Source organism: Raphanus sativus, chromosome 4 (genome assembly GCF_000801105.2).
Source record: "Raphanus sativus cultivar WK10039 chromosome 4, ASM80110v3, whole genome shotgun sequence".
NCBI classification, from domain to species: Eukaryota; Viridiplantae; Streptophyta; class Magnoliopsida; order Brassicales; family Brassicaceae; genus Raphanus; species Raphanus sativus.
In genome coordinates this window covers 51,722,169-51,863,411 of record NC_079514.1, presented here as the reverse complement: position 1 = coordinate 51,863,411, position 141,243 = coordinate 51,722,169, and the positions used below count along the sequence as shown (strand labels likewise).

Here is a 141,243-nt window from a genome sequence, read left to right as displayed (position 1 = left end):
TAATTTAAACTTATACAAAATCAAATTATTTATTTAAATATAATCATTTGAAGATTTGAAAATATAATCATTTGAAGATTTGAAAATATAATATTTTGAAGATTTAAAAATATAATCTTCTGAAGATTTGAAAATATAATCATTTGAAGATTTGAAAATATAATCTTTTGAAGATTTAAAAATATAATCTTTTGAAAATTATAAAATTATTAATGGGGTTTGGAGTTTGGGATTTAGACAAAAGAGATAAGAAAGATGGGGTTTGGGGTTTAGGGTTTAGGGGTTTAGACAACATATCTCGTTAAAACCTCGTAAACCTACGAGGAAATAACGAGGAAAAAAAAAAAAAAAGAAAGCCTCGTTAATTCCACGTAAGCTTACGAGGGCGTTACGACGATTTGTGCTTACGTGGAATTAACGAGGCCCGTGTATTTCTTTTTTTCTACTTTCCTCGTTATTTCGTCGTAAATTACGAGGAATTACCGAGGTTTTCTTTCTAACCTCTAAAATCAAAAACCCCAAACCACAAACACCATCTTTCCTATCTTCTACTCTTCATATTCCAATCCCAAACCTCAATCATTTATTTTTCATTCAAAACCTCAAACTCAATATTTTTTTTATAATCGAATCACATGCATTAAGTCTGAAAATCAATCATATTAAAACACAAATACATCAATCAGATACATTTTCGTCATCACTAGAAACATCATCATTTTCATTAAACTCGTCTTCAACAGCTTCATCTGTGCCATCGTCGGTAAGATCTTCATACTCATGATTATGCGGATCAATGAGAAGAATGTCATCAATTTGTTGTTCAGGTTCCTCGACTTCATTTATCTGTTCTTCTTGCAATGGTGGTTCTTCTCCACTTATGATTCGTCCTCGAGGTGTAACTTTGATCACGGATAACCAATTTATTCCCGATTCTCTCATCCGAGGGTATGGAAGGTAGCTAACTTGATCTGCTTGTGAAGCTAAGATGAAAGGCTCGAATTTGTTGTACCTGAAAATAAAGAAAACATAGAAATAAGCTTATTCTACTCATGTATGCCAAATAAAGAATTTGTTGTACCTTCTTCCACCATTGACATCAACTACACCGAATTTGTTAAACCGAACACCTCTGTTGACGACGGGGTCGAACCACTCACATTTGAAGAGGACGCATTTCAGCTTCAATATCCCTGGAAATTCCACTTCGATAATCTCTGTCAAGATACCGTAGAAATCGGTTTCCCCTTTCACACATATTCCATAGTTACTGGTTGCCCGCTGTCTACCATACTCATATGTGTGAAAAGTATAGCCTCGTGTGAAATACATCTGTGAAGTGGTGACCTTTACATGTGGAGATTGAATTACTTCATGTAACCACTTAGGATAATCTGCATCGTCGTCAAAATCAACCTGCAAAAACAAAGTGAACGTTAAAATACAAATCATTTATGAATAAAGAGTTTGAGTTAATACCTGACTCTTCAACCATTTTATAAAGTGTTGATCTTTCCTTTTGTCTACGTCAGTTGTGGATATACCAGGGAATGTTTCTTCGACTTGTGAAACAAATAGGCTGTAAAATCACTTTTTATATTAATTAATATTTGGCAATTATATATATGTGTTAATTTATATATACGTGTCCATTTATGTTACCTTTCAAAATAACGAATCAATGGATCCTCACAATTAAGTAGAATATAGGTGTGTGCACTATGAGCGTCTTCTTCACTCGACCACCAAACCTCTTTTGATTTTCCACCCAGTCGCCCAATCTGGCTAAAGATGTCTGGAACACCAGCAACTGCGTATGTTGGCGCGACACCACCATCATCATATCTCCTTGGAGCTCTTTTCCGAGTACGTACTTTTGACGCAAAGTAGTACGATGTGAAGTGAGAAGTTTCTTCCGTCAAACTTCCAGCAATTATAGAACCTTCAACCTTTGCAAGGTTCTTTGCTTTTCCCTTCAAATATTTCATGGCTCGCTCATACTGATACATCCATCCGTAATGTACAGGTCCACGAAGCAATGCCTCATATGGAAGGTGGACAGCTAGATGCTCCATTACGTCAAAAAACCCAGGAGGAAATATCTTCTCCAAGTTGCACAATAAGATGGGAATGTTCTCTTGAAGCTGTTCCACGACTTCTACTTTAAGGGTGCGGGTGCTCAGATCCCTGAAAAATGCTCCAATGCCTTGTATATTCCAAAAACAATTATACACATATTAGTCATATATATTTCAAACTAAATCATTATATATAAAATAACTGCAATAATAAATATAGTACCTGCAAGTGCTTCATGTACGTTTGTAGGAAGTAGCTCCGCAAAAGCAAAGGGAAGTAGTCGTTGCATAAAGACATGACAGTCATGACTCTTCATCCCAGAGAATTTTTGACCCTTTTCAACGCATCTAGACAGATTTGAAACATACCCATCGGGGAATTTCACTTCTGATGCTACCCAGTTGAACAACACCGACTTTTTTTCTGAAGACAATCTGAATATCGGAACAGGAACTTGCCCATTGCTGTTTATATGTAACTCGCTTCTTGAGCAAATATCCGGCAAGTCTAACCTTGATTTTATGTTGTCTTTTGTCTTCCCCGGGACATTCAATATTGTATTCATGATGTTCTCAAAGAAATTCTTCTCTATATGCATCACATCGAGGTTGTGGCGCAGAAGAAGATCCTTCCAATATGGCAACTCCCAAAATATACTCTTCTTGTGCCAGTTGTGATGAACACCGTAAGAATCAGGCATATTAGGGGGAACATGCCAATTACCACCACGAGGAACTGTTTCCAAAACTCCATAGTAATCGAGTTGCTTTTCAGTTTCTTCTCCAGTTAAATATGGAGGAGGAGTGTCTCTCACAACCCTTTTGTGCCTAAACAATGTCTTGTTTCTTCGGTACGGATGGCCAATGGGAAGAAATCTACGATGACAATCGAACCAACTTGTCTTCCTCCCATTCTTCAGTTGAAACGCATCTGTCGCTCCATTACAATATGGACAAGCTAATCTCCCATGTGTAGTCCATCCCGACAACATCCCATAGGCAGGAAAGTCACTTATGGTCCACAAAAGCATCGCTCGCATCGTGAAATTCGTCTTCGTTGAGCAGTCATACGTCCTCTCCCCTGTTGACCACAAATCCTTCAACTCTTTTATCAGTGGTTGCAGGAAAACATCCAGCGACCTTTTAGGATGTTTCGGACCAGGTATTAATATGGTCAAGAATAGCAACTCCCGTTGCATGCACATCTCCGGTGGCAGGTTGTATGGCGTAAGAAAGACTGGCCACAATGAATATTGTCTCCCTGACATTCCGAATGGACTAAATCCATCTGTGCATAATCCGAGATACACATTCCGGATATTGCTAGCGAATTCCGGATATACTTTGTTAAAATGTTTCCAGGCTCTTGCATCTGATGGATGTGTCATCTCACCATCCGTCTGAGTATGCTCGGCATGCCATCTCATCTTTCCAGCAGTCTGCTCTGATTGGTACAATCTTTTCAATCTGTCTGTAATTGGTAGGTACCACATCCTTTGGTACGGTACCCTATTACGTCCCCGTCCTTGCGGCTTGAATCGTGGCTTCTTGCAGAATCGACATTCTTCTAACTTCTCATCATTTCCCCAGTAGATCATGCAGTTGTCGATGCAAACATCTATCATCTCCGAAGGCAACCCAAGACTATACACCAGTTTCTGAATCTCATAATAAGAATCAGCAGACACATTGTCTTCCGGCAAATACTCTTTGAACAAGTCTGCCCATTCATTCATGCAACTTTCAGGTAGATTGTGATCAGTTTTAATATTCATCATTCTAGCAGCCAACGACAATTTAGAGAGACCTTCTCTACAACCACTGTAAAGTGGTTGATTCGCCGCATTTAACATTTCATAAAACTTTTTTGCATCTATGTTAGGTTCTTCATCTTCATCATGAGCTACAAATGCATCAGTTACCATATCATGAACCCTATCAAAATCTACCATCTGCTCCTCCTGATGGTAACTAGGTTCATTATGCAAATGAAGAGCAACCGGTTCTTCCTGAAAATTGCTATTACTACTACTAGCTTCATTCTGATCATAATTATTATAACCTTCTCCATGTTGAAACCAGATATAGTAATTTGGCGTGAAACCTCTATTTATTAAATGCTTCCAAACATTTTCACGATTTGCCAATTTCGAATTGTTGCATTTCCGACATGGACAGAACATCTTACCGCTTTCTAGGGCGAGCGGTGTGGAATCTGCTTGATGCATAAATGTCTCCAGTCCCGCAATGTATTCTTTCGTCACTCTCCCGTTAGCATCTCTATGCATATACATCCACCTCCGCAACTCGTAGACATTCCCAGAGCCTGACATTTTTTTCCTTTCACGTTTTTCTTTTTTTTCTTGTTGGTGTGTTTAAAATGATGTTGAAACTTCCATATTTATAGAAAATTTTCGAATCTGGTAGTTGAAGTTTTGCGATGAATTTGCGAGGAAAAGGTAGGTAGCAAAAAAAAACGTGCTTTAAAATTCTTCGTTAAGTTCACGTATATCATTTCCTCGTAAAGGTGACGTAAATTTACGTTGATTTAACGAGGAAATTATATTTCCAGTTTTCCTCGTAAAGATAATGCAAGCTTTACGTGGTTTTTACGAGGAAAATGTATTTCCTCGTAAAGACCACGTAAAGTTACGTGGGCTTTACGACGAAATGTTATCTTCGTTAGTTTACGAGAAAATAACGAGGTTTATTTCTTTCGTTGTAAATTCCTCGTAAGTTCCTCGTACATTTACGAGGATTATATTTCCTCGTTAACTTTCCTCGCCAAAATGCTGTTTTCTTGTAGTGTTTTGACTATTTTTATATTTCAAATATTTTAAACAACTTAAAATAGCTTATATTTTGGATATTAACTCGAAAAATAGCTAACATATTGAAGTATATAAATATGATTTAAATACATTCGAATATCTGAAATATTTCGATCGGATAAGGTTTAGTTATGGTTCTCTAGATACCAAAATGGTAAATCTGTTTGGATATTATCTAGTTTCGGTTCAAATTTGGTAATATTTTTTTGTTTAGATTTGTTCAATGAAGAGTTGATATTATAATTTCCATTAATTGTTTGTCCAATAAAAATATTTTTTTTTGAATTTGACACTGATTTAATTGAGAAGTTAATGAAGTGTATTTAATTCAAATTTAATTTTTAAAAACACATTAATGTAAGTGGAAAAGACAAAGCATTAAAATATGAAGTATTATTTAATTGTGTATTTAATTCAAATTTAATTTTGGAAAACACATTAATCAAAGTGGAAAAGACAGTATTAAAATAGGAAATAATATTTAATGTCAGTGGCATGGAAGTGTAAATAAAACTGAAAACTAAGGGTTATTTTATATGGGTACTTCTCTTTTAATAATATAGATTAGATTCATTTTTTATAAGTTAACAATCAGTCTGCTATGAAGCAGGCTTTAACATATTTTAGATGTTTATGAATAAACAGACTTCACGGATCCCCTTGGGACAGGTTTACAGGTTAGTCTGCAAAACAAAAATCTAAAAAATAATTTTTGAACCTTTGTCTCAAATTCTAAATAAAAGGTTACTTTATACAAACATAACATGTAACGTATTAATTTAAAGTCTTATTTTCATCTCCTGATAAAAAAGGTTACTTTATACAAACATAACATGTAACGTATTAATTTAAAGTCTTATTTACATCTCCTGATAAAAAGTTATCATTTAAGTTTTAAATGGTCCAACAAAATATATCTTTTATGAGTACTAACGATGGGTTCTAATAAATTTGTTTGAATATGATAATTTGATATGGTTGAAAAAAAAAATTAACAATGACAACCCAGCGAAGACGGTCTAGTATAGATCTGGACATTTGGATACCCATTCGGGTATATATACTATTTATTCGGGTATCGGTTTTTTGGATTTTAAAAAATGATCCCATTCGGATATTACAAAAATCGGGTCGGATTCGAATCGGATCATCTCGGATCCGGGTGGGTTCGGATATATCCGAAGTAACCAAACTATCCGATTATACTCGGATATTTTATATCAAAACTACTCAAATTAATCTAAAATAACTTAAAATCCGAAAATGCTCAATTTAAATAGTTCGAATTGGTTATTTTTATCTGAAAACAACCATATATATAATTTTATTTGAGTATTTTTATCCAAAACATTTATTTTTATCTATAAATATCTAAAATAACTAATATGTTTGATTTATAATTTTAATTTTAGGTATTAATACTATTAATTAATAAAATTTAAAATAATGTTTTATATATATAATTATATATTTGGATATGTTCGGATACTCATTCGGTTCTCGGTACGGATCGGATTTGGTTTTGGTTTTTTTGATTATTGAAAAATGGACCCATTCGAATATTTTGGCAGGATCCGATCGGGTCGGTAGCCTATTTTTCGGGTCGGTTCGGATATATATTTCGGGTATGGATATTATGCCCAGTCCTAGCCTAGTGGTTTTGAAGGAGTTTCGCCTCCAATACGGATTCGGATTCGAATTTCGGTGACCAGTGGAGAATTAACATTTCGGTATTTTCAAGAACAGGAAACCGACACGCGGACTGAAAACGTAGACTGCAAACACGTGACTAGTCTAGACTTACTTCAATTGGAATCGGGACCAGGATACATCTGTATAAAAATTAACAACGACCCCATACCGTTCCTTGTGAAAATATTAAAAATTATTGATCAATTAATGCCCTATTTTAATTTGGTTCATTGTCATTTTGATTATACGTGACCATATTTGTAATCGGTTTATATAGTTTTACTTGTATGGACGAGAATACGAACCTTATTCTAATGGTGTTTAACATATAAATTGAGGCATATATCATATGTCTAAACTATATGCTACACGCATATTACAAAAAAAGAAATATAATTAATCACATGATTGTATATACCGATGAGATATACTTACATATTCTTTAATGAAAAATCTCAATGTTCTAAATACAGCAGTATACTAATTAATAATTTAGATGTTTACAGCCAGCAATATTTTTGATTTAATAGATAAAAATTTAACTTACTAAACATTTTAATTTTTCTTTCAAAATTTGAATCTTAACAAAAAAAAATATTACAGTGGAAGTGGAAGTCCATTAATCTAGTGGTTTAACTATAGGTTCATTGATATTTTTATACCAAAAGATCTGGTATTCAAACCTTATAAAATGCAATATTATACAGTTTATAAAGAAAATTGTTACAAGAAGTTTTTAATATGCAATATGGTGGAGGACGTCAAATCAAACATAGATTTCATAAAATGATTTGGAGTAATATAGTCAAACATATTGTCGACTGTAGAATCGTCTGTATAATATTATTCATCATTGCTATAACATAACCAACTAGAAGTTAAAAAAAAATCACAAGATGTTTTAGTAACTATACAGTTGTAGTTATATATACTTTTAGTTTGTAAAACAAAAAATGTGTTACATAATATAATTATTTAAAAAAATCTGAATATCTAATACCATATGATCAACCGACTGTGAAAATATTAAAAAAATATTGATCAACAAAAACCACCCGTGCATAAATCTAGTACTGAATTAAAGTGATTGTTTACTCAAAGTTGCCAACTGGGAGTTGGTTCTTAAAAAAAAAGGTTTTTGTTAGTAGCGTTTCAGTGTGTTACCTCTTTGTTTAAAGTGATCTTAATCTCAATTTACCATAAAATGAAAAAGGATTATTAGGAAATATACATAAGTAAGAAAAAAGGATTACTATCACAAAATTTTACAAAATTTTTTTTTTTAATTAATAATCTGTGAACTCTGGCAATACCAATATGTTTTAATTTCCTGATAGCCAATGAGAACTGAACTGCGAATTACTATATTGATTTTTTTCCCAACCACGTTGGCTTTAAAAATAACATCTTAAAGCAGCATATGATAACTTTTCGACGTTAAAATACCTAAACAGCAAAAATTATTGAGTTTTGCACAAAGTTAATTATGAATCTGAATGTGTAGAGATGAGCTGATGATCATATATGTCATGGAACCAAATCGGTTTTATGATTATCTTTCAAATTAAAAATGATGCATATATGCAAATGCAATAACATTTACTTTTTTTTCTTTTTGGGACAAATACACATTTTCTTTTCTAATAATATTTTTCTCCAGTTTAAATAATTGGAAAACATATTTTTTTTTCAGGAGATTGCATGTGATCACGTAGAATTGGATTGTAGTGGTCTCCACGCGGACCGCAATATCTCACGGAACCCTAATTAACACGAAGCCAAGTTGTATATAACCTAGACAAGACGAAGCAGACAACAGGGAAAAATCCCAAGGACTGTTTTTCTTTTTATTCAACGGAAGTTGTACTGAAACACACAACCATTAGCTATGTTGCCTTCTGTTCAAGCTACACATCACCCGAGTTCCGATGACAACATGGAGGATGAGCACACTGCGTACTCCGCCACCGTACACAAGCTTATTATTTTTATCGATGGAGGAGCTCTGGGATTGCTTCAGGTGGTCACAAACCAATCACCAACCAACAAAGCAGACCGTGGAGCCATGATCCTTTGTTTCTGGTTCTTCACTCTTATCTACATCGTCCTACGAGTCTTTGAAGCCAAGCTTCGGAACAAACCTGATACCCGTAACTTTCTTGGACATGTTAGTCATCTCTTTGGGGCTCTCGCATCCCTTATGCTCATCTATCTTATTTCTCCAAGCTTCACTCTTTTGGCAGTTCCTCTCTGGCTTGTTTGGTTCTTTGTTGTTACGTATGTCTCGTTCTCAAAGATCAGATTCCCGGAGGATAACGCCCTTGCCGCAGATCTCCCAGTTTAAGATAGCTTATCGTATTTGCCGGAGCTCAAAATAATCATGTCGTCTTCCTGCAGGGATATATCCAATTCCGACCGGTTGGCAATTTGGCACCTCTATCTTTATTAAGTTACGTATATTCCCAGTGCATGGTCTCGGGGATCTTAAATTAGTAATTAAGAGTTAAGTGTTAAATTCCGGAGACCGCTGTGTGTACTTGTTTGTGGTAACTCGATTGAATAAATGTATGATCTAATTAAGACCGTTGTGTGTTGTTTGTTACATTTGGAAATATACTTTGTTCGGTTCTTTTGGTGGGAGTTCGACTAAATAAAATGCACTACAAAATCTATCACACTTAGACGTGAGTTCTTTGTTCTCAAGATGACCAATGGTATATTTCTTAAATCTATTCCCTTGAAATGAAGAAAACAAGTTAGTTTTCATATGCCATTTTAAACCACCCATTTTTTCTTTCTTAATTCAACATTTTTCTACTTAGGAATAAGTCATTGATCTATAACAAGTAAGTTGTGTTCTTTTTCTTTTCTTGCTCTTTTCAAAAAGCCATACGACACGCTTAAAGGTGCACAACAGTTTTTTTTATACGCGTGGTTTTTACCAAAAAGGTCCACTACGCGCTATGTTTTTTTTTACGCGCTATGTTTTGCCTTCTGTTATTTGAGTCTATTAGACCACCTGCAATGGTAAAAAAACAACAATCCTTAGCACAAAAAAAAATACTATAAAAATGACATAGGTCCCACGATTTTGGGATTGTGTGCCATCAAAACCTCTTAAAATCCTTTGCTAAGGATTGTTTCATGGGTGAGTTCATCACTGTGCGCGGGTCCCATCGCCGCGTGGGGACCCGCGATTGGCTACTTTTTCCTTTTTTTTTTTTTTTTTTTAAAAAAAACTGAAAAGAAATAAAAATAATAAAATAATATAAAAAACTAACCTTGGTATTGGAGCTATGAGTTTACCGTTGCTGGTGCTCTTAGGACATCTCTATCAATGAACCGCAAGGGAATTCACAACTTTAACTATTTTTTCTATTATTTTTTTCGTTTGATTTTTTTAAAAAGGGTCAATAGCAGACTGCCACGTACCGTGAGATCCATAAAAAAGTGATGAAACGAGTTTATCCGGACGAATCTTAGCGAGACGAGTTCGTCACTATTCATTATTATAATTTTTTGGGATATGTGAGAGCTTCCACATGAACCCCTCTTCTATCTTTAATGCAGATGCTCTTAGTAACAAAAACATAATATAGAAATATAGCTGCGTTCGTTCTCAGTTGCGGCAAAAGCCCCGTCTGTTTACCTATTCTGCAACTTACGACTTACAATTATCTGCGGACTTAAGACTAAGCTGAAATGAATGACTAAAATTAAAAGTTGTACTGTGTGATTTGTCGTAGGTCACATATAGTAAGTCAAAATAAATGACTTTATAATCTTTGTTATGGTTTTATAAGTTCTAGTTTTAAGTTTTTTCTACAAATTATCTACGGAATGGTATGGTATGGATTTACACATAACTGGTGATGATTTATTTATAGAACTGAAGATTCTTCGAAAATCAAGATCTGTGAAGTTCAAAAGCTTATTGAAGTGTTTACATTTTAAAAAGATCGAAAAATTGTTATTAAAACACATAAATTATTTATCGTATATATATATTATTAACTATTCTGATATTAATCACCACAACTGAAAGAATTTTTTAAAAATAAAGATGATAAAAAAAGTTTGCATTCTACCATGTCATAAAATATGTTAAATGAACTTTTTATGTTCTCTATTCAAACAACTATAATTATAAGATTTAACTGTATATGTATTGTGGAAGATTTGCGAGAAACAAATGTAAAAAAAAATTTTAACAATAGAAATTTTTATAAACTGCTTATAAAATTTGATTTTTTTGCTGTTGATATTATTTTGTGATTTTTATATAATATATATAAAATATAAATTTTAAATGTGACTTGGGGCATTATAAAGCGTTAGGCCGGCACTTCATGTAAACGATCTTAATCGCAGATTGCATGTCACATGTCGAAGATCATGCAACACATTAATGAATATAGTTTTGGTTGTAGGTCGCGACACATGTAAACAAATATAACTAAAATAATGTCGAAATGAAAATCGTAGAGAGATGTCGTAGACTATCATTTTTAGCTTCTTCTTTTTTGGTAAAATAATGTTTAGCTTCTTTTTAGAGAAAATGACAAAATAGCACCAAACCAAATTTTTGTCACAAAAAATGGCATCAAAAAGAAAAAAAATAACCAAAATAAGTTTTATTAAAGGGTAAATATGCATTTATAACCATTGGGTTAACTAATTTAAGACTTAGTGTTTAGAGTTAAGAGGTGAGATTTTAAGAATGTGTTCAAATTTTTTAAAATAAAAATAAATATTAAAATTTTCAAAACAAAAATGTGCTATTTTGTTATTTTTTTTTTTGAATGCTATTTTTGTGATAAAAACTTAAAAATGCTATTTTAGAGATTTGGCATTCTTTTTATCTTAAATTCCCACCATAGTGGTAAAACTCCCAAATGTTTTTTAAGGTGTAAAATTTAATTTCTGTTGCAAAGCTTCCTAACTTATAAAGTTCTTCATAAACCATTTTTTATTTTTGTCTTTTGAAAATTTGTAAATTATAATAAAAAGACGCATCTAACAATATGGAAATTCTTAAAAATGCATCAGAATTTCTTCAAAGAACCCGGAAAACATCTTGAGGCTACTTTCTTTTTAATCGAGTCGATTGCACATTTAAATTTAATTATTCTTAAATGATTTTTATACATTATTATTTATTAATTTTTGGTTAAATTGTATACTTTTCTAATTGCTTATATATCTGTCTAATAATCAGCTGAATTATATATATATATATATATATATATATATATATATATATATATATATATATATATATAAAATAAGCTGAATCATTTTAGAACTGTAACAGTTGAAGGCCATAGTAACTAATACAAGGGGTTCAAATCATTCGCGAGAAAAAAGATTGTAAGACCATCTCCAATATATTTCTTTTTTTTTTCTTTATAATAGAGGTGAGTTTATATTCAATTGTATTCTTCTATTTTTTTCCTCTAAAAAATATTCTTAAAAGTTTTTTTTTAATTTTACAATTAATACTCTTTAACTTATAAATGTTGAATGCTAATCCATTCATTATATATTTTGGATTTTTTTCATAAAAGTGCAATAACAATTTAAAAATTTTTATTACAAAAAAACATTACACAAAAATAATAAACAAAGTAGACATTATTTAACCATCATTATTACTATAATTTTCTCTTAAATAATCAATTAATGCATTATGAAATTAGAAATGAGCCTTTTCTTTTATCTTTGATATTTTTGAATCGACTTAAAAATTTCTTGGAATCGGTTATCTTCATCATCTGATATTTGAAGCAACTAATGATAAAATCAACAAGTTTCATGTCCATCCATTTCGTTTGGACAATATTATAACGATCTTTGTAGATTCAGAAGAAACTTACCTGAATATTAAGTTCTTTTAATATGTTTTATTAATCAATATTTAAGTTCAACTTAAATATGTTATCAATATGTAAAATCTATGTGAAATTTTTAATAATTAAACTATAATTAATAATTTTAGTTTAAAATATAAATTTAAGTATTATTTGTTTAAAATTGACTTTCACATAATATAGTAATATTAATTATTTATAAGTGTAAAAATTAATAATATTATGTAAACAAAAGAACAATTGGGTTTTATGTGTAAAGATAATGTATTTCTACATAAACATGTATAATTAGTTATAATCACAAAAACTTAAAAGGCTATTGTGTAAATAAAAAAATATATCTATCTTATTAAAACTCAAGTACAAAATTGGATTTTTTGGAAACTTGAATAGGAGGATTAAAAAAGATTGGAGTGTCTGGAAACTTGAATAGTAGTCTTAATGAAATTTGTTTGGATACATGAATATTAGTGTATATATTAATTGTGTTTCCATATTTCACTTACTTTTACAATTTAATTAATTATATTATCTTAATAATAATTTACATCATTAATTATATTACCATAATGATAATAATGCATATTTTTATTTATTAGTTAATCAATATTAACTTTGTGCCAATTATAAGATCAAAAAATGTTAAATAATTAGGTTTTACATATGATTAAACGTTTGGTTTAGTGTATTTTACTAAAATACTTTTATTTTAGTTTTAATCGGTGGAAAATTGTGTACCCTAAAACATAGTTCAAAATTATGTTTTCATGAATAAAATAAAAATAATTAAAATGTGCTACATTTATTGTCATTTAATTTTTCACTCCATATAATTATTTTACTTGATAATTTTTTTTATTTCATTTAATTTAGCCAAACACATAGAAAGAGTTTTTTTTATTAATTTATAAAATCAGTTAGACATGAACATTATCTGTCTATTTAGATACATGTGGTTTTTTCGGATATTGTTTTTTTTTGTTTTGAAATCAAGTCCCGCTTGAATATATAAACTTATGTGTGGATTTTGAGTTGGATCATTCTGGATCTGGATGAATTCGGTTATGATGTATAGGAACCTAAAAATATCTAAATAACTAATGTGTCTAAAACGGGTTCAGATATTTGTAACAAAAATAGCCATATAACCTTATTCGGTCCAGGTATTTTGAATATCATTATTATATTATGATACATCTAAAATATATAACACTAATTATGAAAAATAAATATCAATGTATACAAATATATTTCAGAGGCCAATTTAACAAAATATTAGTTGGTTCAGTTAGAATAAATATATTTAAAAAATTTATATGAACTGAAAAAAAAATCAATATAAAACTATTGTACATTTGGATTCAAAATCATTTCTTTTAACAACAAACTACACAAATATATTGATTTGTATACAAATTTAAATTACAATGTAAATATTTAATTAGTATAAAATATGTCACATTGTTTAAACAAAAATATCAATGTAAAAGTATTGTACAGTTGCGTTTTAAAATCATTTATTTTAACAACAAGCCAATAAATATGTTGATTAGAGAGGAAATAAAACAAATGCAGAGAAACACATAGTTTACCAGATACATTCTATGTGTCAAATTTATTATAAAGAAAATTTTAATAAAATAAATACATTCAATAATTACAAACAAATAATATATTTCATAAATATAATATCCGAGCTTTTGAAACGCGGATCAAAATCTAGTCTCTATTATACAAGAATGCTATTTATTCCCCTCAATATAGAAGATAAATAGCAATTTCTATTTTAGAGAAATAAATAGAAGTGGGATGAAGTAGATTTTACTCTCCTATAGTGTTTTTTTCTAAGAGAGGATTGGAAATATTCTAAGGTAAGTTTATCAGTGGTGGGGAAAGTCCTTAGCATAAACCCCACCACCTTTTTGTAAAAACAAAAAAATATCCTTGATTAAGAAATGTTTTGCAAAGATTGTTAGTATCTTTGCCGAGCACCACGATAAGCGGTAGCCTGCGATTAGTTCATATTTATATATTATCTTTTTGTTTAAATCAGAAGAAGAAAAAAAATTTAAGGACCCAAAAAAAGTCCTAACTGATAATCATGCCCTAAGTGATTCGCACCGAATCATCATTGTCGGTGGCTATTCTCTTGGAACTAAAAAGTCCCTCTCGAAATCTGTCATATTAGTTTTTGGTCTTACTTTAACTTTTGCTATTATTTAATTATTGAGCATTTTCAACCATTCGATTAATAAGATCTTTGAAAGAAAATAGCGAATCGTTAACAAAATTCTCTTCCGAAACAATTTAAATTTAATTAGTTTTCAAAAAAACAATTTTAAGTTTAATTAGCATGTGGCTAGGACATTTTTTTTTTGGCTCATCAAATACTTTTCATTCACCTAAAATGTTTGATACACTGGTTTATCAGACCCAATCTGATACTTCAGTGGCTAGGACATTTAACAATAACTTATTTTGATTTGGAAATAAAATAAACACAAGAAAAAGTAAGTGCCAAGTGGTGGTCCCTTCACCATCTTCTTCTTCCTTCCGCCTTTACATATCTAAGAAAAAGGTTTCATCTCATATATTCACCAATCCAAGATAGTACATGACGTAACCATATATGACGTAATAGGTGAATGACTATGAACCTTGGCTTGTTCATGTGCAAAAAAAAAGAATAACACAATTGCGTGATATTTTCTTAAACAGCATTTTAAAATAGAATACAGTATTTTAATTTGTTTGATACAAAAATATCATACATTTCAAATAAAATTAAAAATTATGTTTCCGTGAGCCCCATCTAAAATTCCCTTTAATTCCAAAACCCCTATTTTTGTTTCATTATTTCTTTATTAATAGTTTTACCATTAAATTTAATAGCTGTTTTTGCCTCTCGTTACCTCCAAAATTGTATAGTTTACTAGTATTAAACGCATTGTTTGGTTTGACAAGTAATTAATTAACGAAAGATTCTTAAAGGTTTCTAACATAAAAATGAATTTAGGTACCAAAAATCGTTTACCACTGTAGTGAATATATATTTAAATAGCAATAAAATTATATTAACAAACTAAAAAATATAATAACAGTTTAATTTTTGGTTGGTTAAAAATATAAATACTTCAATAAAATAATAAATATAGTTTTAAATACATTAAATATATTTTAATTAATATTATAAATAGTAATTAATCTTTTTTTAAAAATCTGCGTTATATTATTTTAAAACATTTATGTTATGTAGAGTATTTTTACTGGTAAACTGTATAATAAATTTATTTACTGAAAATTTGCTTAATGTTACTGTAGATATAAATTAATAAAATATTATTGTTGCAATACTATTAATCTATATAGTTTCTGGTGTATGTGTTATACTGTTATGGAGTATGCAAACGTTTGCAGTCATAAGAGCATCTCCAATGGTTGGCTTCATTTTTATTTTCAAATATGTACTTTCTTCAAAATGAAGAAAAAAATGAAGCGACATTCACTCCAATGGTTTACTTCATTTCTTTCTTCTAAAAGGAATATTCTAAATATATTCTTTCTCCACTTTATCATTAATTATTAATAACATCTTCTAGTTTTTTACATTTACTAATTTTGCCCAACTATTTTATTTCAACATAATTCAACATGTTTAACATATCTTATAATAAAATTATTATACCAAACATAAATAAATAAACAAAAACATTAGATTTTATATGTTTAGTGTTAATAAACAAATGATTTACCAGATTATTAAGTTTTAGTTTATGTTGTATTGATAAGTTTAATATGTTTAGTTTTGTGTTATTAATTATGTATTTGACTTTTTATCTTAATTAAGTAAGTTTATTTTATTTATTAGTAAAAAATTTAAGTATATTTAATATTTTAAATTGATATAATGAAAATAACAACTGAAATTAGAAATTAATTGGATTATATTAAAGCATATTGTTTATTTTGGTAAAAGATACAAATAAATAAAAGTTAAGGATCAGTTTGCAATGAAAAAGTTCATCTTCAAAAAAATGAAGATATGTACAGTAGATCTTCAAATTTAAAGTAACACTGTTCACGGCTTCATTTTGAAGCAAAATATGAAGTAGGGTTGGAACAAAACTTTCTTCAAAATGAAGCAAAAAGTGAAAAATGAAATGGGGTTGGAGATGGTCTAAAGGGATATAAGAGGTGTGTCATTTTATTCTCTGACTTATCGTACCAAAAGAAGATCTTTTTTTTTTTTGAGAAAGACCAAAAGAAGGTCTCCACTATATGTTCTTGTCCCCCGGTCCATATTGTTTCTACAAAAATGATTTTTAGCATTTTTTCAAAATACAGTATTTTATATTCTAAAAGTTTAGAGTCTAAGAGCATTCAATGGTAATGATCTCAAAGAAGCTCTTAAAGGAAAAAAGTTAAGACATGTTCTTGATCGAAAGGGAACTGACTTTTTGAGAACTATTTATGAAATGTATCACTTAACAAATTGCAGATTTATATTTGTTTAAAAATTATTTATTTAATAAAATATTAAATAAATGTTAGACAGCGGAAAAGAGCTTCTTCTTCCATTAAAGATGCTCCGAAGTCCAAAGTTTAAATCCTAAAATAACAAAAAGTCATAGCGGTCACTGTTCCGGCGACGATGAAACTGTTCTCTGCTCCGACAAAAATCCAACCTTTCCCACTGAGGGACACGTATCAACTCTTCTAACCAATTGAAAGACGCGTGGAAAGCTGCTGTTTTTCTAGGCCTTTCTATAAATGGAAATTGCATCCAATAACTATAAAAAACTCAAATCCACTACCTAACCAAAAACACTCACTCTCTCTATTTCTCTTTCTATCTCTCTCTAACTTCTCACTAAAAATTTAATTACCTTTTTATTTGGGTTATTTGGCAAATAAACCCTTCTATAAATCACGGTTATCTTTTATAATTGGGTTTTCAACAGGATTGTAATGTGTTTTCAAATTGGTGTCCATTTGTTTTAGAACTAATTATATGAAATTGACAAAAACAAAAAACAAAAAACAAAAGTAAAAAAAGCACCTAATTATTAGTACGATAAATAAAGATTTAAGCCGGATACTTGTTAGGGTAGTCTCGTAATACACTAGTCATTAAAGTCCCAGCGTTTCGCATGTATGCGCCTATGTGGGACTCGGAAAAAAAAAGAGAATTCTTTTTTTTTTCTTTGATTCAAAAAGAAGAAAGAAAAAAGAGAATCCCATCACATGAACTCTGTACATATTGCCTTCGATTGTACTCGTGAGAGTTAAAGCTGAGAACATCAATAACAGAGTTATCTTCTTCATAATAAAAACCTTTTCTCACCGAGCTTTCAGCAGGAAGTGAGACTGTGTGGTTTAAACTTGAAAACTTTTGAGTCTGGTTTATGTTTGAAATGAGATTTCTTTAATGAACATGAAATGTTTTTAACAGTTGCGTTTTAGAATTTTCCGAGAAACTGGTTGGAGGATTTCCGAGTTATCTTGGTCCAGTTTGAATCAACAAGCAAAATACAGCACTGCAATGGTGTAAAAATTTATCCTCTGGGCAATAATAACAAAACAAAAAGCTCAAATTGATTCCTTCAAAACAAGAGAGAAAAATTTTTCCTTTTCTTATCTAGATAATTTTATCTTTTTGTGCTGCTAATTAATTTGTTTACAAAGAGCTATAAAATTTGTTTTTTTCAACTGTCTCTTTTGTCTTTTTTTGGTAAGTAATTATGTGATCAGAGCCTCCTCCTTGTTTAAACTATTATTAAAAATAAATTTTGCCGATTTCGATTAAAATGGAAACTTTAGGAAATATTATTGTAAAATATTATTACAATTTTCACCTTAATATCCAATACCAACAATAAAATTGTTTGATGTGTAGATTTTGGAAATTACTTATCTTATTGTTCTCTTGTTGAACTGAACTTATCTTACTGTTACAGTATTTCATTTTTTGACATATTGTTATTATACTTCTCTATGTTACTGATTTATTATTATATTATTATATATCTAATTTCTTTATGTTATTGTTCTATTATTTATTATCTCTCCCAATTGCAATGAATTAGGAAAATAATATTTTTAATTTATTGTCACAAATTTTAACATAGTTTTTTCATGAGCACTCTAATTTTTTTAATACATCATAATAGTCTTTTTTGTCATCAAGTCTTTTTTAAAAAGGATTTTTTTTTTTATAATTGCTAGATTAATTGATTAAAATAATTTAGTGACTATAATTAATAATTATTAAATCAAATAAAACATAGTATATTTAACAATCTCAAAGTCAGGATATTATTTCTATTTGTTGTCAAAAAATTACACTTAAAATTTTATGATCAATCTAGTTATATAAAACAAATTCCTAAAAACCTTGAAAAAGTTATGTTTCAAACCAAAAACCAAAATAAAATATTTAATTGCTAGATTGACTAAGAATAAGTTATTGATCATAAGTGTTAATCAAATGAAACATAACATCTCTAGCGATCTCAAAGACATGTATATTCTATTTTGTTTGTCACAAATTTACACATAAGTTTTAATGATCAATCTAGTTATTTCCTAAAAAACTTAAAAAGTCATGTTTTAAATCAAAAACAAAACAAAAGGGAAACTTTTTATATTTACTAAATTGACTAAAATTATTTTAGTGATCATAATGTTAAATCAAATGAAACATAGCATCTCTAACGATCTAAAAGACATGTACATTCTACGTGTTTGTCACAAATTTACACATAAGTTTTCATAATCAATCTAGTTTCTATATTTTTTTTCCCTGAAAACCTTGAAAAATCTTTTGTCTTAGTCAAAAAAAAAGAAAAAAAGGAAAAGAATTAACTTAGTGATCATAATGTTAAATCAAATGAAACATAGCATCTCTAACGATCTAAAAGACATGTATATTCTACGTGTTTGTCACAAATTTACACATAAGTTTTCATAATCAATCTAGTTTCTATATTTCTTTTCTCTGAAAACCTTGAAAAATCTTTTGTCTTAGTCAAAAAAGAAAAAAAAGGAAAAGAATAACAGATTTTTAAAAATGTTTCTTTTTCTCAAAAAATGATTTAGAAAACCGTTTTCATGCAAGTTCAAATAATGTTTTGAAAGAAAAAAAAAGAAAATGAGAGGAAAAAAGAAATTATAATACATGAAGTGTTGACTCTGTTGTTGGTACTTGGCAGCATGACTTCTCCATAGACAAAATCTGAAAGATAGGGGCTGCTTACGCACATTCATACTTCTTTCATCACCAAAAATGTCTGAGCTTCAGTTCATATTGCATCGGAAGTCTGTAACAAAAAAAAACTTAGGCGATTCCTTAGTAAAAGGACAAGAGTCGTAAAAGAAATGTCTGAGCATCAGTTCACGACTTCTTCTTAATTGTATCACAGATAAGACTAAAAAAGAATACTTGACACAAAAGGACAAGAGTCTAGACCCTAGACCCTAGAACCATGTTGGCATGTTGAACTAGGAAAATAACGCAAATTTAACTCGACAGAGCGGAGCCTGATCCTGTTTTTCTATCAACAACAAAGCAATAAAAAAACTAGACTCTAGAAAGGATTTCGATTTCAACTCTTCAGCCAGTAGTAGCAAACAGTGGAGCTCAAGGGATAGAAAAAAGTCAAACGTTGCATATAATATTGTTACAAAGCGAGCATCAATGATGTCCAATACACGACACGTGCTCAACTAGACCATAACAGAATATCTATCTACTTCACGCTAAAAGCAGAGAGATTGTGTATATACGCAGTAAGAGAAGACCAAAAGCGAAAGCAGAGAGAGAAAACTTACTTGAAGTCGACGAGGGCGGAGAAGATGAAGTGGTCAGGTCCATCGGAACGATCTTGATTCACACCGCCCTTTAGGAGCAACGACGGAGACTTCAAAGTTCAAACTCTCACGCTTTTCGGAGATTTCTGGATTCTCCCCTTCGGCTCATCCGTGCAATTCACAGATGTTGCTTGCTTCTTCTGTGGCTGCTAATTAACTCGTTTATATAGAGACCCAAAAAGACACTTTCCTTTTAACGGTCTTTTTTTAACGGTCATATTGTGAACGGTCCTTTTTTAAAACGGTCATATTTTGAACGGTCTTTTTTTCGTAACGGTCTTTTTCTAAACGGTCATTTTGTGTAAGTTTGAATTTCTTTTTTATTTTCCAAATTGTATGTTCTGTACTTCTGTGTGACTAATCTAAAAAATATGATCACTTTCTTTATATCGAATAATAATGAGTTAGTCGACATTATGCATTGGTACATTTTTCATATTACCTTTACTTTACTTTTTTTTTTGGGTAAAATATTAGCTTTTACCTAATTATGATCTAACATTAGAAGTGGTTCAAAAATAAAAGATCTAACATTGGACATGTCAAAACCATCGGACCATCGGTTATCCCTTGTTAACGTGTACCCAAAACCTAAACTATTCGCCTTTAGCATTGCGTGTTACATATGATGATTAACTCAATTTATGTAACTGATACTTACTATCCAATCAACATATTCAATTGACTTTTTTTTATTATGCCTTGTTACTAACCTTCACCTGGTTCTAGTATAACTGTTTGACAACTAGCGGTGGATACAATTACTCTTGCTTATCCTGTATTTCATACTTAACCCATAAAGTTGGGTACTTGGTTTGACAAAATCGAGTATCAAGTAATTTATTTAAATAGCTTGTAAGTACAAAACAAATATCAAATATTAAAATAAGAGTAACGATTTGGGGTTGTTTAGTTTGTTACCTTTTGTTATTAAACAAAGATATACTTTCTTAATCTATAGTAAGATAATTCCTTGTATGTTCATTTCCATAAGTGAATCAAACATAAGTGATATATTTATATTAATATTTTGAAGCTTTTTCATTATTATATATTTTGTTTCTCGAATTGACCAAAATAATGAGATGTTTAGCTTTGAATTCTAACGAATTATCAATTAATTTATCAATAATTTTCAAATAAATTGCAAGTAATTTACTAGTAACAAGTAACAAAATAAGGTAAACAAATTGCAAGTCCGTCATTTTTAGCAAGTACTTGAAACATTAAATACTTGTTTTCAATAAACCAAGTATAAATCTAAAATTTTACTGGTTATACAAGCCATAATATCAAATATACCAAAAATACCAAATACTCGACTCGAATACATTCCTGTTGACAACCGAGTTTATGTAGCACTCATCCAGTTCATTTAAACCGGTCCATTCCACATATTTCTTTCTCCCTCCATAATCTTTGAAATTATTGATTAAACTAATTATCAATTTAATCTCAGCTTCATAGACCATAGTCCCTTCTCATAGCTGACTTATATTAGTACTTCACAAAACGCAATTATAATTAGATGTTTATCTCTGATTAATCATCAACGGTATATTCAAAATTGAAGAACTAGGTCTTCACCAGTGTATTCACACGGGTTATCATGCATATACATATATACACACATATCTATCTTATTAAAATAGGAACATTACAACTTCTTCTAGATGAATTTTTAAAGATAGACCTCATATATTTAAATTAAATGTCTCATTCTTTATATATAATACGTATCATAGTCTAACTTTGCATTGATGTATTTCCTTAAATACAGTTCTTCTTTTTGTCCATATTCCATATATGATTTTTACATTTATTACATGTCGATTTAAATAAGATATATACTAGAATACTAAAAATATTAATTGTTCTATAATTACCCTATACAATTCATTTTAAATTGATCAGTATATTTTCATTGGTCATATTAATTTATTAGTACGAACAACATTAGGTATAGATAAGTCATAGACACATACATAAAGATATGACTATTCTTATAACTATGTTGGGCCTAATCTACTTTCTAAAACAAATAACACATAGCTTCATATATTGTATAGAATATAGTAATATTGTATAGTATTATATTTATACAGTAATACTAAAAACAAACCAAACTGAAATATAATATATATCAAAAATGCTTTGAACCATTACACAAAAAATATATTAGACCTCAGAGATCAAATTCATTTTGAAATTACGTAATAATTATTTTAAAAAATTAAATTTCGTAATGTACAAAAAAACATAAGTTTTATATAAAATTTTGTGTTACAATAAAAAGACACAACTCGCGATTGCAAAATGTTATTTTTACATACGAAAGACAGTTTTGATATTGTTCTTTAAACACAAAATTGAATATACAAACTCGATACTACATAAAACTAAATAATATAGAATACATTTTAAAAATAAAACCCGTGCGGATGTGCATATGTTTATATAATATATAAATATATTATGTTACACATATTTTTATATAAATAATATCCCAATGTAAGTTTTATATGATAAATGTTGAAAATACAAAATATATAGCACTCTATATTTTAAATAATATAGAAAAAATTACTTTACGTTATCATAAAATTTAAAAATCAAATTTAGTAATTAAACACATTGCTTATTTAAACACATTAGTACACATTGTTATTTATCAAAATTTTATATTAATACATATTTCGATCATGTATAACATTTAGTTAAAACAAAGATAAAAAAAATTTGACTCCCGCTCGGTCGAGCGGGTGATGATCTAGTATATATATATATTGTAAATATTTAGTGTTATTCACTAATTCTATAATAAATTTTAATGCAGGTCATTTGACAACAAAAATATTTTATGTTTATATTATGATATAGATTCATAAAAATATTTGATTTTAATACTTTTGTTTGTCCACATATTAACCCATAAATTTGATTCAAATATTGAATAACCTGTTTTTTACTATAAGATTTTTTTTTGTCATCCTTTTACTATAAGATTATATAGACCATATGAATAGTTGGTTTAAAAAGATTGAAGGATTGTAACAATTTTGTCATTAACATCCCGAGAGACAAATGACTGATATGTAATTTATCAGATTCGTCATTTTATAAATATTATTTCATGTGAATTATAATGTTTTCGGAATTTATTGGGGAAATTCTGCTTTATCTCACTTTTAATACAATTATTCATGTTTTTTTTTTGTCAACATTAAACTTTATTGAAACCCAAGAGTTGAAAGTGTACAAATATTAAAGGCAACACAATAAAACAAGATACGTATAAGTTCTGATCTACAAGATAAGACACGTGTCAAAAAGAAGTCACGCATCTTGAAACCTCTAGCTTCTCCGGTAATTTTCACGGTCTTCATCACCGGTGATTTTCACCATCGACCTAACGCCGGCGAAGCTTCTTCGTCTCCTCTTCAACACTTTGACTGTTGCCTTAATTTGAACTTTCTTAACTCACTCTTTCGCTCTAACCGTTGCTTCAAATTGGGACTTCAAACCTCCTTCGGTGATTTATCACAGGGGATACTCAATCATATTAGAGAAAACTTTTTATTGGACCATCTTCAAACAGGAAGATGCCAACTCTACTAAGCCTCTCATACATAGACTGATGTTGACCCTAACACCTCCATCTTTCTTTCCATTTGAGATACTTCACTCAGTTCATAAGAGAAACATCTCTATAAGAGGAAGATTTACACTCATAGAAAAGAGATTAGAGCATAACCTAAGAAGAAAGAACCCAAATCGGAACAAACGGGATAAAATTAATTTGCGAAAGAGGGGTAATCCGCTACGGAAATTTTATAATCGGCTTAACCGAAAAACCCATCGCTTAGCGAACTTGAAATTCTGATAAACGGAAACAAAAGGGATGGATCGAACGAAAACTATAATACAACAAAAAAAGATCGGCTTAATCTCTCTCCCTCTGAAAGATTTTGAGTTTGATAAGAGGGATGGAGACATTTTCTCTCTCTATAGTAGAGAGAGAGGGCCTACAATTATTCATGTTTAACTTTATTAAATGAACATTTTCAAAAATACTTAAAATATGAGGTTTCATTAAAGAGTCAAAAGACCATTCTAACTTTTGCTTTATAAATTTATAAATATAATGATTATTTAAAGAAATTAAAATATAAAATATAAAGTTTTCGAATTATACGTTTTTCAAATTCAATTTTTATATTTTTTAATTTCTTTAAAAAAAATTGAAAATTATTTTTGAAATTATTTTAAATTTTATTTTGAAGTTTAAGTATTTATTTATTAAAATCCTAAACCCTACCTTTCCAAACCCCACCCTTTAAATTTAAATCTGTCTACTAGTTAATATTAAAATTATAAGAGTTTATTTACTTATTTAAAGCTAAAGGTAAATGTGGTTAAGATAAGATGAAAAGTGATACTAAGAGCATTAGGAAATGTAATGGCTAGTTATATTGGTAATTTATATCTTATGTTATGTATGATAAATTAATGTTAATCACATATTTACAATTTAGTGGGGATTATTAATTGGTTCTAGTATTTCAGTGGATTTAGAAAAAAATTTGGATTTAAAAATAATTGACAAATCCCTTGATTTCAAAATCAAGCAAACAGATTTCAAAATCAATGATATAAATTCTAAAATCAAAATAAGTGAATTATTATAAATTTATGAAATGGATTTGAAAGTAAAGTTCTGATTGCGTTGGAGATCTAATTTATCATCTTCATGCGATATAATATATAAAATCATGGAACCAATAACAGCATATTTAAAATTAGACTTTAAAATGATAGAACCAATAACACTTGATTTAAGTTGAATTTTCAAATCTATTAAAATACCTAAACCAATAACACCCCCTTAGTATAACAAATCAAATGAAGCAACCGGTTTATATATCCATAAACGAAGTGTATGTTAATGATTAAAAGCGTAACCTTTAATCATTTGGAGTGTACAAGTTCAAAGAATAACTTGTCTGAAAATGTAAGCCTGAGAAATGGTTAAAGTGCAGCATTCTGAACTGTGAAGGTTCTAAATTAACAAAACTGATGAGAGACAATGAAGGTATATAGTATCTGATGTAGGTTACGTTGGTATACAAGTCGATAGCTTCTATCAAGAAAATTCCAAAATGGTATGATTTTCCTTTGTGAAGACAATGGATTCAGACACGGAGAGATTTTGTAAGGTTCTCGTTATAACCAGTTTCTAACTCTTTATCTCACTCACATTATGCATATCAATCCCTAGTTCATAGTGTTTTCGACAACACAGCTTCAAGGTGTTTATTTTGTTTGCTTGTATGTTGTAGAGCCTGAGGGGTTTCTTTGTTGTGTGGTTATGTAAAGTTAGACCAGATTGTTTCTCTGCATATATAACATTGTTGTAAGCTTATTTAACCAAGAATGCGTAGCCAATTAATTTTTTCACTCTTGGACAATTTTCTCGAATATTCATTTTCAAATTTTTGTTACAAAAATAGTCTTCAAAAATAAAATGACCAAAATAATATTTTATTTTATTTTTAATTTTTACTATTTAACTTTTATTTTTTTAAATTAAAATCTTATCCCAAAACCCTACTCTTTAACTTTTATTTTTATTTTATATTAGATGATTATTGTGAAATGATCATCTTTTTTTTTTTTGTTTTTGTATATATGCATCTTATGATTTTTCTGGAAAGTGGCAGGGAGCTAATTATGGTCTAATCAGCTTGATTAGGTTTCGTTTAAAAGAAAAAAACGTGGTTTCATTCACTCTAATATGTCCAAGATTATTAATTAATTTAAATTTTAACAATGGTTTAGTTAAGTACCCCAGACCGGGAACCGGCTACGAATTTCCCGGCGGTCAACAGCTTAAAAACGCCGAATTGTAAAATGTCCAAATGGTATCTGAGTTTCCTCGAAATTACAATTTGCCCCTTTCACAGTCCAGTGTCAACTAAAGGGCAAATCGGTCATGTAAATTCCGATAGCAGAAAAATCAAACCACGACGCGATCTGAACGTTCCCCGTTCACATCCCCACATCTTCGCTCTGTTACCCTGCGCGCAGGATTGAGTCAGACTTCACTGAACCAACTCGTCCCCGCGGATCGGACGTTTACACCTCCGAGGCAACTCAGTGTTGAGGCTTGTGGCTTCAGATCTGTCGCTTGAGCTCGCCGTGAAAAAATAAAAAAAAAACTGGGGAATGGCTTCCTCGGAAGTCGATTCCCGACTGAGCCGAGTCGTAACGCCAGCTCTAGAGAAGATCGTCAAGAACGCTTCGTGGCGTAAACACTCCAAGCTCGCCGCCGAGTGCAAATCCGTCATCGAGCTGCTCAATTCGCCGCGGAAATCGCCCGATCCCGACGATTCCTCCTCCTCCTCCGTTCCTCCAGGTCCGCTTAACGACGGCGGCTCGGTGGAATACTCGCTCGCCGACTCCGAACACATCTTCGCCCCTCTGATCAACGCCTGCGGCACCGGCCTGGTGAAGATCGTCGAGCCTGCGATCGACTGCGTTCAGAAACTCATCGCGCACGGCTACATTCGCGGCGAATCGGATCCGTCGGGTGGACCTGAGTCAATCCTCTTGTTTAAACTGATCGAGTCTGTTTGTAAGTGCCACGATCTAGGAGACGAAGCGATTGAGCTGCCTGTGCTCAAGACTCTGTTATCAGCCATCAACTCCATCTCGCTGAGGATCCACGGGGACTGTTTGCTTCTGATCGTGCGCACGTGCTACGATATTTACTTGGGAAGCAAAAACGTGGTGAATCAGACGACTGCTAAGGCGTCTCTGATTCAGATATTAGTGATTGTGTTTCGGAGAATGGAGGCGGATTCGTCAACCGCCCCCATTCAGCCGATTGTGGTGGCTGAGCTAATGCAGCCGGTTGAGAAATCTGATGCGGATGGGACGATGACGCAGTTTGTTCAGGGCTTCATCACCAAGATCATGCAGGATATCGACGGCGTGTTGAATCCGACGATGGTGGGATCGGTGGGGCAAGATGCGGGGGGACTGGGGAGTAGTAATACCACGGTGGAGACGACGAATCCGACGGATTTGTTGGACTCTACTGATAAGGATATGTTGGATGCTAAGTATTGGGAGATCAGTATGTATAAGTCGGCGCTAGAGGGAAGGAAGGGGGAGCTTGCAGACGTTGAAGCTGAGAGAGATGATGATTTAGAGGTTCAGATTGAGAATAAGCTGCGGAGAGATGCGTTCTTGGTGTTTAGGGCTCTGTGTAAGCTGTCTATGAAGACGGCTCCTAAGGAGTCTTCGACGGATCCGCAGTCGATGAGAGGGAAGATTCTTGCTCTTGAGTTGTTGAAGATCTTGTTGGAGAATGCTGGGGATATCTTTAGGACAAGCGAAAGGTATCTTCTTTTGACTAAAATGTTTGCTCTTGTTTGAGAATGTAAGAGCAACTTCATACTGATGAATTGCTATCTCTGTTGTACAGGTTCTTAGGTGCTATCAAACAATACTTGTGTTTGTCGTTGCTAAAGAACAGCGCTTCTACTCTTATGATTATCTTCCAGCTTTCTTGCTCTATTTTTATCAGTCTGGTTGCAAGGTTTCGGGCTGGACTGAAAGCGGAAATCGGAGTTTTCTTCCCAATGATTGTTCTTAGAGTCGTGGAGAATGTTGCTCAACCAAATTTTCAGCAGAAGATGATTGTTCTTCGGTTTCTCGACAAGCTTTGCTTGGATTCACAAATCCTGGTTGATATATTCTTGAACTACGATTGTGATGTCAGCTCATCAAATATTTTTGAGAGGTATGTTTATGCTACCTGATGCTTTGCTTTTCATAGTTTTAGTTTTAATGAGGTGAAAGTTTTTTCGCGTAATTTCTGTTTCCGCTGTATGATCATGTTTAGGATGGTCAATGGTCTCCTTAAAACGGCTCAAGGGGCTCCTACTGCTACATCTTCAACGCTGTTGCCACCTCAGGAGGCTGCTATGAAACTTGAAGCCATGAAGTGCTTAGTAGCCATATTGAAATCAATGGGAGAATGGTTGAACAAGCAGTTGCGCCTGCCAGTTTCTAATTCGCTGAATAAATCTGAAGCACTTGAGATTGAGCTGGGACCCGGAAGTCCTCAGTTGGCAAATGGAAATGCTGATGAGTCTGCTGATGGATCAGATACCTATTCTGAATCTCCAGGAGGTACATCTGATGCTCTAGCCATCGAGCAGCGCCGGGCTTACAAGCTCGAACTTCAGGTAAGTATGTAAAGATGTTTGGCAGATAATTCAGAAGAGTGACATCCCATAATTGTCATGTGGTCCTTAATACTAATTTAAATGTTTGTCCCAGGAAGGTATTTCTCTTTTTAATCGGAAGCCAACAAAAGGCATTGAGTTTCTCATCAATGCTGGTAAGGTGGGGGAGTCTCCTGAAGAAATAGCAGCTTTTCTCAAAGACGCGTCAGGGTTAAATAAATCTTTGATAGGCGATTATCTTGGGGAAAGAGAAGAGTTACATCTCAAGGTTATGCATGCGTATGTGGATTCTTTTGATTTCCAAGACATGGAATTTGATGAGGCAATAAGAACCTTTCTGGAAGGTTTTAGGCTGCCAGGAGAAGCACAAAAGATTGACCGAATCATGGAGAAGTTTGCTGAACGTTACTGCAAGTGTAATCCTAAGGTGTTTACTAGTGCAGACACAGCTTATGTTCTTGCATATTCTGTGATCATGCTCAATACTGATGCCCACAATCCCATGGTGAAGAACAAGGTTTGTTTCATTCATTTTATATGATAAAAGCAACTATTCTGGAAGTTTGAGATAGAATGTTGATGAGGTTCTTTGTACTTTTTTTTCTCTTTTGGAACATATAGATGTCTGCCGATGACTTTATTAGAAACAATCGGGGAATAGACGACGGAAAAGATTTACCTGCGGACTATATGAGATCGCTGTATGAACGGATAACAAAGAAAGAGATAAAGATGAAAGAAGATGATTTAAATTTGCAACAGAAGCAATCCACAAGCTCAAACAGAATGCTTGGTTTGGATGGTATATTAAACATAGTGATCCGTAAGCAGGGGGGAGATTCATATGTGGAAACAAGCGATGATCTGATGAAGCATATGCAAGAGCAGTTTAAAGAAAAAGCTCGCAAATCAGAGTAATATCACTCACTTTTCCTTGCATTAAAAGTTGTTAACAACCTTTTCTATCGAGACCACCATTCCTTTATAACACATTGTATTAATTTCAACTCGGATTTACATTCCTGAACTGTTTTTATCTTGTAGGCTTCTTTGATCTGATCCCGTATTTATACTTAATTTGCAGGTCAACCTACTATGCTGCGACAGATGTGGTTATTCTCAGATTCATGATTGAGGCTTGTTGGGCTCCTATGCTTGCTGCATTCAGTGTGCCGCTAGACCAGAGTGATGATTTGACAGTTATCCACTTATGTCTGGAAGGCTTCCACCATGCAATACATTCTACTTCGTTGATGTCAATGAAGACTCATAGAGATGCTTTTGTGACTTCACTAGCGAAGTTCACTTCACTTCACTCCCCAGCGGATATCAAGCAAAAAAATATTGAGGCCATTAAGGTTGGTATCCTACTTAGTTAAGTTTTATGCTATTGTTGTTTGTTATAGCCCCCCTGCCTAGCTGTACTGAAAAACATGTTATGGATCTCGAATATCTTTCCCCATCTTACCTTGTTCTCTGTCTATCCCTTGTGTTACTTTCATGTCGATGATGTCTCCTTCCTGCTCTCACTGTCGCCTTTTTCTTGTAAAATTTGTTTGAATCCCAATTAATATTGGTTGTTTTCCAGGCGATTCTCAAACTTGCTGATGAAGAGGGCAACTATTTGCAAGATGCCTGGGAGCATATACTAACTTGTGTTTCCCGTTTTGAGCAACTACATCTCTTGGGAGAAGGTGCTCCTCCAGATGCCGCTTTTTTTGCTTCCAAGCAAAATGAGTCAGAGAAATCAAAGCAACCCAAACTAAATGTGCTTCCTGTTCTGAAAAAGAAAGGTCCCGGGAAAAGTCAATATGCAGCTACAGGTGTCTTGAGGGGTTCATATGACAGCATGAGTTTTGGTGGAAAAGGTTCTAGGAACGTGAGACAAGACCAGATGAGCAGTATAGTCTCTAATTTAAACCTGTTGGAGCAGGTTGGTGAAATGAATCTAATATTCGCACAGAGTCAGAATCTGAACAGTGAAGCTATAATAGACTTTGTTAAAGCTCTCTGCAAAGTTTCTATCGATGAGTTACGGTCTCCTTCTAATCCACGCGTTTTTAGCCTCACAAAGATCGTTGAGATAGCGTAAGAATAGCCTAGTTCCTTCCTTTCTTTTCTTCTATATACTGCATGCATATAAGAGATGTACTCTGTTCTTAGCATTTTTAAAGCATATACTCTGAACATCTTCTGTTCGTACTTGGTGACAGGCATTATAACATGAACCGCATAAGGCTTGTTTGGTCAAGCATCTGGCAAGTGCTATCGGGTTTCTTTGTGACCATTGGATGCTCAGAGAATCTTTCTATTGCAATTTTTGCAATGGACTCTTTGCGCCAGTTGTCAATGAAATTCCTGGAACGGGAGGAGTTGGCTAATTACAACTTCCAGAACGAGTTTATGACACCTTTTGTCATTGTTATGCGTAGAAGTAATGATGTTGAGATCAGAGAACTTATCATCCGATGTGTTTCTCAGATGGTATTGTCGCGTGTGAATAATGTTAAGTCGGGATGGAAAAGCATGTTCATGGTAGGCATTTTATTCTTTTCTCTTGTAACCACATTTATTTAAAGAAGTTTTCGTTTACTTATGTAATCTCACAATGTGTTTTCTTTCTTTGCAGGTTTTTACCACAGCAGCATATGACGACCACAAGAATATAGTTTTTCTATCCTTTGAGATTATCGAGAAGATTATTCGAGAATATTTTCCATACATAACTGAGACAGAAACCACCACATTTACAGATTGTGTGAACTGCCTTGTTGCATTCACCAACAACAGGTTTAGCAAGGATATCAGTCTCCGGTCCATAGCTTTCCTCCGGTATTGTGCAACAAAGCTTGCAGAAGGAAATCTTAAATCACCATCAACGAACAAAGACAAGGAAACTTCTGGAAAGACTCCTCAGTCATCTCTCCACACAGGAAAAAGCGGAAGACTAGAGAACGGAGAGATCGTAAACAGCAATAATCAGCTATACTTTTGGTTTCCTCTACTAGCAGGTATAGCATTAAATCGAGTAGTCACTACATTTGGCTACCTTTTTCCCGTGTGTTATCTAAGTTGAACTTTATTATTCATGTGTTGAACATTCCTATTTCCGATTTGCAGGCTTGTCGGAGCTTAGTTTCGATCCAAGACCAGAAATCAGGAAAAGTGCACTACAGATTCTGTTTGACACCTTACGCAACCACGGCCACTTATTTTCTCTGCCATTGTGGGAAAAAGTATTCGAATCTGTGTTATTTCCTATATTTGACTACGTACGGCATGGTATTGATCCAACTGGCGGAGACGAGTCTCCAGATCAAGGAAGTCATGGTGATGTGGACGAGATAGACCATGATGCTTGGCTATACGAGACCTGCACGTTAGCACTACAGCTTGTTGTGGATCTCTTTGTCAAATTCTACACTACAGTCAATCCACTTCTAAAGAAAGTACTAATGCTTCTTGTGAGCTTCATAAAGAGACCTCACCAGAGCCTTGCAGGGATTGGTATCGCTGCGTTTGTTCGTCTTATGAGCGACGCTGGTGTCTTGTTTTCTGAAGAGAAATGGTTAGAAGTAGTGTCGTCTTTGAAAGAATCGGCGAAGACTACGTGTCCAGATTTTTCTTATTTCCTCAGCGAAGAGTATGTGGAGAGAAGCCAAAGAAATGCAGAGTCTGTGGCTCCAGTTGGCTCGGATGGTAATGAAGAGAGTCAGACAACAGCACTCCGTCTTTACGCCGCTATCTCTGATGCTAAGTGCCGTGCCGCGGTTCAGCTTTTGTTGATTCAAGTCAGTTCCTGTTCAGGCCTTTTGCTGTATGTTACATTTGTAATGTTTCTGTTGTTGTAATGTTTCTTTTCTTCCTTTTTCAGGCTGTGATGGAGATCTACAACATGTACAGACCTCAGCTCTCAGCGAAAAGCACGTTAGTTCTCTTCGACGCATTGCACGGTGTAGCGTTACATGCTCACAGCGTAAACAGCAACTCGATACTCCGTTCAAGACTACAAGAGCTAGGACCCATGACGCAAATGCAAGATCCTCCACTACTTCGTCTCGAGAACGAGTCTTACCAAATCTGCCTCACGTTCTTACAGAATCTCGTCACAGACGAAAACAAAGAAGCAGGAGAAGAAGAAGAAGAGGAAATAGAGTCACTCCTAGTCAAAACCTGTCAAGAAGTTCTCAACTTCTACATCGAAACCTCTTCTTCTGCGAAAAAACAACAGTCAGAGTCATCACGAGGAAGCGGGTACCGATGGAGGATACCTCTGGGATCAGGGAAACGAAGGGAGTTAGCAGCAAGAGCTCCTCTTATAGTTGCAACACTCCAAGCGATGTGTACATTGGAAGAAGCATCGTTTGAGAAGAACATGAAGTCTCTGTTTCCACTTCTGGCTAGCTTGATTAGCTGCGAACACGGGTCTAGTGAGGTTCAGGTTGCTCTTGCCGACATGCTAGGCTTATCGGTTGGTCCAGTTCTACTCCAGTGGTGCTGATCTTTTTTTGGTTTGGCTTTCAATATTTTCATTTCGGATTGTGATGTTAAATGATTGCCTATAGAGAGCTCTCTTTTTATTCAACGGTTCAAAATTAAATATATAAAACTCGCCTATTTGGATTTGATGGGCTTAAGTTACCTTAGGCCCAACCCACCTGCAAACTACGCCGTATTTGTCTGCACGTAGTTGGTATAACGGTCAACGTCTCTGTATATAACGATTAGATTTTCTACGTGGCAAGTAGTCATGAGCACAATAGTCAAAACCCTAAAGTAGACACACTCCTTGTCTTTATTTCTTCAGTTTCAGGCTTCTCCAGTATGCTCACCCTCTAACGCCTGAGACTCTGAGAGCTCAATCTATTTCGCCGTCGTTGCAACGTTCTCAGCTTCGATCATCTACACTGTGCGTACTATTAGCATCACCGCCTCCATCTGATCCGTCGCTCATCTCTCTCGTTGTCTATTAGAATCCTGATTGAATTTCACCTTGAAAGATGACAGCTTTGAAAGGTTACGGCTTGATTTCCGTTGACTCTGCCCTCCATTTCCCTCGTCCACATCAACTCGAGGGCTACAAGAGGTTTCACTATCTCTTCTGCGTTTAATCTATTTCTTACCTGATGATTCGTAATAGTGTCAATGATGATTGTAAAGATAAGTGGTACAATGAATACACATAATTGTTTTGGAGAAAAGCAATCACCTTTGCAAAGATCTGTTATGTGGATTAGTGCTTTAGAATTTAGATGTTTAGAGTAGTTGGTCTTTCTGAGACATAACTCTTACGATGATCTCTGAGTCGCTGTGTTATGCGTGTCTATTTCCAGACAAGGCTCTGTCTCTCTTAAATTGTTAACACGCTCTGCTTTATCTCTGATAACGCAGAAAGAATGCGAGATGGGTCTCTCCAAAAGCAGCTGTAGTACCAAACTTCCATCTCCCTATGCGCAGTCTCGAAGACAAAAACAGGTTCCTTTGTGTGTTTATATTGGACCAGCTTCGGTTCCTTTCTAATGTCCACCAGTGTTTTTGTTAATGCCACAACTTTCTCTTGCTTTGTGTGGTTTGCAGGACAAACACAGAAGACATAAGATCCCTTAGAGTGATCACAGCCATCAAAACACCGTATCTCCCCGACGGTAGATTCGACCTCGAAGCATACGACGAGCTAGTCAACACACAGATACTCAAAGGCGCTGAAGGCGTGATCGTCGGCGGCACAACCGGGGAAGGCCAGCTGATGAGCTGGGACGAACACATAATGCTCATAGGCCACACCGTGAACTGTTTCGGCGCAAGGATCAAAGTCATTGGGAACACCGGAAGCAACTCCACCAGGGAAGCTATACACGCCACCGAGCAAGGGTTCGCTGTGGGGATGCACGCCGCTCTCCACATCAACCCTTACTACGGGAAAACATCTGTAGAAGGCATGACTGCTCATTTTCAAACCGTGCTTCACATGGGACCGACGATTATATACAATGTCCCGGGTCGTACGAATCAAGATATACCTCCGCAGGTTATCTTTAAACTCTCTAGGAACGTTAATCTAGCTGGTGTTAAGGAGTGTGTGGGTAATGAACGTGTTGAGGAGTATACTGAGAAGGGTATTGTTGTGTGGAGTGGGAATGATGATCAGTGTCATGACTCTAGATGGGATCATGGGGGGACTGGAGTTATATCGGTTGTTAGCAACTTGGTTCCGGGTTTGGTTAGGAAACTTATGTTTGAAGGTAGAAACTCTGAGTTGAACGCAAAGGTTATGCCTTTGGTGGATTGGGTGTTCCAGGAACCGAATCCTATTGGGGTTAACACAGCTTTGGCTCAGCTTGGAGTTGCTAGGCCGGTGTTTAGGTTACCTTATGTGCCGTTGCCTGTGTCCAAAAGGGTTGAGTTTGTTAAACTTGTGGAGGAGATTGGAAGGGAGCATTTTGTAGGGGAGAGGGATGTTCAGGTGCTTGATGATGATGACTTCATATTAATCGGTCGGTACTAGTTATGTTTTTTCCTTGAAGATTGGTTCTGTTTATAGTTTCTCTTTGGCTGATGAGAAACTTAGAGATGGATCATATAGTTGCTCTGTTCTGTTGCTTTTGTGATGGATCTGGTTGTGTTTTTTTAACTTGCTATCTTTTATATGTGGATGATTCTGTTTTTTGTTATACTAAACGGCAGTGTTCTAATAAAAATTGGGAAATCAGCCAAAAAAACACTGAACTTTGCAGGAATTGCCAACAGAAACATGTACACTTGTCTAACCAATAAAAGTCTGAACTTTTGTTGACTTATTTAGATTATTAAGAAACTTACGATTGACTGGCCAAATTAGCACACTGTTAAACGAGAGTTAAAACAGCGTTAACCCAACGTTAACTGTTGACGTTAAGTGAAACGACGTCGTTTCGTTTTATTTGATTTGAAAATAAAAAAAAGGTAGACTCCGAGGTTCGAACACAGGTTGTTTGGATCAAATGGCAAGGTATTTTACCACTATGCTAGTGGCACATTCAATGTATGAACAAACACGTTTGCTTTTATTTGGTATTGATTTTGAATATAAAAATTCTCTAAAAATTTAAAAAGTCTTTAAAATTCCAAAATTTTGAAAAATAAAGATTTTTTTTATAAAATTAATTTTGAAATTGAAATTAAAAATAAAATTTTATTTTTACTTTTAAAAATCAAAAATCTTCCAAATTTTACATTTTTAAAAACAAATTCCAAAAAAAGAAAATTTTCATTTAAGATTAAAAAAATGAAAAAAATAAAAAAAATCGAAAAATAACAAAAAAAAATTATAAAGAAATTTGAATCTGAAATAATCAGAATCTATAAAAAATAATTTTTTTAATTTTTTTATTTTTTTATAAAAATGCCAAAAAGAAAATTTTCATTTTTCAAATTATTAAAAGAAAATTTGAAAAAATAAAATAATTCGAAAACAAATTCAAAAAAAAGTGATAAAAATTTTCAAATCTGAAAACATATAATAAGAAACTATAAAAAAAAACAATAATAATAATAATAAAAATTATTTTTTATAGTTTCTGATTATATGTTTTCCGATTTGAAATATTTTAACTTTTTGGAATTTTTTTCGATTTTTTTTTCAATTTTTTTATAATCCGAAAAATGAAATATTTCTTTTTGGAATTAATTTTTCAGTTTTTAGAAATTTTAAAGATCTTTTTAAGTTTTTAGATAATTTTTTTATATTCAATCAGTACCAAATATAACTAAATGTGTTAATAGTTTCAATGATTGAGCCACTAGCCTAGTGGTAAAGTACCTTGTCATTTGGTCCAAACAACCTGGGTTCAAACCCAACTCAATGGTCGACTTGATTTTATTTTGAAATCATGTAAAACGACGTCGTTTCATCTTATTTCAAAACGACGTCGTTTCACCTAACACCAACATTTAACGATGTCATTTTTTCTGTTAAATTTGCTGACGGCGTGCTAAATTGGCAAGTCAACGAAAACATTGTTAATTAATTCTAAAGTCAATGAAAAGTTTGTGTTTTGTTTGACCAGCCCATATGTTCAGGTTTCTTTTGGCAATTCCCGCAAAGTTCAGTGTTTTTTTGGTCGATTTCCCAATAAAAATTGGTGTAGTTGGCAAATTGGAAATAAAATGATTTTATGTGATTCAAATTAGTTTGAACCGTTCTAACCAGCTAAAAATAATTTAAATTAATTTAAACTAGTCTAAATCTTTTAAATCAATCAATAATGTTAATTTAAATCTACACATTTTGTTTGTATACTTGATTCTTAAATTCATCAAAAAAAAATTTGTAACTGAATTTACAAACTAAAATATTTAATATAAATATAAAAATAAAAATATAACAAAAATTTGGGGAAAATCACATAATCTTTTTTTTGAAAATTGTGCCCAACATTGACACTTTAAACCTTAAATTTTTTTACTAACACTTAAAATTTGTAAGTGACTAGGTTCGGCCAACTCCCATAATCTTGGTAGCTTTTTACTAAGCATCTAGTTATTGTTTGGTGATTTTTTGAACATCACTAAAAGAAGATGATGATCATGGATATATATATTAATATTTAGTACATAGATGAATCTAGGCTCCAACTTTGGGTCCGGAGCCTGAGGTTTCTTTATTTTAGTAGAGAAGGCGAAAACAAACGTACTAAAGAAACATGCTTCATGAAGATCACTAGAGGAAGGAGGAGGATGAAACAGGGGAGAGTTATGGATGAAGCAGAGAGAAGAGAGCATTATTTTCTTGGTGGAGAAGAAGTGCTTTCTTCTTTAAAGCCTCGTTCTCTCGTATAATGCTTTGATTCTCTAGAAAGAGCTTCATGTTTCTCATCTCCATCTTCTTCTCTGCCCACAGTATTCTTCTCCTCCTGCGTCCAAAAAAGGAAAAAAGAAAACAGGTTGTTATAAACTTGTAATTCAGAAGGCTAAAACAGAGTCAATTGTGTCTGAAACTGAACCTGGTGAGATTAAGGACACGGAGATGGGTTTGTGTCTTAAGTTTACGTTTGTTGTGGCACGAAGCTGATGTCATCGTGGGTGTGCGTGTGTCCGGGAATGATTCTGAAGGTCTCAGACACATCTTCTTTCTAGTATTATCCCGCATAAAGAACTGAGTAACACATAACGGGAAAGTAAGCTTTATATAGAAATAGATAAGCTTGTGTTTTGTAAGAGAGGGAGACAGTGATGATGAAGTCTTTTGAAGGTAATGATGGTAAAAGGAAACTCATGATTACAAGAGGGACCGTTGATGCATGGGTTTAGAACGCAGATGATGAAGAAGAAGACCAAAACAGACTCTCACTCTCTCTCTTTCTGTTTCTTGTTCTTGATTGAATACTTACAATATTCATACAGGAGACTTTAGTGAGGTACTTGATTGAATACTTACAATATTCAAACAGTTGAGGTACATACTAAATAGACCATAACGATAGACAAGTCATTCAGTTTCACACATATTCTTTACTTGTATTGTAACCGACAAGGGAAAAGTTACAAAGTATGGACTAAAGTTTGATTTGATTTCTTTCTTGTTTTAGTTATATTAGTTTGATTTTTTTTTATAACTACAGCTACAACCTTTTTTTTACCACTGGACTAACTCGACGTTGGTATTAATTTAATTTGAATTTGATTTTTTTTCCTTTTGCTAATTAGTTATATTAGGTGATTTCATGCTCAAATAATATTATTTTATCAAAAATAAAGTTTATAATTTTAAGACTTCAGTTTGTATCTTTGGTATTGAAACTTCATTAATTATTTAAAAGTTTAAATTATAAAAAATGTTATTTGTTAGGTTTTGATTGGAAATAAAAATTTAGTTTTGATTTGATTAGTCAAAGTTAAATATATATAAAGAGTAACTTTAGTTTACATTATATTTTATATCTTTTGAATATATATATTCATTATATTATATATATATACATTATATTGTATACATATACATTTTATATATATAACTAAATATATAATATATATAACTAAATATATAATATTTTAGTAAAAAAATATTTATTCTGTTTATTGTGACTTGTGATAAAAATACACTAAATTAACTGAAACATGTTTTACATTAATTTATTGGTCAATTTTGTAAGTGATTATCAATTGCTTGGCCAAAAATTCACTTTGATTAATCCAAATCTTTTTTTCCGTTCCTGAAATAAGATTTTCTAAATTATTCAAATATATTAAAAATACAATGGATATTTACAGTTAAACTTTTATTTATTTATATTATGCAAATTTTAATAATTATCAATCAATAATATTTAATCTATTCAAATATTTTTAATTAATGTATCTTTACAGTATACAAAATATTTTTAAAATATAGAAAATCTATCTCGTAGAATTAAAAAAAAAAATCTAACAGATTCCTACTTTCCGATAGGGAGGGAGTATAATAAACAATTGGATGACATGTTTTTTGTCTGAAATCTTTTAGACTGGCTAGCAGAACCAATAATAATTCAAAACACCTGACTATTATATAGTAATTTTAATTTACTAATATATCTATGTAATTGATTGATTCTAACGTAAAAACACCATTGAAACACTATTTTAACTTCCTACCAAACTCTTTCCAATGTCGAGGTCTTGGATTCCCGGCGGCAGCACATTGGCATCTTTCCTCATAATTGGAGCCAAAAATTTAAGAGAAAAGAAGCTTGATTCCTTATACTCTTAGAGACCTCTATATATCAATAGTTCCTATATAAAATATAATCATGTGATATGAATAGAAGCAAAAAGCATAATTGATGAGGCTAAGGACTAGGACCACTAAAAATTGTTACTCATTTCTTGTGTTGATATTTTCTTGAGATGAAACCAAAAAAAAATATTAAAGAATATGGGGAAGAAGCTAATACTACTAAAGACTAAATGGCAAATTGGAGTAACAAGTCAACATCTAGAATTATTAGCATGCTTCAAAAATGATCAAAGATGTTATAATTATATACCTATTTTTTTCTTTTTTTTTGACAACAAACTGAATTATATTTCTAGAACAAGGATTCAATACAAGACCCGGAGAGACCTATATAGTGCGACCTTTGCAAGAGAGTCAGCGGCTACATTATTAGCCTATTATTCTCTACTATTTCTAGCTATTCTTAGAGTTAGCATTGTCTACCACAAACAAAGAGATGATGGATACCATGCATCCCAACATTACATAAACTAAAGATTGTAAAAGCATGAAGCAATTATCATAAATGGCAAAAAATTACCGTAGAATTTGGGTGATTCTGTAGTTGGTACTGCTTACAGTGATGAGTTTTATTTAACTTGGGCGTAAAAATTGTGTCGGTTGTGTGGGAATAGTAACATAATCTATAAAAGTCGTTAGTTTAGTTATATTGATTAGACTTATCAACGTATATGTTTCTATAAAGTACGTATCCACGTACCAAGAACTTTTGGGTCATCCTAATAACGTTGTAAGCAAAGGGATGCTCACAGAATGATTTTACTGTGACAGTATCATTTACACCAACACTCCGAAACAAACATGTGAAAGTTAAGCGAAGCTTAATGTTGATTTTAGCGAAAGGGTTGATTGAATACATGTTTATTCAGAGCCAAGCTTCACCAATTCTGATCCACCACCTTCGACTTTAACTACACGCAATTTGAAACAGAAGTAGATGCTTATTTACAAAACCATCTTACTAGTGATAAGAATTGTATGCTCAAAATGTAAACATGGTAACAAAAACTTACAGATGGGCTGGTGAAGATGATCAACTGCTTATCTTCAGTGGAAACTAAGAGGTTAGTGTTGTCTATGTTCAGAGCCATAGCTGTAATATTCTGCACTTTACCAAGCTTCATCACATGGAATACCTACAAAAGAAGAAGAGTTTCTTGTTTGTTAGGAAAAGTTATATTCTTCAACAACATCAAGAGCCATCTAAGGCCCTTGAATAATAAAGTAATACTCCAGTTCTAAACATAGCTAAGTGAAACATTAGCATTGAACCCTCAAAAGTTTCCGAGTTAATGTATTTGAATATATGCTCCCAATTTTTTTAAAATATTTTTACTAAAACTCTTACTAAATTGCTTAAGACCCCAAAATCCGGTGCTGGTAATACCTTGAGAGTATATAAATTGAGGAAGCATATAGATGGAGATGGAACGTCCAGTATGTTAATTGCATTGTCTCCACTTGATGAATCTTCTTCACCAGTGTAGGACAACGAGTTCACGCCGACCACAACGTTTTGACCATCCATGGATAGTTCCATGCAGCTTATAGTACAAGAGGAAGGAAGTTTCGCTTTCGAAATAAGAACACCATTGATAGTGAACGTGCTGATAGAACGATCTGATCTACTCCAAACCACTATAACTCCACCAGAAGAGATGCATAGAGCATTGGCTTTGACGCCAACAAGCCGTCTTATTAGTCGGCCTTTCCTTATGGAATGCACTAGAACATCCGGTGATTCAGAGGAAGAAACAACTATTCCATGATCTGAGCTAACACAGCAACATGTTACTTCTCTTAAGTGGCCATGTAGCACTCGTATGGGACCTTCAATGCGTCGCTTTTTGCCTTTGTTAGCCAAGGTGTTGCTTGCGGAGGAAGGTGCCTCAGAGCTTTTAGTCTGTTGGGACTCACTTGTTTGAGAAGTGACTCCCTTGTGAAACCTCCACATCAAAAGAGTTGTATCTCTTGAACCTGTCACAAGGAAGTTGCTGTCTGGAGACAAAGCTAGGCATGTTACAGGAGCACAGTGACCAAAAGCTGTTTCTAGTGTTTTGGCTCCATCAGATGAGACTAGCTTGATGCTATTATCCACATGTCCACCTAAATAACATAAAATTTCATTAAAAGAAGATCTCCAAAATAGCACATTTTAAAAGTTTATTCCAGAAAATAACACAATGATAAAAATATCTAAATGACCCTAACTCCTAAAACTTAATCTTACACCAACCTTAAATAATAAACCGTGAACCCTAATCAAATTAAATCTTAAAACCCAAATGTAATTTTTAAATTTTTTTTAATAAATGTTATTTTTAGAAATATTCCTCTTGTGTGTTAATTATGTCATAAAAACATGATTATTGCTATTTGAGTGTATTTCTATTTTATTAATCACCAAACCGTCACAACAGAGTTCATAACCCTTAAAAACATGCTTACCAGTGATAATCTCTCCATCGGTTGTAATAGAAGTCACTGAAGAACTTCTGATTCCTGATGACCCATAAGCCTGTGCTTGAGGATATTCAGAATCACCTTTGAACATACGTATCAACGTCACACCAGTTGAAGCCTCCTTGGCGTGATGAAAGATGAAAGGAGTGCTCTGGCCGTCAGGTGTGTTTGGTTGCCACTTATGCTGTGCAATATGTGCTGCAGGACCATTCATGTCAACGACCACAACGTTATCAGAAGATGCCTTGATGGCTGCAGCAGGTAAGTTGCAGTGCTCTGGAGCTGTAACTGGATACGGTTTTATCTCCTTTGGGTTCCTAAAGATTGTCTGAACAAGAGTTTTGAAGTGTTTGTCAGATTCAGCTCTTTGTAACTTAGAACCTCATAACATAACCGTGTTACCTGCATGTGAAGGACATCTTTAAGAGGCATTCTTTTGACGTGAGGCACAGTCAAAAGCTGGGAAGGTGTTTGCCCTAGGTAAGCTATCTTGTCCTGAGTAGCTCGTTGTTGTACAGGATCCTTGATCTTGTCTATATCAACAGTCCCTTCGTATGTAGTGTAGAAGAACACATTATTTGACATTATAGCTTCCTTACCACGTTGCTTATACCTAAAATGAATAAGTTGATAAGTGTAAAAAGCAATCAAAATTTTCTAGCACCAAGTAGGAAACTTACCCAAAAATGAGATCAATCCATTCATGCAAATGTGCAGAGACATGGTCGCTCTCAAGAGCCATTCGTTGCTTGTGTACAAAGTCAACAGGGGTTTTAGCCCACGGAGGAAGGTTTACAGTACCAAGCTTTGTATGATTCTCGTTGGTCAACACCTCGGGAAGGTAAAACAACTCTGGAACCTACAAAGCATAGTGATGTGTCATGAACATATATGGCTACACTCTTCACTTGCAAAGAAGAGGAACTTACCAGCTCCTTCACATTCTCCATATCTTGGAGAACTCCTTTCCATGTGGCTGCTATGTCTGAAAACATTCGGTCTTCCCGGGCGAACTTTCCACCGTGCAGCTGAACTGAAAGTGTTGTAAAAGGTTCCACTCTAGCTAGATAAAGCAACACCTACCACATGGGATAAACCAAATGATTAAACATAGTGCATGGGACCATCATAAACACTGTGTCATAGAGAAGATAACCTACTGCTCCAGCACTTGAGTAATGTGAACTATAATGGAACTTGGGGATTACTGGATCTTCAAAGTTTGTATACTGTTCTTGAAACTTCTTGAGCCGCTCTGGGTTTAATGCACCAATAGGCTGAACATATACAAACTCACATTACAACAAGCTTTCAAGCTTAAAATGGGCCCATTATATGCAGGTATAGAGCCAAAACTACAAGTAGCACCACCTTAGAAAGATCTCTAAAGCTAGATGGATTTGTTAGGTCCAAGACTTCTGATGTATAGTCAGACAGAATCCATGGGAAAACAGGATACTGCAAAAAATTAACAAAAAATAAAATGACATCAAAATTTTTTTACATAAAAGTTAAAGCATTCTCACAACAACAACTCAACAAGATTTACCTGAGTGATGTCATTATAACTACGTCCAGACAACGTGTTGAGCTGCATTAAGTACTCAAAGTTGCTGATCTGCAAAAAGGATACAGCTTATAACAACATAAAGGCTTACTCCAGATGTTATTAGAAGGAGAAAATGAAATAGCATACCTCCCATCTAGACCATCGTTCCATTAACTGAGTTCTTCTCAAAAGTTGTTCTGGACTCTATAGAGGAAACATTTTATGTAAGTTTTGCAGCACTTAGAGAACACTTAAGATGGACAAAAACACACAAACCTGAGTTGTCAAGTATATATTGTTTAAATGAGGAGGCCTTGCTTGAACAATAGTCCTATATGCATTACTTCTTCCCTCAGTGTTCTATGGTGTTCATCAGAGTTCAGAAAAGTACTTGTGGTGGTTAGAGGAGGTAAGAAATTAACAACAAAGAGATGAATATAATGTAACAGAAAGGGTTCTTGAGATACCCCAAAATCAAAGAAGAAGTTTGAACGGTCGACCATGAATATTTCCAAAGCACTCTTTCGAAGTTGATATCTATATATTCAAGAAGTAGAGTGTGTTAAAATAGTGAGCTAGATATAGACAAACAGTGAGATGATGAAACTTTTACCTTCGGCTATAAATCTGATGAAGAGAAGACATCAACCAACTTCGATCTCTTTCTTGGTCTCCTGATTCTGAACCATCCACATGTTGGCCTTCACTCATGTCAACAAGAAAATTTATTCTCCTTGTTGTTATCTGAAAGGTTCCTTTCACAACCCTTAGTGGTCGGACCATAGAAGATGAAACTTCAAGAACAATCCTTTCATCAAGTTCCTTGAGAACCAAGTCTCTAGAATTTTGAACCACGTCTTGGTCACTCAATGGTCGAGGATCACTGATACCACTTGACAGTTCTATTGCATCCTCAAGTGAGCCAGACATCCTCTCTTCATTTTTCCCTTTGTGTTCAAGATCATCTGCATCCTTATATTCATCATCTTCATACATTATCTCCTTTGATATTTCTTGAGCAGCACGAAAAGTTGCATCATGGTCTGTCTGATCATCATAGTTTACTGCTTCCTCAACATGATCAGTACCAGTGTAGTTCCTCCTTAAACACTGTCTCATTCTTAAAGAACTTTCCATAGAATCCAGTTTCCAGAAAACCTGCAGATGTGAATGTGTTATTACATAACCTTGACATGTTTCATATTTAGACCAGGCTTACGTGTTTGGAACTGCATAAATGGTCTCCAAAGGGTCCAAAGAAGCATCTCATCTCTTCCAAGTAACGTATTAATTTTCTCCAACCACGTACTCCCATGCACAAGCGGTTCCTCACTATGTTATCATCTCGTTTACGCCTATCAATCTAGTGAGTAGTTGAATGTGGATTAGAGTGTACAGAGGGAATACAACAAAGTGTGACAAGGAAAGAGATCTAACCTCAGATCTCTGCATGTTACGTGCCAAGGCAAAGCTTGCAACAAGCACAGCAATAAACTTGTAGGACAAGGCATTAAAGTCTTTGCCATAAACTGATTTTGTATCCACTGGTTGGAGACACTCCATCCATGCTACTCCCATAGCTTCAGAGTCGTTCCACCTCTGTAAACGCTCCATGTCACTGATGGTCCTCCTCTGACCAGATGTGGCCATTGCAACAGCACTTAAACCTCTCCCCGTACCAATCTTGGCACTACGTTCAAGATCTCGTGCTGCAGCCAGGGCAGCTGCTTTTGCAGCAGCCTTAGCTCTTGGTGTACCTGGTGTGTCATCTTTGGGAGCCTGCAAGGGCTTCTGGAAGCTTGAGAAGCTCTGAAGTTTGGCACTCTTACGCTCAAGCAGTGAAGTGTCTCGCCTAAGAGATGGAGGTGCTGGTGGTGCTGGAGGTGGAGGCGCTTCCGAACCAGCTGCACCTGCGGCTATCATGGCTAGTGCCATTGCAGAAGGAGGAGATGCAAAAGCAGCTGCCCACTCAGGAGATATCATAGAAAGAGCCGCCTAGGATACAAAGAAACAACAACACAGTTCAATAACACACAACAAAACCTCTTAGGGAATGTGAAAAGACTTGTGGAACCTCAATGGGAAGTGCATCAGCAGCCAAGGCACGATCATCAACAGCAAGAGGATTCAAACCATCAGCAGTGGAAAGTTCATGAATGCCAGCTAAAAGAGGTCGCCACTTTCTTAGAATTGCAACAAATGGTGGTAGTATAGCCTCTAAATACTGCTTTCTTAGTGGCCTTTTGTCTCTGCTCACAGCATGCCATACCTGCAACACACTTGGTATCAAAGTGAGCATCAAATCAATCCACACAAAAGAATGTGAAAATATGGAGAACTAACCTCAGAATATAGAACACATGTAGTAACCAATACTCTCTGCCTCTTTGAATTAGATATTGGCATGTTTAAAAAAGGAGATAGCACACTGAAGATCAAAAGACAAGACACTTTAACTTCTTTACATAAACTTGAGTGGGCAACAAGTATCAATGATATTTTCTTGATTTACCTCCACAATAATGCTGATGGTGACATCTGAGAACTGATATCTAATGGTCCACTAGAAGAACCATCTTCAGAACTTAAATTTTTCATCAACAAACTATCTTCACCATGGTCTTCTTCCCTCAAAGACAAGAGAACCATTCTAAGCATGCATAAGAAAGGCTGATCACTATCCAGCAACTGGTAAAGAGCTTCCATCCCTCCCATCCCAGTACCAGACCCTCCACCAATTCCTAGGCCACCTCCAAGTCTAGACTCATCAAGCAGCAAAGCTTGAAGCATGGATACTGATTTTTTAACCAAAGGAAGTTCAATCCATTTGCCATGAGCATCTTTTTGTAAAGAACATTTCCAAGAGTCCCAACCACTTCCACCACCACCAAAACAAGTTGTTTTAGGAGGTAGTCCAACACCATACCACAATCTACTCCTGTACTTCCAGCCCTCAGCCAAGTCCATTGTACAGCTACCATATGAAACAAAGGCGCATGAAACAGATTCATAAGGCTCAGCTGCTGCAGCAGCAGCAAGACGCTCCATTACTGCTGTAGATATTTGGCCACTTGAATCAGCCATTGAAGCAAGTATCTGAAGAAAAAGTAAAGTAAGAAAGTGAGCGTCCTTAACAGATAATGGTTGCAAAGTATATCCACTTACATCTAAATGGACCCCTCCTGAATCACTGGACACTGAAGCACGGCTGCTAGAAACCTCTGATGATTCTCCTACTGTGGTCAATGTGTACGGACGGTTGTTAATGGGATAAACAAGAGACAGAGGAGATGGAGAAACATCGACTGCTTTTGCAGCACAGTTCTGCTTGCTTTGTAGTCTCAAATGATCTTCCACAAGCATCAAAATCACAATTGTGTTTTCCACAAGAAACACTGAAAGCTGAGCAGCGTTTTCAACTCCAGCCTTTGCTTCTTTTGGTGCTAGACTCTCTGCTGCGACTTCAGCTGATGCAGCAGCGATAACTTGAGTCTGTTGAGGGGGAAATAACAATGTATAGGTCAAGCTATAGCAGTCACATAGTGTAACAAAACAGGTGAAAACACACACAGAGCTTCAAATGAAAACAAGAGTTACCTGAGCTTTTAGTTCTTTGGCAGCAAAGTCTAGCAACCCACCAAGAAGCCTTCTTTTGAAAATTGGCAGTGATTCCTCACGCCTGAAAAATTTAAGAGAACAAAAAAGTGTAAAATACAATTGAACATAACACCATGTATCTCTCAAAATACATGTGAAGAAGCAACAAAAAGTGTAAAAAGTTGGTGCATGAAACTACCTAATGCGTTTCTCTCCAGTGCTAGACCCACCAATAATAGAGAGCCACTCTGCACAATGAGTTATAGCCTCAATATCCTGTAAAAGGAGCAAAAGCAGTTAAATGTGAAAATGATATAAACTGGTAGAGAGCTGAGGCAAACAAATATACCTTCCAACCATCCTTCTGGCGCATTGAATGTTCCAACATTATAATCAAGAAGTTATGAATCAGATCTTCCACCTCAGCAGAACTAGGTGAAGCATACCGTCTCCCTGCATCTCTCTGTGTGTGAACACAAAATAGTCAGCATATAAAGAGAGCTTGCTGGTTAATGACAAGACAATCATGGAGGGAAACTTTCTAAGTGCTATGAAGTTTCCAAAACTCTATATTTGAAGTTAAAGTGTTTTCTCCAAAAGTAAATTTCAAACTTAACTTTAAAATATTTGTATTTTATTTTTTTTTGTCCTTATATTTGTCATAATTAATTTAAATTTATTTAAAAAAATTGTGAATAACTAGCACACATATAAAAATATTACAACAATATTAATTAATAAAATTTTATATTAAAATTTTAGTTTTTAAATAGAAATAACATAATTAATATTAAATTTCAAATGACTATCATATTATTCCATAAAATTATTTCTGTAATGCATATATGATTAGCTAGTGAATTTTGAAGTAAAATTGACTCTCTTTATTTTTTAATTTGTAGATTAAAAACTAAAATTTGTTGAAATCGGGTGATCATAAAAATTTAAATACATTGTATCATGAACAAAAAAGTAAAAGAAGAAAATAAATATTGCTAAAATAATCATACGAAAACCCATGAAAACAACAATTACAATCATCTTTGGCTACACAAAATTTGTCTGGACAATATTTTGGAGATTTTGGAGGTTCCTCATCAAATTTATCTGAATATTAATGTTGTTGTAATATTTAAATTTGTGTAAGTCTTCATGTAATTTTTTAAGAAAAAAGCTTTTTTGTTGTTTTTTTATCAAAACAAAGCTTTTTGTTGTTAAGATTCGTTTGTATTATTTTTGTCTAAATCTAGTTTATAACTTTTGAAATCTTATTTTAAACTTTTATTTAATTTTATGGGTAAAAGTTAAATTTATAAAAAAGTGAATTTTTCATGAGATATAAATTTTTTAAAAGTTAACATGATAAATGAGAAAATATTTAAGAATTATAATTGTGATGTATAATTGTAAGGACCAAAATGCAAACAAAAATATGAAATTTCAAATTTGAAGTTTTGAATTGTGAAACTTCAAGTTTTACTCTTAAAAACTTTAAATCTGAAGTTTTAAAGTTTTTTTTTTTAGAGCAAGAAATTTCATATTTGAAATTATAGAATGTCTTTTGGAGATGTTCTAAGGTTAGAAGTTGTACCTCGTAGTTTGAGATCAAGGTCTCCAAGATCCACTCAGGCCACTCTTCCATTTTTGTCAGGCTGCTTCTGTTTTCAGGATGGCTACAAGCCAAAAATAGAAGATCCTAACATAGAAATAGTGAGTTCAGAAAGATACAAAACTAGCTGCACAAAAGTGTCTCTATGGCTATGACATTTATACCTGAAGCGCTCGTTTTTGTAGAGCCTTAGATGCAAACGGTAGAGAACGCAAGAGGATTAACAGAAGCTGAAGGTGTTCAAAGCGATGACCTGAATCATAAAAGTTCAGGCCATCCTCTGTTGATGAACCATTAATCTTCAAGCAAATGATCATTACAGGTTAGCACAGATGAAGACAGACAAAACAAAATGAAAGAAGAACAGAACATACCGAGGTCCCAAGCAAAGTTGTATAGACATTCTCAGTCATCAACCTGTTTGGAGCTGCTTGAAATGCTTTAAGCAATGCAAATAGAAGCAAAGATACTTTATCATCAAACATTGTTCCACCACTTTCAAGAAGCCCATGACTCATGAGGTTGCTCATGCCATCAGACTTGGAACCAGGAGAAAACTTTAAGTGCCCTTTTGAAATCAAGGCACCTATCAATCTAATGATTCCAACCACAACGCGGTCACTATCGTCCGTATTGTTTCTTGTATTGTTCCTTGTGTTGTTACTGAGTGGAGTTTCAGAAACAGAGGATGTTATGTCATCATTCATGGAGTTGGAGATGGTAACTGAGTCACTATCATGAGCATGAGTGCCTTGTGGAACTGAATCCAACTGCTTTAACAAACCAGACTCATTGTTATGACTCTGTTCACTATGATCAGTTGGCATTCTTGTTCCATCCTTAGACACAGATTCTACAACGTTGTCATCACCTGCTTTAGCTTCTCTCTGGAGAAGAACAAGAAGTGTTTCTATCCCATTTGATGTGATGAATACCTCTGCAAAAGTCTGAGCCTTTGCAGCATTTGGCTGTACAACCAACCTAAACATGAGATGTAATACTCTTGCAACCTAAAATAGAGGTATCAATCAAACTATGTCAGAGCAAAGATCTCAGAAGTGACAGTTAATGTAACTTGTTACCTGATTTGGCTGTGGACTATCAACTATGAATCCAAGTAATCTGTGAACATCAGCAGAAGCAAAGGAAGAAGATGCTGCTCCCATTAGAAGTTCAATGATCACCAAAAGCTCATCAACCAATGCATTAACTTCCCACATTGGACGCACATCCCCATCTAGAGAAAAAGTGTTCACAGAGTCTTTCTCTTGAACCGTCCAGTAACATCTCCTACATCCATCAAGAAGTATCTGAATAGCATCAGCATCCCTCATAGCTATTGCTTCAGTGAAGACCATATCTTGAAGAGATGACAAGAGCTTCTTCTGAAGTCTGTAGTTGCACACACTCCATATTTTCAGATCCAATAGTAGTGTCCGGAAGAGCTGCACTTTGAGAGCATGGTTGATCTTTTGAGACTGACAAACCAACACAATGGAAGCAACTAGCTCATCATCTTCTACTCTATCATGGTTGAGATCAAGTGATGAGAGTGAGTGAAGAAGGTAACCAAGGATGGTGGCTAGAATCTCAGGGCCTCGAGTACGAGACAACTCTTCATTGTTCCCAGGATGTTGAATAGCAACTGAGATGATTCTAAAGATAGGTGCAGCAAGAGAGTATGTAGTCAAAGACAATGGGACATTACTAGAAGATGGCTCAAGAGTATCTTTACACACATTGCTAACTGTTAGAGGAAGCAAAGACATTGGTCCTCCATAAGCTAAGGCCCAGAAGGACTCCACTGACTTCAATCTCGTTGCTACATGGACTTGTCCAATCACTTCAGCTGGTCGTCTTAAAGTACCTTAACCCAAAAAAATAAACAGATATTTTTCAGTACTATAGAACACTAGATGTTTTTTCGGTGTTCATGCACGGATATAGATATTTTAATATAGACTTAAAATGGTCATACTTATAAATAGAATCAAGAGGATAATCATAGGTACCTGCAGCTCCAGAGAGAGAAGCATCTGGACAGAACCGTCCACTTAGTAGACATGGGTGGTAAAGTAAGTGAATGTACACTCCAAGCTCTGAATCCAAAAGACTGCTTTCCTCTGCCCATTTTCGGACATGGTCATTTGTAGCTAACCATGGAAGACCAGCCCCATTTCCAAAACAAGGCAAAACATCACCACCTCTTGATGCTAATCTTGTCATTCTTTCAGGACCAATGGGTTCTTTAAATATGTACACTGGTCCCATCTCAGCAAACAAAGCACACTGACGCCGACGACGGTCAGCAGATGATGCAGGAGGAGGAGGGTTTGATCCAATGCAACAAGAAGAAAGTGGTTTGGATATACGAGGAAACTCAAAAGGAAGAGTCTCATACAAGGAACCGTCTATGTACAGACGCAGCTCACTCTCTGAGTTTCCTAAGAGCCCTTGGTTACATGTATGTTCAAGACCAATGAAGTACCAACACTGAGGCTTAAACGCATGAGTGAAATGAAGTGAAGCTCTGTTTCCTCTCCCACGACCACTCTCAACTACTAAGAACTGTGCATAGAAGTACACTTCGATTCCTTGGTTACTATCAGGAGTCAAGAAGCTGAACAGACGTGGCATATGAGCAGTACCTTCACCACCATGTACATTAGCAGCTGCCGATGTCTTTCCTGATTTGGCGGCTGAAGCGGCAGCAATGGCGGCGGCTGCGGTTGAAGCGTTTAGTGTGTCAGCAAATGATTCAATGTAAATCCAAGTTGCAAATGCATAGCCGTTAGTAAAAGGCCAACGAGTTTCTCCTGGACCAAGTAGCCCTGAGCTTTCACCAACGAACTCAAAGCTACATGAAGGTCCTCTTGATTCATTACCGCTCATTGCCTTCTCTAATGCATCCATCAAGGGGCTTGACCACACTGTTTGAAGAGATGTTTTAATAACCTGAAGCCATCTATGTAAGTCTTCTACACTAAGTGAGTGTCCAGCTAAGTGTTGAATACATTGCAACAAAGCTGATGCATTCCATTTCATATTGCCATCCTTGGCAAGTATCTCCTCTACCGATCTCAAGAGAACACTTAACAGCCCCGCCGTAGAGCACATAGCTCTGTTCCTCGTGCAAGAACGTAAGATAGCAAGCAATCCCCTCACCATGAGTGTCCTAGGGGACATGAAGACAACACTATCACCATAACAAGGAAGGGTAGGGATAAGCTCGCCCGATACAATGGCGGCACGAGAGTTCAGCATCACGCTAGGTGGGTTGCTATCTTCATCCTCTTCAAAGCTCTCAACTCCACCCATGGTAGCTAAAAGAGAATCAATAACAAGGAAAGCAATAGTCTCTGCGTCCTCTCCAGACCCAAAACTTTCAGCACCGGTGACAATGTTCTTTAGTTTGTCTAAGCTTTCAGGCTTGCCCATGATGGCAGAATCAACTAGATGGAGCAACTCTGGAGAAACGTTTTGCGTTGTATCCTTTGGTTTGTGTGTATGTGGGGACTGAACCAGAGGATCTAGACTCGTTGATGAAAGCGACGTCTCCTCTCTTAGAGAAACTTGTTCAAAATTGTCATCTAAGCTAATCCCTTCATCATCAGCATTTTCATCAGGAATGAAACTAGGGTTCCCTATATCAAAACTGTTCTCTGCGACAGGCTTATCAGCAATGTTGAGTGTTTTTTCTTCGTCTTCTTCCATTTTAAAGAGCTAATAGAGAACCTACGGAAACAGATATCTCACTCACCACCTGTTTAACACCAAAGAGATTAACAAGTAATGTTTAATGAGCACTGACGTGGGGAACAAGGAAACCAAAATGAAGCTGAAATGTAAATAAAAATATTAGGACACACATGACAGAACAAATCTCCATCCAGTTAGTGGTTTCACTTCCGACAAAAAGAAAGCTACAGAACATTTAGACATGAGATCTGTTCGTAGCACGGTAATAATGGTCGGAAAAATGTCTAAACAAACAAAAATGAAAGGGAAGCAACTGAGGTTATCCCGCTCACCTATTCATCCTGCTTGAAGAATTGGATCTGATCGGCGATTGGAAGGAACGACGACGCAAGAGGAGTAGCAATGATCGGAGAAAATTGCGCGCGAGAAAAAGATGGAGTGATGTTTGATTTGGCAATTTCGCACCCATTAAGAAAGAAAGTTACGGTGGTAAAATTTTCCTTTCTTTGATAATCAAAAAAAAAAAAAATTCCTTTCTTCCTCCTGTCTCTGCTCTTGACCAGTCAAATGAGTGGTTAAATTGGAATTTTTAAAGACAGTCTCATTCAGATTTTATAATTCTTTGGGTACGGATATATTTTGTAACTCCATCTAAAATTCACAATACTTTTGGAATATTTTCATTGGATTGATCAACATAAATATGAAAATGAGTATTTGAGATTTTTTTTTTTTTTTTTTTTAACCACGAGTATTTGAGATTTTTATTTAGATTTTGGATACCTTTTTGAATACTCGAATCAATTTTTTTTCTTTTTGAAAACAAGTAGAATAGTTTTTATCTCTTAAATTTTATGGGTGCTTCTGAAGAAAATCAAACTGTGGTTTGGGGTTCACTGGTAGAGTTCCTGACCAACTACGCTGCAATTTATTTGTGTTACGGCTTACAAATTATAAATTTTGTTGTTCTTGTGGTATCAGTTGAATCCACACCTCTTCATGTGGGTCCACCCCTGATTCTTTTTTTATATATATATATTTATTTATTTATCTTCCCGAAAACGGGCATTCAATTTTGATTACAAGCTCGTTTTCACCAAAATGGTTTAAGTCAAAATACACCGGCTAACTTCGCTCAAACCACCAGTCCGGCACATTCCACTAGCCGGTTTCTAAATTTTTAAACTATCCAACACCGTTCTCAGCCTTCGATGTGATCCGCAAGAGGGTGGCGTTCACCTCATTTCTTCGGTTACCGGAACTCACACGGCATCTCCGGAGTAGCTGGTGTTAGACGGTTTCTTCGAGCTTGAGCTCTCCATTGATCATTAAGCACAAACCGGATAGATAAAAGGGAGAAGGAGCATACCACACAGCAAGCTCTGCACCACAAGAATCCACCGTCAAGATTGAATCAAATGCGAATGTGAGAACCACACAGCATCAAACAACTCAAGAACACAGGCTGCGGCGAAGCACCACCAAGGAACGAAGCTCTGTGTCCTGCAAAAGAATCGAAACATTAACCTGCTCAATAAGCCAAATGGCCAACAGAGCATCGCGAAAGCTAACATCCCACTAGGTCTCCTCGTTGGTTGAGTCTCAACTGACCAAATCAAAACTCTGAAACCGACGCCCTAGCCCGAGTAAGAGAACCCAACCCGGTCTTCTTAGTGCTGAGCCGTTACGCCACGTTGGAGAGACGAGACAGAGACGACTAAGCGGACACGGAGAAGACGAGTCACAAGACTCAGTCACAACGACCTTGCAAAAGGAGAATCCAGACAAACAGAGAGAGACCTCCAAAGACGAAGCTGAATCCGCCATAGACGACAGAGCAACCGACGGCTTGAATCCTCATACGCTGAATCTCAGACAAACCGCAGCCACACGACCACAAAGCTGGCTAAGTACGCACCACCAGCCTGAACTGATGTCTCTATTGAGAGCCAGCTAAACCGAAGAACGAATCAAGACACCAAGTTTCGTCCGACTGAGCACGACAAAACCCCTCACGCGCCACCAACCGCCGAGACGATGACCAGATCAACAAAGAGAAAACGAGATCTAACCTAGCCTCACCCTAAAAGCCGACTCCTTTCACTGCTCAACCCTCGCCGGCTCGTCGAGACACCAGAAACCAATCGTACCTACCGGATCTATCACTCCCCGGGAAGCTCTAGGGTTCTGGAGTAAGATAGAAACCAGGGCCTCAAACATGTCGACGGACAAGGAGAAGAGAGGAAAAGAAGCAAATCGAAAAACAGAGGCAAGGGGAAAGAGAGAGCCTCCGGCGCCGGAGCTAACGCGAGCCGAGACCGGAGTCGAGGTCTCCGGACACCGGAGCAGTGACTGAGATTTGAAAACTTGTGGCTAGAGATGGAAGAGAGAAAAGGGGAAGAGAGAGAAGGGAAAAGGAGATTATAACCTGTCGGAAAAAGCAGATTGGGTTCGGTTCAAATAAGTTACAAACAACCACGCATAGAAAATATAATTGAAATCAAAATATCTCATCCCCTATATATTAAAGGAGAAGCATTTTTAAGGCTTTCCTTAAACGGTTTTCGTGAGAATTCATGAGAAACCTCCATTCCACGTGTCGCGCTGTGAGCGATTTTAAGAAAAACGGATCATTTAATGCTTAGCTTTCTTTCCTTATTTACTTCAATGATAAGAAACTTAACGATTTTTTTTCATGCTCAAACAGTTTCTCTTGACATAGTATAAAAACTAAGAAAAAGAGAAGAGCTTTAGAGACCAAACTCACCACCACGAACCAGAAACACTTAGAAGCATTTCCTGTCGACGATGGATGGACCCGAGTCATCGTTCTCTCACTTAGAAGCAGTTCCAGCCAAACACTTGCCGTGTTCTGTCGCGGGTTCTTGACCCGAGATCGATGAGGCAGCACTTTTTTGAATGATGTATCTATCTCTCTTTAGTGAGCGCAAACTTTTTTGAGGCAGCACTTATGTGTATGCAAGGATGTAAGTATTGTGTATACCTACCGAAGTCGTTCAAGCTTCGGAGGTGAAGACGGGAGATGAGGGCGGAGGAAGAGAGTGGCTGGGTCTTCTTCGCTTACTGAGGACAAGAAGCTCTCTCTTCTTGATTGGAAGATGGCTACCGCTACGGAAATAGCGAAGAGGATACATGTTAAAGCGAAGATGAGGCATATCACCGGGACGTCGTTGTTGTTGTTGTCTCTCTTTGAGAGGAGTAACAGATGAAGTCTTGATTCGGGTGGATTGTGTTGAACCCGCAGACTCTGTTCTTGACCCGACAGTCTCTGCATTTAGCGAAGTACAGGTCTCGAGACATTGTAGCATTTGTTTTCACAAACAATAACAGTTTGACACAAGCGATAACACATTCTATACAAACTATAAGAGTTCTTAATACAGTCTTCCATTGTCAAGCATGCTTTACGAGTCATTCTCACGTAGTACACGTGAATTTTAAAGCGAATGAAATACTACAATTTTATTAAACGTGAATTTTAATAATATGGTTAAGATTTTTAAACCGATATCAGTGAATTCTATCCATCCCGAATTAAACCGGCTAGCATTAACGTTTGGACAATATTTATATTTTTTGAGTGATTGGCAAGGTAAATTGATGATACTAAATGACATATATTTCATATTTTTTTGTTATGGAAATTTATATATCTAAGAGTGATTGGCAAGGTAAAAATATTTTCCATTTAATACGATATTATACCAAGATACCACATTTATTGCATTATATATGTTTAGTTAACCTATATAAGACTCACTGCTCCACATAATTTTATTCATTCACTACACCCGAAACCTTAACATGTTTATCTCATTCTCCTATAATGGTTGCGGTAACTTATGCGTCTGATTTAAAACTATTCAAGTCAATGTGGAAGATTATGGTTAAGATCATTCGTTTGTGGAAGCAGTATTCTGTTGGTGGTGGTCTAACTATTGAAATGGTTTTTATCGACTCCAATGTAGGCATCTGTACTCTTCACCTGAATAAATTTTATAAATTTCGTTTTCTTTATTTAAACATGTCTAAGTTTTGAGTTTTTTTTTTATTTCGTAGATTGTGAAGATGTTTTACGCAGACCAAATTGAAAAATAAATATTAAAACATAATGCTTGATTGTTAAAATTCATTGGGCTTATGTTTAATACATTGTAAGAATTAAACTCAGCAGGTTCAATGTGTAAATATATTAGTGTTATTGTTTATGTATATATTTTTATACAACGATTTATGTATATAATTTAATTGTCATTATTTTAAAAAATATTTTGTAATGACTAAGTATATTTTATATTTAATTAATTTTAATTTAAGAATTGAAACTTTCATTTGTTATATGAACAAACATTTCTTTCAATATTAGTTAATGCTATATGTATATAGCAATGAAACACTTTAAAAAAAAATTTACATACACACAAATATGCACATTAAAGTTAGTACTTATTATTTTAAAATCTTCATTTCACCATAACCAAATTGTAATGAAATGAATTGTTTTATAGACATCTTTGTTTTATTTAACAGTTATATAAATTTGATTTTATTATGATTTTTTAATAATTTATAATATGAAACCATTGGTTTATATTAGAATTGTCTAAAATTCAAAGAACATGAAACCAAACAAATACAAATAGTCTTTAGTTTATCACTAAAAACCCAAAAATCTCAACCATTTTAACCGAACAAACAAAAATAAATATGAATTTAGAATGTATTTATATCATAGGATCTTAAAACCCGAAAACAACCCAAAACTAAACTGATATCCAAAATAAATATACCTAACGTCTTAATATCTTTAAAACAATCTTATCCCGTACAAGGCACGGGTTATCATCTAGTTACTTATTATACAAAGCAAACCAAGAGTTACCTAAGACTAACCATTCACACGCTTCTTAACCGGGACTGCACAAAGTGGGTTGGTCTTATGCAAAGTAACACCAAAGCTCTCGTCCATGTTCAAATCCTCAGGAAAGACACCGTTCTGACGCTTCCACTGAAAAGAATGAAGAAGAGAAGCAAGAATAAGAGGTACTGTCTTCATAGCCACAGACATTCCAGGGCATATTCGTCGTCCAGCTCCAAAAGGTATAAGCTCAAAATCTCTACCTTTCACATCAATTTCTCGTCCCACCAGAAACCTCTCTGGCTCAAACTGCTCTGAGTTTTCCCAAACGCTCGAATCTCGTCCAATATACCAAGCATTTACCAAAACCTGAGCATTCTTAGGCACGAGAAACCCTAAAACCTCTACATTTGTCTCGGCTTTGTGTGGTCCCAGAAGTGGACCCGGTGGGTGCAAACGGAGAGTCTCTTTCACTAATGCTTGTAAATACGGAAGATCCGAGATGTGTGACTCCTGAACTACACCATTTGGACCTACCACGTCGTCCATCTCAGCTTGAGCTTTAGCCATTGTCTTAGGGTTGCGAAGTAGCTCAGCCATTGCCCATTCCACCGTGGTGGAGTTCGTATCAGTCCCTGCAAGAAACAAGTCCTGAGACACACAAACATATACAAGTACTAGTTAGGTTTACATGCAGATATTTCTATTGTTTTTTTTAATCAAAAGCCTATTTTATTATCCAAACTTGATGTAGTTTGGGTAAGTTAACCAAATTAAACAACCAATAAAACATAATTTCCTATGAAAATATCTAGCAGTACTGGCTAAAGAATCCGCTATTGTCTTTTGAAAAATAAAAGTAACCGTGAAAGTAAAAATCAGTCACAAAGATGTATAAGATCATAGGAATTGTATATAAATAGCACTTACGTAGAGAAAGTGTTTGATGTCGTTCACGTTGAGCTCGGATCCATTTTCTTTGACTAAATCCATCAGCGAATCCAAGAGATCACCTTCGCTCCGAGATGATTTGTCATTGTTCCGAGCATCGATGAACCCTTGAAAAACCTGAAACAACACATCTGAGCATACTTTCATCTCTTTCCGGATACCTTGCACGTCAATAAACCCTATAAGTGGAAAATAGTTGGCTAGGTTTGGTTTCCCAATGGTTTCCATTATGCGAACCACCGATTCTTGGAGCTCCATGGAGGTTCTCGGGTCATAACTACCCAAGTCTGTCGAAAATAGAGTGTTTGAAATTAGATTGAGTGATGTGACGAAGGAGGCACGAGCAATGTTGACGGACTCTCCTCTTTCGCATATTTCGCTTATAAAGGTTACAAGTTCATTCACTTTCTTCATGCGCACGGTCTTGGTGGCGTCGAGACACTGTGGGGAGAACATGTGAGTCGCCGATATCTTTCTCAATAACCTATGTGGAACATAAGTACATACACAGAGCCGATCCATCGCCAATCAGTATATCATGCCATGCCAAGGCATTTTGTCCAAAATGGAAAAACTGAACCGAAAAAAAAAACCGAACGGAAACTGAACAATTATAAAAAATTCAAATGGTTTCTAATTCTCTAAATCCAAAAACCAAAATACAATTTATAAACTAAGACTATAAATGATAACTAAGAAATGAAAGAGAATAATGTATTCTTTAATATTTTTAATAAATTTTACCATTTATAAGAAACGGTTATTCTTTTCATTTTTTTCATTTCTTTTATTGTAGAGAATTAAAGAACAAATTTATTTCATCTACTTTTTTCTATTTGTTTCTAATGTTCCCGAGATGGTTATCAGTTAAACCCTAAAATTTACTCAAAATCCCTAATTACCCAAAGATTTGTATTCAAACTATAGGAAATTATATAAATTACCCGATATTTAAATATAAACTATATGATATTTTATTTAAAAACCACAGTTATCTGATATTTGTTTGAATTATCGGAAATTACCTAAAACCTAAAATCAAACTGAAACCTAATTGTCCCTAACGGTTTCTATATCTTTAAATCCAAAATAGACGAAAGCCGGAACATAACCAGAACCCTAATGACTAGAAAACCAACATTATACGAGTTTAGGATAGACTAAACTAAAATTGTTATCCTATAACTTTTAGAAAGCTCTACAAATAAAAATAAAAATAACTGAAGAATCACCACATATTACAACACGTAAATATGTATTAAAAGATTAAAATATTAAGAATATCATTATTTTCTATCGTTTTTAATAGGAAAAATGGTCATTTCGTACCCAACATATTGTGATATGCTCAATTCATATCCGAGTTATATGGTCGTGCTAAAATATAGCTAAGCTTTCGAAAATTTCAAATAACATACCTAATATTTTTTTTGGTCTAATCATACCTCAGTCGCTACATCAATTACTATATCATCTAACTTTGCCGACATTAATGATATGTCGACTAATTTTGCTGACAGGGATGTCACGTATACATTTTTTAAAAAAATAGTCGTTTTATAAAATATTTTTTTAGAGAATGCAAAATTTTATAAAATTTGATTATTTAGTACAATTAACAAAAATTAACTAAATAATTAAATTGTAATCTTATATAAGAGATATATTAATAAATATTTCGATCATATCACAATACATTCCTTATAAGAGTTATATATGTGTTGTAATGATTCAAATCTAATACTAGTATTACAGTAGTGTTACTCTCAATTAATCATAGTTGTGTTCATTTAAATAATTTATGATATATTAATATAATTTTTTAAATATTAATATAAATTCTTTAAATGTGAATAACATATTCTCCATTATGTTATTTACATTTGGAGAGTATGTAAATTACATACTTTTCCATACCTAAGCAGTCCACCGATATTAGTTGTGTGTATGTAAATAACATACTCTTCAAGTGTGTTATTTACATTTAGAGAGTATGTAAATAATATAAAATTTTATATTTTCAAAAAGAAATTTATAAAATGACTATTTTTTTCAAAAGTATATGTGGTATTATTCTTGTCAGCAAATTAGTAGATGTAGCATCCATGTCACCAAAATTAGATGATATGGTAACTGATGTAACGATTCAGGTATGACTAGACCAAAAAAAACAAACATTAGATATGCTATTTGAAATGTTTGAAATTGTAAGTATGTTTTAGCACGACCATATAATTTGGGTATGAAATGAACATATCACAATATATTGGGTATGAAATCGCTGTTTGTCAATCTCTAACATACACAGATTACTTTCTCACTACCTTTTTGTTTTTTTTCCCTTTAGATTTTTGATTATTATTTTTTTTCTCAAACTTTTACGACTGTTCTACACAAAGAACCGATTAAATATTTTAAATTAATATTTCTATAAATAAAATAAAAATATGTTTTGGTAACAAATTGATTAATTTTAATAAAATACATACTTATGTAAAACTATTGGAATTAAGCATCACGTTAACATAATTATAAAAAGACATATAAATCATTTTCATAGTTTTTGTTAAAATATTATTAATTTGAGAATTTGTTATGGAAGTTTAAAATTTGAAGGTTCAAAGTGGAAATCAAAACCACTTTAGAGGTTTTTAATGGTATTTTCCCCAAATATATCCTATTACAATTTTATTTCTACTACAAGAAAAAATGATAATAGATTATTATAACCAAATTAATTACCATGTGAAATTCTTTTAAAAACAGAAAAATTGTTTATAATTTACCTCCAACGAGGGGACGTTGAAGGTAGCCAGGCGATGGAGACATCTTGGTGGATGGATCGAATTGGGTCGAGGATGATTCGTCCAGACAGGACTTGATCATGTGTTTTAAGCACCTCTCGTGCAGCCTCTGGTGAGGAAATGATCACTGTGGTTAAACTTCCAAGCTTAAGACTCATGACTGGTCCATAAATTTTTGATAGGTCGGCAAGTGAACGATGGGGAGCTTTCCCGATTTGGAGAATGTTTCCAATGATTGGCCATCCCGGAGGTCCTGGAGGAAGTGCGGTGGATCTCCCTTGGGATCTGACAGCGGCTGCGAGGAGAAGGAATGATAATAGGAAGCAAAAGATCAGGAAAAGAGCCACCTCCATTATTAGATATTTCTAAGTCCCGTCTCCTCTTACTTATCTATGGAGATGATATAGAGCGCTAGATGTCTAATCGTTTTGAACATTATTGCATCACTTTCCTTCTAAATAGTCACGTTTGTCGACAAATAAAGAAGAAAACAAAAATTGTTTTCTGTTTTTGTTCAGGAAAGGTATCCCATATGCCAAGAAAAAATTACAGCACGGTTAATCATCACTACAAAAGTGAAGAAACAAAAGAAAAGGTGAAGAGGCAATATATGAATAAATAAAAGTTAGCTAATAAAAGTTAGCTGGTAAAAGAAAATGTTAAATGTTATATTATATTATATTAGATTTTGATATGCGTATCCACACGACAATTTATTTTTCATATTATTATTATATATCATATATATATTAATTATTATATAATTAATCATATTTTATATGTATCATCATATAAGTAATCATATAACTAATACTATTTTATATGTATCATCAAAAAAATAATCATATATATTGCATTTCCGTATATATATAAAAAACATCTTTTATAACAGTTATTGAAAAATATTTTAGTAAAAATCAATTTTGAATATATGTATGTTTTTTTTTTTTTTTGGACAAACCTTAACTTTATAGAATTTTAATCTCCATAAATGGAGAAAGTTTTCACAGAACATGATAACATAGCCATCATAGCCAAAAAAACAACTATTACAAGGAAGCAAATACAACATATAAAGATAGGGGCAAACATCACGCTTAAACAACTAATGACGTAAAGAAGTCCTCTGAACTCAACGAACATATAGCTGAAAAATGAGACGAAGCCTTGGGAATTAAAGACCACAATCAGTGATATGCATCCCGAGATTGAAACAGCAGCAAGTGCACGATTAACAATCCTTAGAATGGCTAAACAGCCTTTGATTAGAACTTCAATATTTGAAGTATATCTAATCTTTAACATTAAACTCCCTGCACCAAAACCACATAAAGTAGTTGATGAAATTGGGAGAGAAACAACCTCCATAAAGAAGGAACCTGGATAATAGTCGTCCGATATGACCCGATCCACGGGATGAATGGAAATGTGAGACATTAATCCATCAAGCTGCCATAGCTGAACACAAAAGGACTTGAATACCACAAATGTATAACTGCATAAAACAGTAAGAGGTCTGCATAAAGCAGTAAAGGGCCGCACCAAAGCCAGATACAGAGACAAACCATGAGAGAATCCAAGATACCAAACCAAAGATATCAACACATCACTGAAGCATAAGTTTGAGAATCTCTGATGTAAAATTGGAGAAAGTAAACGCTTGGAGGCACAGCATGTGTCACCAACGGACACACGTAAGACAACACGAACACTGATCACAAAATCCATATTCAACAAAACAGATTCTAAATCTGGAAATTTAGAAATCGTTTGAGAGAGGGTTAAGGATGTGTCGAAGAGCAGATATAGCACGAGATGGAAGGGTGAGTCAGGTGGATCTGGCGGTTCTGGAGGAGAGGGAGCTTCGAGCGGCACATGAAGAGGCGTACACGGCGGCGGCGGATCCGGAGGAGGGCGGAGCTGCGACGGAGGAGACTGATGGAGCCGCGACGGAGGAGACGAACACATCAATGGAGCCATGGGAGTGGTAAGCTGCTTCAAAGGGTAGAATACTGAGGGACCAAGCTGAAGTTGCAGGGAGAAGCCATGGAAGCGGCACCTAGGGAACTGGGCCAGAGAGAGTTTCTCTTCTGAATATATGTATGTTTTTGAATCAATTTTTGAATCAATTTTTATATAAATCAATTTTAAATTAATATTTTTTATTTGAAATATGTATATAAATTTTAAATTTTGTTTATGGTTATTTTAAACAAAAGATATGATTAGGTAATTATATTAGGTCATGTTCGTATATTTTAAAGCTGACACAGATATAAAAATATTCATAATATAATGGACTTACAATAAGTAATCATATAATTAATAAATAAAAAAAATTAATAGTATTTTATACGTATCATTATATAAATAATCATGTATATTATATTTTAAAAACTTAGTGTGAAATATTAAAACTATAATTTAAGTTGATGTTTGAAATTGAGTTTTGTATTGCATTTTCCATATATATATAAAACATTTTTAATAACGGTTATTGGAATTTTTTTTTAGTAAAAATCAATTTTTGAATATATGTATATTTCTGAATCAATTTTGATATAAAATAGATTTTAAATTATTATTTTTATTTTAAATATGTATATAAATTTTAAACTTTTTTATGATTATTTTAAACAAATTTTTTTTTAAAATAATTAGATTGGATTATTTTCATATATTTTAAAACTGACTAAGATAGATAGTGTCTAATAATATAATGTATTTCCAATTTTTTAATAACATAGTTTCATTAATATTTTCTTGATATACTGTTATCCATTTTTTGGCAATAATGATGTCCTTGGTAACTTTTATGTAGATTTTAGATACATTTTCTGGATACTCGAGTCAAAATATTGTTTTTTGAAAGTAAGTCGAATAGTTTTTCTATTAGATTTTACGGGGTTTCCAATTATTTCATGTATTTGTTCGTATTCGGATTGGTTCGGATAGTAATACATAAACCTATATACGATTCTACATGATTCATTCCGGTAATTTTACATATCGTATACTATTTAGACTTTCAGTTTAGGTTCGGTTCAAATTTTGAATACAGTTACAAACAAGCGTGCCTAGAAAATATCATTGAAATCAAAATACCTCATTACTTATTATACAAAGCAAACCAAGAGTTACTATACAAGAGTGGTAGTTTTATTCATTTTCTTTATAGTGCGAATATAAATTACGTACATAAGACTAACCATTCGCACGTTTCTTGACCGGGACTGCAAAAAGTGGGTTGGTCTTATGCAAAGTAAGACCAAAGCTCTCGTCCATGTTCAAATCCTCAGGAAGGACACCGTTTGGAAGCTTCCATTCAAAAGAATGAAGAAGAGAAGCAATAATGAGAGATACTGTCTTCATAGCCAAAGACATTCCAGGGCATATTCTTCGTCCAGCCCCAAACGGTATCAGCTCAAAATCTCTACCTTTCACATCAATTTCTCGTCCCAACATAAACCTCTCTGGCTCAAACTGCTCTGTGTTTTCCCAAACACTCGGGTCTCTTCCTATATACCAAGCGTTTACCAAAACCTGAGCATTCTTAGGCACGAGAAACCCTAAAACCTCTACATTTGTCTCGGCTTTGTGTGGCGCCAGAAGTGGACCCGGTGGGTGCAAACGGAGAGTCTCTTTCACTATTGCTTGTAAATACGGAAGATCCGAGATGTGTGACTCCTGAACAACACCATTTGGACCTACCACATCGTCCAGTTCGGCTTGAGCTTTAGCCATTTTCTTAGGGTTGAGAAGTAGCTCAGCCATTGCCCATTCCACCACGGTGGAGTTAGTATCAGTCCCTCCAAGAAACAAGTCCTGCACATACAGACATATATAAGTACTACATAGCTAGGTGTACATGGCTTGATTATTATCAAAATGCAAATATTTCTATTATTTTCTGAATATTAAAAGCAACAAAGAAAACAAAACTCAGTCACAAAGATGTATAAGATCATAGGAATTGTATATAAATAGCACTTACGTAGAGGAAGTGTTTGATGTCGTTCATGTTGAGTTCGGATCCATTTTCTTTGACTAAATCCATAAGCGAATCCAAGAGATCACTTTCATTCCGAGATGATTTCTCATTGTTCCGAGCATCGATGAACCCTTGAAAAACCTGAAACAACACATCTGAGCATACTTTCATCTCTTTTCGGATACCTTGCATATCAAGAAACCCTATAAGCGGAAAGTAGTTGGCTAGGTTTGGTTTCCCAATGGTTTCCATTATACGAACCACCGAATCCTGGAGCTCCATGGAGGTTCTCGGGTCATAACTACCCAAGTCGGTCGAAAAGAAAGTGTTTGAGATTATATTGAGCGATGTGACGAATGAGGCACGAGCAATGTCGACGGACTCTCCTCTTTTGCATATTTCGCTAATAAAGGTTACAAGTTCATTCACTTTCTTCATGCGCACAGACTTGGTGGCGTCGAGGCACTGCGGGGAGAACATGTGAGTGGCCGATATCTTCCTCCATAACCTAAGTGGATAATAAAGCTCATCCATCGTCAATCAGTATATAAACCATGCCAATGCATTTTATCCAAATGGAAAATTTGAACCGGAAAAACTAACGGAAACTGAGCCAAAACTTATAAAAATCCAAATGGTTTCTATTTCTCTAATAAATCAGGAAACCGAAAACCAAAATACAATGTATAAGCCAAAAATTACTCAGAAACCTTAATTACCCAAATATTTGCATTCAAATTATAGAAATTATTTAAATGATCCGATATTTAAATCTGAGCAATTTGAATTATATGATTTTTTATCTAACTCACAGTTATCTGATATTTTTATTTGAATTATCCTAAATTACCTAAAAACTAAAACCAGATTTTTTTGTTTTGGATATTAGTTGTTTTAATATTTTAACCGAAACCTGACCGAATTTTATAAAGTCCCGAATGGTTTCTGTATTTTAAATCCGAAATAGACAAAATTGAAAAGTTCTAATCGAAACTCAAGAGGCAACCAAACATATACAGGTGGGGTACAGAACCCTTAAATGACCAAACTATTGTTACAGCTTACAAGTGTATTCTATTAGGATTTTATTTTTACAATAAGAGACTTGAAAATGGATTATTATAGTTAGGCCCTAATTATAGTCAAATTATTTAACGATGTGAAATTCCTAAAAAAAAACAGACGGGTTGTCTATAATTTACCTCCAACGAAGGGACGTCGAAGGTAGCCAGGCCATGGAGACATCCTGGTGGTCGATGGAACGAACCGGGTCGAAGATGATTCTTCCAGACATGACTTGATCATGTGTTTTAAGCACCTCTCGTGCGGCCTCTGGTGAAGAAATGATCACTGTGGTTAAACTTCCAAGCCTAAGACCCATGACTGGTCCATAAATTTTTGATAGGTCTGCAAGTGAACGATGGGGAGCTTTCCCGATTTGGAGAATGTTTCCAATGATTGGCCATCCCGGAGGTCCTGGAGGAAGTGCGGTGGATCTCCGTTGGGATCTGATGGCGGCGGCGAGGAGAAAGTATGATAATAGGAAGCAAAAGATCAGGAACAGAGCCGCCTCCATTAAATATTTCTAAGTCCGTTACGTCTCTTCTTGGCCACTTTCTTTTACTTATCTATGGAGGTGATATAAAGCTAGCTGTCTAATCGTTTTGAACATTTTTCCACCATTGTCCTAAGTAGTCACGTTTGTCGACTTTTTTTTTGATCAACTCACGTTTGTCGACAAATAAAGAAAAAAAAATTCTCTTTCAATTCAGGAAAAGTATCATATATGCCAAGAAACAATTAATATGTAAGTATATAAAATTTCCTGGTAAAAGAAAATGTAATTGTTATGTTATATTATAAAGAATATGGATTAATTAAATTCATATAATATCTCAAGTTCCTTAGAGTAAGATTATTTATCAATTTGTCTATTAGGGATTTAATATGGAGAAAATAAGAACTAGTGAATTTTCATTGACAATTTAACAACTCAAAACTAAACTGTATCTACAAAAAAAATTAACAAAAAAAAAATCTAAAAGTTACCTTTGAATGAGTTTTGGCCTTTTGAGATTGTAGCAAGTTTCTGGAATGGTGTATTTCCAGGATTGAATTTCATATTGATGTCAGTTTACGTACCTGGTTTATGGATAAGACTACATACGGTTGCAATCTTTCTGTCAGCAAAAAAAGGAAACAAAAGTCAAATTCTTTATAACCACGGCACAGACTAGGGTTTGTCTTTTTTGTTATGTGTGATGAATTATTTTGTCACTTTACTATATAAAACCGCTAAAATAAACTCGAAAATTATTTATTAATTCAGATCCGGTATCGTAATTATCAAACCACTGAAAAAATTACTATAAAAATGAAACTACGTAAGATTAATATAAATAGTCGTAGTTTTTATTGACATAATCAGAGTAAAGTGGGTTGGCCTTGTGCAAGGTAAGACCAAAAGTCTCGTTCATGTCCAAATCCGCAGGAGCCGCGTAGTCTTTTCCGTTTTCAAGAGTCCATTCAAATGAATAGATAAGTGAAGCAAGCATGTGAGGCACAAGCCTCAACGCCAATAATATTCCAGGGCACATCCTTCGTCCAGCTCCAAACGGTATCATCTCAAAATCTTTACCTACCGACCCAAGGTCTCGTCCCAAGAACCTCTCTGGCTTGAACCGTCCTGCGTTTTCCCAAACGTTTTGGTCTCGTCCTATAGCCCAAGCGTTCACCAGAATCTGAGCATTCTCAGGGACTAGGAACCCTAAAACCTCTATGTCTGACTCAGCTTTGCGTGGGATCAGAAATGGATTCGGTGGGTGCAAGCGCAGAGTCTCTGCTACAACAGCTTGTAAGTAAGGTAACTGTAGGAGATCAGAGTCACGAACGTAACGGTTTGGGCCAACGATAAAGTTGATCTCGACTTTAGCGTTGGCCATAGCCTCTGGATTACGTAATAGCTCCACCATTGCCCATTCCACTGTGGTAGAGTTCGTGTCCGTCCCCGCAATAAATAAGTCCTTCAATAACATAAAATCATTATATTCTTGGGTCAAGAAATAAAACACAACTCGAGTTTGCATCTATTAGTTAGATTTTTTTTAAGTTACAAAATAATATGCTATTCATTTATATATAAATGCAGAAATGAGACTATATATTTATATAGGCTTTTTTAAAAAAAATATTATATTATTTTATCGAGTTGTGTTATATTTTAAATTTGCCAAAAATAAAACAGAAAAAAAATATTAATTTATTGAGCTTATTAATTACCGAATATTGATTTAGTTTATAGAGTTTATACTATATGTTTAAAAAACTTTTACCAAAAATCAAATACTATTTCTTTTTACATAAAAGGCATTTGCAAAAAATCATAATGTTAATAAATTTTTATTGATGTTCTGCGCGTACATTTATAAAATTTTAATACTTAGAGCATTAGCAATGAATATATTCTCACATGCATGTGTTCTTAGATTAAAAATATAGAAATTAAATAAAAATTAATAGAGAAGAAGAAATTTTGTTCTTCTTTTGAGAACACTTCACATAAATTAAGAACTTCCTTTATATTATTGATACAACTTTTTACAATTTTAAATTTAGTTAGAAAATTAATTTATATGAATATTTTATGCATAATAGACATTAATCTAAATTCTGACCAATGCAAATAATTATATATATATGACTTACGTATAGAAAGTGTTTGATATCGTTCATGTAGACTCCCAATCCTTCATCTTGAATAAAATCGACAAGCGAATCCAAAAGATCGCTGTTACGTTCATCTCTAGGTCCAGTCCGCAATGATCTTTCTGCAATCCGAGCATCAATGAGCCCTTGGAAAACACTAAACAATCTCTCCGAACATACCTTCATCTCTTCCTTGATACCTTGTAGATCAAGATATTTAATAGACGGAAAATAGTTTGCGAGGTTCGGTTTCCCCATGATTTCCATTACACGAAACAACGAGTCTCGGAGTTCCGATGAGGCCATCTGGTCGTAACTACCTAAGTCGGTCGAAAACACAACGTTTGAGATAACATTAAGCGATGTGACGAAGCAAGCACGAGCTATCTCGACAGCTTCTCCTCTCTCGCAGCTTTCAATAATGAATGTTACAAGCTCTTTCACTTTCTTCGACCGTATGGTCTTCGTGGCGTCTAGACACTTCCTTGAGAACAGCTTAGTCTCTAATATCTTCCTCCATAACCTAGGTGGAAACATAATACATTTATTAAATGTGAATGGGATTTATAAAACTTATACCCTCAGAGCCACATAGTGAAAGAACAAAATGAAATATTCATCGATGGCTCCCAAATATTAATGGTTAATACGTACATATCATTAGGCCTCCAAAAAATTAAGAAAAGTATTTGTTTAGTAATTGTTTCAAACCCCATAAATTTAAGGGCTGGCTCAGACTATTCGAATCATGTGGTTATTGAGTCGAGTGTGGTTGAATCGCATGTCAAAAATTAATAAATTCAATTATAAAATTATATATAGTCATGTCCACCATATTCAAAACCAAACTATGTGAAGTTAAATTAACTAATTTGTAGTTTACCTCCAATGTGGCGATGTGGAAGGTAGCCGTGGAAGGAAGACATCTTCCTGGTGACTGATGGTTCTAACGGTCTCGTTGAAAACTTGTGCACAGAAGACATGGTCAAGCGTTTTCAAAACCTCTCGTGCTGCCTCTGGTGAAGAAATGACCACTGTGGTTAAACTTCCAAGTCTAAGACTCATGACTGGTCCATAAAATTTTGAGAGGGTAGCAAGTGAACGGTGAGGAGCTTTTCCGATGATATGAACAAGTCCGATGATGGGCCATCCCAAAAGTCTGGGCGGTCCGGGAAGTCCTGAAGGTAGCAGACGCAGTGGGCCTGATGACCTCCGTCGTGATTTAATGGCGGCAAAGAGAAGATATGTTAAAAGGAAGCTAAGTGTCAAGAGCACAGCTGGAGCCATAGTGTTTCTCATCGTCAGTTCGTGGCGTTTTCTTCTAACCACAATCTTATACTACTTACTTAAAGAAACTACATTATGTACTAATTATATTACTACTAACGTTATTGTCATTATGAGCTTAGTATAGAGTAGCTTCATTCTACATAAATGCATTGATGACAAAAAGAAATTTATGCTTAGGATACAAAAGTCAAAGGTACACAATGTGTCCATCATTTTAAAAGCTAAAGAAAAAATATGTGGTATGTTTTGTTTTTTGTCAAACAACAGTACGTGGTATGTTAAGTTATTGAATATTGATGGGCAAATAAAAAAGATTGGCAATCCGCATTCTACATTAGCGTTTTTCTTTAATCGCAGTGTTCTTTAAATGACATACAAACAGTGCCGGTCCGGATCCCAATGGCACCTAAAGCGAACAAAAAATATATGCCCCGTATAAATTTTTTGGCTTATTCAGTACAGTATCAAAATCATGCAAGCTATCATTTTTATTAAGTTTATATTCTTTTGATATCATTAATAACTCATTTTGTTATGTATGAGTATGATACATACTTCATACTTGAACATAGTTATTATTATGAGATTCGCAAGCAGTAATTAACTAAAGTTGGGACTACTATATATTTGAATAACAATCACTTATTCAACTTGAAAATTTTCATTGATTTGTTTAGAAAAAAAATTCAGAAAGCTGAACCTAATTCATAATAGTTTAATGTTTGTTTAGATTTACGAATTTTTTATGGTCAAATATTTTAAATTAAAAAAAAAACAAATTATAACAATCACACAAAATTAAAGAAGATAAAATTTACAAGATAGAACAATAACAACCAATAAAAGATGAATGCACAAAATATTTTATAAATAAATTGAAACAACAATAGTTAAAAACTATAAAGGAGAAACAACAATAGTTAAAAACTAAAAAGGAATAAACTAAGATCATTTGATCAAAATGACCGTATTGGATGAAAAAAGAATAATAATAAATTGTTGTTATCATTATCAAAAGACAAGGAAGAAAAGGAAAAAAAAAAGGAAAAAGGAAAAGGAAAAAAGTCAAAACACAGAAGTGAGTCTTGAACTTATTCACCTGTACGCAAAAAGGCAGTTCCTCAGACCACTACACTAGAGAGATGTGTCTATATTTTGGCGCCCCTCAAATTTATATAACCATTGGCGCCTAAAGCCCTAGCTTTACGGGCTTTAGGTCAGGGCCGGCCCTGCATACAAAAACTGATAAAGGAAGAAAAAGGTTAAGTTTCCTGACTTGCACTCGTATTTAGGGTTTTGTAACCGGGTGGGGATAAGCTCTATTTTTTTATTAGGTCTGTTGTCGTAAATCCTATAGTATCGTTACCATATAGTAACTACAAGTCTACAAGATTACAAACCAAGTAACTTGAATCGATTTTAAACCAGCCAATGGAGGGATATTCGATTTTGGCGTATTAAATGGTAACACTAAGCGGGGAGGCTTTTAAATTCTCGTTTCATTTAAGCAAAAAAAAAAAAAAAATCTCGTTTCATTTAATCATTTATCAGATCAAATTGTTAAATATATATATATATATATGAAACTGTATAGTAACTATATCTATATATGCAACTTTTTAATATACACTATCGGTTGATCCGGTTAGGTTCAAGAGAAATGCAGTGTATTTTGTTAGGTTGGACCGATTGTCTGTTACGTTCCACCGTATTAACTATTTCAATCAAATCCAGGGACGAAATGTTTTCTGTTGAGTGCACAATGCTAAAACCAACAAAAATAAAATTAGAATAAGAGCACATTTTAATCTTTTCCATAATCTAAAAATAGTTTAGTGAATAAACTTAAGTTATCTCCAATGAGGGAAAACATCAAAATATCAGGAAAGACTATTTCCAACAGTGCATTATTTTTTCCTTCAAAATGATGCATTATTGGAGATGATATTTTCTCATATTTTGATGTTATCCTTTATTTTGTGTTAGTTTTTTATTTATAAATTAATTTTAAACATTTATATAATTTTTATATCTTAGAACTCAATATTTGTTTTATACTTTAAAGAAATTATTAATACTTTCATAATATAATTAATAATTTTATATAACCCTTTGTATTTTCTTTTAAAACTAAACTTATGCACATAATGAAGATTTAATAAAAATAATAACATATATTTAAATTATTTTTTTAGAAGAAAAATGAGGAAAACTATTAGAACAAAATGTAAATTTATTTTATGTTTACTTTATTTTGAAGGAATTTTTTTTTAAAATCATTTGAGATGAGAGGGCACATGACCCGTACCCATGCATCTGCGTCCACAGTTGGTTAAATCTAAAATCTTTTTTTTTTGTAACTGATTAAATCTAAAATCTTGACCGATCAATCGATGATAATTTTCCAAGTGAATCAAATCTAGAACTGATATAGAGACACTAAACCTTAGGAAATTACTACTAGACACCATTTAGTTATTTTTTTACAAAGATCGTAAAAATCTTATTCCAGTTTTTTTTATCAAAAATCTTATTTCCAGTTAACAACTAAAATTAAGATTACTTGATTTGTCAACGGTCAACGTCGCCTGAGTAGAGAGATGTGATTTTGTGGTAAAGCACGTCTTCACTCTGAGATGTTTATTTTACCAAGTCACATGGATCGTTATCATCAAAACGCTCGTTGCCTCGTTATCGAGGCAGAATCTTTAGTTGCTCAAACTGGCCCATCTACTTCTTACCTTCCAATTTCGACCACGTATTCTTGTGATGCTCCAATCATACCCTATTATCAATTTTAAAGACGACAACATCATCAAATAATTCAGAAAATGGGACACTGACACAGCCTCATGATTTGTATTTGATGTAAATACTGCACATATATGGAGAACTGAATATTAAAAGATTTAGACAAATTTATACTAAACACAGCTATTATTAGAATTTAGAGAACTCATAAGTGGTTCAAGTATTACCACTGTTCAAAATGTTTAGTACATTTTGAATTCATTTTTTAACAAATTCATATGGAATGAACTTGTTTTCAAAGTATTAAATATCCACGTGTCATTTTTATTATATAATCAGAACTATAATAAAAATATGTTAATATTTTTTTTTACCATCCAAAAATACATATATTTATTTATTACTATTAAAAACCAGATTAAAATTTATTAATTTGTATATTATCAACAGTATGTTTACTATTTTTTGCATTATATATTCGAAAAATCTATTTTATTTATTTTCCTATTTTATGTTCAATTCTATTTTTAACAGAAGGAACATTGATCAAAAGATTCAATATGTAATACCATATTTTTTTGTTAGAGGATTTGATCTTGGCATATATTAGTGGGAGTATTGGAAGAATTCATCATCATCATTATTCAAATTTTAATTGATCACTAAATTATAATCCATGTAAGAGAATTTGAATACAACAATTCACCAAAAAATAAATAAATCACTCTAATCTTGATGGTAGGCTAGATAGTAAGTGAAAACTAAAGGGGCGGATTTGAGAAGATACAAAAATATAAGGGAGTAATAGTGAGATTATTGATATTATATATAATTATTAATTAAATACAGCATCAAATTCGAAATGAACCGTTTCCATCGCCTTCCCCATTATCTCACTCTCTCTCTCTCTCTCTCTGCCCTACCAAAGAGATTACTTGAATGCGCTCTTGACGCTTCTCGCCGATAACGCAAACCGTCGATCGTCGTATTATAGCGGTGAGGATCCCTCGATCAAATCAAATTGCGTTTTCTTCGAGCTCCTTGATCATCGATCGCTTTGATAGATAGATATATATATATATATATATATATATAAATTTGTTTGTTTATTGGAATTTGCAGGAAAATGGGGTTGATATCAGGGATTCTGTTCGGGATCATATTCGGCGTAGCTCTAATGGCTGGCTGGAGTCGTATGATGTCCCACCGCTCCTCCAAGCGCGTCGCCAAGGTTCCAATTCAATCAATCGAGCCTTATTCTCTAATATTGAATCTGGAATTTAAAATCATTTGTGGTTTGTTGCTATAGGTAGATAGGGAGGATTAGATGATGTGTTATTTGGCCATTGATACTAGTTACTGTGTAAATGGAACAGGCAGTTGATATGAAACTTCTAGGATCTCTAAGCAGAGAAGATTTGATGAAGATTTGTGGTGATAACTTTCCTCAGTGGATATCCTTCCCTGCCTTTGAACAGGTTTGTTTTGTGTGATTTATATCTTATATTAGTCAGTGTTCATCTTCCAACAGTGCTTTGAACACGGTTTATTAGAAAAATGAGCCGGTATACCTTTTTACTTTTCAGGTCAAATGGCTGAATAAACTACTCGTCAAGATGTGGCCATTTATTGCAGATGTGAGATTCTTTATTTTCTTTTGTTACACCTTACTAAATATATATTCTATCCTACTGTAGATGGTTGGAAGTTGCCTATGATATTACTAGCATGCATAATGTTTTATGAAGTTGTCCTGGGAAGAGGAGAGTCATTCTTTTCTAGTGTTAATCGACAATTAGGATAGGTTCAATTTATTGGATGCAATAAAACATTTTATGCAGCTTGGCTGGTCATAGAGTCTTTAACTATCTGTTGTCTAATGACTAATTTTCAGGCAGCAACTATGGTAATAAGAGATTCTGTTGAGCCGCTGCTTGAAGATTACAGACCACCAGGAATTTCTTCCCTCAAGTTCAGCAAACTTACTCTGGGTAACGTAGCACCAAAGATTGAAGGTAAAATATGGTTGACTACATTGTTTTCTCTTCCACTTTGCTCATGCTTGCATTGTCCTACTATCTATTTTGGATGCTGCCAGTAGCTAATGACTCCTTGTGCTTTGCAGAACTTCATGCATTTTGTCTTGTATAGGTTAGTTTTTCTTAAAGCCTTTTCACATGCATTATTATTTATTGCTGCAGGTATCCGTGTTCAAAGTTTCAAGGAAGGTCAAATCACAATGGATGTTGATCTTCGATGGGGTGGTGATCCAAATATTGTTTTAGGTGTTGCAGCACTTGTTGCTTCCATACCCATTCAGGTTAATAGAAATATATTTTAGTTCTTCTTGTTTGGGTTTTCTATATTATAATATCCGTTTGCACCTTCCCGATATAGATTCTTTATCTGTACCAACACTTTGTTTCTGGCTGGAACAGTTGAAGGATCTTCAAGTTTTCACAGTTGCACGTGTTATCTTTCAACTTGCGGATGAGATTCCTTGTATATCTGCTGTTGTTGTAGCTCTACTTGCTGATGTACAATTTCTTTTCCTTTTAATGACCCCACAATCAGATGCAGTTTTCTATATCATTCTCCTATCTGACAGTGACCAACTTTATAAATTATCTTAACCAGCCAAAACCAAGAATCGATTACACTCTGAAGGCTGTGGGTGGAAGCTTGACGGCCATTCCTGGACTATCTGATATGATTGATGTAAGTTCCTCATTTGGAATGTCAAGCAGTTTCCAGGTGTTCATGCAGATATTTTATCCTTTTTTTCTGGTAGGACACCGTTGATTCTATTGTGAAAGACATGCTTCAGTGGCCTCATAGAATAGTTGTTCCCATTGGTGGTATTCCTGTTGATATCAGGTACTGTTCCTGTGTTTCCTTTTCTATTTATTTCGCCACATATATATTCTTCCTGCCACTGCCCATCTTTTGTTTTCTCTCCACTGATATAGCCATAGGATTCACTTGGTCATTATACTTATTGAGAAAGCATTTTACATGTTGACGATTCTCTCTCTGTTTTTCTCTTTCACAGTGAATTAGAACTTAAGCCACAGGGAAAGCTTATAGTAACAGTAGTGAAAGCAACTAACTTGAAGAACAAGGAATTGATTGGAAAATCAGACCCTTATGCTGCCATCCACATTCGTCCTGTCTTCAAGTATAAAACAAAGGCAATCGAGAACAACTTGAATCCTGTTTGGGACCAAACATTTGAACTGATTGCAGAGGACAAAGAAACCCAGTCGCTCACTGTAGAGGTTTGCAATCTAAGACGGTTACGCTTCGTACTTGTTCAAGGCAAACGTTAACTATCCTTCTCGTTTTTGTTGAACTCTTGACAGGTATTTGATAAAGACGTAGGCCAAGATGAACGTCTAGGACTTGTGAAACTTCCTCTAAGCAGTTTGGAAGCGGGGGTTACAAAGGAAATGGAGCTGAATCTGTTGTCTTCACTCGATACTTTGAAAGTAAAAGACAAGAAAGATAGAGGAAGTATAACACTTAAGGTATAATCTCCCCTTGTATAAACCGCAAAGCTTAATTAGTTCCTGACTTGGTTTCTCTCCCAAGGTACATTATCATGAGTTCAACAAAGAGGAGCAAATGGCTGCGTTAGAAGAAGAGAAGAAAATAATGGAAGAAAAGAAGAGATTGAAGGAATCAGGAATGATAGGTAGCACGATGGATGCAGTTGGAAGTGGGCTCGGTGCTGGTGTGGGAATGGTTGGGACAGGGATTGGTGCAGGTGTAGGAATGGTTGGAACCGGTGTGAGCTCGGGTGTTGGGATGGTTGGTAGCGGCTTCGGAGCTGTCGGTAGTGGTTTGAGCAAAGCAGGGAGGTTCATGGGTAGAACTATTACAGGTCAGACCAGTAAACGTAGTGGCTCCACCACTCCTGTGAATAGCGAGACCGATGGTTTCAAACAACAGTAAGTAAACACTTCGGGTTTAAAGCAAAAGATTTGTGATCACAATAACATCGTTTTTTTTTATTTCTAGTCTTGCGACGATATATGTTTTTCTCCTCTTTTCGTGTTTTTTTTTTTTTTTTTTTTTTTTTAGTTTTTACCACTCTTAAATTTGGTTTCTGGATTATTGATTGGAGTAAATTGTTTTATTTGTGAACTTAACTTATAAATCTTCTACAAAAGTCGTATTGTTTAATCGTCACATCATCTGCTAAGAGCATAGAACCGTTATTATTCAAGAATACAAGAACAGAGGCAATATTATAAACACAAAAAAGTTGGCTATTTAAACCACTTGATTGAATATATGTATATGATAAGCTGGCTTGTATTTAGAATGGTAAAGTAATACAAAAAGTGATGTATCGACGTAGTATAGACTGTATAGTTTAAACATGCTAACATCATATGCTTAGTTTTTTACTAATTTAAAAACTCATGATTGATTGAAAGTAAATTACTCAGTTAAGAGTAGAAATAAATAATAGGTAGTGTCTTTCACTATCACGTTTTTCAGATATAACGTCGTTCTCCTAGCTCTCTTTGTCACTTATTAATTTCAGTACCATAAATCATAATGAAAAATATAGAAGCTCAACAAACGAACACAAGCGAGATCTTTCTTATCCATTTTGGACCAGTTTTTTCAAATTCCCATTATTGGTATTTTATAATGGTCAAAAATATGTTGCTTCCAATCGATTAGCCTATCTTCCTCCACCTCTTTTATATACTACTATTACTATATACTATGGTAGTTGGAAAGATGTACGTAATATTTATATTGGGAAGCTTTGATTGATTTTATTATTATATAATATATAGATAACTGTAGATTGGTAGCCAAATATGTGTGGTTTATTAAAATCAAAACTAAGTAATATATTGAGACTGGATACGAGAAAATGTGGATGACATATTAACACGATCCTATGACTTGGATCCACGTAAGCCTAAACTGTGGGGAGTTTGTACTAACTGGTGCATACGTAAGCCAAGTGGATAATGTGTCCCGACCACAAAGATCGACACCATGATTTTATTTACTTTATTCCTAAATAATTGCACCAAGGAGGTGGCCACATTGTGAAAAATGTTATCAATATAAGACAGATGATTATTTGAGGGAAAGTTCTTTTGTTGATTGGCAACCTTAGGTCAAAATAGGGACATGAAAATTAGATATAACAAAACTAATGCATCTGCAGAGTTTTCTTTTCTTTTAATATGGACTCTATTTACTTTTTCTTCCAACTAATCTTATAATGTGAAATTATATTTCAAAGGGTCAGTTCTCGATAATGACTTCAATAGTTTGATATGAATAGTGTATTCATTTTACCATGCATATATATATATATATATTTTTTTTGTAAACTGCATTCTTATACCATGCATATATACATTACAGTATTTGTAATCAGGTATAGCTTTGTTGCTCTAGACGACTAGACCGATGACATGAATATCTGTTAGACTGTTACTGACACGAATACAACAGTTATTCTGTTCTTGTCTTCTGTTTATAACCATAAGAGACAACACATGATAAATAAGTTTCCAATACTCGACCCTCATGCTTATTTTAGTGACGCATTTACGTTTATTTTTCTAACAAAAGTTTATAGGCTTCGAGTATATATAGTTATTATACACTATCACTTTGGTAATGACATTAATAGTTCATTTTTTACATATTTAATCCACTGATCATATGCATCACTTCTTCTAGCATACAGTTGTAGCATGCTTAGCTCTATCATCGCAGCCAAACGCACCATATCAATAACATTTTTTTTTGAACGACTTCATTTAAACAAAAAATTGGATAAAGTGGGCTCGACGTTGTTATGAATCAGAATAACTAAAATAAATATTTAATTCTACTCAACCACAAACACAAATAAAAAAATTGAAATTATTATACACTCACTAAAAATTCTAAAAAAAAATCCACCTCACATTAATTAAACCTTCGCCAGGTGTTTTACTTGTCGTTAAATATCCCCCAAACCCCACCAGAACGCGTGTAATGCACTTTTAACCCAAACTATTAGGCCAAGTGGCCAGCTTTTTAATCACTCCCTTATCCAGATCCGACCCGACCCGACTCGACCCGACTCGACTCCAGAAAACGTATACATCCCACAGATAAAAAAAGATACGTATAGTACACTTCTACGAAATTATAAAATGATTGTATTAGGCCAGGAGAATTGACCTTTGAATTCATTTCTTCTATTTAAACTTGGCTTTGCGTATTTGTATTCTCTCTTATCTTCTAAACCGTATTTAAAAAAAAAATCGAAAACGAAGAAAAAAGAAAGCAAAAAAGCATCCTTTTTCTCTTCAGTTTCTATCAATCGATTCTCCGCGTGCCATGCAAATCGAGATTCGATTGATAACGTAAGTAAAGACTCTCTCTTTCTCAATCTATCGGCGGGTTTGTGACCATGGGCGCGAATATCTCAGGCGTCACGCCGGAGTTTGACCGGAGGAACATTGAACCCAGGTTATCCGATTTGCCGGAGAACTGCGTAGCGTTGATCATGATGCGTCTCGACCCGCCGGAGATCTGTCGGCTCGCTCGTCTCAGCAGGGTCTTCCGCCGCGCGTCGTCGGCTGATTTCGTGTGGGAGTCGAAGCTGCCTCCGAGCTATCGAGCCATCGCGCGGAAGGTGTTCGACGAAATTACTGTGAGGAAGTTGATAAAGAAGGATCTTTACGCGAAGCTTAGTAGGCCCAATCTCTTCGACGGTGGCACAAAGGTTGACACTTTTTTGAATCACTTTTTTTTTTTGAAATAAAAATAAAGTCAGCAGCTTTCTTATTGTGTGAGAAGGTGTGTTGTTGTTGTTGATTGGAGCAGGAGCTATGGATAGATAAGAACAGTGGTCGTCTTTGTGTATCGGTTTCTTCAAAGGCGTTAAGGATTACGGGAATTGATGATCGGAGATACTGGACTCATGTCCCAACCGATGAATCCAGGTAGACCTGAGATTTTGAAACCGAACTGAACCGAATTTTCGGTTAGTTCGGTTAAGAAGTTTGGTTTGATTCAGTATGTTTTTTTTTTAAAGATTGATTTTCGGTTGGATTTAGCAACTGATTACTCCGGTTTTCTTCTAATTATAACCAAACCATACTAAAACCTAAACCGAACTAACTAAGATAACTGAACTAACCAAATTTAACCAAAATTAAAGCAAAATCTAATTAATTTCGATAGGATTTTTGAAAACCGAACTAATAGAATACTGAACCAAACTTTATTTCGGGTTAATTCAGTAATATTAATATCGAATCAAATTAACCAAAAACCGAGCTACTCAAAAACCAAACTACCCTAACTAACCAAACCTAACCAAACCAAACCGGCAGGCCTAAATCCACGTGTTGTTTCATCAGTTTGATTTCTTCTCTTGATTTAGATAAAAAAAAATTATTATGATATTATGGTGGAATATTCAGTTTGGTTTTGTATACTTTGTATGCTAGTTTCAGTGAGCTTGTACCCTTTATCTTGATTCGTCTCTACCAATGTTCACATCTCCAGGTTCCACTCAGTTGCATATGTTCAACAGATATGGTGGTTCGAAGTAGGAGGAGAGTTTGAGATCCAGTTCCCATCTGGAACATACAGTCTCTTCTTCCGTATCCAGCTCGGCAAAACATCAAAGAGACTCGGAAGGAGAATGTGCAACTCCGAGCACGTTCACGGATGGGACATAAAGCCCGTTAGGTTCCAGCTGGCAACTTCAGACAACCAACAAGCTGTTTCGCTGCGTTATCTGAACAACAACCCTGGACACTGGAGTCACTATCACGTCGGGGATTTCAAAGTGGTGAATCCAAATATATCGACAGGAGTCAAGTTCTCGATGACTCAGATTGATTGCACTCACACGAAAGGTGGCCTGTGCATAGACTCTGTTCTTATAGTACCTAAAGAAAATGCAAGGAAGGTTGTTGAATCAGAATAGTTATTTTATTTTATTTTTTTGTAGATATTGAGTGAGATTGTTGTAAATGGTGAGAAGAATCTATTTTTTTTTTCCTTGATCTGGAACTTGTTGTACACATGGTTGGGTTGTCTCTGGTTTTGTCTGTAGTTACAGTGATTGTAAGAGACTAAAGGTATTGAACTTGAACATAGAATCCTTTCAGCTATGTAGAAACAGAGTCTTGTTCAGAGTATAAGTTATCATTATTACAGCATAGGAGCAACATAGACTCTTAAGATTACGTGAAACAATTATTCTGAAGGTCTAGAGAAGAAGCTTCTTCTTGCTTCAAGCTGTCTTTAACTTGGGACGCACTGGAAGCAACTGTGTAGTAACAGAAATTTTGTAAAAAAAAATCGGATGGAAGTGGGGTTTATGGGAAGGAAGAGGTTGCTTTTTACCTGATAACAAGAGATAAGTGAGGTGATAAGCCCCAAAAAGCCAGTGACACGATGACCAATTATCCATGGAGCTAAACGAAGCAGACCAATGGCTACAACAATGTCCATGCTTGATTTAATCAAAGCTACTATTCTGTCTTTTGTTTTCTGAAGCTTAGCACGATGCAACTCATCCTGCAGTTTTGACAAATATAATGAGTTTTAGAAACAAAGACAAGAAAGATCAGAGAGTTTTAGTTTTTTTTTACATGATTCTTCTTTTCATCATCTTTGAGTTCCTTGTCCATCTTCTTCATAGATGAAGAGAGCCTTACAAGCTCACAAATCTAATAAAGAATCAAGATCAGTGTATATATATATGTCAAGACACATGAAAATCGAAATGTAGAGAAAGATTATATATAAAACCTCAATTATTACAATACAGATAGATGATCCAAGCCAGCAGAAAATTGAGAAACCGCTAATCAACTCCGTTAATATTTTGTTCTGCGTACTTTAGTCACTTAGCAGAGATAATGTAAATATTAAAAACACTTCAATAGACCAATATGGATTGTTGCCTTAATGTCACCTTATATATGCCGGATCTACCAAGCCAGACGAATTGATCAAGAAAGAAGTAGGTACACAAGAGAGCATTCTTGCACTGAAAACAGCCAAACCAACAAACAAAAAGAAAAACACAAAAAAATTAACGACCGAAACTTGGTTTAAACATATAGCAAATGTTGTAACATGTTGTTGGGCACCTTTCCGAGCAAGACAAGAGGAAGAGGAGTCCTTCTATGCACAGGGCTAATAAGCAATTGAAAATCATTGAGAAACTGCACATTTAAAGCCCATTTTCTAAATCAGAAATCAAAAACAGTTTTTTACAATATTAAGAAGAAGGAAATGGCAAAGTGACAATGACCTTGAAAAGACGGAACACTTTTCTAGCCAAACTGGTGTTTCTGTAGACATTTTGAGCAGTACCAGGTTTTCCACCGCTCAAGAATTTGGAACCGTACTGTATAGCTCTGCATATCTTATCTCTAGCCTCAGCTTTGTTCAAGTATAGGATTATAAGAGCTAGCTCGTCTCTGGTTAAATATAATGTTTTCATCTTCTATCTGCAAAAAAAAACACACACACACACACAAAATTTCACGGCTACGTTTGATTGATGAGAGAAACACACATTAAAGTTTTCACTTTTATCAATTTCAAACGAGAATATCAGTTTCATCAGCAACCAAAAAAAAAAGAAGACGAAACAGAGCAATGCACCTCCTTGATGATCTAGGCGAGAGGATCCTGAGATTCAGTGCCATACTATTTCTGGAACATCATTCTTTGTGTGTTGTGTCATAAAATGCGTGTTTGGTCTACTTTCTTTATAAAACGCATTGAAACGCAACGTTTTGAATCAAATATCCAATCTTATGATCGGCTCCACTTCACTCCTCACCTATTGCACTTTGATTCTATCCCACGTCATCTGCAGAGAGTTTTAGAATAGGCAGTTTAAAATGGGCCAGGCCTTTTGAGAAGTCTTACTTTCCACAACAGGATGGAGATAGCCTTGCGTGGTCGAGTAAGCCCTCTGATGGTGAACTGAATAACGGCAACATGAAGAGAACCAAAGATTTTGCTAGTAAGTTCACCTATATATGTTGTCTGGTTGATGAACAATGTTAATATTATGGAATGGAGGCAAACAAAAAAAAATCACTTGTAATATTGATTATGGGAACTTTTGGGAGTGGCTGCAATGAGTAAGGATCCATAAGTTGATTCAAATTTTGTGTGTAAATACAATTCTACATGTAACAAGATTAAGTAGCAAATATGTAAGTCACAGAATGTTTTTGTCTATTTAAGTCCAAGAAGGAGGATAAGGAGAATAGGAGATTAGATATTGCATATTCTTAATGGTCCATATCGCATATTGTAATTAGATATAGTACCTTCTAAACCAAAAACTCTGGCATATAACTTAAAAAAAAAGAGAGTATGAGCTTCTTATATTTTGTTTGACATTTCGACGAACTAGCTCATCCTTGAGTAAAGTTGGTTTCAGAGTCGCATCCTACATTACTCTTGAATACCGAAGATCCATCACCTTGCTCATATTGTTGTTGAAACCTACATAAATATATGTATTCCCAACACCAAGTTTGGTTATAAAGCCATAGTTTGTTATTTTTTTAATCGTTAGAATAAAAGAAAAAGAATGATTACCCGATCTTCAAGAACTGTCCGACGTTGCAATCCACAGAGATGTGATGAGAGGACAGCAAGGAAAAATCAGAGGAACCTGCCCTGTCATCCGAATTTAGCAAAAGGTCTTGAAAGCCTTTGAATTCATTACCTTCTGCCTCAAGCTGATTATGGAAAAAAATAGTCCATTAACAACGAAATACTGAAGATAGTAACTAGGACTCTACGAGAGGAATATTAACAGAAAAAACCTTTAGCTTCTTGTTTATATCTCCGAGCTGCCTCTCCTGTAATTCCAAACCCAACTCAATAACATAGTTATAATGTGTATACAAATATAAACGTTAATTATATACTAGGCTATTAATACAACGACTAAATATATGTTACGTTCAAAATGTATGTGGATGTCATAGACTTGCCTTTCTCCGAAGCTCTTCCATTTGTTCCATAGTAACCTGCGTCTGCGTATATATATACATGCATTTTAAAATTTTATTTTTATATATCTAAATTTAGAAATGATTACAACGAAATAAGATTTGTAGATGTATACAATATGTTGTACCTTGCGTTGCATGGTTGCCGAGAGAGCTCTTTCAAGCTGTCTCTCGAGCGTCTCCAATTCTTTGACACTCATCTCTCCAAGATCTTCCCCAAGCAAATACCTTTTTATTTAAACGATTCAATATATTGCTTAATTGTGGAAACTAGCTTGGAGATGTATATTTATATGTAATAAGGATGTAAGAGAGAGAGATATATGATTAACTAAACCTATGAGTGCGAAGAAGAGATTCATATTTGGATCTGAGCTCTGTCACCTCTTGAGACCAACTCTGCACCTTAAATTAAAAAGACTAATTAAAATTTATAATTGCTTTTTTTCTGTTGTTACTTATGTATGTGTATATAACATTAACTTTTTTGTATATAACATTAACTTGGGATTTGAAGACTTGGAAAAAAGAAAAATTGACCTGTGTAGACTCTTCAGGTCGATTATTGTCCCAAATATTGTTACAGCGATTGTACCTTTCAATTGTTTTCTCCATTCTACAGATTATTAAACAAAAGAAATCACAAGAAAAATCATTAATTGGTTAGTTGATCCTTAAATGTCTACAAACCCTAATTACACAAAACTTATTGGATCTGTCATTTCTTGCATATATTTGCGTAATGGATCTATGAGATCGATGTATGATGAACACTAGCTACTTTCTCTAGTTAGAATTAGAAAGATACAACCATTTTAAAAGGCAATACTTATGGTTTTCTTGAAATCTTAAGGACATACATATCTTATTATATAAAGCTGATGATAAAAAGGTTTTATAGCCTAAAATCAATCAATAAAATTCCGATCTTGAAGATTTGTCGGATCTAAAAGCTTAAGCTGTCACATGCGTTTCATGGATCCGAGAGGTGGTTAGGATTTGGGAGAAAAAGACACAACCTCTTATAATACTTAAAAAGACAGAGAACTTTGGCTTCTTGAGTCTCAAAAACGGACACAAATCAAACCTAGCTTATCTAGTTAATTACGAATCTTTTTTTAACCATTGAATCTTTTGGAAGGAAAACATTTATTTTCGTATAAAAACCTTTAATTAAGAATCTTGATGATCAAAATGGGTATATATACACGTACGTGTCACTGCTGAACTCATAGAGTTTGCCACTGCTGGAGAAGATGATAAGAGCAACCTCTACATCACATAGAACAGAAAGTTCGTAGGCTTTCTTGAGCAAACCACCTTTTCTTTTGGAGAAGGTTACTTGTCTATTGACCTTGTTCTCTATTCTCTTCACGTTCACTCTCCCTCTTGCCATTTTCCCTTCTCTCTCTTCTTTCTACGTTTATTGACTTTGAATCCCCCTCAGGATTTGGACATTTACATGCATTAATCAAAAGGGATCCAATAAGTAGAGGGATACACAGCGTATTTGCTAACTCTTTTATTTTCTGAAGCTATTAAACCGCATACATAGGATTGATACACGTATCTTGTTGTTGATTTATAAATTTATAATTTTTATTTTATATACCATGCAAGATGATTTTTTTTTTTTAAATGGTAAGTATCGCATGGTAAGTAACATTTAAAGTTCAACTAACTTATATTTGACCCAAATGAAGTTATTTGCTTATTTTGTTAAATTAAATTTAATCTACATGGAACAAAAAGAAAACTTTCTATTTATAGTCATGGTTAAAAATACCTAGGAATGGAAATATGCAGGTAACAGAAGGACCACTGGAAAAATCATCATTGTTTCTTTTAATGTTAACCTTACTATTAATTTCATACCAACAATTTTCAAAGTTTGAGTTTAATTTCTTTGTGTAAGTGGACCATGATTTCGTCAAGGTTTGTATGTATGGTTAGGTTTCGGCATGGATTGGATATCCGGATTTTTGAAGGTATTTGTGATTTGCTTCAAATGTTACGGATATCTAATTTTTTGATTTGCTTTGATTCGAAAAAATACGGATATTCGGAAAACGGATATTCGGAAAATAAATAGATATTTGCGGATATTTACGAATACTTACGGATATCTCATTTATTTTGACTAATACAAATAATATTAAAAGTTTTATACAAATTTGTTTTGTAAATTTTTTTTTGCATGATATAAAAGATAAAAATTAAAAGAAGTAGTGAATCTACAAACTTTTTAAAATTTTAAACTTAGTAAATAATTATAATAAAACTTAAGAAAAAAATTATAATTGTCATAAATGTTTCTCTTCCTTTTATGTAATAATTTTATATAAGTAATAATGTGAATAAAAATCTGTCAAATCATATGTTAGAATAATAATTATATAATTTTATACATTTAAAACTTTAAATATAATCAAGATATATATGTATTTATATATTGACGGATCGGATATTCGCTTTCCCAAAATTTTAATATTTGTGATTTGCTTCGATTTTAACGGATATTAAATTTTAGTATTTGTTTTTCTTCGAAAACTTACGAATATCCAGAATTTTCGGATCGAATAGTAACGAATAACGAATCGAATCAAATTTAGCGGATAAAATGCCCAGTCCTATGTATGGTAAATAACAATTGTGTGCATGTTTCCATGATAGGTCTGGTTAACGGACGTACAAGATCAATTATAATTGGTCAGAAAATTTTGAATTTGTTGTATTCAATGTAACTTAGTATAAATTGTGAAACTGTAATATACATATCAATCAGTGGTTATGTACCATCTGGCAATAACATATACCAAGGTTGTACGTGATCAGTGATCACTATTACAAAAAAAAAGCTAATAAAAACACAAATGTCAAATACTTCGTTTTCCAAATAGTCTCCACAATTCACATTAAAAAAGCTAAAATACCATCTAGCAGCACCATAATAAACCCAAGCAAATCATTTAATTATATTGTAAACTAGGTGTATAGCCCGCATATGCGGATACAATTTTCTTACGAATATTTATTAGTTTATATATTTTACTAAAATATATATGCTTGTTATTGTATTACATTTTGAAAACACTAATATATTAAAAATATTTTTGATTTCAAAATCTTATACTTTTGTTACCACTTTTTGTACACTTATTTTTACTTATATTTTGGTCATATTTTCCATTTTTTTCAATTATTTATATTTTTCATTATATGTATTTTTCTCATCTATACTATTTAAACATAAATAATAAAAAATTTACTTACAAAAAGTAATAGTTGGATCAACACATTTATAGTTAAATTGAAATAAAAATAATATATATTTTTATTAAAATAATATGATTAATATAAGTTCGTTTTATTTTAATATATATTTTTAGATTTTGGATAATTATTATTAATATTAATTTTAATAATTTAGCTGATAAAAAAATGAAAATTAGTCTTTTATTTTGTTGTTAATTTATGTTTTATTCATTAAGGGTATAATGACATTGATCACTCTAATTTTTTAATTTAAAAATATATTTTTAGATTTTGGATAATTCTTATCATTTTTAATTTTATTTACTTATGTAATAAAATAAATAAATTCGTTTTTATTTTGTAGGTAATTTATATATTTATCCATTAAGGATATAAAAAATATTAATCAATCTAATTTTTTATTTTAAAATATATTTTTAAAATTTAGATAATTCTTATCATTATTAATTTTAATCGGTTAACTAATCATAAAATTAAAATTCGTAATCAGTCTAAGTTTTAACGTGAGAGCTCCGTTGCGAAACATCACTTGGCAAATAATAGTATATATGACTTAATAATCATCACATTCATGTAAATTAGTTTATAAATCATTTCACACTACATTTCTAGATGAAAATCATCACTATTTTTTAATACAAAAGCCAGAATCCCATAAATCGATTTTATGTATTGGTTCAGGATTAAAATAATGTAAAAGGCCCAGTGTATTTATAATGGGCTGAAACTTAAAAGCGAACATCCTGCTCGCTCCAGTAAGAAACAAATCAATCTGTTTTTTCCCGGTTTAAATTGAATCGATGTAAACCGGAAAAGGAGATTCCAAAATTGAAATTGATAAAAGAGATCTTCTTCTTCTTCTTCTTCTTCGTTCGCCGGATGTGCTCGAGTCATCAGATCTCCGCCTATGATTGGTTAATTGGCAATGGCGTGTTAAGTGTATCAACCTGTGAGGCGCACTAGATTCTTCACACCTTCATCTCTCTTCTACATTACGAGTATGGATTTGCTCATCTCTCACTCACTCTCCTCCATTATTCGATTCGGTTAATGCTTGATTTAGGGTTTGTTGATAGGAAATGGCGTTGAAGCGAGGATTAACCGGAGTTAACCGGATTAGAGGAGGAGGAGGAGGTGGATCTCGATCTGCAGTTGTGATCCTCGTCTTTCTATGTGTGTTGGCACCTCTCATCTTCTTCGTTGGTCGTGGAGTATACTTCGATTCCTCCTCTAACGGTATTACTACATTTTTTTTTAATTCGATTTTGTGATAATATTTTGCATTTTATCTGATTAGCTTACTTTTGATTACTGCTGCAGACTATTCAAATGCTAGTTCTGTGAAGCAGGTGGGGATGAAACTCTCTTTCTTATATGTTATCTACATGTGTATGTTTCATCATCACAAGTAATGATGTTTAAAATTGGAATATTGGATTGGTTGGTTTGCAGAGTCTTGTGGACTGGAGAGAGCGCTTAGCTATGCGATCTCTTAGATCTCTTTTCTCTAAAGAGGCAAGTCTCTAGATCACTGATAGCTAGCTTTTGTTTGGTTTGTTTCTTTCTAATTTTTTTACTCTTCAGGTACTAGATGTTATCACAGCTAGCACAGCTGATTTGGGTCCTTTTAGCCTTGATTCTTTCAAGAAAAACAATTTGTCTCCATCATGGCGTCAAGTGGAGGAAGTAGACACCTCCTTTAAGGTGTGCAGTTTAGTTTGCAACCTTTGAGTTTCTATCCTCTTCTTTTGGCTTATAGTTTTCATCTACTTGAAGCAGAATCAGACAACATCTAGTATCGTTAATGCAAAACGTGACACTACTACTACTTCAAAAGGTAGTGCCTTTTATTGTGAAGTTGCAATCTTGATACCCTCTCTCATTCTTCTTCTTCCCTATTATCACTGATGTGCAGGTGGCAGCCATCAGAAAGTTGAGACACCTGAAAAGTTATACAGAAGGGTAATTATCAGTTTACTTTACCTTAACTTCATACTCTTGATGATGCATCATACGTTTATTTACCTTATCTATTTTTTTTTTTTGAAATTTTTAGCAACTAAGAGAGAAAAGACGTGAGAGGCGAGCTAACGAGTTAGTTCAGCACAATGACGACACCATTTTGAAACTCGAAAATGCGGCCATCGAACGCTCCAAGTCTGTTGATTCTGCAGTCCTTGGAAAATACAGTATCTGGAGAAGAGAGAACGACAACGACAACTCTGATTCTAATATACGTTTGATGAGGGATCAAGTGATCATGGCTAGAGTCTATAGTGGTCTCGCAAAGCTGAAGAAGAACAAGACTGACTTGTTTCAAGAGCTCCAGGCCCGGATTAAAGACAGCCAACGTGTTTTGGGTGAATCAACAACCGATGCAGATCTTCCTCGGAGGTAACAGATCTTCTTTACGTTTCTGTTATTATTTCCACTTATGTTTTTTTTTTTAAACTGATACCTCTCATTAACGTTTCATTCTCAGTGCACATGATAAACTGAGAGACATGGGTCAAGTCTTGTCTAAAGCTAAGATGCAGTTGTATGACTGCAAGCTGGTTACTGGAAAGCTGAGAGCAATGCTTCAAACCGCTGATGAACAAGTCAGGAGCTTGAAGAAGCAGAGTACTTTTCTGGCTCAGTTAGCTGCCAAAACCATTCCAAATGCTATCCATTGCCTGTCGATGCGCTTGACCATCGATTACTATCTTCTTTCTCCGGAGAAACGAAAGTTCCCTCGCAGTGAATACCTAGAGAACCCTAATCTTTACCATTATGCCTTGTTTTCTGACAACGTGTTAGCTGCATCAGTGGTTGTTAACTCAACCATCATGAACGCCAAGGTAAACAGTAATCTACTCTCTCTCTTGAATTCGTGCTCATACTAAACAGACTTGTCCCTGTTTGTGCAGGATCCTTCGAAGCATGTGTTTCACCTTGTGACGGATAAACTCAACTTCGGAGCAATGAACATGTGGTTCCTCCTAAACCCACCTGGAAAGGCAACCATACACGTGGAAAACGTGGACGAGTTTAAGTGGCTCAACTCATCTTACTGCCCTGTTCTTCGTCAGCTTGAATCTGCAGCAATGAAGGAATTCTATTTCAAAGCAGATCATCCAACTTCAGGCTCTTCCAATCTCAAATACAGAAACCCAAAGTACCTCTCCATGTTGAATCACTTGAGATTCTACCTCCCTGAGGTTTATCCCAAGCTGAACAAAATCCTCTTCCTGGACGACGACATCATCGTCCAGAAAGACCTGACTCCACTCTGGGAAGTCAACCTGAACGGCAAAGTCAACGGAGCGGTCGAAACCTGCGGGGAGAGTTTCCACAGGTTCGACAAGTATCTCAACTTCTCGAACCCTCACATCGCGAGGAACTTCAATCCAAACGCATGTGGATGGGCTTATGGGATGAACATGTTCGACCTAAAGGAGTGGAAGAAGAGAGACATCACTGGTATCTACCATAAGTGGCAAAACATGGTAAACAAACAACTCTTAAACCCTTTGCATCAAAACATGTTTGAGTAATGGTTTGCTCATTATGGTTATGTGTTTAGAATGAGAACAGGACACTATGGAAGCTAGGGACACTACCACCAGGATTAATAACGTTTTACGGATTAACACATCCTTTGAACAAGGCGTGGCACGTGCTGGGACTTGGATATAACCCGAGTATCGCTAAGAAGGACATTGAGAATGCAGCAGTGGTTCACTATAACGGGAACATGAAACCGTGGTTGGAGTTGGCTATGTCCAAGTATCGACCGTATTGGACCAAGTATATCCAGTTTGATCACCCTTATCTTCGTCGATGCAACCTTCATGAATAAAAATTTCAAATTAAATCTTTGTTTAGATGATTTGAGGTAATTACTCCTAATTTTAATGTTGTTCGCCTCATTGCGTTCCTCCTTATTTTGCACACACTGTTAATTGTTTATTCATATCTTTGTTTAGTCATTTTTTATTGTTCGAGTTAAAAACACTTTTGTTATTCAGTTTCTTTCGATAATATCTTAGTGGAGAGATCCTGGTGTAAGGACCTGTGAAAGAATGTAACTATTTTACTTATACAATGGGAAAATTGACATTTAAATCCCAAACTTACCAAACTAAGCCAAAATAAACCCAAACTCTTAAACAAGCCATTTAAATTCTCAATTATTATGGTAACACAAACAAATCCCTAACTATTGTTGACCAAGCCAAAAAAGACACGAGTTTAGTTACACGTTAAATCATCATTAACAGACGTTAACCACAAAACGACGTGTTTTAATCTATTCAAGAATCCCTAATCTGTCGTGAGTTTCGTCTCTAAAAATCTCTAATTTCACTTTTCTTCATCATCTCTCTCAGAACCATTCATCAATCTTCTTCTTACCTCTCACGTCTCACCCGAAACCTTGAAAAAGATGAGGATTAAACTAAAACCGAGGCAAAAAAATAATTCTGAAGCGGAAACAAGTCGTGTCGAAGATACTAGAGAGGAAGAGGCTATGGTGGAAGAGGCTAGGGTTGAAGAGACTAGTGTCGAAGGAGATATAATCAGAGAGACTATGGTGGAAGATGTTAGAAACAAAGATACTGGGATGGAATACAATAGAGAAGAAGGTACTACTATCGAAGTTGATGCAGCTGGAGATGTATCTGAAGATGATTGTGAGGCCATCGTGGATGATGCAACTGATGAGTTAGATGAGGATGTTGGAGTAAATGGAATCAGTGTCGAAGAAGAAGATTGCCCAAATTTAGAAGTTCTCTTTGGAGATATGGCTCGAGAACAAGAAGAGGCGAGTGATGCAGATAGTGGCGACGATATTTGGGATGACAGCAATATTCCTGATCCATTGTCATCAGACGATGATGAAGAAGCAGCGGAGCGTAAAGAAATGCGTGCAAATACAATAGATAGTGAAGAGCTTCTCTTTCTGGGAAAGACATTCGGATGTGCTGCAGATTTCAAAGTTGCTCTACTACGGTATTCTCTAAGAACTAGATATGACATTAAGCTATACAAGTCGTCAGCTCAGAAGCTTGGTGCAAAATGTTCTGACATGGAATCAGAGTGCCCGTGGAGAGTATATTGCTCATACGAGAGAAGAAAACACAAAATGCAAATCAAAGTGTATGTGAATGAGCATATATGTTTAAGGTCAGGTTACTCTAAGATGTTGAAAAGGTCATCAATTGCAATGCTTTTTGAAGAGAGATTAAGGTTGAACCCGAAATTTAGCAAAAAGGAAATGGCTGAGGAGATAAAAAGGGAGTACAACTTGATTGTCACTGAGGAGCAATGCGCAAAGGCCAAGAGCAAACTTTATCGGGAAAGGAAAGCTAGCCATGAAGTACATTTCTCTCGCATATGGGATTATGAGGCAGAGTTAAGGAGAAGTAATCCATATTCGACAGTGGTGATTGAGACTATTCCAGGGGTAACTCCGACTAGCAAGCAAAGGTTTGATCGGTTTTACGTTTGTTTTACATCACAAAGGGAAACTTGGATTCAGAGTTGTAGGCCAATAATAGGATTAGATGGTGCTTTTCTGAAGTGGGATATTAAAGGCCATCTATTAGCTGCTATAGGAAGAGATGGAGATAATAGAATAGTCCCAATCGCATGGGCTGTGGTTGAGGTTGAGAATAATATCAATTGGGAATGGTTTGTGAAGCTTTTAAAGTCAGATTTAGGATTGAATAATGGTGCTACAACAACAATAATTTCAGATAAGCAAAAGGTCAGTCATTTTATTATCAAGTAAGCATATAGTTTGCTCTTAACTAATTTATTTTGCTTCTTGTCTAGGGCTTGTTGAATGCTGTAAAAGAGGAGCTTCCAGAGGCTGAACATCGGATGTGTTCAAGACACATTCTTGCCAACTGGAAAAGAGACAGTAAAGATCCACGGCTAGAAAGGATTTTCTGGAAAATAGCACGAGCCTACACAGAAGGAGATTACAAAGACCAGTTAAAAGCTCTCAAGGCTTATAATCCAGGTGCGCATGATACTCTTCTCAGAACAAACCCTTCAGCATGGTCTAGGGCTTTCTTCAAAATAGGATCGTGTTGTAGTGACAACCTCAACAATCTCAGTGAGTCTTTCAATAAGACTATTCGAGAAGCAAGAAAAAAACCTTTGCTTGAAATGTTAGAAGATATAAGGAGGCAGTGCATGGTTCGTAATGCGAAAAGAGCTTTGGTTGCTTCACGGTTAAAGACCAAATTTACAAAACGAGCACATGCTGAGATTGAACAGACTAAAGAAAAGTCAAAGGTTTGCAAAAGGTACATGGCTTGTGGAAATCTTCATGAGGTAGACGATCACGATGTTGCTTATACTGTGGACATGGATTCTCACACTTGCGGATGTATAAAATGGCAGTTGACAGGCATACCATGTATTCATGCTTCATGTGTGATAATGGAGAAAAGGTTAAGGTTTGATGACTTTGTATCTAAGTTTTACACTGCAAACATGTGGCGGATTACTTATTCTCGAGGTATCAGACCTGTACAAGGGATGAAGTTGTGGCCTAGGCTTAACAGGCTACCCGTGTTACCACCACCCTATAGATTAGGAAACCGGGGCAGACCAAGTAACTACGCGAGGAAGAAAGGACAGAATGAGTCTTCTTCGTCACAACAAACTAAGCTATCCCGAGACAGGCGTGTGATGACATGTTCTAACTGTCTTCAAGAAGGTCACACCAAAACCAAATGTCCAAATGAAACTGTTGAGAGACCTCCAAAGAGACCAAGAGGTCGACCAAGACTTAATTTTGAGGTATGACCAAGACTTAAGTTTGATGGTTATACATTGTTTTGTTTAACATAATAACAACGTGTTCTTTTTGTAGGGAGAACCTTCACAAGGAGTGTCTCAAGGACAATCTGAAGGAATGTCTCAAGGACAATCACAGCTACCCTGAATTGTTTGGAGTTTAAAGCCTCAGTCTAATGCTTTTTTTAATCGTTGTTCCTGCTGGATTGTTTTGTCTCGGATGGGTGGTGTTTTTTTTTTCTTATTTCGACTAGAGTTTAAAATGATATATGCATAACAACTTCATGGTTTTTTTTCCTTTTCAGTTTCTCTGCAATGTTAGTAATCGTAAGAGTTGTTCTTTGATGACCTTGTTCTATGTTTACTTTTCTTTAGTATGTGATAGCATTAGATTAAAAGTTAAAACTGTTATAGAATAAAAGAGGGAACACACACGTTGCTGTTTTGCATACAAAATCCAAACAAAAAAATCAAAGAGAAACAAATAAAGAGCACACACACATATACATAGATATCACCGATATTGAAGTGCATACATGCATATATATATATATATATATGCACACACTTGCAGTGTACGTGATTTTATTTAGAATCTCCCAAAGGAGGAACAGCAGGGTTCTTCTTCTTCTTCTTTGCAAAATACTTGTTTCTGTTTCCTTTGTTACTATCAAGTATTTGATCCAGTGTATGATACTCCTTCGCCATCTTCCTCATCAGCTCTTTCCTCCTCTCTTCCTCTCCATTTTCCTTTTCTTTTGTTTCCTTGACGCTCACAGGTTTGGTCATTGCTGCTGCACTCTTCATGCAGCATCAGCTTCCGCTTTAGCCATCTCTGACATGTCTTACGCATCTCGGCGTTCAAAGTAGCCATAGTCACCTCTGTTTCTGACTCTCTCTCCTTCGACTTCCTCACTCTGTTTTCGTTTCCAGCTTCAAGCTTCTTCAATACATCCATGAACTTTTTTTTCTGTTATGAATTGTGTCATTGTCTCGCTGTCTTGTCTTTGTAAGCTTAATGAAAACATGCTTTAATCCACGTTCTCTCTGAAACTCATGACAGATTGAGGATTTTAGAATAGATTAAAACACGTCGTTTTGTGGTTAAACGTCTGTTAATGACAATTTAACGTTTGATTAAATTAATGTCTTTTTTGGCTTGGTCAACGATAGTTAGGGATTTTTTTGTGTTAGCATAATGGTCGAGAGTTTAAATGGCATGTTTAAGAGTTCAGGTTTGTTTTGGCTTATTTTGGTGAGTTTGGGATTTAAATGTCAATTTTCCCCTTATACAAACGTTGTTGTAAGTATTTAAACCCAGAGATTAACCTATCCAGAGATTCTACAAAAAAATTCAATAAATTTTATTAAAACATCCAACCAAACTTTGGTCTTGACTTCGTTATTAATTTTTTTTTGTAGCCGAATCCTTCAAATTATAATTTTTAACTTACCATCGTATCAATTTCTATGTTATTGTTTTTGTTGGTAGTATTGATTTTTTGGTATAAAAAATTCAATATTATCTATCCAAAACAATAACATAGAAATTGATATGATGATACGTTAAAAATTATAATTTGAAGGATTCGACTACAAAAAAAATTAAGAATGAAGTTTACACCAAAGTTTGGTTGAATGTTTTAATATATTGACATCAGTGATCTTGTCTTTTTAAATAATCGAAGTGATTTTCTGCACTACACGAATAGTAGTCGCACACATTGTTTACACAATAAAAGTTTTCCAAAGAGATAAATCTTGTTCTTTAGTTAGATGTATATTCAAGAAGAAATATCATCAAAAAAAATTGTTCAAGAAATCATCGAACAACCTTGATAGTCACTACAACGAAAATCGAAGCAGAAAGAATATATATCCGATTACAAAAGTCGGAAATACAAAAATACATCGGGAACTTTGAAAAAAAAAAGAATAAAACCATAATACTAAAAAAAAACTATTGAAGATAAATCTCAGAATCGGTACTACGAAATCTACCACATTGCAAGCACAAAAAATCTCTTTTTCCCTCTCCCGGCTAAGGTTTTTAATGTGTCATCACCACACAGTAATATTGATTATGATAATACACAAATGTTTAAATTACCAGTTTATAGTTTATCCTACGATATCAGATAACTGAAATAAAAATTTAAAGTCGTATAAAGTAATAAAACTAAAAAAGACTTCCATGTTCTTTTTCTCAATCCATTATTTTATTAAAATATATTTGATGATAGTAACAAAAAAAGAATCAAATTTGGCATTTAAAAGTGCAGAGGCAGGTATTGGCGGGTCCTGGCCCTCCTAGACATGTCCCTCTCCCCGCTCTCTCTCCCCACTTTGCAGTACATTGTTGGGCACACTGTGGAGGTACACAAGGAGTTGCTCCTATAAAACGTTCATGACACAATTGTTGTCCTTGTGTGTCCTTCATGACCATCCCTAACAACATATATTTTAAACAAAAATTAATATCATCTCAATTCATGTCCTAATAAAAATGAAAAGATGATGAACCAAAAACACATCAAATAAAAAAGAAGAAACAGGAACATATTTAATATTTTGTAACAGATTTAATATATTTTAAGATGTTTAAACAGACCTAGAACTAGAACGATCATAATGATAGCAAAAATTGTGTTTTTAGCCATTTTGCCTGATACAGTAGAAATGAATGGATGTAGTTGTAATTGCACTTGTGAACATCATATATATATATAAATAAGAAATTCAACGCATACAAATATTGATATCACAAACTGTAATAAATGGAAAGAAAAGGTCAAATAGTAATTAATTAGATTTTTGAATAAGACAAGTCATAGAGAAAGATATCTACAAATTAACTAAAAGTAAAAAAACTATATGGATATAATAAATCATAATTAATGGTGTAACATGAGTGAAATCTTGAAAAAGAAAATCATGGAATATTGAATAGATGCTTGAAAATCATCAGGATATAGTAATATATTATTTAGAAATTTAATAGAGTAAACTTTTTCAACATATTGTACTGAATGAAAAGAGAGACCACCAAAACCATATTGTAGGTTATTATTAACTATTATAGCTTTGGGATCTTATAACACATTATAATTATTTAAGATAATTATTTTATAGTAAATTAATTATTTTGATATCCTTAATATATCAAATTAATTATTTTTATACAAAATAAATAATTTTTTTTCATATGATTTTGACATAAAAAAATAAAATACTAATTTAGAATAAAGAAGTGAAATGATTTAAAAAAAATATACAATGAATTACTATAGAGAAAAAGGAAAATGATAGGAAATGTTAGAAAAATAAAAGTATGGGACTGAAAACAAAAACAATGGTCCATAGTCTAAGGAAAAACTTAAAAATGATACTGCTCCACAACTGCAAGGAACATATTTTCAGCTTGAGTTAAGGGTGGGCAAGGAGCATTTATATTAAATTTTGAAAGTATTTGTGATTCTTACCGCTTTGTTCGGATCAGAATTTTTATTATTTGATTTACTTCACCACTATGGCAGATATGTCCGGATAATTAGCATTTATTTCTAATTAGATATTCAATGTATATTTTTAGAAAGAAAATGTATAGTGTAAAAGAATAGTATTAAAATATATATATATATACATATATAATTAGGAACTAAGTAATTAAATTTTTGAATAAAAATATTTAAAATTTTGTAGAGATAAAATGATCATATAATTTATATGTAGGTATATATGCGTATATATACATATATCAGATCAAACATCTATATTTTTTAAGGTATTTTTCTGGTTTATTTCATTTTTACGGATGATGAATATTATTATTTATTTTTATTTGTAAAATTACAAATATCAAAAAGTTTAAGAACAAATCGAAACTAGTACAAATCAATTCAGAATTAAAAATACTTCCCTATCCCTTTCTTGAGTAAACAATGCTCATTATTTCTTTTCCCTTTTTTGCAACTTCTACTGGGTCTACTAATTATACATCTTACTCACCGTGTCCTTGTCCTTGTTTGTGCAGGATCCTTCGAAGCATATTTTTCACCTTGTGACGGATAAACTCAACTTCGGAGCAATGAACATGTGGTTCCTCCTAAACCCACCTGGAAAGGCAACCATACATGTGGAAAACGTGGATGAGTTCAAGTGGCTCAACTCATCTTAATTACTGCCCTGTTCTTCGTCAGCTTGAGTCAGCAGCAATGAAGGAGTTCTATTTCAAAGCAGATCATCCAACTTCAGGCTCTTCCAATCTCAAATACAGAAACCCAAAGTACCTCTCCATGTTGAACCACTTGAGATTTTACCTCCCTGAGGTTTATCCCAAGATGAACAAAATTCTCTTCCTGGCCGACGACATCATCGTCCAGAAAGACATGACTCCACTTTGGGAAGTCAACCTGAATGGCAAAGTCAACGGTGCGGTGGAAACTTGCGGGGAGAGTTTCCACAGGTTCGACAAGTATCTCAACTTCTCGAACCCTCACATCGCGAGGAACTTCAATCCAAACGCATGTGGATGGGCTTATGGGATGAACATGTTCGACTTAAAGGAGTGGAAGAAGAGAGACATCACTGGTATCTACCATAAGTGGCAAAACATGGTAAACAAACAACTCTTAAACCCTTTGCATCAAAACATGTTTTGAGTAGTGGTTTGCTCATTATGGTTATTATATATTGTTGTGTTTAGAATGAGAACAGGACACTGTGGAAGCTAGGGACACTACCACCAGGATTAATAACGTTTTACGGATTAACACATCCTTTGAACAAGGCGTGGCACGTGCTGGGACTTGGATATAACCCGAGTATCGCTAAGAAGGACAATGAGAATGCAGCAGTAGTTCATTATAACGGGAACATGAAACCGTGGTTGGAGTTGGCTATATCCAAGTATCGACCGTATTGGACCAAGTATATCCAGTTTGATCACCCTTATCTTCGTCGATGCAACCTTCATGAATAAAATTCAAATTAAATCTTTGTTTAAATGATTTGAGGTAATTACTCCTAATCTTAATGTTGTTCGCCTCATTGCGTTCCTCGCTTATTTTGCACACACTGTTAATTGTTTATTCATATTTTTGTTTAGTCATTTTTTTATTGTTCGAGTTAAAAACACTTTTGTTATTCAGTTTCTTTTGATAATATCTTAATGGAGATCCTGGTGTAAGGACCTGTGAACGAATGAAGCATTGTGTACTTATACAAACATTGCAAGTATTTAAACTGTTGTGACGGATGTGAGAAGATATAGATTAACAAATGAATGAATAAGAAGGATTGACACCTAGATTTAACGTGGTTAACCCTTAGGGTTTAGTCCACGGGCAAAGAGAGTACTTTATTGATGGAGGCAAGATTTTCAGAGTACAATTCGTGCTACACAATAGGGTAAAACCCTAGATGTATATATAAGAAAGTCTTTAATGAAACTTTCCATATTTCTCGGATTTGAGTAGTATCGACCGATACGACCACATGTCTATCGATCGATACTCCCTCCCATATATCGCCCGATCCATGACGTCTGGATCGTCCGATATAACTCAGCTCGCAGATTTAAGGCATATTTCAACAAATCTCCACCTTGACTTGAATCCTCCATAATCAGATGTACCAGAATGCACTTCTCTGTGCTCAGAATACAGATGTACCAGACTCCCTCTTTGCCTCAGATGTTCCGTCGAACTCAGATGTCAGATGTCCCGTCGGACTCAGATGCTCCTCAGAGCCAGATGCCCCTTAGGGCTAGATGCCCATCAGGGCCAGATTACCAGCTTGAGATGTTCAGCAAATCAAGACAATGCTTGAACTTGCTGTGAGGAACCGCCTTAGTGAACATATCTGCAGGATTATCAGCTGTTCCTACCTTCTTCACTTCAATCCTCTTTTCTTCTCTCAGAAAATGGTATCTTACATCAATATGCTTGGTTCTCTCATGATGAACCTGATCCTTGGCTAAACAGATAGCACTCAAGCTATCACAGAACACTGTAGCCTGATCATGATGAAGACCAAAATCACTGACCAGTCCTCTCAACCATATCGCCTCCTTAGCAGCTTCTGTCAGTGCCATATACTCTGCCTCAGTAGTAGACAAAGTCACCGTCGACTGCAAAGTCGCCTTCCAGCTCACAACAGAACCACCCAGAGTAAATACATAACCAGTCATAGATCTCATGCTGTCCACATCTCCTGCATAATCTGAATCAGAATACCCAGTAACCAGTCTTGGATCCTTATCTCCATAGACAAGACCAACATCAGATGTACCCTTAAGGTACCGGAAAATCCTCTTCACAGCCATCCAATGCTCCTTCCGTGGTTGAACCATGAACCTACTCACAACACTGACTGCATGTGCAAGATCTGGTCTTCTACAGACCATAGCATACACCAAACTTCCTACAGTGCTAACATAAGGAACTCGTGACATATAATCGATTTCCCCTTCAGACATTTCATCACTCATGGTAGGATGAAAATTTGCAGCACATGGAGTATCGATATGCTTAGCATTAAGCATGTTGAATCTTGTCAGAACCTTCTCAATGTAGGCCTTTTGAGACAAGAACAACTTCTTCTTCTTCCTATCCCTGAAGATCTCCATTCCTAGAATCTTCCTTGCAGCACCCAAATCTTTCATCTCAAACTCAGAACTCAGTAGCCCTTTCAGCTTCTGAATATCACACATCTTCTTGGCAGCTATCAGCATGTCGTCTACATACATAAACAAGTAGATATACGACCCATCCTCCACCTTGCTCATGTAGACACAACAGTCACAAGGACTCCTTTCATAACCCATCTTGACCATATAGCTGTCAAACCTCTTATACCACTGTCTGCTTAAGTCCATATAATGACTTCCTCAACTTGCAAACATGATCTTCCTTACCAGGAACCAGAAAACCCTCAGGCTGAGTCATATAAATCTCCTCCTCAAGTTCTCCATGAAGAAAAGCAGTCTTTACATCAAGTTGCTCCAACTCCAGATTCTGACGTGCTACCATCGCCAATAGCACTCTGATAGAAGTGTGTCTGACCTCAGGTGAGAAAATATCATTGTAGTCCACGCCTTCTCTTTGACTGAAACCTCTAGCAACAACTCAACATTTATACTTGGATCCTTTTTCTGGTGTTTGACCATCTTTTATCTTGTAAATCCACTTGCAAGTCACAACTTTTCTCCCATGTGGTAGTGTGACCAGATCCCATGTGTGATTCTTTTCATGAGATTCCATCTCATCTCCCATTGCAGCAAACCATCTCTCAGACGCATAACTCGAAATAGCTTCTCTGTAAGTGGATGGCTCGTAAGTATCCGCTTCCTCTGCAACCTGTAATGCATAACCCACCATATCTTCAAAACGATATCTCGCTGGTGGCCTGACATCAACTCTCCTTGGTCTGTCTTTAGCAATACTGCGTTTTTCAGACCCAACATGTTGATTTCCAGAATCAGAAGACTCTGGCTGCTCGTCAGTCAACAATCAATCGACCTCTTCTTCCGAAATCGATCGACACTGATCATCTGTCGTCGATCGACACTATTGATCGGTCATCGATCGATACTATTGATCCGTCATCGGTCGATTTTTTCAGTCCGACTGCAGATTAAGCAGCTCCACCTGCTTGTCGAAATCCTCATCCTGTGCTCCTGAAATAGACTCAGCTGAATTTTTGATCATAGAACTCTCATCAAACACAACATTCCTGCTCATGACCACTCGCTTCTCAGATGGAGACCAGACTCTGTATCCCTTGACACCATCTCCATAGCCCATAAACACTCCTTTCTTTGCTCTTGGTTCCAGTTTTCCTTCATTAACATGATAGTAAACCGTGCAACCAAAGACTCTCAGAATAGAGTAATCAGCAGACTTGCCTGACCACATCTCATTAGGTATTTGACACTCGATCCCTGTATGTGGTCCCAAATTGATTAAATAACAAGCTGTATTGACTGCCTCAGCCCAAAACTTCTTCTCTAAACCAGCATTAGACAGCATGCACCTCGCTCTCTCCAACAATGTCTGGTTCATTCTCTCTGCTACACCATTCTGCTGTGGTGTATACCTGATTGTATGATGCCTAGCAATCCCTGCATCCTTACAAAACTGATTGAACTCTGATGAACAGAATTCCAGACCATTATCAGTACGAAGCCTCTTGATCTTCTTCTCAGTTTGATTCTCCACCAGTATCTTCCACTCCTTAAAGCTATTGAAAGCTTCAATTTGTGCTTCATGAATGTTATCCAAGTCTTCCTTGAATAGTCATCAATCATGGACACAAAATACATGTGATCCTTCAGTGACTCCACCTTGGAGGTACCCCAACAATCCGAATGGATGTAATCCAGCGTGCCTTTTGTCTTGTGAACAACCTTAGGAAACTTCTTTCTATGTAGCTTTCCAAACAGACAGTGCTCACAGAACTCAAGACTCTTGGTCTTATGACCACAAAGAAGATCTCTCTTCGACAGAATCTGCATCCCACGCTCACCCATATGTCCAAGTCTCATATGCCATAACTTGTCCATATCTTCCCTGTGAAGCTCTGGAGATGCAACGTTTGCTGAATCTGAAACCGTAGAACCTTCCAGCAAATACAAAGTACCATGAATGAAACCTCTCAGAATCACATCAGAACCCCTGTAGACACTCAGAACTCCATCTCCACCTGAACTTAAAACCTCTGCTATCCAAAAGACTAACTGAGATCAAGTTCTTGGACATAGATGGAACATGTCTAAATCCAGTCAATGTGCAGATTCTACCATCATGTGTCCTGAGCTTAATAGAACCGATTCCTGCAATATTGCAAGCAAAGTCATTCGCCATCTTGATCTTGCCATCAGTCACTGCCTCATACTCTGAGAACCATTCTCTCATTGGACACATATGATAGGATGCGCCTGTGTCCAGAACCCATACATCTCTAGGATGTGTTTTTCCATGAGCAACCAGCGCAATATCATTATCAGACTTAGCTTCATCCTCGGCTACCGCAGCGGAACCAGCTTACTTCTTCTTCTTAGGACAGTCTGATTTCCAATGCCCTTTCTCTTTGCAGTAATTGCAAATATCAGTTGGTTTAGGACCCTTTGGAAACGACTTTTTGTCTTTCGACCTTTTGCCTTTCCCAAAGTTCTTTCCACCACCTACAAACAACCTAGAAGCTTGATCGTCTGTACCAGAACTAGATGCCTTGTGACGCAACTCCCTACTGTGAAGTGCCTTCTTCTCGGATTTGAGTAGTATCGACCGATACGACAACATGTCTATCGATCGATACTCCCTCTCATATATCGCCCAATCCATGACGTCTGGATCGCCCGATATAACTCATCTCGCAGATTGAAGGCATATTTCAACATAAACCAAGAGATTACCCTATCCAGAGCTTCTGCAACTTTTGTAAATATTGCATTTTTGTTGGTAATATTGATTTCTTCGTATAAAAAAACTTATTCAATATTGTATATCAAAAACAATAACATAGAAATTGATATGATAATATGTCAGAAAAATATAGTTTAGTTGGATGTTCAATATATCGATAAGATATCAGTGATCTTGTCTTCTTAAACAATCGAAGTGATTTCCCTCACACAACGAAAGTAGTCAAGTACGTTTGCTACACAATAAAAATTCTACACATGAAGATAGAGTTTTTTCTTTAGTTAGATATATTTCAGAAGAAATATCTTTAAAAACATTTGCTCTAAAAATCGTCGAACAACCTGCGATCATCATTACAACGAAAATTGGAACAAAAAAAATATATCTTCGATTATAAAAGTCGGAAGAAAACGAAAATACGTCCAGAACTTTGAAAAAAACAACAAAAATAAAACCATAACACTAAAAAAAAGAACTATCGAAGATAAATCTTAGAATCGTTGCTAAGAAATTCACCATCGCAGACACCAAAAATATCTCTCCTTTTTCTCTCTCACGGCTAGGGTTTTAATGTGTCATCACCACACAGTAATATTGATTATGATATATAATTTTTTTTTTTGTCAACTTTTGATTATGATACATACAAATGCTTAAATTACCAGTTTATAGTTTATCCTAAGATATCAGATAACTGGAAACAAAATCTAGACGTATAAAACTAAAAAGGATTTCAATGTTCTTTTTCTCAATCCATTATTTTATTAAAATATATTTGATGATATCATGATAGTAACAAAAAAGATTTTAATGTTCTTTTTCTCAATCCATTATTTTATCAAATTTGGCATCTAAAAGTGCAGAGGCAGGTATTGGCGGGTCCTGGCCCTCCTAGACATGTCCCTCTTCCCCCTCTCTCTCCCCACTTTGCAGTACATTGTTGGGCACACTGTGGAGCTACACAAGGGGTTGCTCCTATAAAACGTTCATGACACAATTGTTGTCCTTGTGTGTCCTTCATCATCATCCCTAACAACAGATATTTAAGACAAAAATTAATATCATCTCAATTCATGTCCTTATATAAAAATGAAAAGATGATCGAACCAAAAACTCATCAAATAAAAAAGACGAAACATGAAAAAGTTTAATATATTTTAAGATGTAAAACAAACCTATAACTAGAACGATCATAATGATAGGAAAAATTGTACTTTTAGCCATTTTGTGTGATACAGTGAAATGAATGGATGTAGTTGTATTGCACTTGTGAACATCATATATATATATACAAACTGTAATAAATGGAAAGAAAAGGTCAACTAGTAATTAATTAGATTTTTGAACAAGATAAGTCATAGAAAAAGAAACAGAAAGATATCTATAAATTACTTAAAAGTAAAAACCGACATGGACATAATAAATCATAATTAATATTGTAATGTCATGAGTAAAATCTTGAAAAAAATCCAAGGAATATTGAATAGATGATTGAAAATCATCAAGATATAGTAATATGTTATTTAGAAAATTAATAGAGTATAGTTTTTCAACATAACCACCAAAACCATTTTGTAAGTTATTATTAACTATTATAGCTTCGGGATCTTATAACACATTATAATTATTTAAGATAATTATTTTATAGTAAATTGATTTATTTTGATATCCTGAATATATCAAATAAATCATTTTATACAATATAGAAAAAAAAATTCTTATGATTTTACATAGAAAAATAAAATAAAATACTAATATAGAATCAAGTAGTGATTTTTTTTTTAAAATAATGTAAAATGAACTATTATACAGAAAAAGAAAAATGATAGGAAATGTTAGAAAAATAAAAGTATGGGACTGAAAACAAAAACAATGGTCCATAGTCTAAGGAGAAACTTAAAATGATACTGCTCCACAATTGCAAGAAACATATTTTCAGCTTGAGTTAAGGATGGGCAAGGAGCATTTATATTAAATCATCTTCTTATTACCTGAGGAGAACTATTAATAAACAACAATAGTGTCATTATTAGGTGTCACAATGAGAATTATCTTCATAGCCTTTAGTTAATAAGCCATTCTTACCTAGACTATTTACACAATGAGAATATGTTTCATACATAAAAGTCGGACACATTATATAATGTTAAAAAAAACATTTCGGTTCGCCGATTAAGGAAACTATGTGAATTAATCGGACATATTATAGATTTTTTTTCAAATCTCACCTTTGTAGTGTTTCTGATCCCATCGAATGTACTTTCATCTTTTTATTTTCTTTGCTTTTGAAACACACAAACATAATATTTATTATTTTATAATATGTAAAAAACATAACATAAATAATAATACGTAAAATACTATGTTACTAAAACCATAATATATTTGCTCATATTTATATTACTTACAAAAATTTGATATGTGATATTGTCTTCTTAGTCATGAAATAGTCACTATTTTTTTGTTTTTAAAATTTTGATATGTGACATTATTTTTTTGATCGGTACATTATATTAATGCATATATATAATCCATTATTTTTTATTCATCTTATTTGTTCATATTCAAAACAAACAATGGAAATAGTGGAATCAGTTTTGCTAACATTCATTTTTTATTCACATTTACTTTTTTTGATTTTTTTTTGAAATCAATGCGCAAGGTTTCTATTTAAAATTCTAATCAGCATTTAAATTTTAGTCCAAGATTTGCATTACATAACAATAAATCAGTCATGTAATTATTCAATCTATATGTGGGTAAAAAAATCTATATGTGGTCAAGATATGTATGATATTATGGAAACATAAATTTTGAAAGTGTCGAGTGTTTTATACTTTATACTATAAAACGTTTTATGATATTATGGAAATATAAATTTTGATATTATACTTTATACATAAATTTCGAAAGTGTCCAAAGTATAATAGAAACTAGAATTTGATTCGCGACTCCGCGTAGATGTTTGATTTAATTTGTGTTCAAGGTAAACTCATAAACGGCTGGTTTTATAAGAAAATCTCATGTATATTTTTTATGGTTTGTAATTTACATATACAGTAGAATATATTATTTTATAATATAAATGTTTGATAATAATATTTTTTATTTGCACAAAATATTAAAAATCTATAACTTGATGCAATTTGTTGTAATTGTACTATTTATATAATAACATGTTGTTCTTTTGTAAATTTATTTTAAAATGAAACAATATAATAATTTTTTTTAGATTAGATATTTGTTTAGATGATTTGAGGTAATTACTCCTACTGTTATGTTGCTCGTCTCATTGCGTTCCTCCTTATCTTGCACACATTGTTAATTGTTTATTCGTATCTTTGTTTAGAATTTTTTTACTGTTTGAGTTAAAACACTTTTGTTATTGAGTTTCTTTAGATAAGATCTTAAAGGAGATCCTGGTGTAAGGACCAGTGAAAGAATGAAGCATTGTGTAACTATTTTACTTATACAAACATTGTTGTAAGTATTTAAACCAAGAAATTACCCTACCCAGAGATTCTACAAAAAAAAATTCAATAAAATTTATCAAAACATCCAACCAAACTTTGGTATAGACTTCATTATTAACTCCTTTTGTAGTTGAATCCTTCAAATTATATTTTTTACATATATCATATCAATTTGTATGTTATTGTTTTTGTTGGTAATATTTATTTTTCGTATTAAAAATTGATGTGATGATACGTTAAAAATATAATTTGAAGGATTCCAAAAGAAATATCATCAAAATTTTGTTCAACAAATCGTCGAACAACCTGCGATAACCATTACAACTAAGATTGAAACAGAAAGAATATATCTCTGATTATGAAAGTCGGAAAGAAACAAAAATACATTCATAACTTTGAAAAAAAACAACAGGAATAAAACCATAATACTAAAAGAAATTATTGAAGATAAATCTCAGAACAGATGCTACGAATTCCACCTTTGCAAGCACAAAAAATCTCTTTTTCCCTCTCAAGGCTAGGATTTTAATGTGTCATCACCACACAGTAATATTGATTATGATGTACACAAATGCTTAAATTACCAGTTTATAGTTTATCCTACGATATCAGACAACTGAAATCAAAATTTAAAGTCGTATAAAGTAATAACTAAAAAGACTTCCATGTTCTTTTTCTCAATCCATTATTTTATTAAGATATATTTGATGATAGTAAAAAAGAAAGAATCAAATTTGGCATTTAAAAGTGCAGAGGCAGGTATTGGCGGGTCCTGGCCCTCCTAGACATGTCCCTCTCCCCGCTCTCTCTCCCCACTTTGCAGTACATTGTTCGGCACACTTTGGAGGTACACAAGGAGTTGCTCCTATAAAACGTTCATGACACAATTGTTGTCCTTGTGTGTCCTTCATCATCATCCCTAACAACAGATATTAAGACAAAAATTAATATCATCTCAATTCATGTCCTAATAAAAATGAAAAGATGATGAACCAAAAACTCATCAAATAAAAAAGAAGAAACATGAACGTATTTAATATATTTTAAGATGTTAAACAAACCTAGAACTAGAACGATCGTAATGATAGCAAAAATTGTGCTTTTAGCCATTTTGTGTGATACAGTGAATTGACTGGATGCAGTTGTATTGCACTGTGAACATATAATATTTATATTATATAAGAAATTCAATGCTTATACATATTGATAGTACAAACTGCAATCAATGGAAAGAAAAGGTCAACTAGTAATTAATTAGATTTTTGAACAAGATAAGTCATAGAAAAAGATAGAGAAAGATATCTACAAATTACTTAAAAGTAAAAACCGATATGGACATAATAAATCACAATTAATGTTGATTGAGTAAAATCTTGAAAAAAAAATCCAAGGAATATTGAATACTATACTGAATGAAAAGAGAGACCACCAAAACCATTTGTACGTTATTATTCTCCTATATATTAATTGAGAAGTCATTTAAATATATTTTGTTTATGTGTCATTCATAGGTGAAGTTTATAGTTAATTCTCTTAATTTGATTGGTTGTTGTTATTTGGATATTTATTTATTTAATTAAGTTTTTTTAAAGGAAACTATTCTTAGAATTAAATAATCTAATCTATTTTATTTGTCAAACAATTAAACATAATAAATATAGATGAATTAACATATTTTTATGGAAACAAGTAAATATCATAGATTAAATTATAGATATTTAGAATATAAATATACATAAATATGATATTATAGAAATAATTTTGTAAACAATTTTACGCATATTTTATTAATTATTTTATCAATAGTGAATAAAATAAATCTTATGTCTAATTAACCTAAACCTAATAATATTTCTTAAACACACTATATATTTTTCTAAAAATATGTCCAATGAATGCAAAACTGTCAAATATACAATTTTTTTTTAAAAAAACACTCATTTTTCAGTGACAAATATTGATGGTATAGTTGAAAAGACTAAAATATCTGTTTATTTAAAAACATTAAATTATATGGTAATTCGTTCAAAATAATATTAATAAATAAAAAGTTTATTATAATATAAAATTAAAAAAAATGGAACATTATATTAATATGAGACTAGAGTTAATACTTTATAATATAATTCATATAGCTTTGATTATAACAAAATTATATGGTAAGTGGTTTAAATAATATTAATCAATACAAAATGTACTACAATATAAAATTAAAAACTGGAAACATTATATTAATACGAGACTAGACTTAATACTCTTATCATATAATTTATATAGCTTGGATTATAATAAAATTGGCATGCTTATTTTTAAACAGAAAAGGAAAAAGAAGACTTAAAACACAAGTGAAGAATAATAAAACTTGTTTGTTGTATTTTTGGTTATTTTATATTTTACGTTCTTGATTTTTCATTAGTTAGACGAAATAAATGTGTTTTATGCATACTATAAATGTGAATTAATTAGTTTTGTGTTTTTACAGCATGAAGATAAATTGACTAAAGAAAATCAGTATAAATGATAAATTCTAAAATTGATAAGATCGAATATGAAAAAGACTTAAATTGAATTTAAAAGAAAATTAATAACGATATGTATTTATACCGCATAATAAATTTTTATAATGAATGATAACAAATTTATTAAAAAGTTATACAAATAAAAACATGTTATTTTGATGTAGTAAAACGTCTGAATATCACATTATATTAAGTATATATGTCTTAACAAAGATATCATATTTAAATATATATAAATATATAAATATAATTTTTGATATATCATTAGTTAATCAGATGTAATTAAAATAGGATGTATTAAAGTATTTTTTTAAAAAATGAAAATAATACTGTTAAAAATATATAAATTGTAATTACCTTTAATGAAAATCTTGGTCAAAGGAAGCAGTGTCTTATAAGATAGTGTAATGATTAACAAGCATTAAGGATGAATTTGTTTGGTTAACCAAGTGTGAGCTTTATGTTAAACAGTAAATAAAAATATGCGATAAATTGATTTGTAATTTGAAAAAATTATAAAAACTTTGTAACAAATTTGAATCTAGATAAAACAAAGTGGGAGACAAGATAATGCGCAAAATAAAGTGTTTTCTTTTCACTAATTCTCGGATTTTTTTTCTAGTCATAAATTATGTCATAAAAAATTGGAAACTTAAACTAAAATCTATATAATTATCAGTGTATTTCAAAAAAATTCTAAAATTTATACCAAGAATTTTGCCTTTTTTTTAAATTTAAATTTAATAATTATGGTTTATTCAAAATCATAAATATAATATATAATTTTCATACAATATTTATACCCTCATAATTGCGGACAACCACCCAGTTAACTATTATAGCTTTGGGATCTTATAACACATTATAATTATTTAAAACAATTATTTTATAGTAAACTAATTAATTTTTGATATCCTTAATATATCAAATTAATCATTTTATACAATATAAATAGATATTTTTCATATGATTTTGACATAGAAAAATAAAATAAAATACTAATATAGAATAAAGAAGTGAAATGATTTAATAAAAAAATTAATGTAAAATGAATTATTATACAGAAAAAGGAAAATGATAGGAAATATTAGAGAAATAAAAGTATGGGACTGAAAACAAAAGCAATGGTCCATAGTCTAAGGAAAAACTTAAAAATGATACTGCTCTACAACTGCAAGAAACATATTTTCCGCTTGAGTTCAATCCTCACCATAATTCTATTCAGTTTTTTTTTGTTTTTTTTTGACCTTCCTTTTAAATTCACTAGATTTTCTATTCGCACCGCGTGAATTTATATTAATAATTAGCTTCACTTTGTAACAATTTTAAATTAAGAAAAACTGCTTTATATACATTGTCTATTAAATTGCATTCAAAATATGTCTATTATTTTTTATATTTAACCTATAATACACTTATACCATTTAATTAGTTAATTATGTAGATATCTTTTTGTTTGTATATCTAAATATATAAGTGCATTTGCAGACGTATTTATGTTGAACTAATTATATATATTCTTTTAATAAATTATATAGATTGTTCTATTCGTATTAATTACTACTACGCTTTTATAAATACTTTTGTTAAAAAAATTTATTTATCCTTATGCTTTAATGACATAAATGATTTATTCATATCCGTAATGTCTCATTTTTATTTGTATTAGTCAAATTTTTACAATGAAAAATATGATTGGTATATACTTATTGTGTGTATATATGTATTTGAAATACTCTTATTTAATTCTTTTAAATGCATAACTGATAGTATAATATTTAGATTTAGGTATAAATCATTTTAAATATTTGATAAAAAAGTTAGTTAAGATTTAAAATTAAAAAGGGGAAATAAATGTATAAAATTTTAACGAAAGTTAATTAATATTTTATTTAATAAAATAATAATTTAAATCTAAAATACTATTTATTTTTATCAGATCTGGTTACAATATAAATTAATGTCAAAATATGATGTTTTATTAGTTCATATATCCTTTTCCTATTTTTTAGAAGTTTGTCAAGTCTATATTATTATTTGCAAAGTGATTTTTCGCAACGGAGCTTCCACGTTAAAAGTTAGAGTGCTTAATATCGATATTACCATTAATGAATAAAATCTATAATTGAGCTAAAAATAAAAACGAAAATTAATTTATTTGATTAGATAATTGATTAAAATAATAATAGTAAGATTTATCCAAAATCTAAAAATATTTTAAAATATAAATATAATTCCTATATGTATGTTGTGCTGTTATCTGAATTTTTTCTAAATATAAAGCTGAAAACATAAAGTATATAACCAAATATTAATAAAATAAAATTCTTAATTTTATATAATTGAAAATTTTATATTAAGTGACTTTTAAGATTTATTTCTATATAATAATAAAAAATATGTGTACAAAGAAATTTTCAAAAATTATAATTAATATGTAAGAATTTTCAAACGAAATAAAATAATAATTTATTATCATAGTCTTTTAGTCAGTAACACATATATTAATGAGTAATTATAAAATATTTAGTAATTATGATTTAATATAATAAAACCCAAACACAAAAACGAATTTAAACTCATTAAAACTGATATAATAAAAATCTTTTTAAAAATAAAAAAATAGTTCATATACATATTTTGTTATTATACAAGAATATATTTAAAAAATATTAAACAATTATTTATATATATATATATAAATTATCATCTAAAAAGAATATCTTTCAATCATAAATAAAATTAGTTGCAAAAATATATAGTTCAAAATATTTCTACTATATATATAAAAGTTTTCAAGAAATTAATGAAATAATGAATATATATATTTTGATAAATAAATTTCAAATATAAATAATTTGATATTCTTTAAAAAAAACTTAAAGATCATAAACAATAACTTATCATGTTATTTAGTTAGTAATTGTAAAATGATTAGGTGCGCTTGAGCGGATACAACACCTAGTTTCCATTGTTTTCAGATTATTGAATAATATTCTTAGATAATAGTATAATCTATAGTTAATGAATGTATAATAAATATATATATACTAGATTTTGACCCGCTCGACCGAGCGGGTATCAATTTTCATTTTTTTCTTTGTTTATATTAAATATTAGACATGGTTTGTAATGTGTGTACTAATATCATATATTTAAAATTAACAATATGCTTAATTACATCGAATATTTTTTTGCGTTCTACAGTAAATTATATGACAAATATTTATTGGACATCATATAAACAAATCAAACATTTGTATAATTAGATTTATGTATAAAATATCTAGAAAATAAATTTCTGAATTAAAAGTAAAAAACATATACAAATATGAGTTAGTATGGTATTAAAAATTGATACATTAGTTATAACATATGTAAAAAAATAAAAATATTATAGACAATTTATTCCATAGAATATTCAATTTGTATAGTTGTATCAATAGTTTTCAAAATAGAGAAGGTGTTTGCACTGTGAAAATATTTTAAATCACGTTAGCAAAATTTCCAAAAAGTATAGATTTTTTTGAAAATTTTAATTAGTTAAAAAAGTTAGGAATGTGATCTAAATTTGTAATAAGTATTTATCTGTATAAGTGATAATATATATTTTTAAAATTTACCCAATTAAATAATTGTTTATATGACATTTTTAAACATAATAATTTATAATTTATATTGAGTAATTTTATTTTGTTTTATAACCCATCAATTGTATAATCCATACTTTTAGAATATCACCCAATATATCCGTACAAATGTATTTTTTATGGATCAAAATTTATGATATAATAAAATTGTTGTATATATTATTTAAAATATATGGTGTTATATATTTTATATTTTCAACATTTATCATACTGAACTTACATTGTGGTATTATTTATGTGAAAAATATATGTGACATAATATATTTATATATTATATAAATGATTATTTTAATGTGACTTTTATTTTTAGTTATTACTAATAAATAATTAAAATATAATTACATGTTTAAAAATAATATTTTTCATTAAATATTTAAAGCTATGTTTATTAATTATTTCCAAACACACACACATACAATGAATAATATAAGTTAGGTTTATTAATTATTGTTGCCAAATTTTTTTATTTCGAATTCGATTTTAGAAATGTATTAATTAAAGAGAAAAAAAATCAAAAAAGGTAACACACATTAAATAGAATTTGATTTTGGAAATACATTAATTAAACAAGAAAAACAGAGAGTTTTTAGGAAACACACATTAAATAACTGAAAAATACAAGCATTAATATAGGAATATTAATTAAATGTTCAGTTGCATATTATTGTAAATAATACTAACTAGATTTTAACCCGCACGCCCGTGCGGATATATTTTTTTATAAAATATATTGTTATTTGTTTTCATTAATATTACCGTTAGGAAAAAAGTTCGAATCCAAAAAATCGAACTGATCCGAAAAGAAGTACCGAACCGAACCGAAATTGAGTAAATATCCAAATTATTCAAAAATTCGGATATTTAGAGAACTAAAACCGAATACATTCAGGTATCCAAACCTGAACGAACTCGCAAATATCCGAATCGAATCCGAACCAAATTTTAGAAATATTCGAATAGTACTGAAATCTTTGACACCAAAAATCTGAAACCCAAACAGACTCAAACCGAACCCGAATGGGCACCAGAACGCACACTTATAATTCACAATCTTTTTTTCCTTTAAAAACAGGAGAAACATATAACTAATAGTATTTTATATGTACTATCATAATCATATTTATTATATTTTAAAAATTTAATGTAAAATATAAAAATTATAATTAAGTTGGTATATGAAATTGTACTTTGTATTGTATTTTTCTTATATATATTGAAAATATTTTTTAATAATGGTTATTGAAAAATATTTTAGTAAAAATATATTTTTGAATATAAATGTATATTTTGAATCGATTTTTGATATAAATCAACTTTAAATTATTATTTTATTTGAAATATATATATAAAGTTTAAATTTTGTTTTATAATTATTTTAGACAAATGATATTTTGGGATAATTTGATTAGCTTATTTTCCTATATTTCAAAGTTGGCCTAAATAGATAGTTTCTCATAATATAATAGATTTCTAATTTTTCTTAATAACAGAAATTCATTATTTTTAATATATTGCTATCTATATTTCCAAACAGCATTATATTTTTTTATATTGCTATTTATGTTTCCAAATAGACCTTTTTAAAACTGTTATTTATGTTTCCAAACAAATATATTGTTTTTTAATTGATATCCAAGTTTTCAAACAAACATTTTTAAAAAAAATTTATCCATGTTTCTAAACAAATCTAATTTGTATTTTAGTTTTAATAATACAGATTATAATCTTAGAAAACCCGGTAAAAATCTAAACATCTGCTATTAACCTAAGATCCGATATGAGATGGCTCGTTGAAAACCAAAAAAATAAATAATATTTTTGAAATATTTATTAAATAATTCATACTTCTTAATATTATATAAAATTGAAAAAACTATTTAAACTTTAATGAAATTTGTTTATGTCATTTGAAGAAAATGAAACAATAGTAATAGGAAGGTGTAACAGAATATGAAGCTATCCTTTTAGTTATGATGATTACTTTAAAATAGGAATACTTTTTAAAATGATACTTGTGATTTAATTGCGGTATGAATTAATTAGTTTAGATTTGGTGGACAGAAATTATCTTTTTATATTAACTAAACAATTTCAGGATTTTCAATATAATTTGGATATAAAACAAAAAAAAGAGTTATTGTCAAAAAATAATTGTAAATACTATGAAGAAAAACAGAGAAACAAAAAATTGTAAAAAAATAGAAACCAAAACATGTAATCGATGTAGTTATATCTATTCAAGGTAAACTTAGATATTGTATAATTGCCTGCTTAAATAATCATGATATATAAATATATATATACTGGACGTTTTACAAAGTTGGTATAAAAGTAGTCAATTGAATTTTCTAAAGGTTGAACTTGATTCTGTTGACATCTAAACATCATTAAACCGAGAAAAAATGGTTTAGTTTGAAACACATACAAAGTTGGTATATAAAAGTATTTAATTGAATTTTAGATAAGATATGATTTTATTTTCTAGACAATACTAAACCAAGAGATAAATAATTATGAAGCACTCTATGTTCGGTTCATACTATAATTTCGGTGGTTAGCTTTTTCCTTTGGGTCAAATTTCGGTGGTTAGATAATTTTGTAAAGTTACGGTATTTAAAGGCAGTGACGTCGAATCATTTATTGATCGTAATAATATGTCAAACGGCTGTGTTTTATGCAGTGGCATGAGATGGTAATTATTAAGTAAAATTTATGGCTAAGTACAATTTGTACTTCCCCTTTAATAGTTTATAGATAACTAAGGGATATTTTTAAAGTGTACTTCTGTTTTAATAGAATAGATATATTTCTTTCTTGATCTTGATGAGACTATACTTTAATATCAGTATTATTGGTAAATATTATTAGAAGTTTCAGCCAATTATTTGGTGAGTCTCTTTAGATTTTTTTATGTATTTTCATATATTTTATAAAATTTGCTTTTCTAAAATTTCTTTTGATAGAAATTGTGTGAGATTATAATTTATATGTTATATGGATTCTTTAATAAGTTTCGTAAGCCTGGATTTTGCAACTCTCGGTGAATTACACTGAAAACTTATAAATAGTCACCATATAATTTACTTTATTGTCTATAACCTTATTTCTAAAAAAAAATTAAGAGTACAAAAATCTTTACATTTGTTTCATAAAAGCCTATGTTATTAGTTAATGAATAGGATAACTCTTTAAGTTTGTTTCACAAAAAAATTGGTCAAAACATAATATAATAGTGTTACTAAAATTTAATAGTTGATAACTAAATAAATAAGATAATTTCATTTGATTGATAAACAATTTAGAAATGCATAAATAAATTGTCTAATTAACAGTACGTGTCATACACAAGTGAATTACTTTTAAAATATTTATTTTTAATACAATTTTTTGCCGACTTATATTGTAAGATAAAATTGTATTGATTCAGTAAGAAAAGAACCAAAATCAAGTAATCAACCATTATCTGTCTAAGATAAAATTATATTCCAAGGGCGCAAAATACAATGGCGGACAAGCTTGCTCATGGGGCAAGGAGTTCACCTTCAGCTATGTTATATGTCGATTCGATACCTCCGGTTTGGCTTTCCGAATTGGTGGAATCACGTTAGAGTAATTCATTGTTGTCAAAAAAAAAAATTGTGTAACCTATTATAAATGTAGATAATTTTTATATTCGATGTCAATATAAATAAGAAAATTTAAATACTACCTTTCAGTTTATCTCTTCTTTATTTGATTAGGTTAAATATTTTTATATTATTCATCTATTTGTATGTCTTACTTGTATTATTACAAACGTCCTTCGTCGTGCACATGGATCCAGAGCTACCAGTTTGGTTTACAAAGTCTACATAAATCTGTATAAATCGATGACGAAAAAAAATTGTATGTCTTGACCTACTTTATGACAATTTTTATCAAAGTTTTCACCTTAATTTTTGTTGATAAATTGTTTGAAATATACTAAATTAGATACCATTCTTACAAAAATAGATTTAATATAAAATAGTTAACATTTGAGTTTCGGATTTATCTGTTATTGCTTAAGGTTTAATAGTTAGGAGTTGCAGTTGGGTTTATAACTATTATAAATAACTTTTAAACATTTATAAATTATTTAGAAGGATAAATTCTGTTTTTATAAGATCATTTTCAATTGTTCACTCTATATTTTTCTTAAAAAAATAATAACTCAATAATAGAGTTGAGTTTTAATCCAAGGATAATCTATTTTAAAGTAAACAAAAAATATAAATGAATTATTATTTAAAGAGTAGACTCCATTTTTGCTCTATTATCGAGTGAAATATAGAGTTGGGTTACCTCATTTGTATTCCAAAATCTATTTTACAGTAAAAAATATAGTAAGATTAGTGATGCATTAATAAACTTAAACTATTTATGAAAATAGTTATCATTTAAATTTAATTTCAAAAAATAATATCAAATTTGAGGTAAAATTAGAATTCTCTCTAATTTGAAGTTACAATTTATGCAAAATACCTATGCAAAAAAAAAAACTATTAGAACAATGCCGCCAAAGCTTACTACAGTTATCTTATCTTTTGAAAAAAAAAAAAATTGAAAAGACTACAGAATAGTTTTATAGGAGAAAATAGTTAAAAATCCTTAACTTACACAAAAAAAAAAAGAATTCTCAATTCAGTTTAAGCCATTTAAAACTTCTAACTTATTACCTAAAAAGTCAACATTAAATCGACTTAACGGTTGATTTTTCATGTATCTGAAATGGTTTGATCAACAAAATTTGAGACTTAAAATAGATAATTTTAAAAATTAGAGATTAAAATAGCTTAAATGGAACTTCATGTATTTTGTTTCGTTTTGTAAAAATCTGAGTTCTTAACGGATTTTTCTCTTTGAAACCAGAAAAGTCTAATTATTTATTACTTAGTTACTTCTTCAAGATGAGATCTTGGATTCAATCATTATAACACATATTAGCGAGAAGACATCTATATCTATATTGGAAACATGGATTGTAGTCTTTTTATAAAAAAAATTAATTTTGTTTGGAAACAAAGATAGTAGTATTAAGCAAAAAAAGTAATGGGCTTAAGTTATTAAGTCCATTAAAAAAATGTTATCAATATATATAATAAAAATATAATACAAAGCCCGATTTGAAATACCAACTCAAATTATAGTTTTTATATTTCATATTAAGTTTTAAAAATATAATATATGTAATTATTTATATAATGGTACGTATAAAATATTAATAATTATATGATTACTTATATGATGGTGCGTATAAAATACGATTAATTATATGATGAAAATATACGATATATAATAATGACTAAGGATGGGTTTTCGGATACCCATACGGGTTTGGTTCTGATCGTTTTTCGAGGTCAAAGATTTCAGCCCTATTAAGATGTTTCTAAATTTTGGTTTGAGTTTGATTCGGATCTTTGCGGGTTTGGTTCGGGTTTGGATAACCCATTTAAATTATTTTTAAAGCTTTAAATCACTATATATTTTAAATTTCTCAAAATCTTTAAATAAAATAATATAATACCTATAAGTTTAAATAACATATGTCAGAATACCTAAGCTTAACATAACAATTGGCTTGATTTAAAATTATGAATACATAATCAATAATTATTTTAAGTATTTTTGGTGATTTGAATATACTTTAACTATTTCAGATATTTATTTTTGACTATCTATATATATTTTAAGTATTTTAAACCAATTTAAAAGTATCATTTTTGATGTTTTATATACGTTAAATCTAAAAATAATTAATATATATATATATATATAAGTATATAAATCTATTTAGATAAATTCAGGTACCTGAATCCTTCGATTCGGATTAGATTCGGTTCTTTAAATAACAAAATTTTGAATAATTTGAATATTTAATCAATTTATGTTCGGGTTTGATACTATATTTTCGGATCGGTATCGGTTATGTTCCTTGCCAAATCCTAATAATTACATAAAAAACAAATATCATCATATCTTTCAAAATATGCATCCGCCCACCTAGATCAAAGTCTATAATCATTTATTTTAACAATAAACTAAATAAATATGTTGATTTGAGAGGGAATAAAACAAAGCCAGAGAAATACATAGTCTACCAGAGACACTCTATGTGTTAAATTTATTATAAAAAATATTTTATTAAGATAAATACATTCAATGATAACAAAAAAATATATTTTATAAAAGTGAAAAATAATACCCGCGCTTCAAAATCTAGTTGAAAATCTAGTTGATATTGAAGTGTTTGGATGTGTCATTCTTTAAAAAAAAAAAAGTGTTTGGATGTGTCTCACAAAACATGATTGGACTAATAAAATTAAGTATCCAAATTTCGTTTAACAAAAACCCAATTGATAGTTAATATATAATATTTTTATAATTATATGAAACATTATGATAAATCCATTAAATTGATTTTATGCCTAAAAATATCATGATGGGACTCTTTATTTGTTCGGTAATTGCATTGCTTGCTCCTATCGATGAGTTCTCTAGAACCGGAGTTTGTGGCTCAACATTCATTGATCAAGTCACCTTAACGGAGTTTACTTCTCCGCTCGCCAATCAAGCTTACATCATGTTAACAAGCGAAGGCTGAGTATTATTAGAGACGGTTCGGACCCGTTTTATTGGGTCTCTCGATGTTGATCACGACTATATTATAGGAATTCAAGGGAAGTCTTTCTACAGATCTATTCACTCCTGTAGCACATCTATCACTTGCTTTGTTGTAGTAATTTCAGCTATCCGCTTTTCCGTCGAGTTTATCTCCACATGTAATCGTCTTAGCCTTTTAGGCTTTTAGTTTTTAATATAATCAGTTGGTGAAAGAAAAATAGTTGAGAGTTTTTTGCTATTTCTTTTTTATGTATCCTGATTGTTATTGATTATTATAAATGGTTGATTAACAAAATTTTGACTTAACTGTTTTTTCTTGGTAATCATGTTAAATTTCATACCATTTTCAAGAGTTTACATGTTGTTTAGCAACTTATTTGAGCGACAATTTACAACATAAAACAACTCCAACAAGAACAAAGAAAAGAAAGAAAGAATCAAGGAGGTCGTTTGCAGGCAAAAAAACTTGCAGGAATGATAGCTTGATGGAGAGGAGCCGGTCCCTGATTTGACGATCCACTGCTGCACGTACAGTTAGAGCAGGAGTTACCTGAGCTGCAAAAGTCCTCATGTTCCTTTCTTTCCAGATAAGATAAATGGAAGACTGAAAGATAAGCTTGATGATACACCGCTCCTGTGGCGACGCTGATCTTTACACATTAATCCAAGCTGCTGCCGAGTGAATGCCCTGAGGTGGATTCTGCCAGAATTTTGCTGCATAGAAGCTCCAAACAGACGCAGAGAAAGAACATTCATAGAACATGTGATGGTGAGTCTCTGCTGCTGCAGAAGACATGACGCATTCCTCTGGTACAGTCATACCCCATCTCCTTAACCTGTTTCTAGTTGGTAAACGTCGAAGCAAATCAAGTCAAGAGATGAAAGAGTTCCCAGGTATGTGCCGTTTAAACCAAATGACTTTGTACCAAGACTGAATCGGAGCTGGTTCCCTTATGCACTCCCACGTTACTCTAGAGGAAAAATTAGTCCCGTAAGATCCATTTGCTTGTATCCATAGGTATTTATCGTCTCCTGCCGTTTGAGAAGGAGGTTGAATTGTGGTCAGAAGGACTTGCAGCGCTTCTGCCTGTGGTGATCTAGCTTACGGTACGAACCAATCTCCATTTGATGTAGCATCAAACACCACAGCAGGGAGCCTTATCCGGAGCTGTCTACGTCCCAAGTGTCCTATAAAATCAATCAATTGACCCATCTCACTCCACGAATCAAACCAGAACATAGCACTACGGCCGTTCCTCACTTCACACTTCATAAAATCCACCAACATGCTTTTAGTTTCAATCATGCTTGTCACTACTTTAGATAGTCTTGGAGAGTCTTCCATAATTCAGAATGGCTTTCTATGAAAGATATTTATTCCAAAGAGAACCTGTATTAGTGAAGAAATTCCAGACATGTTTTAAACGAAACACCAGTTCAAAGTCTTCCAGAAGTCGAATTCCCAAACCACCTTCTTTTACGGTTTTCAAATGTCCTTCCAGGCAACTCTTGCTCCTCTTGAAGATGCTGATTAATTTTCCATAAAAATCCAGCGCACAAAGAGTTAATTTTTGCATAAAAGCTCTTAGGTAGAACAAAAACAGCACTCTCTTTTGTTTAGCAAAAAAAAAAAAAAAAACAGCACTCCAAAAATTAAAATTTCCTAGATAACTGAAGTGATCAGCCTGATTTTTCCAGCGACAGAAACGTCATCTGTTTTGATAGCACGAGGCACGAGCTCTCCCTCTTCTATCATTACAGTTTGTTTTTACTACGAGATCATGATACATTTTCGGTTCTTGCATATTTTCTTGTTACCATTTCTATACATATGTTAAACATTAATTTGCACTCTCTTATTTCTGAATTAAATCAAACAAACAAAGGGTCACACATGCAATTGTCACATTCTCTGATTCTCTCAATCTTTTTCACAAACAAAGACTCACATCACATGCTCTCAATTCATCGCCACCTGCAATTTTTAATTGGTAGTAGTGTGTTATTGATAATGATCAACACATATACATGTGCAAAAATAGGAGTTTACCGTTCAAGCCAATAACTAAAATCATAGTTCAACTTCGCATAAATATTAGAAAAGCTTTATAACAAAATAAATATTAGAAAGGATGCAATTTCTTTTTAACCCATTATTTCTTATTTTTATTAAAATATATTGTTGATAGCTTATAGATAACAAAGAAAAATCAATTGTTGCATTTAAAAGTGCATAGACACTGTGTACTTGATGGCATACATCTGCCTACGCCTTTCCACTTCCGTTTACACTTAGCAGCACAATCTTTAGCTTCACACTTTTCCTTGCCTGTCATATAATCATGACACCATTCTTGTCCTTCTGTTTCCTCCATTATCATTCCTAACAATGAATATTAAAGATAATAGAACTATCAAATAAAGATGAAAATAGTTCAGTTTCACAATCGCCGACCTTAGCTACCGGGATGGGAGTCTTCCTTAGATTCGCCTACGCCGGCTCTTGGTGACGGAGAGCGGAGGATAGCATATCTCCGCGCTGCCGTTTTTTGTACCCTTATTCGTTGGGTTTAGGTCACTATGTTCGAGGTGTGTTTTTGCGCGGTGAGTTTGCCGTGAAGATGGGTTAGGTCACGGCGGAGAAGCTCTCGGAAGACGAGGAAGCTTCCCGGCAAGGTGACGAGATGAAAGGAAAGAAAGCATGGGTTCTCGGTGTGCGTGTCTAGCGTGTTTTGTGATACAGAGTCGGAGGAGTTCTCGAGGTTCGATCGAACTCTCCGGCGGGATGACTACGCGGTTAAGAGCGGTGCTGGGTCGGTCGGAGGCTTGGCGTTTGATAAGCGACGACGACTGAAGACTTCGAGGTTGAATGCTCCGGCGATGGTGTGGTGGTGGTGCTCGAGTCGAGGCAGAGACGACGCGTTTTCGCGTGTGTGGTGTAGATCTCGCCACGTGGCGAGCCAGCCTCCTCGACACGCTCCCCAACTGGTTCGTGCGGAGTTTGTATGTGGGCCGAGGGCCCGTTAGTGTTTGTTATTTTAGCCCTTAGTTGATGGGCTTGTAGTCGGATCTTGTTGTATTGAGGCTTTTGCTTCTTTCTGGGCCAGGCCCTTTTATAATATATTCACCCTTGACGGAAAAAAAAAAAAGATGAAAATAGTTCGCTTTGTAATTTTTCCATCTAATTAATCTTTTAATTATTTTTGTAATCGTTGTCGCAAATTATGAAATAGTACAAACTTTAACATTCTATCAAAAAACCATCTACAAATAACAAAACTTGTGAAAATGTTTAATATATTTCAAATGTAAAACAAACCTAGAACAAGAACCACCATACAAATAGCAAGAACGTTGGCTTTAGTCATTTTTACGTTACAATCAGAGGGATATTTCAGAATGGATGGAATTGTAAGTATTGCTTCTTGAATAATATGCACATAGAATAACTTGGATGTAAACATATAAATATCAAGAATTAAAAGTAAAAAGAACAAAAACTCAACAAGTAATTAGTTAAACGCTCCAAATGAAAAAGTCAAAAACCAAAAAGTAAGATCTCTAAGAATTTATTAAAAGTGAAAAGAGATAAAGACTAATAAAACTCAGCTAAAATAAAATAATATACATAAATGAAATTTTGAAAAAGTCAATATAATGTTTAAGTAAATGCTGGAAATCATAAAACATAATCATGAAATGTATTTGAAAAATGGCTTAATACTAGCTAATATGTTGACAAAAAAAACTCATAACTAGTATTGTTAGAATCCATATTAAAGTAGTGTGATTGAATCTAAACTAGGAGAGACATGTCACTTCATTAGAGAAACTATGCCTTATTGTCTAATAGTGTAGCTTAAGTATTATTAGAGATCTTCGAGACGATACCCCTCTCCGATCCCCTCACCCATGGTTTTAACTTTAAGTATATTCTGACCATTTACTTATATGCAAGAACAATTCATCGCAACTGTGTGAGACGCAGTATTGTAAGATTTTCGGAAATTTCGAATCCTTACGCCATATGGGAAGTTGTGGTTATTCAACCAAAACTATTTCATAAATACATTATGTTTACTATGTAAAAAACAAATTAACTCTCCGAAATCATTATAAATGTTTAAAAATTATTTACAAAAGTTTATAAACTCAACCCCACCCTTTAAAAACTAAATCCTAAACAATAATCATTAAATCTAAACAAAAATGTTAAAGTATTTTTTGATTGAGTGTACTTTTGAAAAACAGTTCAAAAGTAATTAATTTAGTTCATTTTGAGCAATTTTCATATAAAATGATTTCTAAAATAATTAAATAACTACTACATGGGAGAGAAATAAGCACTATATTTACTCAAAACTTTAGTTTTTCCAAATGTTTATTTATCTACCATATTTCAGTTCACGCAAAGTAGTTTTAGATTTTAAGAAAATAAGTAGCTTATAAAATGATGACAGAAAAAGTAACTTATAAAATGTGTCAAAATATGAATAAAATTAAAACATATAGATCTAAATAATAAATTAAAGTTGACAAAACGTGTAAGAATGTAAATCTTTTAAAATATTATTTCTGAAGTAATTTTTAATTTTTTTTTTGAATTATATAGAAATATCATGGTTCCACATTAGTGGTCCAGACTATTCATGTGTTGTCTTGTATCGATCATTTGTCCATGGCGATGCCAAAATATTAATTCTCTAGTAGCCGGGTCTCGAACCCTGGTGGCTTCACCGTATTGAACTTTCGCCCTCAAATTAATCACCACCAGACCATAAACTCTGGTTAATTTTTTTTTCTTATGTGTTATCATCATCATATTCATCATATTGATTGGAAGAGAAAATAATGATATGGTTTAATGAAAAATATTACATGACTACATCTTATATAATATGTACGAGAGAACGAAGACAAGATTTTGTTCCGTCTTTTCTTGATGCATCCTATTAAGTTTTGAATTTCTTTATTACTATTAATTAATATTTCAGGAAGGTGCGCCTGATGAAAGAGAGAGAAACTTTCAAAGTTATAGGTTCTTACTGTAAATAACTCTGAGAAAGTGAATGGCCAAGTCCTGGAGACTCAAGGAGGGATAATGACTTAGTTAGGTGCTGATTCTGAGTGGGAAAGCGTGATATCTGTGTTAAGTTTCTTAGACTTCCAAATTAAAACCAATTGACGGTAAGAGTATCTCCAACCCACATAATTTACTATATCTTGCAGTGCTTCAAACCGAGTAAGAATATCCTGAATCCTCACCAGTGCCTCCCCAAATCAACCCCTAACAGGCTTCCAAATCATCGAGAATGTCAGCTCTTCCCTCGTGGCCGAATCTCTAGCTCTCTATAAAGGGATCAGATAAGACAAGGGAGTTAGGGCTTTTTTCAGTCGTCATCCTTTCAAGCTGCATGACACTCATCAAAGCAATCATTTTCAAAAGTCAGATCAAAAAGACCTATAGAATTCTTAAGGATATCAAGAGTTTTTCTTCTTACTTTATCTTTATTGTATTTTAGTATATTCCTTGTTTTCATAACAGAGAATCTGACTTGTTGGCTAAGCAAGTCTATAAGGTCCATGTTTTTCTTTTTTCCGTCTATGGGCTAGCCCTCTGTGAGTTTTAAACTTTCTTTATCTGCTTTAATATAATTTCTAAGTTGTCCAAAAAAAAAATGCAGTCGTGTTGGAGATGTTCTAAGTGGAGTGGCTCAAATCTCTTATATATTACTCAAATTCCATATATATTTTCAATGTATGATATTCTTTCCAAGACTTTCCCTCGAAATAATGGTGTTTATAATTTTTTAATTTCGTTAAATCCATCATATCCTCCTTGGATTTATCGGACCACTATCTAGACCGGATTAATGGATCAGGATGTAGATCCACTTTTTTGTCATTAAATAAACTTCTGCAACCAACAACCAAAGTAGTTGAGAAAAAAACAAGAAACAAGACAGAGCAAATAAAATTAAGATACCAATAGGCATCGAATTCCCTAACACACAGGGAGAAAGATTCATGATCTTCTTGCTCGGTGGCTATCATGAGCTCCGAGATACTTCATAGCAAGGTCATTATGCAGTACTTGCTGCTTCCTTCATGATAAGAGATTGCAGCCAAGTAGGCCCATTATTCGCCACATAAGACTGTTGCCATTGAACTTGCAGGGCACTAGTAGCGATTGACGTGGCCACCATATTACACTCTTTGTGGATCACTGTAATTATGTTTATCTCTACATGATCCAAAGCTCTTCTCAACCTTCTCTAGAGGGGTTGGAGGGTATAATGAAGCATAGATGGAGAAAATTCACCTCTCCAGTGTAGCATCGATGTTTCCAGAAGAACTCTCTTCGCCTTAATGTCACATAGAGCTTCTGCAAACCATACCATAGCAGTTAGATCAGCTTCTAGTTGGGACCGTATACCAACAAATGACCTTCTTCTGTGAAGCATTGCTCGTCCTTCCGAGTTCCATAGGATCCACGCGGCCCCTGCTTTCCCATTACTTGCAGACCAAGCAGAGCCTGTGTTGCATTTAACGACATTGAGTGGTGGCTTCTCCCATGATTTCCCTTGACTCACTTCCACTACTACTGCTGGAGCATCAGCGGGGATGAAACCATTTATCTGAAGCCATACCGATGATTCTTCTTGAGCTTTGAATATTGTGGTGTCTGCGTCAACACTTCGATGTTCAAAACAGAACAAGTTTTTGCTTTTCCAAATATTCCACAGTAACCAAGGGAACATCAAACGGAGTTTAGGCTCCACTGATTTCTTTTTCCCAAGTGCCAGGAGGTAGTGAATGTTCAAAAACACAGAGGAGGAGGAGAAACCCGCTGGAGGTAGAGGCAACGACGACCGCTCCCACACTTCTTTCGCTTTTGGACAGGTGAAGAGCATGTGACAAATTGTTTCTGGACCTTGACGGCATTGAGGGCATCTTGTTTCCACCGGAATCCCTCGAGAGTAGAGCTGTTGTTTCACTGCAAGTGCTCCTGACATGATACGCCACAGAAAGTGTCTCAGCTTAGGAGATGTTTTTGTTTTCCACAGATCACGCCACAACTGGTTTTCCAAGGGAGCCAGGATGCTAGGCTGATCTGAGTTCATGTCTACAATGCTTTCCAGCAGTTGATATCCACTCTTGGCGTTATAGATGCCATATTAAGTATGTTAAGTTTTCTGCGCTTCCAATTTAAAATCAACTAGATATTGACCCGCACATCCGTGCGGGTATTAATTTTTACATTTTTATACATCGATATTTAATTTTCATAATTACTGCTATATGTTTAAGATATTGATATTTATTTTTCATAATTAGTGCTATATGTTTAAGATGTCATGTAATATTCAAAAGACTTGGACTAAATTGAATAATATGGTTATTTTGATACACTATCCAAACCCGTTTTAGATGTATTGGTTATTTAGATATTTTTAGGTTATATATATCAAAACTGAACTCATCCAGATCCGAAATTATACAACTCAAAACCCAAACATAAATTTATAATATTGAAAAAGACCTAGTTTTAAAACAAACAAAAAAACAAAACCCGAAAGAAACAACTTGCACCTAAATGAATAAACAATGTTCATGCCTAACTGATTTTAATAAGAAAAACTCTTTCTATGTGTTTGGCAAAATTAAGTGAAATAAAAATGTTCTTTTATTTTGTAAATTATTATATAAAGTGAAAATTTAAGTAACAGTAAAAGTAACACATTTTATTATTTTAATTTTAAGTTATTATTTTATTCACAAAACATGTATTTGAAATATGTTGTTGACTACGTAATTTTTCCGACGAACTGAAACTAAAATAATTTTTTTTTAATAAAAAAAACTAAACCGAACTTTTAAACATATAGAAAATTTAATTATTTATATTTTTGATTTTATAATTAGCACAAGTTTATATTGATTAATTCATAAATACAAAATATGCGCTATTATTATTATTGTAATATTATTAATGATGTGAATTATTGTTAAGGTAATATAATTAATGAAATTGTTAAACTAAGTAAAATATCGAAATGCAATTAATGTAATATTATTATCTTTGTTTCCAAACAATTTTAGTTTAGACTATTCATGTTTTCAAACAATCTCAATGTGTACTTCAATTTTAATAATATAGATATAGATATTTAAAAAGATACAAACCTATCCGAAGAAGATCAAATGGGATGTAATATTTATTTTTAATAATCATAAATAAAGAAGCTATTGTGTTGTTTAAAAAGAATTTACTGTATACTATAATTCCATTGATCGAAAGTTATTAGGTAAATTATTTTAATAGTTTGAGACTTACCAATTATGCATATTCGAAAGATTCTTAATATGTAGATTTTGAATTTTCTTGGTACATTAAGTAAGTTTAAAATTTATTATAAATTTATTGTACATTTGATTTAGGAAGTTATATATTAAATTAGGAAAATAAAATCGTAATGCTTAAATTTAGGATCAGTTAGTATTTCAGTGGCATTTAGATGTAATTAAATTGTAAATTTAAGAGTTAGTTTTAAAATATGCTTCAATTTTAATAAATTAGATTGACGGTAAGTAGAGTGAACCAAATCCTTTATATATTACTTAAGTTTCGTACATTTTGAACACAACTAATAATTATTATAAAATGATTGATTAGTATATCTATTTTATGAAATTAGTGTTTGATGGTTATGTTTATAATATTGAATCGTAGTTTGCATTGCATTTAATTGTTTTATAAAGTTTTATATCTGATAGTATCATATTAAAAAATCTTGTAAGCATTTTCTACTAATATGTCGATATTTATTTCTAAAATATAGGTCTAACCTTTAAAATATAAAGGTATTAATAAATCTTCAATAAGTTCACAAGAAAAAAAGAATCTTCAATAAAGTCACTAGACATGTGATTATGTTTTTTTTTTGTTCATCGTGATGTTATAGTTATGTTCTAAAGATTGTTTTAAAAGTTAACTCGAATTAACGATAGAGAAGTGTGGGATCTGGTTCAGGTTTTGCCGCAATTTCAGAAATTGGAACAACCGAAACTAGTTGTAAAAAGCAAAGCAAATTCGTCAAGAAAAAAAAAGAGCGCAAAGTTCAAATAAAACGGAATGCTTAGATGCGCAGCACATCATTATGTCAGAACAGACAGACGGTCGTGATGGACCCAGTCATCACAGGTGCTTTTAATCCTAACAGCGACTCCACGTGCAGAGAATCGAGATATCCGTGTAAGTCTTATCTCTTCTCTAAGCAGTGAACTTGTAACAAAATTTAAATATTTTTTGGGTCAGCTTTCTTTTGTTGGTCAACTTTCCTTTTCTGGTAAACTCAACTGTGATTCTTAATGTCTGATCACCACCCCAAAATAAGAAAAAAAATGACTACATGATTTTAAATTTGAGAAAATATCCATAAACAATGTTATTCACTTAAACATACGATTTATTCTATAAAAATATTAAATTATGACTGGAAATGGAATAAACATTCTTAAATGCTTTGAAAACAATAATATCATTAGCATCAGGAGGCCTGGCTCTGTTGTGGAAAAAGGACGTTAGCATCACGATTTTAACAGCAAACCAGAACTTCATCGACACACTTATCGCTTTCAAAGGCAAAGTCTTTCACAGTACCTTCGTTTATGGGGAACCTGATACGTCAAAGCGCCTGGCAGTATGGACATCTCTCTGTGATATCGCCTCAACTAGAGATTTCCCTTGGTTCCTCACTGGAGACTTCAATGAAATTACAAATAATTCCGAGAAGTCAGGAGGACCTGAAAGACCAGAGAGCTCGTTTAATAACTTCCGTTCTTTTCTCTCTACATGTGACCTCTTTGACCTTAAGCATACTGGTAATTTTCTTTCTTGGAGAGGAAAGAGGCATACTCACCTAGCCCATTGCCGTCTGGATAGAGCAATGGCTAATAGTTCGTGGTCAGATATGTTCCCTAATGGCCGCTCACACTACCTCCAGTTGGAAGCATCGGATCACAGGCCACTCATCTCAACTTTCGACTCCAAAAAGAAGAAATCTTCAAGGATCTTCCGCTACAATTGTCGCCTGCGAGACAATGAGGAGATCAGCACATTGGTTTCACAAATTTGGAATGAACACACAGACCTACCTGTCGCTACTCGAATTAGTAACTGTCGACACGCAATCTCGGCATGGAGTAAAGATTTCCACATCAACAGCAGGAAAGTGATTGTGGGGACCAAGGAAGCTCTCGATACTGCACTCTCTGCTCACCAATCTGATGATGACCTCATTGCGCACCTCAATGTAAAGCTACTCAAGCGGAGGAGGAGTTCTGGCGCCAACGTAGTAGACTTCTGTGGTTAACCCTGGGAGATAGAAATACAAGTTTCTTTCACGCAACAACAAAGGGCTGGAGAGCGCGTAATAGAATATCAGTAATTGAAAATTCAGAAGGTGTACCGGTTTATGAAGATAACCAGATTGCAGCAACAATAGGCGACTACTTTACGGATATCTTCACATCTACAGGCAGCTCCGCAGTGGAAATCGTGAACAAGGCTATAAAACCTTGCATCACAGAGACCACAAATGAAGCGCTGACAAAAACCCCAAACGCCGAGGAAATCAAGGACGCAGTCTTCAGTATCCACCCTAATAAAGCGCCTGGGCCTGATGGTTTCTCCGCTAGCTTCTTCCAATCCAATTGGGAGGCAGTTGGACCTGCAATAACTAAGGAGATTCAGACTTTCTTTCTAAAGGGATGTCTACCGCGTACTATCAACTCTATACATATCAGGTTAATCCCCAAGATCCCCAGTCCTAAGGCAGTCTCAGATTACATACCTATCGCCCTGTGTAATGTATACTATAAGATCATATCTAAGGTTTTCTCCCTACGCCTCAAGCCTATTCTACAAGAGGTAATCTCCGAGAACCAGTCAGCATTTGTACCTGGGCGTGTAATCTCTGATAACGTGCTCATCACGCACGAAGTCCTGTATTACTTGAAGATTTCAGGAGCCACTAAACATTGTTCAATGGCGGTTTAAAACAGATGTTAGTAAAGCCTATGATAGGCTGGAGTGGTCCTTCATACGATATGTATTTGAAAGAATGGGATTTTGTATTACCTTTGTAGACTGGGTGATGGAGTGTATCACAACTGTCTCCTACTCATTCCTTCTCAACGACGAAGCTGTCGGCTGTGTGGCACCACAGAGAGGGATCAGGCATGGTGATCCGATGTCGCCATATATCTTCATTGTCTGCGGGGAGGTCCTATCAGGGCTCTGCATTAATGCACAAGAGGAAGGATCATTACCGGGTCTGAGAGTGGCTCGCAATAGCCCCAAAATCAATCACCTGTTGTTTGCTGACGACTCTATGTTCTTCACTAAAACGGATAGTCATGCCTGCTTAAGCCTCCGAGACATTCTCAACAGCTACGAAGCAGCCTCAGGTCAGAAGATCAATACACAGAAATCCTCCATATCCTTCTCGCGCAAGACACCTGCAGACATTCGCTTACGAGTTAAAGAACAGTTAGGCATCGAGAAGGAGGGGGAGTGGGGAAATATCTGGGCTTACCAGAGCACTTTGGGCGCAAGAAGAAGGACCTCTTTTCTTCTATTGTTGACAAAATGAAGCAACGCACCCTGAACTGGTCCACACAGTTCCTCTCCACAGCAGGGAAGGCTACTATGATCCAATCGGTCCTCTCTCCAATACCGTCTTACGCAATGAGCTGCTTTGAACTCCCGGTCAGCCTCTGCAAGAGAATACAGACGGTGCTGACCAGGTTCTGGTGGGACTCAAGCGATGGGACCAGGAAGATTTGCTGGATTTCCTGGGACAAAATGACGCAGCCAAAGGACATGGCGGGATTAGGATTTAGAGACATACAAACATTCAATCATGCGCTATTAGCCAAGATTGGGTGGAGGTTACATACAAATCCTGATTGCCTCCTTGCAAAGGTGTTGATGGGGAAGTATTGCCACAAAACCACTTTCCAAAAAGCTCAGGCAAACTCCTCAATCTCCCACGGATGGAGAGGTATTCTGCGAGGCAGAGACTTGCTTGTGGAACATCTAGGCAAAGCTATAGGGGATGGAGAGTCAACCTCTGTCTGGAACGACTCGTGGATAGACCCTGCAACCAATCTTAAGCCAGTAGGTCCTGTTCTTTTAAAAGACAAAGACTTGATGGTTTCAGATTTACTCACAAGAGGAACACGAGAATGGAACTCAAGCCTTGTAGAAAACATCTTACCTGAGCTGAAGGACCACATCCTGAAACTACGACCTAGTGTCTTGAGAAAGCAAGATACCTACGTCTGGCCCCTGCAACAAAACGGAGAATACAGTGTCAAATCGGGATACTACTCCACTTTCCTTAGTACAGATCAGACAACAGGTGCACCTATCGCCAAAGAGAAATGGAAGAAACTTATCTGGACTAGAGACACATCTCCCAAGCTTAAGTATTTCCTCTGGAAGGTTGGAGCAAATGCTCTCCCTACGGGAGAGAACCTGCGGAAGAGAGGCATGTTGTTGAACAATACGTGCATCCGCTGTGGAGCTCCAGAGACCATTGATCACATCCTCTTTCACTGTCAATTTGCAATCGACGTATGGACCTACAGCTCCTGGGAACACCCAATAGACACATCTTTGGACACATCCCTCTTCGAGAAGCTGGAAGAATCATGGTCAAACACGCCTCTACCTCCCTACGGCTTCAAAGGGAACCCCTTCCCCTGGTGGTGCTGGTTTATTTGGATCGCGCGAAACCAACTGATCTTCGAGAATAGAGCCCAATCACCGAAGGAAACTGCATTGACGGCACTACTGGCCCTCAAGGAATGGGAAGCGGCTCAACCACCGCGCCCTCAGACTTCTAATCAACGACCGCTCCAGCAACCTCAAGCAAGCCCTAATCGATCGGAAATCTATTGCAACACCGACGCCTCATGGAGTCCTATTTCAAAGGAGGCAGGACTGGCCTGGATCTTCATGGATAGCGAAGCAATCGAACTCAATCGTGGATTCTCTAAGCAAACAGCAGTCTCTTCATCTTGCATGGGAGAGGCTCTGGCGATTCGGGAAGCCTTACTTCAAGCAGCATCCCGTAACTACCCTAACATCTGTATTCGAACAGATTCACAAGTGCTTACTCAAGCAATCACCTCTTGCCGGCATACGATGGAACTCTACGGTGTTCTCTCCCCGATATCGACGAGCTTTCCTTTTCTGCATCTTCTCCTTTCCTTAGTTGTCGTTTCATTTTCGTTCCTCGGGCCGACAATGGGCTTGCTGACAGTCTTGCAAAGGCCTGTCTTGCAAACCATGTAATGTTGGGCCCAAACTCTATTAAGCTTTTTAATGAAAGTTTTAGTTGATCAAAAAAAAAAACAATAATATCATTAGCTAGTTTTTTTTTTGACTAACACTAGTTAAATATGAGTATTGTATACTTGATTTTATTTACTACCAAAAAATAATTACTATTATACCATTTTTAAAGCTTTGATGCATTTGTTTATAGTTTTGATCAACACACAAACTAATATAGCATGTTTTCTATGTCTACGCATGTTTTTCTCCCTCCAAATAGAATGAATGGCATGTTGTAATGCATATATGATACAGGCCGATTGCTCCTTTCTCAACAACTTCCAAGTTTTGCGTGTCGAGAAGACACCTTCATACCCAGAACCTCTCTTCCATAAGTCCGTGTCTTCTTCGCTATACTTTTGCTTTCCTTGGAGAATATCGAGTTCATGTTCTATTTCATTTAAGAGGTTAGAATGATGCTTTTGAGAACTCTGTTGTACAGTGAAGATGTATAGAATAAGTGAATCATTTTTAGAACTCTGTTGTACGATATGAACATGCGATAAATTTTTTGGGTTTCCAACTTAAAATCAATTTGCAATTAGTGGTTATATATTACTAATGTCCCTTTCATATTTCTGATGTAGAATCTTCTCCAATACCCTCCCTCGAGATAATGGTACGTATAACCATTAATCTCGCAGAATTCATCATACCCGTCCAAAATAATGCTCTTTTTCTAGTGCGTATAACTATTAATCTCGCAAAATCCATCATACCCCTTCGAAATAATGCTATTTTTCTAGCTATTTCAAAGAACTGAAGTTTTTCTAGGCCATCAGCTAATTGATTGATCGTGCCACTGTCCGGACCGGATTAATGGATCAGGGTATTGGGCCTGTTCTGATACCATGATAAATTTCTTGGGTTTTCAACTTAAAACTAATTAGCAATTAGTGGAGTGACTAAATTCTTTATATATTACTAATGTTCAATTCGTATTTCAGACGTAGGATCATCTCCAATAACATGTTTTTTTTTGTCAGTCACGAACATTTTTAGAACAAGTTCGACTTTATTTCGAAATTCGTAATCAATTTCATACAACAAACTCATTTTTTCTTGTATAGAAAAAACACTAATCACATCTTTCTTCCTCAATTCCGAATTGGGAAAAATCCTTAGGACAGACGTGCAAGCCAAACACCAGTGTATGTCGGCCGTTGAAACACACACCCAAAAAAGTTACTCCTGTAATAACACGTCTTCTTCCTCGGGCATGAAGTATTACAGCGCAAGCGGTGGGGACCAAACACCAGTTTATGATGTCAAACGCCAAACCGGAACTCCAGTTACAATCCGACCACCATACCCATCAATCGACGGCGGTTCAGACGAAGAAGAAGAAGGAGCCATGAACATTGTCGTTTCTGTGGAATCGGGTTTAACCACAATGGAAACATTCACGATTCCACACTTATCACCATACTCATCTCTCAATCTATAGGTCAAGAAATTCAAATGTCCTTCATGAGAATACTTACCCATGAAATCCGTCGCCGGGATTGGAGCTTCTCCGATCTTCTTATCACGCCCACAACGTGTTCGATAAAATACCTCAATGGAGATGAACTTTACACTCCCTTGCATTGGCATCTCCGACTTGAAGTTCCACGTTGGATTGCTTCCTCCCGAGTCGTCTAGATACGTTTTTCGAGACTTATCGCCGATCCTTGCGACGGCGAAAGTCTTTTTCTTCTTGATAAGTCTCCGGTTTATCTTGAGCCCCTCTGCGGATCTGATGTCAATCTCAAGTGTTTTTGTCATTGTTGTATAAAACAGAGGATTTATTCTGCCTAAATATATCATAGGTTATATATATTTGTGTGTGTGGTTAGTATGTACAAATGTGTATGTACGTATTAGTTCTTCTAATCATTAACCAGAAGAACCGTGGTTGTTATTTATAGAGGAGACAAGCATCATTTATCTTAAATACAGACAAGGATCGATGAAGGTGACAGTGGAAGTTTGGGATGAAGACGCGACGATTCTTCTTCTCTCTTTCCCTCCCATTACATCCCATTACAGGAATAAAAAGGACGTGATATAGAAAAAAAAAAGATCTGACAAGAAAAGAAGACTTTTTAAATTTAGAATTCTTTCTTTATTTTCTTAAAACAAAATCAAATAGACAAGTAAATTTCTTCCTAGCATCAAGTATTTATTCGATATTAGGAATATACATTTAAACATTTAAGTAAGCTTTAATATATATAATTAGTGCGTTAGTTGTAGTGGCATAAAAAAATTAAAATTGATTTTTTGAGTGTAAGTTTTTTTTTGTTGTGATTGTTTAATTACGTTCTTTTTTTTTTTAATTTAGCCTAACAAAATACAACAAATAATGGAGTTGATTTTTGCTTTGAATTGGATTCAAAATCAAAAATTCTAATAATTTTAGATTGAATCATCGGACATCACTAATTGAAGTGGTTAAATAATAATAAATGATAAAGATAAAGATATTTGGATTGTAAAATCAATAAAATAGTAAATAAACTAAATATTAAATACTAATAAACTGTTTTCTATATAAATTTTATGAGAAATAATTTTATTACTTTTACTATTTTAAATGTATAATTAAATATATTAATTAGTTTTAATATATCTAAATGATCCAAATTGGGATATGCAAACTTTAAGTTAAGACATATAGATAATAGATTCATATCTGAGTCTAATATATCTTACTTATTAAAACATAAACAGTATATTGGACTTATTTTTTGTAAATTTTTAAATTAAATATAATTCTTTACTGTAAAGTCAAATCCACCAAAAAACATTAATACTTATTCTTTTGTTAAGTATGATTTTTGGATGATATAATTAAGCGGTTGTTTTTATTTGTTAAAAGCATTATTTGATATTTTTATTGTGCTATGTAGTAGTATATGTAGTAGTATGTGTTATGTTAAAATATTATGTGTTTGTTTTTTCTATAATATGTTGTTGTGTGTATAATAGTATTTGTTAGTGATGTAATGAGCCTATGGTATAAAGCATATTGAATTTAAACAATTTTACATTTTGCCATTTGTTAATTTTAAGATTAACTGTTTCAGTGTCAAAATTGTGTTTTTTTTTTCAAATTTTTGAACATTATTTTTTTAATTTTTGTCCTCTTCCAATATTTTGACATTGAGTCGTCACCATCTATGTATTTTGTTTACCTTTTCAGTATGTAATACTTCTCACTAGAAAGAGACTCAGCTTTGTGCTCTTTATCTTCTTCGCCTTCTTTTCCTTGAGATTATCTGATATTTGTCTATTTTGGGGTTATGAGTTTCCAGTAGTGCGGTTGTTTCTCACTGCAGTATAGGCTGCTCTGGTCAATTGCTCCGCTTCTTTAGATTTCAGCTAAGAATTGTATCTCTTTTGGTTGGGTCAGAGTTTAGTCATCTTTGATGTTGTTTTCCTTGTCGTTGGCTTGCCGTCAATAACCCATGTTCGTCTGAGTTTTCAAAATATAGTTTTTGGTGATCTGTTTTTATGCTTCATAACTCAAAGACGGTTCCACTATTTACTGATTTCGTTTCATTTTCCTTTCTCTCTATGTTCTTTCATCTCGTTGTAATTTTCATCGCTGCTCGCGTTTAGGGTGGTTTTCCCTTACACCATGTTTGCCACTACGGGCGTAGATAGTGTTTTTCTCCGGCTTGGAAAGTTGTTCTTCGTCTCAAGAATGGGTTTTTTTTCTCGGTGATTGGCTTCCCTTCTTCCTTCCTCTGATTTTTTTTCTTCTTCCTCTACTTTCCTTGCATGTGCTTGTTTAATTTGTAAGGTGCTGATGGTTGTGCTTCCGGTGATTTAGGCATGTATTTTTCTGCTTTCTGGTGATTTTTGTTCGGTGATTATTTTTTCTCTGATCCGTTTTCTTGGTTCTTTGCGTTAGTATTTGGTCACGCTCATTTGTGTTTGGGGGTATTGTTTTCTCTCAATTTTTATCTTTCTACCCTTCTTGACCTATGTATATTAGGACCAAAACGCTCTATGATAATTTGAGGTAAGTTAATTTCCGCTTATGATCTCCTTTCAACTTTGGACCTTTATTGAGTTAGTGTTACTATGAAATTTTGTTTTTCTCTGTGATTGTGGAGGTTTTAGGTTTAGATTATATAATGAACTTTAGTTTCTTCTTCTTAGTTTGATTATTTTTTATTTTTAATAGTAAAATAAATATATAACTTGTAAATGAAATAATAGAAAATAATAAAAGATAATAAAATAGTGAAAATTTATGTTATTTTTAGCTGTGAATAAATTAAATATTTAAAATATATTTATATTATTTTGGATATTTCTTTATTTATCTTGAATTTTAGTGATTATTAAAATGGATTATCAAACTTTTTGATGATGGTTTTTGCGAGAAAAATTAGATATGATGAATTCTATTTAAGATTCATTTGTATAAAATAGGAGTTAAAATTACCACTAGAAATTTTGGGATCAATCAAAAAAGAAAAATGCATAATTACAAAGTATTGGACTAAATTATAGTAATGCAAAGAAGAAAGACTTAAAATGTAAAAACAAAAGAATATTTGCACTCCCTACACACCAAACCTTACCTATTTTCACTCCATACACTAAATCCCCATAATTTTCTTCCCCCATCACTACTATTCTCCCCCTCCACCCCCTCCTCTATGGTATCTGCATTTTTTAGGGTATTAAGCCAATTAGCTCAAAACAAAATACATAATGACACATGTCATCAAATGCCTCTTCTACATGTCACAAAAAGAATTAAAAATTTACTTTATATATAGAGTAAATACTCCCTCTCTTCAGGGAAAGGAGAGTGAAGGGTTCTTCGGCTCTACTAATATCAATAGTTTAGTAAACGTAGTCTTAAAAGTGTATGTTGTTTGAATATTAAATTATATCTTATATTTTCCACAGGTTGGACATGAAAATAATGAATAAAATTAAAGATGCTTATATAGCTATTTTAATAACATTATGTAGATCAGCATTAAATACCAACTAAAATTTTTCCACTAGTAAAATCTACGTTTATAAGCGAGTCTAAATATAATATTTTATAAAAATAAAAATATTCTTTTGGATCCAACTTTTGTAAATTTTTTAAATTAAATTCATTTTTATCATAAAGTAACTATAGAAACAATGTTATATTATCATCTCTTTTTTCAAACAACACAACAATTAGTCTCGCAACCAAACAATAAAAACATTAGATCTAATATTTGTATAATCTTTTATCAATTCTCTTTTAAATTATTTTATAAACCAAATAATTGACTAAAATATCCAATTAATTTACGAAATATATTTCAGGTTTAAATACTACAAAATAATTTCAATCAATATCAAAGCTATTAAAATAATTGATTATTTTAGTTATATTTTCATAAATAAAAAAATTACATTCATTTAAATTTAATTAAATAAATTAAATATTTAGTATATATAAAATGCAATAAAATTGACATAAAAATAGAATTAAACTTTTATCAAGATATGTTATAAAATTAATTTAATAAACTACATATATTTTATTAAAAGTTAATAACTAAAAGAGTTGAAATAACTAAAATTTAAATTAAATAGTATCTTGCACAGTTTAATATTTAATAAATAAAAATAATATAATTATATATAGGAGTATGAGTATTCAAGTAAATTAAAATAAAAATATTTAAATATTTTTATTTTGTAAATTATATTTTGTAAAAAGATATTCTCATGTTTTAAAAGTCTATTAAAAAGTATATGTGATTGGAACAACAAATAGCTTGTGTTGTCATAGAGACCAGATAGAAACAAAAAAAATCATAAAAAGATTATAGAGGCATTTAATTGTTGTTTCCAATGAAAAAACTGTTCGTTTGTAAGATTCAATTTAGAAATCAATAATTAACAAAATTTATTGGGTCAAATTTCTACTTATATCCATATCCATTTTTGTTGGGTTTATTCTTTTCAAAATATCAGAATGATTTCATAATAAGATGTAAATGAAAATAAAACTATAGAATATTATATAGCTAATTGAATAAAATTTACATACATTCATCAATTAAGAATCTTAATTTTGTTATAATTGAAATACATAGAGCATAAGATAACTAATATGATATATATGAACACAAAAATGTATTCATATTTGTTTCTTATGTATTCGGATGCTTTCCAAAATGACTCGGATATTCATATTCCAATATGTTGATAACATCATTTATTTTTGTATGCACTGATCTACAATCTAATAAAATATTATATATTTTTAATAACATAATAATTCAATAATAGATTTTCGTAAAAATATAAATATATATATATACATGGAAAATAACTACAATGTATGATGAATATAATAACCAAATAATTAGGAAAATATTCAAAATATATACTATCCGAAGATAAATGCTTAACACTAATTATAACCAACAAATTTAGACTCAAGATAAATTGCACAAAACAATTACAATAATATTAATTAAGATACACAAAATAAATATTATACTTGGCCTTGGGTGGTCCCTCTTGGCTTCATGATCGGATAATGAGAGAAAAGAATGGAAATGGCTTTTGATTCTTATTTAGAATGTTGCCATTATTCCTGTTATTGGTTTGCCTTGGTTGTCAAGGTTGGTTTTTGTAAACCGGTTTTTCACTCCTGTTTTTGATTAATAATAACTCCAGACGTTCAAAAAAAAAAAAAACAAAAATCTTATAAATACTAGAAAACTTTCAATTAATTTATAAATTTTGTTTAATCAATTTAAAAATAAATCAGCAATTTCGCACAAGTCATGATCAAGTTTATCTCTTAAATTTGAATCCAATTTCTCAAGATATTCAAAATTTAAAACAGTTTCAAATAAAATAGTAATTAATACGTTTACAACTACTAGCCTTCGCCACGTCAGGAGGACGTGGCCACTCCACCACAAACAAACATATGTATACAATAAAAATATATAAGCATCGACTGCAACTTTTTATTTTAAAACTATACTCCACTTATTTTACTTAGGGTTTAAGAAATGTTTTTTTCTATAAATTAAGCGATGTTTTTGTGATTCAAAATAAAAAAGTATACTTTTTATATTTGTGACCAATTACATAATTCTGCATTTTTATTGATTAAATTAATTTTATTTAGTGATGATTTTCTGTAACTAAGATAAATTTTATAAAAACTAGTATTTTGCATCAATTTTAAATAAAATAGCAAGAGTATGTGTGTAGCGCAAACTTCAGTCGCTTTTTAACATGTTTGTGGGTGGGCGTTCCACTGGCAAGGCCTATACAGTAGTAAAACACACAATACTAAGGTTATACTCCTTCTCTTTCTGTTTCATAATAATTTCATAATAGTTATCATTTCACTGTTTTTTTTGTTATACAAAAATTGTTACTATATAATTTCAATGTAAATTATACTACTTTCAACTAAAATTAATTGCAAACTACATTAATTTTATAAATAATTTTATTTATCTCATATACTGTTGGTCAGAGAAATGTTATTAATAACAACTTACATATATTTTCGTCATTTTCTTAATCAGTGTAAAAATATCAAAAACGCTTTAGAAATAGAGAGAGTAATAGAGAATTTTATAATAGAAGTGAAGTTTACTCCAATGTATTTTTTAATAATATTTTAATTATAAAATAAAAGACAGAGGATTATTTTTTTTTATAAAAAAAGAAATGGAGTAGAATTGGATTTGGAATAAAGTTACCTCTAAATGTTACTATATAAGCAAGCAAATATAGAGGTGGATTGAGTGTTTGTATTTGTATTGCTTTGCTTTAGTTGGTTTGACTGACCGACCTAACCGGATTAGTTCAATAGGATCTAGTCCTCACCACGTCGGTGAGAAGTGACCACTCAATCACAACCATATATCTAGCTATATGTGTGTCATGTATGTGAACGTTTATTAAATCTACGCTCTTTATTACTGATTATGACTTCGAATCTTGCAATAACTTTATCATTATTTTCTTAACATGAATGGGAAGATATAAGTTATATCATATAACTTTGCATATACATATGATTGAATAGTGTTTTCATAAAAAGTATAACAACAAAGACGTGAAATATCCGGCCGACTCCAGCGGCAGCGGCGGGCTCTTTCATAGTCAAATAAGGAGCCTTCAAACAGCTATGAAACAGTGTAAGAAACGAAAGTACTCGTATATTTCTTCTTTTATTATTTTGTAATTTATATGCTCGCATTTTTCATGAATATGCCTCTCTTTTCTCACACTCAAACTCGAGATTTCTTAGCATATACATGAACTTTTGACGTGTAAAATGAACTTTAAAGTATAGTAATGAATGTCAGAAATTCCGTATTCTACTAAATTTTACTTTGTTGGGATTTGC

General features: G+C 33.2%; 17 protein-coding genes, 1 long non-coding RNA gene and 1 pseudogene across 27 annotated transcripts; 8 read left to right on the top strand and 11 right to left on the bottom strand.

Annotated features, from left to right (window-relative positions):
* Positions 1–640: 640 nt before the first annotated feature.
* LOC130511972 (uncharacterized) lies at positions 641–4,257 on the bottom strand. 2 transcript variants are annotated; one of them, XM_057009966.1, is made up of 5 exons: positions 2,302–4,257; positions 1,663–2,206; positions 1,480–1,579; positions 1,082–1,416; positions 641–1,012 (listed from the first exon to the last, which is right to left on the bottom strand). In XM_057009966.1, exons 1-5 carry the CDS (start codon positions 4,028–4,030, stop codon positions 679–681), a joined length of 3,042 nt encoding a protein of 1,013 aa, XP_056865946.1. In that variant the 5' UTR covers positions 4,031–4,257; the 3' UTR covers positions 641–678. The 2 variants fall into 2 exon arrangements, with proteins under 2 accessions (XP_056865946.1, XP_056865947.1); XM_057009967.1 differs by lacking the exons at positions 1,082–1,416; positions 1,480–1,579 and having other exon boundaries at positions 2,302–4,255.
* A 4,232-nt stretch (positions 4,258–8,489) lies between these two features.
* LOC108851272 (uncharacterized) lies at positions 8,490–8,945 on the top strand. The gene has a single exon (XM_018624679.1). The coding sequence runs from the start codon at positions 8,490–8,492 to the stop codon at positions 8,943–8,945; it is 456 nt and encodes a 151-aa protein (XP_018480181.1).
* Positions 8,946–18,979: 10,034 nt separating this feature from the next.
* LOC130511515 (uncharacterized) lies at positions 18,980–20,482 on the bottom strand. Its single transcript, XR_008944994.1, has 2 exons — positions 20,302–20,482; positions 18,980–19,790 (listed from the first exon to the last, which is right to left on the bottom strand). It is a non-coding gene; the product is annotated as an uncharacterized LOC130511515 (long non-coding RNA).
* A 5,885-nt stretch (positions 20,483–26,367) lies between these two features.
* Positions 26,368–33,236, top strand: LOC108853973 (brefeldin A-inhibited guanine nucleotide-exchange protein 2-like). Its single transcript, XM_018627453.2, has 11 exons — positions 26,368–27,743; positions 27,830–28,147; positions 28,250–28,595; positions 28,690–29,112; positions 29,217–29,509; positions 29,680–29,953; positions 30,184–30,683; positions 30,809–31,130; positions 31,225–31,606; positions 31,716–32,386; positions 32,470–33,236. Exons 1-11 carry the CDS (start codon positions 26,566–26,568, stop codon positions 33,094–33,096), a joined length of 5,334 nt encoding a protein of 1,777 aa, XP_018482955.1. The 5' UTR covers positions 26,368–26,565; the 3' UTR covers positions 33,097–33,236.
* A 149-nt stretch (positions 33,237–33,385) lies between these two features.
* On the top strand, positions 33,386–35,244 carry LOC108851271 (4-hydroxy-tetrahydrodipicolinate synthase 1, chloroplastic-like). The gene is made up of 3 exons (XM_057009556.1): positions 33,386–33,681; positions 33,987–34,070; positions 34,173–35,244. Exons 1-3 carry the CDS (start codon positions 33,596–33,598, stop codon positions 35,098–35,100), a joined length of 1,098 nt encoding a protein of 365 aa, XP_056865536.1. The 5' UTR covers positions 33,386–33,595; the 3' UTR covers positions 35,101–35,244.
* A 1,898-nt stretch (positions 35,245–37,142) lies between these two features.
* On the bottom strand, positions 37,143–37,780 carry LOC108853975 (protein LITTLE ZIPPER 2-like). Its single transcript, XM_057007049.1, has 2 exons — positions 37,577–37,780; positions 37,143–37,486 (listed from the first exon to the last, which is right to left on the bottom strand). Exons 1-2 carry the CDS (start codon positions 37,720–37,722, stop codon positions 37,327–37,329), a joined length of 306 nt encoding a protein of 101 aa, XP_056863029.1. The 5' UTR covers positions 37,723–37,780; the 3' UTR covers positions 37,143–37,326.
* Positions 37,781–40,122: 2,342 nt separating this feature from the next.
* Positions 40,123–52,280, bottom strand: LOC108851273 (BEACH domain-containing protein C1-like). The gene is made up of 28 exons (XM_057007172.1): positions 50,579–52,280; positions 49,649–50,433; positions 48,941–49,576; positions 48,731–48,865; positions 48,549–48,653; positions 47,307–47,420; positions 47,157–47,233; positions 46,958–47,039; positions 46,526–46,852; positions 45,873–46,456; positions 45,704–45,788; positions 45,435–45,629; positions 44,798–45,355; positions 44,580–44,723; positions 43,974–44,518; positions 43,828–43,897; positions 43,637–43,720; positions 43,508–43,564; positions 43,361–43,429; positions 43,183–43,269; positions 42,972–43,088; positions 42,741–42,890; positions 42,492–42,670; positions 42,214–42,424; positions 41,797–42,139; positions 40,736–41,454; positions 40,362–40,484; positions 40,123–40,259 (listed from the first exon to the last, which is right to left on the bottom strand). The coding sequence occupies exons 1-28, from the start codon at positions 52,278–52,280 to the stop codon at positions 40,227–40,229; spliced, it is 8,316 nt and encodes a 2,771-aa protein (XP_056863152.1). The 3' UTR covers positions 40,123–40,226.
* Positions 52,281–56,920: 4,640 nt separating this feature from the next.
* Positions 56,921–61,348, bottom strand: LOC108848971 (cytochrome P450 76C2-like). Of its 4 annotated transcripts, XM_018622444.2 has the most exons (4): positions 60,882–61,346; positions 58,075–58,579; positions 57,408–57,795; positions 56,921–57,294 (listed from the first exon to the last, which is right to left on the bottom strand). In XM_018622444.2, exons 1-4 carry the CDS (start codon positions 61,250–61,252, stop codon positions 57,266–57,268), a joined length of 1,293 nt encoding a protein of 430 aa, XP_018477946.1. In that variant the 5' UTR covers positions 61,253–61,346; the 3' UTR covers positions 56,921–57,265. The 4 variants fall into 4 exon arrangements, with proteins under 4 accessions (XP_018477946.1, XP_018477945.1, XP_056865772.1 ...); XM_018622443.2 differs by having other exon boundaries at positions 56,921–57,795; positions 60,882–61,347; XM_057009792.1 differs by having other exon boundaries at positions 56,921–57,795; positions 58,075–58,669; positions 60,882–61,020.
* A 2,625-nt stretch (positions 61,349–63,973) lies between these two features.
* On the bottom strand, positions 63,974–66,656 carry LOC108853815 (cytochrome P450 76C1-like). The gene is made up of 3 exons (XM_018627258.2): positions 66,093–66,656; positions 64,894–65,398; positions 63,974–64,724 (listed from the first exon to the last, which is right to left on the bottom strand). The coding sequence occupies exons 1-3, from the start codon at positions 66,464–66,466 to the stop codon at positions 64,104–64,106; spliced, it is 1,500 nt and encodes a 499-aa protein (XP_018482760.1). The 5' UTR covers positions 66,467–66,656; the 3' UTR covers positions 63,974–64,103.
* Positions 66,657–67,280: 624 nt separating this feature from the next.
* On the bottom strand, positions 67,281–69,921 carry LOC108851267 (cytochrome P450 76C2-like). Its single transcript, XM_018624673.2, has 3 exons — positions 69,479–69,921; positions 68,596–69,118; positions 67,281–67,913 (listed from the first exon to the last, which is right to left on the bottom strand). The coding sequence occupies exons 1-3, from the start codon at positions 69,892–69,894 to the stop codon at positions 67,281–67,283; spliced, it is 1,572 nt and encodes a 523-aa protein (XP_018480175.1). The 5' UTR covers positions 69,895–69,921.
* Positions 69,922–73,500: 3,579 nt separating this feature from the next.
* Positions 73,501–76,827, top strand: LOC108848929 (calcium-dependent lipid-binding protein). The gene is made up of 12 exons (XM_018622394.2): positions 73,501–73,632; positions 73,759–73,867; positions 74,013–74,114; positions 74,223–74,273; positions 74,531–74,651; positions 74,838–74,956; positions 75,075–75,173; positions 75,274–75,354; positions 75,428–75,513; positions 75,689–75,914; positions 75,999–76,163; positions 76,228–76,827. Exons 2-12 carry the CDS (start codon positions 73,763–73,765, stop codon positions 76,588–76,590), a joined length of 1,518 nt encoding a protein of 505 aa, XP_018477896.2. The 5' UTR covers positions 73,501–73,632; positions 73,759–73,762; the 3' UTR covers positions 76,591–76,827.
* A 2,061-nt stretch (positions 76,828–78,888) lies between these two features.
* Positions 78,889–80,795, top strand: LOC108849501 (F-box protein PP2-A13). Its single transcript, XM_057010062.1, has 3 exons — positions 78,889–79,393; positions 79,495–79,613; positions 80,182–80,795. Exons 1-3 carry the CDS (start codon positions 79,079–79,081, stop codon positions 80,606–80,608), a joined length of 861 nt encoding a protein of 286 aa, XP_056866042.1. The 5' UTR covers positions 78,889–79,078; the 3' UTR covers positions 80,609–80,795.
* LOC108849502 (peroxisomal membrane protein 11E-like) lies at positions 80,766–82,430 on the bottom strand. 3 transcript variants are annotated; one of them, XM_018623058.2, is made up of 8 exons: positions 82,303–82,430; positions 81,947–82,145; positions 81,783–81,857; positions 81,605–81,679; positions 81,439–81,519; positions 81,279–81,356; positions 81,031–81,204; positions 80,766–80,953 (listed from the first exon to the last, which is right to left on the bottom strand). In XM_018623058.2, the coding sequence occupies exons 2-8, from the start codon at positions 82,136–82,138 to the stop codon at positions 80,918–80,920; spliced, it is 711 nt and encodes a 236-aa protein (XP_018478560.1). In that variant the 5' UTR covers positions 82,139–82,145; positions 82,303–82,430; the 3' UTR covers positions 80,766–80,917. The 3 variants fall into 3 exon arrangements, with proteins under 3 accessions (XP_018478560.1, XP_056866044.1, XP_018478557.1); XM_057010064.1 differs by having other exon boundaries at positions 82,228–82,303; XM_018623055.2 differs by lacking the exon at positions 81,279–81,356.
* A 489-nt stretch (positions 82,431–82,919) lies between these two features.
* Positions 82,920–85,203, bottom strand: LOC108853039 (agamous-like MADS-box protein AGL13). The gene is made up of 8 exons (XM_018626504.2): positions 84,890–85,203; positions 84,216–84,291; positions 84,013–84,074; positions 83,804–83,903; positions 83,658–83,699; positions 83,487–83,522; positions 83,257–83,399; positions 82,920–83,160 (listed from the first exon to the last, which is right to left on the bottom strand). Exons 1-8 carry the CDS (start codon positions 85,069–85,071, stop codon positions 83,070–83,072), a joined length of 732 nt encoding a protein of 243 aa, XP_018482006.1. The 5' UTR covers positions 85,072–85,203; the 3' UTR covers positions 82,920–83,069.
* Positions 85,204–87,779: 2,576 nt separating this feature from the next.
* LOC108855293 (polygalacturonate 4-alpha-galacturonosyltransferase) lies at positions 87,780–90,988 on the top strand. Of its 3 annotated transcripts, none has more exons than XM_018629069.2 (11): positions 87,780–87,949; positions 88,015–88,187; positions 88,272–88,300; positions 88,404–88,466; positions 88,536–88,655; positions 88,728–88,788; positions 88,867–88,913; positions 89,008–89,345; positions 89,434–89,791; positions 89,861–90,439; positions 90,517–90,988. In XM_018629069.2, exons 2-11 carry the CDS (start codon positions 88,031–88,033, stop codon positions 90,790–90,792), a joined length of 2,028 nt encoding a protein of 675 aa, XP_018484571.1. In that variant the 5' UTR covers positions 87,780–87,949; positions 88,015–88,030; the 3' UTR covers positions 90,793–90,988. The 3 variants fall into 3 exon arrangements, with proteins under 3 accessions (XP_018484571.1, XP_018484570.1, XP_018484572.1); XM_018629068.2 differs by having other exon boundaries at positions 87,781–87,949; positions 88,028–88,187; XM_018629070.2 differs by having other exon boundaries at positions 87,782–87,949; positions 88,028–88,187; positions 88,731–88,788.
* Positions 90,989–91,298: 310 nt separating this feature from the next.
* On the top strand, positions 91,299–94,033 carry LOC130510630 (uncharacterized). Its single transcript, XM_057007116.1, has 3 exons — positions 91,299–92,700; positions 92,769–93,746; positions 93,820–94,033. Exons 1-3 carry the CDS (start codon positions 91,378–91,380, stop codon positions 93,889–93,891), a joined length of 2,373 nt encoding a protein of 790 aa, XP_056863096.1. The 5' UTR covers positions 91,299–91,377; the 3' UTR covers positions 93,892–94,033.
* Positions 94,034–94,135: 102 nt separating this feature from the next.
* On the bottom strand, positions 94,136–94,801 carry LOC108851276 (uncharacterized; annotated as a pseudogene).
* Positions 94,802–97,769: 2,968 nt separating this feature from the next.
* On the top strand, positions 97,770–98,864 carry LOC108851277 (polygalacturonate 4-alpha-galacturonosyltransferase-like). Its single transcript, XM_057007492.1, has 2 exons — positions 97,770–98,359; positions 98,449–98,864. The coding sequence occupies exons 1-2, from the start codon at positions 97,877–97,879 to the stop codon at positions 98,722–98,724; spliced, it is 759 nt and encodes a 252-aa protein (XP_056863472.1). The 5' UTR covers positions 97,770–97,876; the 3' UTR covers positions 98,725–98,864.
* A 34,991-nt stretch (positions 98,865–133,855) lies between these two features.
* LOC108851604 (BON1-associated protein 1) lies at positions 133,856–134,880 on the bottom strand. Of its 2 annotated transcripts, XM_018625061.2 has the most exons (2): positions 134,345–134,880; positions 133,856–134,230 (listed from the first exon to the last, which is right to left on the bottom strand). In XM_018625061.2, exons 1-2 carry the CDS (start codon positions 134,667–134,669, stop codon positions 134,121–134,123), a joined length of 435 nt encoding a protein of 144 aa, XP_018480563.2. In that variant the 5' UTR covers positions 134,670–134,880; the 3' UTR covers positions 133,856–134,120. The 2 variants fall into 2 exon arrangements, with proteins under 2 accessions (XP_018480563.2, XP_018480562.2); XM_018625060.2 differs by having other exon boundaries at positions 133,856–134,870.
* Positions 134,881–141,243: the final 6,363 nt, after the last annotated feature.

Coding starts and splice junctions, on each gene's coding strand:
- LOC130511972 (XM_057009966.1), bottom strand. CDS start 4,030: ATGGTAGATTTTGATAGGGTTCATGATATGGTAACTGATGCATTTGTA. Junction 2,207..2,301: donor CGTACATGAAGCACTTGCAG/GTACTATATTTA, acceptor GGAATATACAAG/GCATTGGAGCATTTTTCAGG. Junction 1,580..1,662: donor TTGATTCGTTATTTTGAAAG/GTAACATAAATG, acceptor GTGATTTTACAG/CCTATTTGTTTCACAAGTCG.
- LOC108851272 (XM_018624679.1), top strand. CDS start 8,490: ATGTTGCCTTCTGTTCAAGCTACACATCACCCGAGTTCCGATGACAAC.
- LOC108853973 (XM_018627453.2), top strand. CDS start 26,566: ATGGCTTCCTCGGAAGTCGATTCCCGACTGAGCCGAGTCGTAACGCCA. Junction 28,148..28,249: donor TCATCAAATATTTTTGAGAG/GTATGTTTATGC, acceptor GATCATGTTTAG/GATGGTCAATGGTCTCCTTA. Junction 29,113..29,216: donor ATCCCATGGTGAAGAACAAG/GTTTGTTTCATT, acceptor TGGAACATATAG/ATGTCTGCCGATGACTTTAT.
- LOC108851271 (XM_057009556.1), top strand. CDS start 33,596: ATGACAGCTTTGAAAGGTTACGGCTTGATTTCCGTTGACTCTGCCCTC. Junction 33,682..33,986: donor CAACTCGAGGGCTACAAGAG/GTTTCACTATCT, acceptor CTGATAACGCAG/AAAGAATGCGAGATGGGTCT. Junction 34,071..34,172: donor AGTCTCGAAGACAAAAACAG/GTTCCTTTGTGT, acceptor TGTGGTTTGCAG/GACAAACACAGAAGACATAA.
- LOC108853975 (XM_057007049.1), bottom strand. CDS start 37,722: ATGCGGGATAATACTAGAAAGAAGATGTGTCTGAGACCTTCAGAATCA. Junction 37,487..37,576: donor CGTGTCCTTAATCTCACCAG/GTTCAGTTTCAG, acceptor TTTTGGACGCAG/GAGGAGAAGAATACTGTGGG.
- LOC108851273 (XM_057007172.1), bottom strand. CDS start 52,280: ATGGAAGAAGACGAAGAAAAAACACTCAACATTGCTGATAAGCCTGTC. Junction 48,866..48,940: donor CAACTTTGCTTGGGACCTCG/GTATGTTCTGTT, acceptor ATTTGCTTGAAG/ATTAATGGTTCATCAACAGA. Junction 48,654..48,730: donor TACAAAAACGAGCGCTTCAG/GTATAAATGTCA, acceptor TTTCTATGTTAG/GATCTTCTATTTTTGGCTTG.
- LOC108848971 (XM_018622443.2), bottom strand. CDS start 61,252: ATGGAGGTGGCTCTTTTCCTGATCTTTTGCTTCCTATTATCATTCCTT. Junction 58,580..60,881: donor TCAACGTCCCCTCGTTGGAG/GTAAATTATAAA, acceptor TGTTCCACATAG/GTTATTGAGAAAGATATCGG. Junction 57,796..58,074: donor ACATCAAACACTTTCTCTAC/GTAAGTGCTATT, acceptor TGTGTGTCTCAG/GACTTGTTTCTTGCAGGGAC.
- LOC108853815 (XM_018627258.2), bottom strand. CDS start 66,466: ATGGAGGCGGCTCTGTTCCTGATCTTTTGCTTCCTATTATCATACTTT. Junction 65,399..66,092: donor TCGACGTCCCTTCGTTGGAG/GTAAATTATAGA, acceptor TTATCCACTTAG/GTTATGGAGGAAGATATCGG. Junction 64,725..64,893: donor ACATCAAACACTTCCTCTAC/GTAAGTGCTATT, acceptor CTGTATGTGCAG/GACTTGTTTCTTGGAGGGAC.
- LOC108851267 (XM_018624673.2), bottom strand. CDS start 69,894: ATGAGAAACACTATGGCTCCAGCTGTGCTCTTGACACTTAGCTTCCTT. Junction 69,119..69,478: donor TCCACATCGCCACATTGGAG/GTAAACTACAAA, acceptor GTTTCCACCTAG/GTTATGGAGGAAGATATTAG. Junction 67,914..68,595: donor ATATCAAACACTTTCTATAC/GTAAGTCATATA, acceptor ATGTTATTGAAG/GACTTATTTATTGCGGGGAC.
- LOC108848929 (XM_018622394.2), top strand. CDS start 73,763: ATGGGGTTGATATCAGGGATTCTGTTCGGGATCATATTCGGCGTAGCT. Junction 74,115..74,222: donor CCTTCCCTGCCTTTGAACAG/GTTTGTTTTGTG, acceptor TTTACTTTTCAG/GTCAAATGGCTGAATAAACT. Junction 75,915..75,998: donor CCCAGTCGCTCACTGTAGAG/GTTTGCAATCTA, acceptor AACTCTTGACAG/GTATTTGATAAAGACGTAGG.
- LOC108849501 (XM_057010062.1), top strand. CDS start 79,079: ATGGGCGCGAATATCTCAGGCGTCACGCCGGAGTTTGACCGGAGGAAC. Junction 79,394..79,494: donor TCTTCGACGGTGGCACAAAG/GTTGACACTTTT, acceptor TGATTGGAGCAG/GAGCTATGGATAGATAAGAA. Junction 79,614..80,181: donor GTCCCAACCGATGAATCCAG/GTAGACCTGAGA, acceptor TCACATCTCCAG/GTTCCACTCAGTTGCATATG.
- LOC108849502 (XM_018623058.2), bottom strand. CDS start 82,138: ATGAAAACATTATATTTAACCAGAGACGAGCTAGCTCTTATAATCCTA. Junction 81,520..81,604: donor GTAGATCCGGCATATATAAG/GTGACATTAAGG, acceptor TAAAGTACGCAG/AACAAAATATTAACGGAGTT. Junction 81,357..81,438: donor TCTGTATTGTAATAATTGAG/GTTTTATATATA, acceptor ATTCTTTATTAG/ATTTGTGAGCTTGTAAGGCT.
- LOC108853039 (XM_018626504.2), bottom strand. CDS start 85,071: ATGGCAAGAGGGAGAGTGAACGTGAAGAGAATAGAGAACAAGGTCAAT. Junction 83,904..84,012: donor TCTCTTCTTCGCACTCATAG/GTTTAGTTAATC, acceptor TTAAATAAAAAG/GTATTTGCTTGGGGAAGATC. Junction 83,400..83,486: donor ATATAAACAAGAAGCTAAAG/GTTTTTTCTGTT, acceptor TTCCATAATCAG/CTTGAGGCAGAAGGTAATGA.
- LOC108855293 (XM_018629069.2), top strand. CDS start 88,031: ATGGCGTTGAAGCGAGGATTAACCGGAGTTAACCGGATTAGAGGAGGA. Junction 88,789..88,866: donor CACTACTACTACTTCAAAAG/GTAGTGCCTTTT, acceptor ACTGATGTGCAG/GTGGCAGCCATCAGAAAGTT. Junction 90,440..90,516: donor ACCATAAGTGGCAAAACATG/GTAAACAAACAA, acceptor TTATGTGTTTAG/AATGAGAACAGGACACTATG.
- LOC130510630 (XM_057007116.1), top strand. CDS start 91,378: ATGAGGATTAAACTAAAACCGAGGCAAAAAAATAATTCTGAAGCGGAA. Junction 92,701..92,768: donor TAATTTCAGATAAGCAAAAG/GTCAGTCATTTT, acceptor CTTCTTGTCTAG/GGCTTGTTGAATGCTGTAAA. Junction 93,747..93,819: donor GACCAAGACTTAATTTTGAG/GTATGACCAAGA, acceptor TTCTTTTTGTAG/GGAGAACCTTCACAAGGAGT.
- LOC108851277 (XM_057007492.1), top strand. CDS start 97,877: ATGTGGAAAACGTGGATGAGTTCAAGTGGCTCAACTCATCTTAATTAC. Junction 98,360..98,448: donor ACCATAAGTGGCAAAACATG/GTAAACAAACAA, acceptor TGTTGTGTTTAG/AATGAGAACAGGACACTGTG.
- LOC108851604 (XM_018625060.2), bottom strand. CDS start 134,669: ATGATATATTTAGGCAGAATAAATCCTCTGTTTTATACAACAATGACA.